General features: G+C 40.1%; 4 protein-coding genes across 9 annotated transcripts; all 4 read left to right on the top strand.

The window, feature by feature from the left end:
• The first annotated feature begins 5,575 nt into the window (after positions 1-5,575).
• LOC113943784 (transmembrane protease serine 11E-like) lies at positions 5,576-21,112 on the top strand. The gene is given in 11 exon segments (XM_027636011.1): positions 5,576-5,605; positions 5,607-5,669; positions 13,712-13,835; positions 15,079-15,194; positions 15,622-15,689; positions 17,188-17,351; positions 18,330-18,368; positions 19,412-19,592; positions 19,818-20,083; positions 20,406-20,548; positions 20,951-21,112. Coding segments are annotated over 11 exon segments (1,356 nt in total).
• An 8,267-nt stretch (positions 21,113-29,379) lies between these two features.
• Positions 29,380-69,137, top strand: LOC113943786 (transmembrane protease serine 11E-like). The gene is made up of 10 exons (XM_027636013.1): positions 29,380-29,567; positions 37,720-37,841; positions 38,546-38,664; positions 51,392-51,459; positions 54,678-54,841; positions 63,972-64,010; positions 65,635-65,830; positions 66,646-66,905; positions 67,680-67,822; positions 68,976-69,137. The coding sequence occupies exons 1-10, from the start codon at positions 29,404-29,406 to the stop codon at positions 69,135-69,137; spliced, it is 1,437 nt and encodes a 478-aa protein (XP_027491814.1). The 5' UTR covers positions 29,380-29,403.
• A 6,428-nt stretch (positions 69,138-75,565) lies between these two features.
• On the top strand, positions 75,566-106,399 carry UBA6 (ubiquitin like modifier activating enzyme 6). The gene is made up of 34 exons (XM_027635583.1): positions 75,566-75,684; positions 75,976-76,102; positions 78,135-78,196; positions 79,702-79,796; positions 80,620-80,648; positions 81,436-81,530; positions 82,056-82,167; positions 83,207-83,287; positions 83,837-83,959; positions 84,822-84,945; positions 86,210-86,313; positions 87,199-87,261; positions 88,304-88,380; positions 89,041-89,107; positions 89,509-89,652; positions 90,278-90,345; positions 90,616-90,694; positions 90,890-90,970; positions 91,337-91,414; positions 92,725-92,906; positions 93,479-93,584; positions 94,298-94,387; positions 94,498-94,578; positions 95,162-95,290; positions 96,173-96,224; positions 96,330-96,393; positions 97,274-97,343; positions 98,004-98,075; positions 99,288-99,405; positions 100,344-100,537; positions 101,654-101,781; positions 102,561-102,648; positions 103,022-103,116; positions 105,044-106,399. The coding sequence occupies exons 3-34, from the start codon at positions 78,156-78,158 to the stop codon at positions 105,177-105,179; spliced, it is 3,066 nt and encodes a 1,021-aa protein (XP_027491384.1). The 5' UTR covers positions 75,566-75,684; positions 75,976-76,102; positions 78,135-78,155; the 3' UTR covers positions 105,180-106,399.
• A 3,018-nt stretch (positions 106,400-109,417) lies between these two features.
• CENPC (centromere protein C) lies at positions 109,418-137,628 on the top strand. 6 transcript variants are annotated; one of them, XM_027635585.1, is made up of 20 exons: positions 109,418-109,486; positions 111,154-111,200; positions 112,131-112,192; positions 112,518-112,615; positions 113,679-113,769; positions 113,862-114,078; positions 114,953-115,156; positions 115,756-116,135; positions 116,796-117,645; positions 118,207-118,245; positions 118,842-118,913; positions 119,459-119,532; positions 120,472-120,540; positions 121,646-121,750; positions 122,529-122,621; positions 125,223-125,321; positions 125,612-125,766; positions 126,203-126,293; positions 127,739-127,857; positions 137,395-137,628. In XM_027635585.1, exons 1-19 carry the CDS (start codon positions 109,472-109,474, stop codon positions 127,810-127,812), a joined length of 2,835 nt encoding a protein of 944 aa, XP_027491386.1. In that variant the 5' UTR covers positions 109,418-109,471; the 3' UTR covers positions 127,813-127,857; positions 137,395-137,628. The 6 variants fall into 6 exon arrangements, with proteins under 6 accessions (XP_027491386.1, XP_027491387.1, XP_027491385.1 ...); XM_027635586.1 differs by lacking the exon at positions 137,395-137,628 and having other exon boundaries at positions 122,532-122,621; positions 127,739-131,636; XM_027635584.1 differs by lacking the exon at positions 137,395-137,628 and having other exon boundaries at positions 127,739-131,636.
• The last annotated feature ends 5,897 nt before the right edge of the window (positions 137,629-143,525 follow it).

The raw sequence follows: 143,525 nt of genomic DNA, 5'->3' as shown, positions 1-143,525 counted from the left end.
TTGTTTGCTTATGGTATACTTAGTGTATCTTTTATGTAAGTAATGAGAATGAAGTCATAGGATGTGGGATTATTTAGGTGACACTAAAGGTGACACTAAATGTACCAGAGCATTTGTGGACCAGATGGGATGTGAGCACTTTGTGGGGAAACTCCAGTCTCTGTAAGCTATGTAGGAAACTTTGGGGCTTAAGATGAAGCTGTGAACCTGCTCTGGGAGTCGGTCAGGTCCACTCCTTTATGGATTTTCTTCTTTCTCTTTAACAACAGAACCATGGTTAATTGAGTGACACACACGGTTTGCTACCATAGGGTGTTTCTGCTCAGATACTGTTAAAAAAAAATTTTAAAAAGTCTAGCTTTTTATTATGTTTTTTTCCAGCTTCAGTTCCTGCAGTTACTGTGCCTGAGTTTTACTTTGATTATCATGTTCAGGGGGACCTGACATCAATAATATTATCTGGTTTGGACATACCAGGTAGATTAAGACTCAGGGTAGAGCAGAGTCCCAATTTGGATTGAAGGCTTCAAGTTCCAAGCATATTTTGACTTGAATTAAACAGACGATTAATAAAATAAACTTGGCAGTAAATCCTCTGGCAGTCGTAATCAATCTCAGCCCTATGACAGTCTCAGCTACAGCAGCACTACCAAGTGAAAAAGCAAATGTGGATGAGGGTCTTTGCATATTGAAAATTTGTCTCCTGAAGTTTCATAGTGAAAGATACTCCCTAATAAAACTGGAAAGGAAAGGTTTAGTAGCTATCGTTTGTGTGTTTATCCTGATAAAGGATGTTCTCTTCTGGGAAAAGACACTCAAACTTAGGGACAAGCCAAGTCGTAAGGTGTATTGGGTGTATACTGTGGTTTTTTCCTCATATAAAAGTTCGAATACGCCTTTCCTGAATACTTTAAAAGAATTATTTAAAATATATTTGTGCTTAATATTTAAAATACTGTTAATATATTAGTGTGCTACTAAGAAACTTGTGTGCAACCATGAGGAAAAGCATACCCTATGGAATTTGGACTTGCATTTGCAACAATGGGTAGCAACAGAGCTGTGTTGCAAACTTTTTTGTGACTTTAATTATACAGGCCTAACCTTTTCCATTCCAATTTGCACAGCCTGTAGGCAGCCTTTCTTTCCCAAACTAGCTGGAGATCACAACTGCGACACAGCTGCAGTGTCCTGCACTGGGGAACTGAACTCTCTTTAGCTTGTGGCTACAGAAGTGTGGTGAGGGCCTCACCTCAAGAACTCTACTTGTATTGACTTTTCCTTCAAGGAAGAGCAATTTGTCTGACAGGACCCTCTGTAAATGCAAATATTCTCTTAGGAAGTTTCTATTCTAATGTTAATATAGGATTGTTATGAATAAAGTGGGTTTTGTTTCCTTGGCAGGTGCCTTGGTAACTGGGCAGCTTTGAAGAAGAAAATATGAAGAACATGCTTGGCTCATCAATCACTGATGCACTAATGTCATCCCAGTGTCCCTATGTGAAAGAAAAAGTAACTCTCTGCCTTGATTCCAGGTAAGTGCCCACTGTATACCACACCTCACTTGCCAAGTTTTGAGAGAATCTGGGAAAATTACAGTGTCTGAAATTCAATGTCTGAAATTAATTTCAGAAAGGACAGCGGCAAATTTCGGTCAAGTGCAAAGTATGAGATGCTGTTATCTTAGGCTCTTTCAGATCAGAGAAATGCCATCCAGCTTACCAGAGGGGCCACAGTCCCTCTCTGGAGTCTGATGTGTCATCAAATACAGACACTACACAGAGAGGGCTTTCTGTAGCCAGGAGTGCTGGCTGCAGCAGAGCACAAGCTTCCTCTGTACCCAAGCCTAATGTGCTGTTGAGTGTTGAGAAGCATGGTGCCTATAGTTTATTAGCAATTGGACTACATGATCCTTGTACTGTTGAACTATTCTGATGAGAGTGTGCCATGGTTCCTTAGCTGACTAAGAGCAAAGACACCGATTCATCCTTCCTGTGGCTACTGACCTAGCTAGGCAGGTCAGACCACATTTTGCTCAGAAGACAGATGGGGAAAACATCGATTCCAAGTTGGCAGTTGTTCTAACACAGGACTAATAGTACTTTATTGTTGTCATGAAGGAATGCCTGGCAGTTGAATGAACTAGATCCTTGTGGAGTAATCAATGGAAGACACCTAGGGAATCTGAGATACAGCAGTCAGATTAGTGTGCTTCCTGATAGCTTTTTTTAAAATTTCTGGTGCTTTGAGTCAGGGAGTTCTTGGATCACAAATGTGAAATCGTCATACTTAAGAGCTCTATGTGGCATTTTCTTCCCTGAAAGATTATTCCCTTTGAATGTGTAAAATATTTGACATTTTACATTCCTTGCATGCATCAAGGAGTCATGTACCTGACCTGATATTGTATGACATTATCTTCTTTTTTTAAATCTGCTGCTCTTGTTTGAAGTCACAGAGTTATTGTATGAGAAGAAACAGTGAATAGTGTTTTCCTCTTCACTTTCACTACTCCACATGTTACTTTCTAGACCCCTATCCCTTCCTCTACACCTTTGTCAGGTTGCACAATCCTCGTCTATTTGGGCATCCCATACGTAGAATCAGCTTTGTTCATTTGATCAGCTGTACTGCTTCTTCTGGGACCTTTTACTGTTACTCTGTATCAGAGATGGGCAAATGGACCACAATTTAATGGAATATTCAGGATGCAGGTGTAATGTGGATTAATATCGTGATATAACTTTGTTTCCTTTTGCTTTTCTTTTCTCTTGGTAAATAGTTTGCTCTGAGAACAACATGATGTCTTGAAATAGTCTCTGTCTCCAGAAAGGAGACAAGGTTCTCCTTTTAGGGGATTTTTATAATTTTGTATGATTCCTGTCTTAAAATTCTGTATGATAGTAGTTGATCTTCTGCCTTTGGGTGTCTGTAGAAATGATGAATCTGATGCTGATATAGTTCAGGCAGAAAAATTATAAACCAATTGCTTGAACTGGTCAGGACTGAATCAAGATCTGCTTCCCATTTTGTGGATTTCCTAGCTGCCTGTGCCTGAAACAGTTCTTCACAGCATCTAGAAATCCAGTATTATCTGAGTGATTATTGTAAAATGTTTCACATTTTACTTCAGAGTAATTAAAATAATTGGAATAGTAGTTCCCTGGGATTTCCCCATTCCACTGCCTTCCTGCCCCCATGTTTCCTTTATACCTGAAGTGTCCAAGTCCTTGTTTAAGGTAAGCATTCTGTTTTTGTGCCATCAATGTCTTAGAGAATTCTGACAAACACAGAAAGCACTGTTTTGGCATTCTGCCACTGTATCCTGTTCATATCAGACTTTTTAAACTTCTTTTGTTTGTTCTTTTACTTTTGTCAAGTTCTATCCCATTCTTTACTTGAGGTTGTAATATCTACCATAGGATTCAGAACAAGGCATTCTGTGTGCATCAATCTGCTTTCTCCTACTTGTCAGTTTGAAATTTCTGTATGGTCTTCCTGATGTGGAGTACAGATCCTGTTTCCCTCTCACTTCTGGTGGAAATTTGGTTATCCTTTAGTGGGCCTAATCTACTCTAGAAGCTCCCCAGTCCCTGGTGAACCTGAGCCTCACTGCCTTACTCCATTGCTTTAGTCATGCATTGAGACTTTGCCTCCTCACCAGCTGGGTTATTGTGGGGGTCCTTGTCTTTTGCATCTTATGTCCTGCTTCCAGAATCTCTTTGCTTTCTTTTATATGGTGGCCAGTCAGACCACAACACCTGGCTCCTTCCCAGCATTTCCCAACTTGTCCAAACTTTTTTTGAAGTTTGGCAGTGTAGCACCAGAGTGTAGCATCAGTACACTCTCTCTGGAATCAGGAACTAAATCTGTTTGGTACCTGGCAACTGAACCACATATGGCTGTTTCCTGTCCCTTTTTCTCTGCTGCAGGGAAGTCTTGTCAGCCCAAGAAGATACTCAGACACCTTGTGCAGAGACGGGGACCATTGACCAGGAGTATTACATCCTTTATCACTTTAGTGCCTTTCTGTCATGAAACTAGGGCTGGAAGATCTCAGTTTTACCTCTTTCCTTAAGCAGCAATGGGGTTTTTGCCTGCCAGTGAGGCTGTTCAGGGATTTCCATGATGGCTCCGTGTTGTGCGTTCTTCCACCTATGGCACAACCAAGTCACAAGAAAGGGCTCTATGTCTGAGGATCATGGGGTGCCTGGAATTAATATGTCTTTGCACCACCTACACACAGGTCAGGTAATCATGTGACACTTGATACTTTACCCTGGAATTGTCACCCTCTAGCTAGGCTTCTGACTGGATTTCGCTTGCACATCTGGACTGACTCAAGTGTTCCTATATGGGATGGCAGTGCAGCTTCCAGTTAAAGAACTGAGAAGCAATTACATTATATGTGTCATTAACAACCATATTCATCCTGTTTTGTAATAATTTATGCTGAGACACTGACTGAATTTAAATTATGAGAAGCTGAGGCTTATCTTAACCTATGTTTCATTCAAAAGAAGCTAGCCTTCTCTGAAAGTCAGTCTTCCTCTTACTTGGGTATGGACTTAATATAAGGTGAAAGGAAGAGCTCCAGACATGTAAGGTGTATTTGCATCAGCGTGTTACTAAGCTGGTGATCCCTGAGCTGTAGAGGGGTCAAAGGAAGGTCAGTAAGGTGGAGGAAAAGAGTCCCTAGAGGTTAAAAAGTTTATTACAGCAGAGCAAAGCAAATATGTGCCACACATGTATCTTGTGATGTTCTATCTTTACTTGCCTTCTGAAACAAATCTTTGTGTAGGGCTATGTGGTAATATATATCTTCTAGTAAGTTTGGTGGTACTGAGAAAACTTAAAACTGAAAAAAGGATTCCCCAAAAAAATTGAGAAATGTTACTTTAGGTTAACTTTAGGTTAGAGTTTGTGCTTGTGTTATTGATTGCCATCTAACTTGCTGTCACTAGCAGAAGTGGAAGTTCTTATTTAGACAACCTGCAAATATTTGTATCAGAAATGTTCATGACACAGAAGAATTTTTCCAGGACAGAAATATGTGGGTAGCTAGGTGACCACAATTAAGGAGTTAAAGAAGAATGAAAAATTTGAATTTAGCTGTTGTTATGAGGGCAAATTCTTGTCTAGTTGAATGACCAATTTCAAGGAAATTCAAGGGAGTTCAGAGGGACATGGCACTGATTCTCCATCCATTTATGTCAGGTCTGTATCTGGTCTAGGACTGAACATTGTCTCTTTTGAGCATGAAAATTTTCTGCGTTGGTCCTGCCCATAATTTCTGATTTGTTCTTAATTATACCAAAGAAGGAAATACACTCCGCGTCCTTGCAAAATTTTCATGGCTCTTCTGATTTGGGGTGTTGCAGGGTGTAGCTAATACTCTGAGAAGGCTTCGGGATTCCTGGATGAAGGGTGTGATGAAAGAAGTGTATTGTTATTGTTTTAGGGGAGGAATCATGCTACTGGATAAGCCTCTGTCACTGAGACTTGCTGGACTTGTTTGTTCTGACTTGCCTATGACTCCTTTCTTTCTTAATTCAGGAGATAAAGCCTCAAGTCTATGCTGAGATGCTGCACAGTGTGTTGTGGCGGTTCAGGACAGTGCATCTCCCGGACAGAAGAGCTTCTTGCCAACCTCTCAGTGGTACCGAGAGGTGAGTGCCACAGGCTTCTGTCTTGCTTCTTGGTAGTTTGGGCAGCATGGCTATATCATGTGTAGATTTATAGGACAGTTTGAGCTTTGACCGAGAGTGTGGGGAGAATGGCACCAGTTCTGAGCTTGCTTCTGGTTTGATCTGCCTTTCGTGCATCAGTAATCCTTCTGATATTTCAACCTTTCTCCTCAACTGAAATGCATTTGTTTTCTGAGAATTCTGCAGCTCCTCTGCAGCATGGTGTAACAAACTGAGGTGGCCTATGTGGAGAGCAGGTGAGAGTCATCTTACTGTGCCCTGACTCTGATCTACTGTCTGTGCTTGTGCAGTTAGAATGTGTTGCAGTCTCAACTGCTGAACTAGAGGATGAGCAGAGTACAGTCGATAATAGTAGCTTCTTGTGCTCTTGTTTATTTCCATGGACTTAGTGTGCAGCCAGTGAAGTGTTAATCTGTGCAGAATCAGCTTGGAAACACACCAAATCTGGCACCAGACTGTTTCTCTCACCCTGTCTTGGAATGAAAATCAAACTGAAAACCTACAAAGACTAAAACTACTTGTGTGGTGCCTCATTTTTGGAGTAGATTTCAACCAGTCAAAGAAGGACAAAGGGAGGCAGGCAGAGCTACTTTTGAAGGCTGAAAAGCAGAGATCTACTGCCATAATCTGTGATTGCCAAACTAACAGAACAAGATACTTTTCTATGACCAACACAGCTGGAAGTGGAAATTGGAGTGGTAAAGATGATGTAGAAGTTACAGAACCTTATCCTAAACAAACTGTAATCAGTGGCTTGTATTTAATATTTTCTTTACACTGATATGGCCTCTGACATGTTGATGCAGATTGTAAAATCCTTATGCAGTGAGTAGCCCTCCTACTTCTATTAAAGCTGATTTCAGAATACGGGAGTCTTTTTCAAGATGTTGGCTGTGGGAGTCAACTATAGAAAGACACAATATTGATCAAGGGTATTTCAGTTGTTGGCATTACAGTTGCGTCCCACAGACTGTTGAAATGGTACAGGAGCCTAGCTCTATTCCAACAATTAAAGAGCTCCTAGCTTCCAAAGAGTTGTATGCAAAATGGATGAGAGAGTAAGGAACAACAAACCTTTTGTGCTGATTGCACAGGTGATCCAATAATCAGGGAAGCCTGTATAAGCACCATTTTTCCATGATGGATATAGTTGCTGGTAAGATATCCCAGAGACTGAAATGCTGCCCTTGAATCTTTATGTAAGTAACAAGAACAATATTTGGAACTGTTGTCTTTACCCAGCTGAAATGTGCTCTTGGGAAGCAGCAAGACCTTAGTAAAATTGGAGGGTTAAGGGGAGGAGCTCAATTAGTAAGTGGCGAATACGTTACTGATGCTTTATCTGACTGCAGAGTGGTGGCATGCAGCACCTACTGTTTTTGTGGGATGTTCAAGGGTGTGGGGAGATCAAGCTGATTCAGTGTGACGCATAGAAGAACATACATTTAGTTTCTCTCAGCAGATCCCTTCAATGTTTGGAAGTTTTCCATTGTATCAGAATGGTTTTAGGAGAAATTAAACATTGAGTAATTGAGACTGGTAGGTAACTGACCTCATCCAAACAAGGGTCTCACAGTACTTAGGCAGGCACTAGCTTCTTCTGTTTCAGTTCTCAAAGTAGTAGAGGTTGTTCCATTCTTTTAAGTGTGTGTGTCCTGAGTATGCCACAAAAGAGCATAGGAGACGTGTTAGGTTGGTGTGGTTGCTTGTGGCAAAGGTGGGAGTGAAATCAGCCTATCTTGCTTTGTGGCCCTGTGCTTTTGCTACAGGGCTCCTGCACTAAGCCAGATGCATTTCAGTTGCTGCCGTTGCCAACCACCCTACCAAGGCAGATAGATTTAGGGACCTAGTTCGGATTTTCCAATCTCACCCACCAGGCCAGCAGATTAATCTGTTCAGTTGCCCTATGAAGAGTGTCTGGTAAGAGTGATTGTAGACATGTGTCTGAATCCAACATTGACTGGAAAAAACAGACATGGCCATAAATGCAGAGAGATCCTCCTCAGCAGATGTGCCACCCAACCTCTGCCACTGGCTCTTCTGAGAGTATTGGAATATCAGTTAGCAGGTGTATAATAATAAAAAATGCAATAATAAATTCATTATAGGAAGGCAGCAGCAGATCACATAGAAGAGGTTTCATGTTTTCGTCTATGAAGAGTGTGGCAATACACTTCAGCAAACAGCTGGTACCAGAAAACATTAATCTAAAGGCAAATCTAGTTTGGAGTGCTATGAGGGCTTATCTTAAGAAGTAAAACAATATCGAGGGCAGATCTGTAAAACAGAACAGCGTAGCTGTTCCCTGATTATCCAGCAGCTCAGTGACTAGGGACACATGATAAAGTTATACATCCTTTTTTTGTCTGAGAAGACATTTTCTGATCAGTTTGCTGGTATCTTTTGCTGAGGCTTTTGATAACTCACAGTAACTCAGCCAGAAGAGATGGATAAGCTCAATACAGTGAATCAAATCCGTCAGGCAGAGGTGGGAGCCGAACATTCATTAATTGCATTGTGAATGAATATAGTAACATTTTAGGGAGTTTGATACATAATGAGAGAGGAAAAACAGTTTGTCACCTGTGTATTGATCTTGTCTTTTGCTTTTGGGTAAATGTTCCAAATTCAAAGGTAAAGAATTCATTTGGTGCTGATCAGGAATCTAACTTGAAATCCTATGTGTTTTCTAGTTGGTTTCACAAGGAAGACCAGACAATTTCAGCTCTGTCAAATTTCAGTGCAACTCTTCTTCCTAATGTGCCAATATCTACTAATGTAGCTTTATTTCTTGCTGTATTTCACTTACTAAAGTATCCTGTTTTGAGGTTTGATTTAATATATCTCTTTCTAAACATAACTTTAGTGTATTTTAAATACTTAATTCTATAAAAACATAGCTATTTTCACAATAATTCTTTTGGATTATTTTTTTTCAGTATAGAATAACTTTTTGATGATCAAACCACAATGTTTGGCTCAGAGCCAAGGTGTGTAAACTAGGAGACTTAATAGTTCACTTTTCCAGACCCAAATTAACTGTGATATGAAATGGAGAGGTGCTGCTGTCTCCATGGATTGTCTTGGGCCCTTTGGGAATGGCGCATATTTTCAATGAGAACAGGGATTATTCGCCGATAGTATTGCCAAGATAAGCAACTTTGTACTGAAATAAAAGATCTTGGGTTTGAAACTTCTCACGAATTCACTGCAGACTTAGAGCTGCCAGACATAGGCTGTGAGGAGCTGGTTCTCAGAGCAGAGAGGATTTGGCTTTCCAGGTGTCCCAGTGGAATTTGGATGCTGATCTCTTGCTAAGGTTTGCTCCTGCAGTATGAGAGTTATCTCATTCATGCTAGAGGGTGAATGGATTGGTGTTACCTGAATTCCCTTTTCTGCCCCACTAAGAGTTAGTTTGCAGCTTACTGGAGTTTAGGCAATAAAAGCAGTCGAAGCCTGTGATATAAGGAAGCAAGGCAAGTGGGGTTAATTCTGGAAGGCATCTACACAGACACCTGTGGTATTGGGGGTCTTCTGAGTAAAATGCCTGTCTATTAAGCACTGCCTCTTTGCCACAAGAAGAAAGAAATCATGCATCCATGGTTGAAGGCGATGAAATAATTTCTGCTTCTGATTACATCAGCACTGCAGAGGATCAGTGCTTCTCTGGCCAGCGAGTGTTGATGGAGCAGAATTTGCTTGGTTACTAGAGTGCAGAGAAACCATGTCTGATTCCTAAACAGGGGGTCCCACCTGACACTAAACTATTTAGCTATGGAACTGGATGTCCCAAGCACAGGAATCCCTGTCAGGTGGTTATTCTGATAGAGCATGACAAGCTTGCCCTCCGTGGCACAATAGCAAAAAGGCTATGGGAGCAAAGACCTAGTTGGAGGTGTAATGTGTATGAATAATGAATGCATTGAGTTGTCATAACCTGAACAAGAACTGGCTTTCACTAAGCACCCTAGCCTCTGTCTCAACAGAGCTAGGCCAACCTAGTTGTGAGATAAAATGGACAAAAAACCCCCAAAATATGGGGGCTGCTGAGCTGGGTTCTGCACACAGACAGTACAATTGAAGGACACTGGCAATTGTACACTGTGGGACTTGGTGAGACTTGGTCCTTCCATTGCAAAAGAAATTTTTTTTCCTTTTCTGTTACTTATCGTAGCAAGATGGAAGTTGAAAACCTCCTGCTAAAGGGAGGAAACCTTTTTGGTCTTGAAAAGATATTTCCACTTTAACTTGTATATCCTATATACAAATATATACCCTACATACATATTATTTACCTGTATGGGGATGTTGGTTGACACCATGGGGGTGTTGGTTGATGAGAAGTTCGACATGAGCAGGCAAGGTACGCTTGTAGCCCAGAAAGCCAACCATGTCCTGGACTGCATCAAAAGAAGCATAGCCAACGGGTTCAGGGAGGTGATTTTGCCCCTCTATTCTGTTCTTGCAGAGTACTGGAGTACTGCATCCAGTTATGGGGTCCCCAGCATAAGAAGGACATAGACTCGTTGGACTGAGTCCAGAGGAGGGCCATGAAGATGATCAGATGTCTGGAACACCTCTCCTGGGAAGACAGGCTGAGAGAGTTGGGATTATTCAACCTGGAGATGAGAAGGCTCTGGGGAGACCTTATAGCACCTTCCAGTACCTAAAAGAGGCCACAGGAAAGTTGGAGGAACTTTTACAAGAACACGTAGGGATAAGATAGGGGGGAATGGCTTTAAACTGACAGAGGGATTTAGATTAGACATTAGGAGGAAATTCTTCACTTTGAAAGTGGTGAGACACTGGAACATTCCCAGAGAATCTGCGGATACCCTATCCCTGGAAGTGTTCAAAGCCAGGTTGGATGGGGCTTTGAGCAACCAGGTCTAGTGGAAGGTGTCTCTGTCCATGGTAGGGGGGTTGGAACCGGATGATCTTTAGGGTCCCTTCCAACCTAAACCACTCTGTGATTCTGTGATATGAAAGAAGAAATATATGGAAGTGCTTCCTTTAAACTGTTTTCTGAAAAAAATTCAAAGTGAAATCAGTATCAGAAGTGGAGTAGGCTTTTATTCCTCATCTCCAATTTTTTTGTTTCCCCTGGCATTACAGCAGTTCCTGAGGTATCTGTTTCCCCTTGCAAGCCTATATGACCTGTAGAGAACAAGCAGTTCTGAAATGTTGGAGGAGAAGCAGGTCTGTGCTGCCAGTGTTTGTTGCTGTAGCTTGTATTTGCATGAAAAGGAAATAGAGACAGACTGTTGGAAGGACAGTGCTGCCTGTGAGAACATGAGTCCCACAGGCAGTGAAATGCTTGGTTTTCTGAATCTTAAGCTTTTGTAGCTGAGGCATAAAGCCATATCTTGATGAAATCTGTATACATTTCAAGAAACACAGCAATTGCAATACCAGAGTACTGTTGGCTCAATATTTGCAGAGTCAGCCACATGCTGCCAGGGCTGTGCTGTGCTTTCTCTGTGCCAGGAGCAATGAAGGAATGGTGCTCCCATTGCCATTCAGGTGGAAGCACACTGGGGTGAGGACAGTTGCAACACAGGGAATCAGTCTGATTGAGATGGATGGTAGGGGCTCAGGCTGGAAGCAAAAACTCTCCAGTGAGGAGAGCAAAATAAGATGCTAAAGCAGCATCTTTCAAGCATGAGAGGTGGCTAGCTAAGGAGGGGCAGAGGCACATTGCTGAAGTGGGCTGTTCTGATGAGCCAAGAGGCTTGCCCTTGAGGGTTATAATTCACTGTCCATGAGGTATGCTGCAATTCCATAAGCTGGGACTGTGAAAGACTATGAGCTGTGAGATGAGTGTGGGAGTGCTTCATGGGAGGCTGCAGTGTATTAAAGAAACAAGCAGAACAGTCCCACTAGTCATGGGTTTTTATCTGAATCTCTCCATCAGTTAAACCCTCAGGGTTAATGGATAGTTTATACAGTGAAAGTCTAGATGTTGAGAAGTCAAGGCCTCACTGGAAACAGTTGAGTTCCAGTGCGTGTTATTTATGTGGTTTTATTGCAATTTGGATTTTGCAAAGAAAGTAACCTTGGCCAGCCTGGGATTTCAGGCTCCTATCAACTGCCCTAAAGTCTATTTTGCAGAGCCTTGCCATCAGGGAACTGAGCCACTCTAGTGGGGAGAAAACTTGGGCTGTGCATTGCCAGAATAGAACTTCGCCCTGTAAAGTAGAAACAACAGAAGGATAGGTACTGGGCTTCTCTGTAGTATGTGACTCTGAAGCAGAAGACTTGTTCCTGGTCACCTGTCCTGTGTATTTTGGTAACACTAAGCTGCTGGTTGTGTCTACCTGCAGTTGTGATGCTGGCTGAAGCTATCCTGTTTAACTTTTTCTTCCCAGTATGCCATCTCTTTCAGCAGGTAAAAATTAGCTTGCTTCCCTTCTTAAGTAATGGACTGGACTGAGATACCTGACAGCACTCTGACTAGCCAAAACCAAGGTTTTACGTGAGGAGATTAAACTTTTAGTTGTTTTCAACTCCCCTGTCACTTGCTGAGCATACCCTGACTGTCTGCAGACCTCTCAGTTGCTTCCTCTGTAGTGCTGTCTGGTTTGTTGTTGGTTTATTTTGTTGCTGCTGTCAGTTTTGGGTTTTGTTTTTGTTTGCTTTGCTTGCCATCTCTTGCTTGTGGCTTTACTTGGCTTTCTTGTCATAAGAGCAGAGCGTATAACACCATTCTGCTCTCCCACCACTGCACTGTCTTTTCCTCTTTGGGATTTGTGCACCATACCCCTGCCTTCACTGCTCATCTGCTCCCTCAGATCATTTTCTAAGACAGAACCCCTGCTGGTATCCTGCTCTGTTTTTACTGTGGCTTTTTCTTTGACACCTTGTAGTCAGAAAACCTGCAAGACTTATTTTCTCTGCCTGCCTTTCTGCCTCTTCCTGCCCCCAGCTTCTCAAATGTTGCTCAGAAATGGCTGTGCCATAGGCCTGAAAAGGGGAAAACAGCATTTAGTATTTCTGTCCACAGAAATACAAGCATGGATCAATGGGTTTAAAACATCGTGGTGACTAGCCAGCTCAGACCTCCTCCCCAGGGCTGGCTGCTGCCATTTGTCACTCCAGACATGTCTGAGAGATTATCTCACGTGTTTTTCTGTTACCTTGTGCTAATGCAGACCATGATGTGGAGACTCCGTGTGCGTCATGACAATTACTACATAGTGTGCTGTGGAATTACTGGGGGTCTTAAATAATTGTGCTTAGGGTTTTGCATCATCCTTCTACAAAGTTACTGAGGACATGTGCAAAAATGCAGTTTTCCTACTGTTCTCTTGCTTAATGCTATGGAGGACATAAATGTAGGAGAAAGGCTTATGTGCTTTTGTCCATGTGTGAGCCAAGTTCTCAACTCCTTTACAGATCTGTTGTTGGCTTTCAGCAAATCCCTAAGTCTGGGTCTTGTTGCCATGTCACATTTACTCAAGTAGCTCTTTCTCTCACAGACTGCCTGGCAGGAGACATTATGCGTAATGTAAGAGACATTGTCTCTTACAATGTATATGTGGTTTCGGTGCAATAAACCCCAAACCCTGTAGGGAATCAGTGAATATTACTACTCATACCAACTAAAAATAACCAAAGCTGTATGTTATATGGCATCTCTGGTATCCTAGAGTATCCTTGGTGGAGAACATATTTCATCAGTCATGAATTATTACATTTATGTTCAGTTTAAGCACCTGTGTGGGCAGTCCCCTACACTTGAAATCTGCATAATATTTCTTGATGGAAAATTGTCTCTACAAGCAATTCTGGGATATCTTTATCATTGGAGATATTAAAACCTTGACTGGACAAGGCCTGGAGCAACCTGCTGTAGAGGGACCCAGTTTAAACAGGTGGTCCAGGGTCCTTCCCTACCTACCTCGTTTTGTGAGATTTTCCAGCTGAGCTAACCTGTGTACTCAGGATGTACTATTGTCTTTGTACTAGAGCTGAATTTCTCCATGTTGTTTTCTTCAATACAGATAGTGATCCAGATGGACAGAGCAACGAAGCGTATAGAGCCATGGAAGATAGCAGTCATTGTTGTGTCAGTGATAGTAGGCTTAGCCCTCATCATTGGCTTGATTACATTTTTTTTGTGTAATGGTAAGTGCACCACTCTTTTTGTTGTCATGAGTCTTCAGGAATCTGCTGTGTTTCACCTGCTACTGTTGTCTTGTCTGATCATTTAAGTATACGATTCACCCCTAGTATAGAACCCCCATGAGAAAACTCTCTAAACCCTATTCAAGATCTGAATTGATTTGAAAACCTGCAAGAACACTTGAAGGACCCTTTACTTGAATCAGGGATTTCAGTTTTAACCCTCTATTTTTTTCTTGTTATGCGCTGGTTCCTCCACTGGTATCCATGGTGAACCAAAGGATAGCAGCCTTCTGTATAAGCCAGAGGTGTGTCTAGTACTCAGACTATGCATAGTAAGCTTGGTATTGAACAGGGGTTTTGCTGAAACTTAACCTGGCACCTCCAGATGAGAATATTACAGAAACAGAGAGGGCAGAGCCCCTGGGCTTTTTGGAGCCCAGGAGTCAGTCCTGGTTGCCAAGGGCTCAGTTTCATTAGCAGATCACAGAATTGTTAAGGTTGGAAAAGAACTTTATGATTATCAAGTCCAACCATCTTGGCTCATGACTTGAAGCCCAGTCATTCCATTCCCAGCCACTTGGCTCATGAATGAAGCCAAGTCATTCCATTCCCAGTCTCTGAGATACAAGTGTGAGTGGTTTTGAAATGCCTTCCTGCTGGAATGGAACTAATCATTCAGCTTACCAGGAGTGAATGAGGTCGTGGCTTGCATTAGGACACTAGAAGAAGCAGTGGCAGAGCTACGTCTTAGCTTTGGTTTTTGCCAACCCTATGTTTTGGGGTCACTCTACCATTCACTGGAGAACCAGATTTTAAATATAACCCAACTGCTGAATGGATGCAAATAGCTCTGTGTCACCTGCCTTTCAGAGGGGCAGGGACATGCCAGAGTGCAGCCAGGGAGGAGTGAGTGTGTCTACTGAGTCAGAAGGGACATATGTGGGCTGGTTTGTCTTATGCTGTGCTCACCTCAGGCCAGAAAGAAGAAGGACCCCTGTAATGGGTGTAATTTACAGCTACTTCAGATGGTTCTCAAAGAAGAAACGAGCCCCTAGCTGGTTCATGGAGCATCAGTATGGTCCAGACCCCCCTTTTCCCAAAGTGCTGCTAAAGCTGTAATCCCACAGCTGATAGGATCACAACCAGAGCCTGGATCCCTTGCTTGTGCCATGTTCTATGAAGTACTGTTCATCTTTGAATTGTACCAAAGGAGATCAGCTGCCTTTTTTTTTCTCCTCTGTAGATCAAGACAGATATTACAATGTGTCTTTCTTAATCACCAATGTCAACTACGACCCTCAGTACGAAAGGCAAACCACAGAAGAGTTCAGGAACCTGAGTGAAGAGATTGAAACCATGGTAAACTAAGATGTTTTTCTGTTCATGCCTGGGCTATGGTGAGGAGTCTTGCAATTGTGTGATTGAAAATAGTCAGAGGTGATTTTACCTCATCCTTACATGTCTGGCCTTACCTGTCTAAACCTTGGTGTAGTGGGTTAAAGATGTGTTGCTGACTGTGCGCAAGCAGATGGTAAGCACAAGTGCTGTCTGCTCCAGCAGCTCTGTGGTGAAACCAGCAACCATAGAGCAGAACAGACAGTGAAATTGGCCAACTCAGCTGTTTATTTTGGATCTATATCCTCTGATGGAAATTTAATGGTAGCTTTGGTGTAGAGGTGGAGATCTGAAAGCATTTTCTTGTGCTTCAGAGGCTCATGAGACTGTTATATCATGAAAGCATGTACTTATTACAGGTGTATTTTAACACACCCTTTTCTTTTAACAGATGTCTGAAGTATTCAAGAACTCCTTTCTAAGTAAAAGGTACATCAGGTCTCACGTTGTCAGTCTAAGGTAAGTTATGTGGTGGCCTGGAATAAGCAGGGATGTGTTAAATATATTTTCTTCCTACTACTTGACCATATAGAGCATTTCGTGTTGTTTATGCTTGGGTTATACTGGTAGGATGAGTAAGCCTTGTCTGGTTGTCACTCTCCTGCAGTGCTCAAAACACTGAGGGCTCAGTTACCTTCAGAGGTCAGCAAGGAAGAGAAATTTGGCCTTATACTTCTGCAGGTTGATTCCCTGAACGCTATTTTTTTTGTGACTGTGATGCAGTAAATGGATTATTGAGTGATCTTTGTCTTCACTACTAGTTAACAGCTCGAGAGATACCGAGTAAGCTCTTTATCACACTTATTGCTTCCCATGGAAGCTTGGGCTGGTGTTTACCACTCTGCATGGTGTACAGTAGGAGATTACTATTCTCCTCCCTCTCTGGAAAGGTCTGAAGGAATAAATGAGTCCACTGTGAGATACATGAATATAGACAAGGGAACATAGGCATAGGTACAGTAGACAGAAGGAGGCAAGTGGAACGTACAGGTATAAATGTCCTTGGTGAGAGGTTTTAAGTCTTTCCTCTGCTGTAATTATGCATCACTCTCAGTGGTAAGAGCCATTGCTTCCCTCTCCTTCATGCTACCTTATTTTGGAGTTGTATTTCTGTAAGGCTCAAATCTACTGTGGAATATTTTTTCCTATACAGTAAAGAATGCCAAACTTTCCACAAATATCCTTCTTCCCAGCACTTGTGGGCTTTCTTGCCTTTACCTGTCTCTAGATGGAATGAGTAGTTTGCTTAAGCTGTTCTACATTGTTTTCTGATGCTGGTTCCTTCCAAAAGCCTCCCATAGTGTACATAATCTGAAATTGCAGAACTTGGGAGCTAGACTTCAAGTGACCTCTTTACAACTTTTAAGTTGATTGAACAGTGTATCTCTTCCACTCTTATTTTCACTACAGATACCTTGTGCAACCAGGCACTGGAGCAGCTTAGCTGCATCTCTGCTGTCTTTTCCTCAAGGCTTTGGTTGGTATTCCTTGAGACTGTTGCTTTAAAATATTGGGCTCAACATTTTATAGTGACAGCAAGTGATCTCAAACTACTGAGTATGTTGTATCTAAATACAGTGGATCAAACTGGCCAATAAATGGACAAGTGACTTAAATGGAAAGAAATGCCAAAAGACCTTTTTAACTTCTGTAGCTCTAAACTGGATCTTTTGAATGACTGTCAGGAATGGCATGTTGGATATCTGTTGAAGGGTTTTAACTTGCTGTGTTGTTACCATTGCCATTTGTGTCCTAGTGACCAGGATCTGTGTAGAGGCCAAAGGGAGCAATCCCTTCTCTACTTCTCAGCTCTACTGCTTATAAGTAGTAATCTACTGTTCTAGATGTCTGTGCAAACCAGACCTGTTCTCATATAAACAGGCAGATAGTACAAAGCAGAACCAAGAGCATTAGTGGGCAAAGAGGACAACACCACTCTGTTTGTGTTGGTTTGTAGCCCAGATCCTGGTGGAGTGCTTGCATCTGTTGTTCTGGTATTTAAATTTGCCTCTGCTGACAGAGAAGCAACGACCTGGGGTCATGTCAACCGTGTGTTACGCAGAAGGCTGAAAACAACCTCAACGGACTTGGATGTTGACCAGTCTACCATTCAACTCACAGGCAAGTGCCTTAGGCTTGTGTTTTCAGCTAGGAATTGGTTCCTCATACTTTGCTGTTCATAGTGTAATGAGTTTCACTTTAGTATGCAAATATGGGCTATTCTTGTTTTCTTTCTTTTGCCTTTTCAAAAGTGTATGTTAAGCTGACAGCCTGGGAACTTGGAAGAAGTATCATGCAAAGCACTAAAACACACAGGCACTGATTTATGGGTGTGAGCTCTCCTCTGTCCATTAGAGGTTTTCTCTGTATGACCTAGTTGTGTTGAATGAGACAGACCCCCTCAATTCATCAAAAAAACAACTTTGTGACCAGGGATTCACAAACTACTTTAAGGCACACATCGAATTGAACAAGAACCTGTATCACCAGGCACTGAAATGCAGAGTCCTCAAGCTATTAAAAAATGCAAAGATGAGATGGTTCCCTTCTCCACCCTCTGCCATTTCCTTTGCTTATTTGACAAATTGCTGTGTTTTTAACAAAACATGAGGTTCCCTGGGCAGTAATCCTCTCCCATGAATCTGTTGCTGGTTACCATCTGAATCTGGCAGAGGGGTTTTTGTAGGAAAGAAATTGAAAATGTTGCAGTTTAGCTCCAGTCAATCTCAGCACTGAGGATTTATGAAGACTGTTTTGACCACCTTGCCACACTGAAGCTGAAAAGATGCCTGTAAGTGTTAGCTGGTTACTGTGCATATTATATGTGTAGATGCAACTTGGACCTACTTGCAGTCATACACTGCTTTGGTTAGCCTTGAGCTAAGGCAAGAAAGATGTATCCTGTGGCCTTACACTTTCAGTGACGAACAAAAGCTTCACTGAACTTCTCCAACACAGCACATTACTCCTTTTACCATACTTCACTCCATGCAGCAATGCAACTCATTTAATTTGTGTTTCTGGGTACAGGGAGGAAGTCTGTGCTAAATCACAGAGCATATGAGATATACTCACTGTGGTATTTGCTTTTCATTTCAGAGTTGAATAAGGAAAAGGGAGATAACCTATTAAACAACTGTAAGTACAAATGCTTTATAGTAAAACTTCAGGGACATGGTTCTAGATGTTCTGTGTTTACAAAATCATGATGTTTTTATGAAACAAGTTGAAAAAAGAACTTATTTCATGTACTAGAGCAGAAGAGAGTGCATGAGACATGGAAGACTTGAGCTCATTTTCTTGTAGTCTTGCTGGTTCTGTGCTGTTTGTAGAATAAAGCATTCTGAATTGGTGGTGGGAAGCACTTGCTTTAATGTTGGTTTTGGGAAGTTGGGGACGTAGATAAGCTGCTGTTAGCAAGTTTGCACAAGCAAACAGTTGCTGTGGGCCAACAAAAAACATTTTCCCTCCTGCCCCCTCCTCCATGCAGAAACATTTGAGAACAGATGTCTGTCAGATTTGAGCTAAAAGGGCAGAGGGTGGGAGAGGGAGAAGAGCTGATCAGAGTGAGAGCAAGGCAGTGGCTCAGCCCTGGAGATTGGCAGGTTCTCAGTCCTTCCCTTGTTCTGTGCTCCCCCTTGAGGTCTTAAAGCTCCTATGGAAACAGGGAGACACATAAGTACCCTCCCAGGGGACTGCATCAGTCCCCTGTATGGTCTCAAAGAGTTTGTATGTTAGTTTTCCATCTTCAGATAGACCCTGAGAATTGGATCTAACTTTTTAAAGGTGGGTAACACATGATTGTGCAATTGACACAGTGGCTGTAAGTAAATTTTTGGAGGAAGAGGACACTACTTTTTTGTTGCTGCTGTCAAGGCTAATCTGGAGGTGACCTGAAAAAAATCCTTTCTTTCAGTGTCTCAGATACACAGCCCTCAGTTCCCATGGGAGTACATATAGGCTAGTGTGTCTGGAAACTGACTTAATGAAAAAGTACTGACTCTTCTATCAAACTTCCTTTTTTACCCTGCATCTATCCTGAGTCATTCGTGACCATGACACTTGGTTTCCCTGCTTTAGGTGAAGGTCATTTCTTGACAGACACCCTGCCCTGTTACATGTGCATGTGCAGCCATGAGGGCCTTCAATCAGCTAAAGCAGAGCTATCTTTTCTTTGGCAGGCTGTGGAATACGGAGAGAGGCATTCTCCTTCACAGGAGTGGAGAGAATAATTGGTGGGCAGCGTGCACAGGATGGAGAATGGCCATGGCAGGCCAGTATTCAGCTCGATGGGACCCATCGCTGCGGTGCATCAATCATCAGCAATACCTGGCTAGTGACTGCAGCCCACTGCTTTAGAGAGTAAGTCATCAGCACCTTTCTGATTGTAAAGGCCTTAGGACTCTTGGGTGCTCTGACCTTTTGTGCCCCACTAATATCTGTATCTGCCGAAAGATAATGAAGTTTGACTCTTTCCTTAGGCAAACCTGATCACATTGCTTTCTGATGCTTAAATGGAGAGCTAAGCTCCTTTGGGGATCCTGTTTTGTGTGGCTGTGACATAACCTCAAATATCTTATCTTACAGAGGAACTGATCCTCGGAGGTGGACTGCCAGCTTTGGGATTCTGCTGAGACCTCCAAAACAGAGAAAACTTGTCCGAAGAATTATTGTTCATGAAAGATACGGTAACGTTATCCTTGATCACGAACATGATGTGGCTGTTGTGGAACTTGCATCTGCTATTGAGTTCACAAGTGATGTGCACAGTGTGTGTCTTCCTGAAGCATCTCACGTTTTCCCAGACAACGCTTCCTGCTTTGTCACAGGTTGGGGAGCTTTGGAGAATGATGGTGAGTGTCTCTTTCCAGTGATATCAAGGATGTATCTTGTAGCCTACAGTTGAATTTAATACTGAAATATGTACAAAAATGCCTTTGTGCATTATGCTAAAGAGTATCTGGTGATGATGAAAGATATCTTTGTTACGTTTGGGAACAATTGAAGGATTTTGGTGGATGGGGGAACTTTCTTATTTCTGAGACATTGTCTAGGTAGCTCCCTTAATTGTCTGTGATGGTAGGAAAGCTGTAGGAAAATCTGTCTACTCCTAATCTTTGCATGTTTTATGTTGCATACTCTGTCTGCAAATTGTTGTGCCACTTCTCCTTCTAGGCTATAGTGTTAATCAGCTTCGACAAGCAGAAGTGAAAATTATAAGTACTGAGATCTGTAACAGCAGACAAGTATATGGTGGAGTGATAACACCTGGAATGTTGTGTGCTGGATACTTGGAGGGGGAGGTGGATGCTTGCCAGGTAAGTTTGTTTATAGGTAATAATAATAAGAAACTAGGTGGAGTGGAAACTAATGTTTTCTAGAAATGAAATACACTTTAGGGAGTCTAAAGTTTATGGGTTTCAATATCTTGACAGATGCAAATGAAGAGCTGCATGGCTCATGGGCTGAAGTCTGAACTTCAGTGCTTGGAGTTTATAATGCACCTATGAGAGAACACAGATGTAAGGGAGTGGACTGGGAGAGACTGAATTAGACATAGGCTGTCAGCCTCTGTCTTGCCATTAAACTGTGTGAAACTTGAATTATATCTGAGGTCTAGAGAAAAATACCTGTCAGTTGCAACACAACAATTTAAGACTTGGATTAGTGAGGTGAACACTGTTTGCTTTGTTCTTACCTGTTGACATTTTTCTCCTTAGGGTGACTCTGGTGGGCCACTGGTACATGTGAACTCCAGAGGAATCTGGTATCTTGTGGGAATAGTGAGCTGGGGAGATGAATGTGGAAAGCCAAATAAACCAGGAGTGTACACACGAGTGACTTACTATCGAAATTGGATCCGCTCCAAAACGGGCATCTGAAACCTGGAGCAGGTTAAGTTCTGTGGGCTGTGTACAGCTATTCCTCTGATACATTCTACTCTGTGGTCACCATCTAAAGAGCTGCTGGTTTAGCTTGTGGTCATGTATCCAAGCTTGGAGTAGTCTAGGACTTGAAATTGGTTTGGTCTACAGCCAGACAGGAATGGACTTGATCCATGTGACAGTTGTTTGCTCAGGAAGTAGTCTGTCAGAGGGACAACCACCTTCATCTATATGCAATATACGGACCCTTTTTTCTCCATGGTCAAATGTCTTGGCTCCAGCTCTGATACCCAGGCAAAGTGTTTGAGCACAAATAATCATCTACCAGCATCCAAGACAAGTTATAACTGAAACGTGGCCCACCCATTTACTGTGTGCTCACAAGGCCCTATCTATCCACAGACAAGCTACAATTCAGCTCTTGACTCCAAGGCTGCTGTGCTTCTGAATTCTTGAGCTTTTTCCTGCATCATTCCAGGGAATGTACTATAATGAAGAATGGAACATAGCTTAGAGAAGTCCTGGTTCCTAACATCAAGTTGGACTCTTACTTAAGTGAATAGAGAATTTTTCCTTGCTGTGTTTTCCTGAAAATGAATTTGTGGAAAACACCAGCTTGTGTCCACCTTCTTTGATCAAGTGTATGCGTGCCCACTCATCGCTTCATGTAAGCAGCCTCTACGACAGTATTTGCCATGAGAGTGGCTGCTGGACTTAAGACTGAAAACAACTTTATATTCATACCACTCTGTTGTCGTATTAGAGTACTTGGCTGAATTAATTTCCATTTTTAACTATCCAGATTGTATTTTTCTGAATAAAAGTCCTTTGCTTTTTGTGCAGGATGGACGATTGTAACAATATTGGTATGACCATTGTCAAAAAGACCCCGTCTCAAACTGCTTATTTTTGTGAATGCTATTCTCAAGTCTTTATTATTGAATATGTGCATCTTCAGCTGTATCCTGTAAAAAAAAAGGTTTTTTATTACAGTGGAAATACCCATCTCCTTCAGAGCAGGGCAGAACTCCTGACTGACTCACTAATTTTATGTAAAGATCTCTCTCTTCTGATGGAAAGTAGGAATTGCCTATGTTGCATTGTCAGACTGTAGCTAACTCTTTTGATCTCAACCACACAAACCTCATATTCTCTCTGACTTGATGTTTTCAGGAGCCCATGTTTCTGTCTGCCAGGTAGATCTCAAATACTTTCTACAACTCAGCAGCAGAACTAGATTGCTAGTGAAGATGCTTCTCTTGGTGAGTCTGCAGATTCTCCAACACTTTATGTGCTGTGGACTTAATTGCTGGATAATGAACCATTCAACTGCTCTCTTCTCCCTCTGTGGTCAGAAGAGAAAGAACTCGGCAGAGGAGATACTGGCCCCACTGCCAATACTTGGAGCTAGTCCAGTGCACTAAGAAGCGTCTTACACAAGAAAAGGCTAGCGACAGGCTTTTGGGGTGCTCTTACTTAAAAAGAATGGGGGAAAGGCCCCCAGTGGTTACAGTCTTAGGATCAAAGTGTTGTCCAAGCTGAGCACAGGTCAGTTGACATAGTCAATGGCAGTTCAGGGACCCCCTCTGACCGTGCAGCTCGCTGCAAATACTGCCAAAGAGAGCAGCAATCGATCCAGTTAACAGAAGTATTTTGATTACACATCCTGTGATCTGACTGTTTGCCAGTACGTAGATCCATACTCTTCTAGAGACTCACTGGAGGTACTGGAATATTTGGATCCCCAGAGAAGGTCTGCAGCTGTTGTATGTTCTATAGTTGTGTATACCTGGCATTTAATTTTGTTTTTTGCAGGGAACTTTTCTTGTGGAATGTTGTGAGCTTCAGAAACAAAACTAGGTGGCTTAGTTTCTACATAGGGAATAAAAACTGTCAGACTGGTTCCATAGGTCCGAACCCAGCAAATCTCATTTTAGTCCCTTCAGCATAACATGACTTTTAAGTATATTGCTTGTAAAGGAAGCTCAAAATCGATGTATGACAAGTATATATGATTTTTTTTTCCTTGGCAGTAGCAATTATCTTACCAGGATGATGAATGAAATTTGGTCTTTATGAAGAAAAGCATCATTACAAGATACCATGGATTTCCAGTTTTCAAAGTACTCTAGGCTTGGGTTTTCAAAGTGCATAACAGTTTCCCCATCCTGCTGGATTTCACTGTAACTTGAACACTTAGGATTTTTAGTCTTTAAAATACCAACTTTCTGACTGGTTCCCCAAAACAGGTAAGTAGATGTCAAAAAAATTAATTTTGCATCTGCAAACTTTCCAGTTGTGCTTCTTCTGGGTACAACATCTGAAAGCCTTACACATTTGCACTGTATCAAGTGCTGCAGTAAATCTCATTCTCCGAAGAGGTGCGCACAAGGCTGAAAAAGAGAACTTGTCATTTGTTTAAGGAGCTGCAGGTTCTGAGCATCTACTCGGAGAGATAGAGTACCTGATCTGCCTTAATGCCAAGTGCCAGCACAGTGCAGCCAGGAGGATGGGGGTGAAGAGGACCTGGTATCTACATGGTGTATGTTTTGGGAGCCTTTCTTTTGGACTGCCTTGTGGAGTTTTTCCTTGTAGCAACTGGAAAATTCTGATCCAGTTTCCTCTGGAAGCTATGTAGTTGTAGTTTACATGCTCTGAGTCCTCTTGATGATGCAAAGCAGTGTAAACGGTGACTATCAAGAAGAGCACTTAAAAGAACATCCCTCATCCACTCGGAATGTTGGTGTGGATGGATGTGACGGGTCTGAATCCCTTACTTGTGGCAAAAATATGCTGATTTCATCCTTGTCTGGCTTTTCCTGAGGGAAATTATGGAAACCTGAAGCCAAAACTTCTTATCTGGTTTAGGTGGTCTAGCAGATTTGTATACCTTTTAAGCTGCATTCTCACCTATTTGTGAGGAATGAACATTTTCACTCAAGGCAGAATGGGATGTATCTAACTATACAATCATGTATGACGCACAGGAATGTAATTTATATGTAAATTTAATAAAACCTGTTAAATTTACCTTCTGTTTTCATGTACTTGCTAATTTCCTGCACCACAGTAAGCTACTGTAAGTTGGAGACTCCTCTGTTTTAGGATGTGTTACTATGATCCTATACCATGGATTTATGTGCTGACTTTTATGTAGTCTTAATCATCTGACTTTATTGACTTGTTTGAAGAGTGTAATGGGGAGAAGAACATAACTATTAGAAGAGCAAAACGTCATCCAGACTTGGACAGAACTTACCCACTTGGCCAGAGGTTGTCCAAATTTATGTGAAGGTAAATAGGTCCCATGTTATCCACTAGAGGGTGAATCGTATTGTAGAAGAGCCTTAAGCTCTTGGCTGCTGGTGGTGCTCTCTCAGTTAAGTAGAGAGGAGCAGGAGGACAAGGCACTGTGTCCTGCTGCCTTGGAAGATGCAGAGATGCCATATAATATTCTTGCAAAGTCTGGGGGGGCTACAACCTTTCAGTTTTAAGCATAGGCATCTGCAGCACTGGGTGAGTTTCAGCGTTTTTTTCCATCAGAAAGCTGGCATCAGATGCTCTCCTTTAAGTACGTTAAGTACAGTGGGCTATGGCTGTCAGAGCAAGGGGCTGAGCAGGTTTCGTCTGCTTACCTGCAGTACCAAAGCCAGAGCTTTGTCCTGTGGAAAAGTAGACTGGAAAGGTAAATTGTGAGGTATTGTTGGTATCATGGGTCTGTTTTCTGAGCTCGCCAACCTTCTTGAAAACAAGATAGCAAAGAGCAGCAGTAATTTTGAGAATTTGATAGGATGGAAGGTTTGCAGTGGCATGCGGCTGTTTCTTGCTTTGATCTCCCATTTTGACAATTCCTGATGATTCTTGTGGATTGAAGACACGGATCAGATTTCTTCTTGTTCCTTTCCTGTCAGGTTGGGAATCTTGGTACAAACTGTACCATACCCTGAGCTAGAGGAGACAACCCAAAGAACCCAAAGAAGATGACACCAGGTCATCTTCATGCTTGACCCTTAGATGCCATACCCAGTGCTGTTATCCCAAACTTGCCTGGCCCTGTAGGGCATGGAATGGAAAACAATCCATTCTGTGCCACCTAGGTAGAAAACAGGTTACCTGAGAGTGAGCTTAGCCAGAAGGTCTCACAGGGAGGCAGGAAACCAAGAGGGACCCTCATTTGGTACTGTGTAGTCCTGCCTGATGCATGCTGCATTTTTCAGTGACTAATCTCCCGAACTGTGTCTGAAAGGACAGCCAGAGTCAAAACAGCTGCAGGATGGAGGTCTTGAACATGATTTTCCTATGTCTAATTTAGTCTATGAAGTCTTGAACGCTAATGCAGTGTATGATAAATCATGAGACCACTGGATCACAGTGGGATTTTGTATGCTGCTGCAGAGTAAACTAGAACAGGTAATAGCTCTAGCAGAAACTGTCTCAAAGAGCCAGACTCCACTTGGCTTCCACCAGGCAACTTAGCTGCTAACAAATAATATGAAATCAAATCCAAGCTACCTATCTTCTGCGGATGTAGAGATGTAAGAAAAACCTTGTTTTGTGTATGCTGCTTTCCACAGAGATCTGTCTAAGTGCTCCCAGTCAGTCCCTCTAGCACTTCAGATGTGTGAGACAATGCTGCTCTTCTTTTGTTTAATTTGATCTGTGCCTGTAAAGGATTTATTTTTATTTTCATGGGCCTTGTTCTTTGTAGCCTAGTCTAAGCACCTCAGACACTGTCTCTTTGGAGATGCTGTGTGCCTTCACAGGGAGCAGAGGATTCGTGCAGTGGATGTAGAGACTGGTTAGTTACTCTGATGGAAGAAAATGCAGGCTGTCCTGTTTCACTGTACCAAGCAGCAGCTCTGGCTGGGCAGCTCCAGGGGACAGGCACATGTGTGCCACCTTTTTGCCTCAAATGGGGTGACAGGCTATGAATTCTTTTTTAATGATCTGGTAGTGGGGGACTTCTACTGTCTAAGGGTGTTGCTGGTATTTTGGGCTGGCATCCCTGGCTGCAACTCAGACGGGTGTAGCAGTTTCTGTTACAAGGGCCTGGAAAGAGGAACTATTTGGAAAGCAACCAGGACAGGATCTAGCATACTTCAGAGCTTGAGGCCATTTCTATAGCATCTGAGAGCCTCCATGTGTTCAGTATCTCAAAGCTGATGGGCACGTAATAAAATCTGGACCCAAGTGACTTTTCAAGGCTCAAGATAAGGACTTGGCTTCTCTCCCAGCCCTTACGTTGGCTCTGGAGAATCACTCTATCCTTTTAGTGGATATTCTGGTTTTGTTTTTCTACTTATCAGTTATTAACTGCCATCAGTTATTAAGAGCCTTGCCAGGCATTTCATGTAGTAAAGGAAAACATCTGATAATAAACTGGTGAACTTTTTCTGTCAAAACAATAAAGTTGTGCAGCATTTCCACAGCTGAAGTTAAAAAGTATGAAGAAATGTAGCTCATTCAGGTCTTCCGCTGAATTTTGAAGGCCAAATGCAAGACATGTTTGTGTTTTTCAAGAGAGGGAGGCCTGAAGCCATAACTGAGCTGTCAAGGTGTGCTGATGGAAAAATGAGTGGACCAGGGAAGGATTTCATTGCAGTGTACCAGTTTCGTCTTATCAGATGCTCACAGAATCACAAAGTAATTTAGATTGGAAGGGATGTACAGAGGTCACCTTGTCAAAACCCCTGCTCAGAGCAGCTCTAATTATTTCAGGTTGTTTAAGGCCATGCTGTTTAACAGTACTTCTGTCGGTTCTGTAAAATATCACTGGCAAGAACAATCACTTCTCAGTGTAAAAGTAACGACTGACTGTTGTCTTTGGTCTAAAATTTGTGGCCTGGGTTGAGTAACTGGTAGACAATTATGTAAAATATCTTTGCTTGTAAATTCCGAAGATGTTATTGCTACAGGGCTGGCCAATGGTCTTTTCTAAAGGTATTCTTTGTCTTTACAGCCTGTGAGCCTGTGTAAGTATGCAAAGATAAACCAAGGAAGTCTATTATTACCACTCTTAGGCAAGCAGTCTGTCTGACCGGCTGAGCTGACTTTGCAGGGTTAAACTGAGAGAATGGTCATTACATCTTTTTACACTTTCATTCACAAAATCCTGTGCACCCACATTCTCAGATTTCCACCCTACACTTTGATAGCTAGTTTCCGTCCTGGTTCCCTAGTATTAACCAAAAAGATTAGTAATTACCTAGCTTACTGAATAACACCCTAATACCACGCACTTTGCAACTTGATAATTTATTGTTAGGAAAATTATTCCTTAATCATTGTCTTTTCTTGTCCTGTCTGTACCATTGTTCCTGGGGGACATGTATGTGTAAATTGATTTTGCATTCTGATGCAAAGCACTGACCCAGGCAAGTGTATTTCCTTGTTTCACACTGTTTGCAGGACAGCTCATTTTACTGGTTAATTAATTTGAAAACAAAAGCAACCTACTTAAAGTTTTATTAGGCAGATTGCAAAAAATTCTTGATTGTAAGAAAATGGAATAATTTCTTTGTAATACCTTATTTATTCATATCCTGGAGTAGTAACAGGAAGGTCTGTCCTAGTGTGATCTGAAAGTTACCAGAAGTTCATTCAGTTCATTCTGTTATCCAACATCTTTCCTCTAGCACTTCTTCCTGAGACCCTTTGCAATTCTAATGAATGCTTTTCATTCTTGTTCAGGACTCAAGATTTCAAGTAACTGTTGTCTCAAAATCTAGATGTTTGGTAAAACCTACTTCTCCTGTAATATATTTTTTGGGTGACCCAGGTGGTTAGAGTTGGCCACTGAACTGCACACATCAGGAACAATTCTCTGCATCTCACAGGGTAAATGCTTCAAGGGCCATCTTTTTCCAGTGTTTCCCAGTGTAAAAAAGAAAAAAACTCTGAAGATTTCTAAGGTATTTTCTTGACTCCTGCATTGAAGTGGTTTGTAATCAATTTCCAACACTCCATCAAGTGCTGGAGTTCTTTGGGTGTGTTTGTGTTTCTGGGTGGAGAAGAGAATCCTTTGTGCACAATCTTTTTTGAGTTTTATTAATTTTGAAAAAGAAAATAACTGGGTGGGGGGTAGGCCCAGGGAGAATATTAGTACTTGACAGGTACGTGTGTATTCGGTCAGTAAAGCCCCAGGTGAGGTAGGTAACTGCAACAATGCCCTTTCTACAGGGAGTGAGGAGAAGCCAAAAAATTCAATTAATTTGATCAAAGCAAAGCAAGAAATCGAGGTTAGAGGAATAGCAGATGCTGTGCAGCAGTGATCAGCTTTTCTCACTGTCCTCAAAATGATCTGCCCAAGTGTTTATAAAATGGCATTGAAATGCCTGTGAATGGGCATCTTTGGGGAAAGATGGAAAAGGACTTGGTATGATCAGGTAAAATTTTCCTCTTTCTTTTTTTTTTTTTTTTATTCCCTCCCTTTATATGAGCTTGTTTCCTGAAGATAGTAAGTGTTCCCATAAAAATGACTGAAACCTTGAGACTTCTTTGGAAAACCAAATGCTTCAAACGTTTGGGCACAAATGCAAGTGCATCAAAAAACAGAAACCAGAGGTTTGGTTTCTGGTAATTTTACTTTCCGGTTTGGGATTTTAGATGCAAGTGTGGGTTTTCTCACTAGTGAATCTCTACTTTTTCCCTTTCCAGCTGGCTCTGAAGAAATACATTTGTGCTTGGAGAAGGGAATTCCAAGGAGATTGGTGGCCCTTTTCACAGAGTAAGCATTTTCCACAGGCGGGGTTATGCCAACCATTAAATGACTAACATGTAATTAGGAGGCTGGATACTTATAGTTGTCTTGTCCCTGATGCCAAGGGAGTCCAGAACAGCTGTGGATGAGTGAGCACCAAGGTAGATCAGGCTTGGCTGACCAAGCCATTTACATCCATATTTGTTTTTGTGTTGGCTATCTCAGAAGAGAAGTGACTTAGCGTTGCGGTCAGTGTGGTGCCTCTCCCCTGTGGGTTTTACAGCGAGTGTATGGTAGAAGGTGCTGCTGCTCAGGAGACAGAAAGTTGGACAGAAAGGGAGTGCTGGAAAAGGGAGATCTCACGCACTTCCTGTTCCACTGTAGTGAAGAACAAGTCTTCTTGCTTGGGCCAGTTTATCTGCTCACTCCATCTCTGCCTGCCTGGGGAGCTCTTTGATGCGGAGCTGATCTGAAGGTTGCAGTCTCCTTATCAACTCCATGCTTACCTCTGTTTGTTTTTATTCTGAAGTTCGTTCCCTCATTTTGCAATAACCCACAGGGTGCTGGGTGTTGCGCCAGCTGTGCCTCAATGAAGGATCTTCATTCAACACCTTTCCCTTCCCGTCACACCAGTCAACGCGACTCCTGCATTTTCCAGCACCATTCGCTGCGCAGACCAGACTTTAGCAAAGTCTTCGTTGGCGGTCAGAAAGGCTACCAGACCTACCGGGACCTACCATGGGACCTTCAAAAGTAGGTGGCATGTTTTAGCTCAGCTAGTCTAACTTGAAGGTGTAATGGTGGTAAAGGATACTGTCTATGGGAAAGCTTTAGGATAGATATACAGAAAAGAAATCTGTTTGTTCTCTTGCCTGATTTTGGAGCTCATTGCTCTGTCGCTGCCCCTTTCTTCCTCTTAGACCTAGGGTACATCAGGTATCTGTCTTAAATGTTCAGCCTGAAAAGGGGCATTAGAGGGAAAACTAAACAGTAAACTGCAGGCTGAATGGGAGGTTTTGGAGATTGTGGACTGGATGAAAAGAGTAACATGTGGCTGGAGTGAGAATTGCCAAAGGAAATCCTTCTCTACCATGACCAGGAGCACAACCATTTGCTGTCTGTTTAGAAAGATGATGTGATGGCTCAGGTTGACATTCACCTTTCCTCCCTGTGACCATCTCATCCTGCCTCCAGCAGGACTTTATTGCAGCAGTGCAGAATCCAGGAAACTCTTTCGTGTCAAAATCAAATGCACTAACATGATTTTTGGAAACTATGGGTTTTGATCAGGTCTAGTTGCAATAACATTTCCCCCCAAATCCTGCAAAAAATCCCTGTCAGTTCTGTGATGGCAGCACAACCACATGAGGGGAACACTATAGGCGTTCATCATTCTGGTTTTGACACTTGTATTTTATAAGGAAGAAGCCTTATTTCTCAGGAGTAATGAAAGTATTTTGTGCAGTCAGAGATGCTGGACATCCTTAGTTTTGTTTTACTGTAAAAATAATTAAGGCAGTGCTGAAAAGTTCAGAGTATTTTTACAAAAATAAGTCTTCCAGCTGCAACACTCTACTATGCTCTGTTGGGTCAGAGCAGAGGTTGTGTCACAAGTGTACAGCAAACCTCTTGGAATTTATTTCTGTTCAACACACTGGGTTCTGGATTCACATGGCAGTGGGGGATACTCAGTCTCCCATGAATTTTTTTCTTGTTGTTGCCTCAGAAGTTGATGAAGCTTAGAAGTTTGACCTCAGAAACAAAATTTCAGAAGAATCTGAAATATTTTTTTAACATCCTATTTATTTGGCTGGATGGCTGAATTTTTGTGTGGATTGTTAAACATTAAAATATTACTCTCCTCTCTGGCATTGCTTTGGGCAAATGGCTGCAGATTATTACAAGGTGCTACTTATTTTTTCCATCCTCAGTATTTTTAAAAATTGGGTTTTCTAAATAATTTCTGGGCATGTTGAAATAGAAACATTGTTTCTGGATGGACAAAAATTATTATTGATGCACACTTCGGTGTTTTTTCTCATTTTGTGGGAACAATACAGTTTTGGTCAATACAATGTCGTCTTTACCAAGAGAAGATGGATTTCAACTTTTTGTTCTGTGTTCCCTAGTGGTACCCTGCTCAATACCCCAAGATCCCCTGCCCTGTTTAATATCCACAAATTAAAAGTTATGCCGCTCCAGGTGACGAAGAAATCCCCATCCGTTGTGAATACCAGTTTGTGTGTGTTAAATAAAGAGGGAAAACTAAGTGAGAGTTCTCTACCTAACAGAATTGAAAAGCCATGTTGTTTTCTAGTTAGAGGTAAACCTAGTTGCCAGGTCTTGTTTATGTATACAGTGGTGTAAATAATTTTAATAACAGTGTGCTAGAGGGTAGTTAAACAACATCTGAGTACAGTTTCTTTACCTCCTACTTAGGAAAGAATTTAATTATTTAAATGGTTGTTTAAATTATTATAAAATCTAAAGTAGATTAATGAAAAATCTGTGTTAGATAGTTCAATATTTTCATGTTTGGGAAGGGGTGGAAACTGCCTGGTCTTAATCAAAGCCCCTTTGTAGTCTGTTAGATGCCCAGAGTTCTTTGCTGTGCAGGGATGTGGATCTGAGTGTGGAGCTGTAAGCCTTGCTGTTTGAGCTCATTGCCCTCTGCCTTGGTCCCATATAAGAGGGGTGTTTCAGTATTAGATTTATCCAGTTCCAAGACGCCTCTTTTCAGAACATTTCAAGCTAAGTTGGAATGTGTGCTCCCTAAAATCCTTCAGGAAGCAAAGCTGCTAAGGAAAACTGGGCGGAGTAGACAGCCTTGCTGGTCTTGTCCCTCTGTTGTGCTGTGTCCTGCAGTCTGGAACGCAAGTGCAATGTCCTATCTGTAACTTCCTTGTGAAGATCTTGTGCCCCGGCAGGGCGAGGTACAGAGAAGCTGGTGCTGTGTATGGTAGTCTAAAAGTGAATATGCATGTGGAAATGCAGTGCCACTCGCACCAATTTGTCATGCAGTAGGTGGGCAATATGAATGCAAATTACAGACTGTTGAGGTGTAGCAGGAAATAGATACCAGCCCTGGTGCAAGAACACTCATGTGCCATTGACATTAATGGGAGTCAACTTAGATTATTGTAGGAGGCAGATGTGGTTCCTACCTGGTGCCAAACAAAAACCTATTCTGTCAGTTTGTCCCAGAGTACATCCTGAGTTTAGGAAACCCTAGTGAAATACTTTTGATTCTGGTACACTCCACACCTGATTTGACTCATAGAGAATTGCTTCCATTTGCGTTTTGTTGCCACATGCACTCAGTTTCTGGCCATTTTAGACAGGAAAACTAGAATAAGACAAGATCTTCTCCTGAGCCTTAAAATCTAGTCATGTTCATTCACTGAGCAAGCCCCAGTGTAGGATGCCCTTTTCTGGCACCTGCTATTCATCTTAGACGATGTTTCAGAAGTGTTTCATTTATTGATTTTTTCCCCAGGCAGTTTTATGATTGAGCATTTTGGGTCAGCATAAGATTTTAAAATCAAGGCATTCTGCTTCCACCACATACTCCTTCCATGTTTGTGTTTCTGATTACATACAGATCTTCATTTTAAATGAAACCAAACTAACACAAAGCTTGGGATGGCTTAGTTTGACATGCTTCTGATATAAGACAATCTGAAGGCTTCATGTGGTCTGTGGGCAGACTTGGTCATGACAGGGAGACAGATTTTACACAGAACTGAACATGGAAATTTTCCAATTTCTCTACCACTGGACAATTGCCTGGGGTTTCAGTATCAGCTGAACCACTTGTCTAAGGATCTTTCTCTAATTTCAACAGCATTTTTATCATGCAGAAATTTGTGGAAATATGTTGCTAGATTACAGCATCTCACTGTTTATCTACCCAGCCTAGTAATTGTTTATTATATATCCTGGTTTAACCCCAACCAGAAATTAAGTACTATGCAACCACTCACCACTACCACCTCCCACCAGCCCCCATCCCAGTGGGATGGGGAGGAGATTCAGGGAAAAAACAATACTGAGCATGATGCTCTGTGGTATGGAATATTCCTTTGGCCAGTTCAGGTCAACTGTCCTGGCCCTGCTCCCTCTCAGTTCCTTTTGCCCCTGCTCACTGCCAGAGCATGGGAAACTCAAAAGTCCTTGACTTACAATAAGCACTACTGAGCAACAACTAAATCATCAGTGTGTTATCAACATTATTCTCACATTAAGCCTAAAACACAGCACTGCACCAGCTACCATGAAGAAAATTAGCTGTATCCCAGTTGAAATTAGGACATAAAGTATAAAATACAGAAAAATGTATTATTGTCTAGAAATGTAAGCTTCTAAACTACAGGGGAAGTTGGATACTTTGGGTCATATTCTGAGTAGACCTAAGCTGTCACAACTGCACACAAACCGTGATGATCACAGAAGGGCTGGTCTGTTGTATCAGATTTGCAGAACTCCTTCATAGTGATGTTCAGTAAACATATTTAAGTAAACAAATTAAAACACATTACTATCCTATTATTTGTGTATTTGTATATTACAATTATTGCTAAGGCTGATAGTGGTTTTTATAAATGTTTTTTTCCTCAAAACACCTTAAGAGAGAGGTGCTACATGTATTCTAAAACAGTGGAGAAAATTTGTCAATCTAAGTATGCCTCTCTTATACGACTAAAAACAAAGGACATATAATAGCCCACAAAAGATCATCTCTAGGTGACTGTTTTGGGCTTGGCTTTTCAGCTGACTGTCCTGTCAGCACCTTTCTTGAGCAGACACTGTCAGTGCATGTATGCCAAAGCAGAGCCTGTGCTGTCTTTCCTGGTTCATGCTGACTTAGCTAGACATGGTCTCTGATATGAAGCTCACTGCAGGTAATGGAGGGGTTCCACAGGTGTCCATGTGTGCTTTCAGCCCCAGTGAGGAAGACTTTTGAGATTTTTCCTCTGAAGCAGACATTTTGACTCATAGAAGGCAGTTGTAATTCTGCTTCTTTGCAAGAAGTGAATATAAATTCCAATAGGTAAAAGACACTAACTTCTTTTGTAAACAGTTTCAGGCTGGAGTGAGGCAACTGCATGCATGATTTATTTAATGAAGTGTTTATTATTTGTTTACTGAATGGTACTCTTAATTTTTAATTTTTCTTTGAGACTGATTTTTTCTCCTGATACTCCTCTGTTATGAAACGTTGACAGACATTTTTAACTGTGTCCTTCTTATGTCTGTCTTGTAAAACACATAACAGGAGGGATCTCTCTGGCTCTGTGTTTGTTGGTGTGAGCTCCTTGTTGAGGAGAATGTTCTTGGAGGTCTTCTCTGTGTGTGATGGGAAGGAACACAAGTACGGAATGCAGGGCTCCAGATTACCTACTACTGTTCAGGAAAGGTCTCAGTGGGTATTTCTAGGAAAATGAGTCAGTTGGAAAACCAAGACAGTGTTTGGAATTATTAGAAAACAAAGAGAGGACAAACAAGTAAAATTGTCATGGCAATGTGAGCAATTTTATATCATTTTTTGTTGTTTCTCTCTGTCGGCAAATATTTCACTCCTCTTCCTCATAGGACAAATCTTAATCTGGGACTTGGCAGTCTTCTGCCAAGAGATGAAACCCAGTCTGTGATTGCAATGTGTTTAAGATTACTGCATGGGCATGGTTGTCTGGGAAAGAGCAGAATTTCTGGGGAAGAGGGAAGGACCACTTAAGCTGCAGGCAGAAAAGCCCTGTCAGAAAGCCCTCTGAAGTCAGTGGAAAGCTTTCAGCTTCAGGTATTTCGTTCAGGTTTAAAATTTTCATTTTCATTTCTGCTCTGGAGGACTTCAGTGATCTCCCCAAATGGTGTGGTTTTAATCCTACTGTGCATTTCTAGGCTATGCTCCCTATTCCCTCTCTTGGAGGCAGACAGTTTCAAAGGAGTTAAAAAGGATTGTTAGACTCTTGATCTGAGAAAATAAATTCCTACTGTTGAACTTTATCAGCTCTCTGCAGAGTATTCAAGCCCTGACACGTCATCACATGGATTGAAGCTGTTTCAGTTCTGGCATGGTTGCTTCTCTTGTGTATATTGAACCCCTGTAAGTACTGTTCAGTTTTAGTCAGTGGGACATGTTGTCAGATACAATAATTAATATTTGAGGAATGAACCTCAGGAGGTACAGCAAAGCAGCAATAAAGCTCAAAGTTAATGGGAATGGAAAAGTATCAGTTCAATGATCTTTACGGGTTTGTCTCATGGATATCTTTGAAAACCTGGATTTGAAATCCTCCTGGTCTGCAGAATGTCTATTCAAATGGGGAAGAATCCAGATGGTACAGTCTAATCAAGGATATTTTGCTCAAAAATACCTTTTGTTTCTAAAACCAATTTTTGCTTTCAAAAGAAATTAGGAGTGCAGAATAAAATTTAACAGGTGTTTCATGCTTATGTGTAAAAGGAAGAGGGAAAGTTTATTCAGACAAAACAAAAAGAAAAAAGACATCCAAGGCCCCAACAGTAATGCCCCCTCTCCATTAAGTGACTTTCTAAGATGTATTTATCAAATAGCTTCTTGTTTGAGGAAATTCAGTTTAGAAGCTGGTGCTGAGACCCCTCTGCATCTCTTTGAAATGATGCTCTCAAACAGGTTTCATGAATTAAATGAAAGTCACGTGTGTGAGTAAAATGACACACATGAGTAACTGTTATGGACTGGGGTTTCTCTTTGACGAATGATAACACGGAACTTGAAAGAAGAACTAAAGAAGAAGAGTTATAAAAAAATGTTACACTATGTAAAAAAGAATGCTGAAAAGGTTTCAAATTTATAGTGCTCTATTTAACTGTGTCCCAGTCATGCTACTTTGGTCTGAAACCGCTGTTTTGCTGATATGATAGGCAGTAATTTCTTCAGGCTCACCTACTGCGGTGTACAGGTGGCATTCAGCCTTTCAAATGGGCTTCTCCAACCCAGCATTTTGGTTTGGGGCTATGCCAGGATCATTATAGCTGAAAGACCTTCTGAATGTTTTCCTTCTGTGTAGCTTAATCAAGACAACTGCCTTTTAAATGACAGTATCTACAGGAATACAAGAGTAGGTTGTCTTAAGTTAAATGCAATTTTTTTGGTTGTTTTGTTGGCTTTTCCGGTAACTTTGTTTCATTTCAAACATAATAGACACATTTGCAAAGCATATAAGCCATGCAAAAGACTATTAGCTGTAGTGGTGGGGAAAAAAACCCAACAAACCGTGAAACAACAAACACATGAAAAATTAAAGTTGAATTCACCACTGACTTCATGGTTTCACCTAAAAGCTACTACTTAGAAATATTCTTATTAATAAGTCCTGACTACTTATACTTGCTTATTTTTAATTTCTCCAGTTAAAGTTTTAAGGTAACTTCCATACGGTAGTCTGAGAAATAATTTTGGAGCTTCTCTTCTCTTAACAAGACTATTTAATTTCCTTTTTTTATTTTTTAATGGATTCACAGACGCATTTTGAATCAAACTCGATGAGAGGTTACTAGGTGTTTTACAGGATAGCAGGAGGGAAGGAAACACTAGATAGGAGAAGCAGGACAAGTCTCAACAGATCTGAGTGACAAATTATTATTCTCATTCTCATTCAATCAAATATCATGATATTTGGCCTAAGTCAGTTGTTTTCCAGGCCACAGTAATAAGGCTGTAATTGTAAGGCATTGCAATAGAATTAGAATGAAATATCGGGACCTGCTTCAGTATTTATGTGCCGTGCACACTGTGCTTGCTGTCTTTTTCCTGTACTGCAAATAATTGCAGTGATTGCTTGCAATTATTTCAACTTATTTTAATGCATTTAAACTTGTGGCTCATGAGATGTATGTTCTGGGAGTGAGCTATGTGTACTTTGTATGTGGGAACTCACTGAGGTGTCTTGCAGCCTCAGAAGAGGATCCCTGCAGCCTGCTTTCCTATGGTAGGCTATACCTTAACCTGAAGGTGGGTATGTCTGCATAAGTGAGGTATCTGACTCTACAATTAAGAACTCTTTGCCAAAAATTCTTGCTTCCTCTTCTGTGTTTTTTGTAATAAAGTAGAAAAATGGCTTTAAGGATCTTCAAGTCTTTTTGAGTTTATAGACAATGGTAGAATTTGCTGTAACCAACTTTTTTCGGGTAGTTTTTGTTTAACTATAGTACTGAATGTCCATTGACTTTCCTTGAGTTAATTTGGCTTAGCACCTGTTATTAAGAGCACAGCAGAGAGAAGTATCTCGTGAGGTTTCCTACCTGTGTCTGCTCACATGTCCCTGCCCTTCCCTGTCATTCTATCACTTCAGCAAATACTGCTTGAAGCAGTGCTTTCTTCTTGCTTTTAGATTCAATCTAAGCAAAACAGGAAGCAAAGGCTGGCCCTCTGAAGTCTCCTTTTCTTTTTTGTCCAGCTCTGCTTTGAAGGCTGAAATGGGTTGAGCAGCTTGTATAATGTATAGATATGTACTTAACAAATTAGAGGGTGCTTTTTACCAATTGCTGTATGAAAGTTAACCTAGCTGAAAATTAAGTTTTATTCTTGCAGATATATAGTCGGGAGTCACATAAGAATCTTAGCAGGGCTCCTATTTAATTTGGCCCTAATAATAAAAAACCCAAACCCTCAAACCTGTCTGTGTTCTTTGACTTCTAGCACATCCCAACATCTATTTCAAAATAGTCTTGAGTCATGGTTTCATTTTCAAGGGTGTTGAAGGGTGAGAAGTCAATTAATATTGCTAGGAAGAATCATGTGGACTCATCAAGGGAGAAAACTTTACCTTCTTTTTTTCCTTTTTTTTTGGGGTGTGTGTGTGTTGTTAAATAGAAAAGAATATCTTATTAATCTTCTCCCTTTGTTTTTCCTAATTTTCCCCAGAATTCATCAGTCAGCTATTAAAATAAGACATCTTGAGCCCCGGAAAATTGCTCTAATTGTTATTGGAACAGCAGTGGCAGCAGCTATCACCATTGGTCTCCTAGTTTATTTTCTGGCATATGGTAAGTTTTGCATAATATATCACTGTTCCTACGCTTAGTGCATTTCCTTTGTGCCTGTTGTGCTGGGAGTTTTCACCAGTCTGTCTAAAACCCACTTGGGGAAAAAACACTGTTTTCTCCAGACCTCTCTTTCCTTCCTCATTTAGCATTTTTGCAGATCTCTTAGGAACATTTCCTGCTGTGCATGGTGGTTTAGGGCTGTGGTTTCTGTTGGCTTTCACTTGCTTTCATTTGTTTCACATTTTTCTCATGATCTACTTCTGTGATTAAGTCAACACATAAGTCTTCTGGTCTCCCTTACATGAGTGACAAGCAGAGCCTTCTGCATGTCTGTCTGTGGTGTTTCACTGTTCCCTGTTCCCAATCACTAGCAGCTGCCTGCCAGCGCTTGGCGTTGAGTTGGCAGGCCAGGAAGAAAGGTAACTGAGCAGGAAGATGAAGCTTGTGATCCCGTGTGAGCCCTAAAGTGCTGCCGGTTGGCCACAAGTGTAACTGTTGGGGAAACTGGGATTTGATCACTTAACTCAACTGAGTGCTTGCTCCTGGGTTCCTAGCTTTTAGAGGCTGTATTTGAATGGGTTGGATATACATGAAGGCTCATCCACTTCCTAGATGTCTGGATATCAGTTAGCCCCAGGTGTTTTTCTAAAGTTCACTCATCTTGGTGCTTCGAGTACTGCCTATTCCTCTTCTTTCCCTTACAGATCAGAAGCTGTTCTATTACAGTGCCAATGTAAAACTCACCAACATCCGGTACAATAATGAATTTTCCAGACAGTCCTCAGGAAGGTTTAGAGACCTGAGCGAGAGGGTTGAGAGACTGGTAAGTTTGGACCGTTGTGCCTTTCCAGGAAGGACTGTATGATAGTACAACAGTCATTAATGTGAACAGCACATTCTTGACCACAGGTGTCTGGTGTACCCTCAGCCCCCATGGTGAGCAGAATGGATAGCATGAGAGTTGTGATCACACCTGGTAGACCAGGCACTTCTCCTTCTGTGTGTTCTAGTGTGTCACCTCTCTCTATCCCTGCAGTGGTGAAGTAGATATTGACAATCATGTTGTCTTCCTCCTATATCACTGATCAGTTGTGTGTGTTCTCTTTCGCTGCCCTGAGCCTGGCTTTGTGATTTATGTCCCATTGTCTCTAAGGACAGCATTCTTTTACACCCTCTCCTTTACAGGGTGGGGAACTATACCTGTTGGGCTGTGACTGTATGTTGAGAAAACAACACACAAGCCCTTTTCCTGCGCCTTTGGTATGTTTTGTTGGGAAACCCTCCCACAAATAGCAGAGGCTGCTGAGTGGCTCTCAGTCATAGAGTAGCTATGGAAATAAATAGACACATTGCAATTTCCTTTCTTGTTTTCTCTTTGAGACACTACCCCACAAATGCTAATTACAGAGTTCATCTCTATACAACAATAAGCACGTGATTGTGCTTGTATCTTTTTGTGTTTCACTCATCAGAATCCGATGCATATCTCTTACCTCCCATTTGGCAACCATGCACAGGTGGCCAGTTCACAGGACAATCGATGCTTTGCTCCCCACTATCATTTAATTTAGGGCCATATCACTTGTCCACAACAAACTGTGAGCTGTGGTGTTCATTGTTCTGCAAAAGCAAGGTACTGTGTAGGGATCTGGCAGTGCTAGCATCTCTTCACAGATCCACTGTTGAAGGCCTCAGAGATCTTAGTTATCCTCTTATCTGTATGCATTTGTTTTCTTTCTGCCCTCTTTGCCCACTGGGGACCATACGATATTTCCTAAAATGAGCTTCTGGTGCGTATCTGCATGTATAGAGTCTTACACAAGCCGTGTTCACCTAGGTGCTACTGCTTTACAACTATTACCTAATAATTGTAGGGTTTTAACCTTGTGATATAGGACCTTGGAGAGGGAATGTTCCTCTTGACCAGGAAGACATTGTGCCTTGCTGAGGTGGAAGGAAGGCAAGGACTGGGAAGAAGTCTGAGGAATAATGCTTCATCGAGTACAGTGTATCCCTTTCTCCCATTCCATTCCCTCATCATTTTTTAAAACGTGGCTACCTTGGCAAAGATACACTTATTTTAGCTAAAAGGTTCTTTCAGACAGTCCCCAATGCAGTCAGATTTCTTCTGAACATGGCTATCAATTTAGATGCTTGAATGGAAACCAATGCTTTAGAAACCCTGTCTGCTCTCTGGGTGTTGAGCAGTTCTGATGGTAGTAACAGTAAATACCAGTGCTGCTTGAGCAGTGAGAACCATTATTTCAGAGCATGTTAATTGTACCTGGTAAGTAAAACCATAACAAACATACAAAGAACTGTGTCGCCTTTCCTTCATTCCTGTGATTTTCTTAAGAGTTGTCTTTAATTCAGCCATTAAATTCTACCTTCCTCTTTTAAATTTTATGAATTCTTTGCTCTAATTTTAGGTCAGCTTATATAAATGGTCCCTGGAATAATCTTTGACTTTTTGTGGTTTTAGCTCCAGATGTTCCATCTAACAAGGATTTGTGAGATTGACAATTGTCCATAAGCTTATTGAAAGCAACTCCATACAGTAAAGAAACAATATGTTCCTTGTAAGTCTGATTTTATAACAGAAAAACTCACCTTGTGGTGATGAAAATCAAAACGATCTTTCCAGACACGCACATATCCTCTTGATTTCTTTTCTCAGAACATCTGCATTTTTATTTTGCAGATTTTCACACCATCTCTTTAATAGAGGAGGAGATAATTGAGTTCTTTATAACATTTTCTGATTTGTCTGGATTTACTGAAATCCTTTGCAGTCCTTCCCTGGTTAGTGTCAGGATATGGATGACCAAGCCTTCCCATTGTCATAGTATTAAGGATACCTTAAGCTCATGTTGTGAAACAGTGAGTCAATGAAGATAAATGCAATGTCTTTCTCAACACTTGGTGCAAAGTGAACAGAAGTGAATCATCTCTGATAATCAGAAGCATTCAAATTAACTGAGTTAGTGCAACTCCCTGACAAGTGCTGCCTTCTCTGATCCCTTCCCTGATGCAGCCTCCTTCATTTTTCTTCAGAACAACTCTGAAAGGAGCTCTTTTCAGAGTTGATGTTTCACCAGGAAAAATGTGTTTGCTTCCATAGGGAAGTCTACAATGCCTTCCTTGGGATTGGCAGGAAAGGTCTTGGTGTTTGCTTTGGTTTCCAGATTTGAATAGTAACACCCATTGTGTGAACAACATTCCTGACTCTTATCTCATTGAAGGTGGGAGGGAATGCAGCCAGATCATGCCAGAGAGCTGATGAAGCTGGTGCACCAGTCAACATCTCAGGGCTGACTGGAAAGTCTGGAAAATGTCTTCTAGGGTGGAGCTGGGGGGACTGAGGAACAGATGATGAAAGGTCTTTGCTCCTTGAGTGGCTTCCTGCAAGTGGCTGTGAGAGTTCCCTTTGTTCCCTCCTGAAAAAGCAGACCTGACTGAATGCCACTGGGGAAAGAGATATTCCAGCTCACCAGAGCCTCCTTGTTTTTCTAATTGGGCAAGTCCTTCTTCCCTTGCCAAGCTAAAGTGCACTGTGCCAGACTGTCCCCTCTTACACTGGATAAAAAAGATACAGTCACAGCCTTATGATTCTTTTGCCAAGGAGTTGCTATTTTATATGGGCTCACTTATCGTGTGGCTGATCTGCACAACTTTCACCCACTAGTTTTCTCCACCTCCTGCATCAGACTTGAATTTTTTTTCTTTTCCCACAAAATCTATTAATTCTTATGGATTTTCCAAGAATGCCTTGGACACCCTAACTACTCTCTTGTGAAGAACATCCTGTGGGGAGATTTTCAAGGCCCTGCTTCAAGCTTTACTTCTTCAGCCTCTCTGGCATGCCAAAGACCGGAGAGAGTTGAGACAGCCAGATAGACCAGGGTGACTGGGATGATCCCAATTGCCTACTCTGGGCAGCTGCAGTAACTGCCCTATGTGCAGGAAGAAGGGTGAAGGGGCATTCTGTCCAGTGTGGAAAGTCATCTTTGATACCAAGAGAAGATGTGCATTCAGGAGAGCTTGAAATGAGTACAACATCAAGCCCATCTCAATGGGAATTGTCTCAGCTGAAGGCTGGTAAGTTTCTAGCTGTGAGAGAGAGGTGGATACCAAGCAATCACAGCATGTGACCCTGTTAGTGCATTTCTGGTTGCTCAATAGAATCAGACACCAGGCTTTACCCTGCCCACCAGCGATTTGTAAATGCACTTGTTGGGTCTCTTTTGCCACTACAATAACTTTCTGATACTTTCTCCTGGAAGCTGTGGGCTTTTTCCTCTTCAATGACAGTCTTTGCAACCCTTCTCCTTTCCCAGGCACCGAGTATTTCCCTATCTCCTTCTCTGCCCAGAGCTGTTCCCAACCCTGCTGTCAGGCTGCTTCTCCCTGCCTATTCTACGTGTCTGTCAAATCTTGTGTTAGACACTTTACCCTTCCCAGCTTTTGGGATTGTGCTCTGTCTGTTGTCCCCTATTGCTCCTGCTCCCATGTGATGGTAAGCCAGGCTGGAGCTGGGTGGGTGAATGTTCCTCAGGTAGGAGTGCAGCGTGGCTCCCTCCTTGGCTAGTTGGGTGGTTGGGGGAGAAGTGAGGTGTTTGTTTTCCCTCCTTGAATGCCTTGAGCCATTAAATGTATGGGCACGGATTTCTCCTGTTGTCTCATAATCCACAAGGCATCTGGGCTATCCTTTCCTTCAGCCATCTGAAACCAACACAGAACTAACTGGGGTTGGATTTGGGTAGAGTGTTTGAGGATTATTTTAAAATGATACCTGGATATTTCCCCTGGGAAAATACTGCCTATCAAAATATTTCTATTGAATTAATAGAAATTCATCAAGTAATTCTCACCTCAGGACTCAGTATTGCGTGTCAGGACACTTCTTCTAGAAACAGACATCTTGCTTCGCTGACATCAACTGACAAGAGAATCTTCTGTATCTTTAAGTACAGATGTTTGGGGAAAGTTTTTAATGGATACAGCTCTTGAAGTTTGTCCTGTCTGATAGAGCTGAATTGGTGTGGGTTTAATTCAGAAATAATGTTTCTACTGAGTATTGCAAAGACACGTGTGATACCACAGGAAAATGCTGCAGAACAGTCCTGATGACTCTGCCTGTTCTCGGTCAGTTGAATGGCTCACTGCCAAGTCCCTGTACTGGGGAGGAGGAAGGCAGTTTTCTCCCTTGGCAGATGATTATTTTAGAGGTTACTAACACACTTCTCTCACTACAGATGGGGTGGAGAAGAAACAGAGGAGCAGGCAGGTGCCATGCACCTCCCTCCCCACACTCCTCTCCAGTTCTTTGTGCTGCAATGTGGATGAGGATCCCAAGAACTGCCAGATGCAGCATTTGGTACTCAGTTCTCTGCAGCTCTGCACCGTCCCTGCTGCTTTGTGGTTCACAAAGAGGGCTTGTCAGCTGCCTCTGTTTAGCTGCCCTCTGGCTACCATCTCAAAAGACACCAGTGGGGAGCAATGGGAGCTCACTTTGTCTTCTGCACCTTCAGTAGCGCAGATTCTCATCTGATTCAGCACAATTCAGTTATGACCAAGAAACAGTTTGCTAGGCCCTGGGCACTGATATCTCCTCTGTGTAGACAGGGAACTGAGTTGGAGAGACAATTGAAAGGCCAAATCCATAAAGCCACTTCAGCATCTGGGAAGAGATCCCCAGAGGTAAGAAAGAATTTTTCAAGTGCCTATGGGTAATCAGGAAAGGACCTGCTTAGTTTCTTTGGCCCACTTGGATTTTATTTACTCTCATCACAGTACTTAAGTTGCTTTGTGTTTGTTCTCTCTGAACCCCCATATAGACATCTATACTTCCATGGAAAGTATAGCTTTAACACCTGATAACCTTGTGTGGTGGAAGAGTTAGCCTTCAACCAGATGCATGTAAAAGAAAGACTCTCTGCTTTATAACCAGGGATAAGCTTGCAGTCATCCCAATATCGGGAAATATCTTGTATCATGTGAGTTGTGAACAACTTACTGTCACATCTGCAGGGCTAGAGGGTCAGTCAAAGTCCTGACTAGGGTTTCCATCACAGCTGAACTTGAAGCCTAGCTGAAAACACCAACAACAGCAGTGAGTGAGCAGATGAGACTGCTGTTTTATGGCACTTGGCCTTTTCGGGTCAGACATGCCTTGAGTTTTCCTGGGGAGCAGAAGTTTGTGTGTATTTGGGAGAGAGAGAGAGGTGAAACACAAATTCCTTCAGAGCCAAGAGCTAGCTGCAAATCTGGCTGAAACTGTGCACGAGGTATGTTTGTCACACCTTGCACGTGGGTGTTAAGGTAAGGCTCAGAAGCCTGTTCCTTGCTGTATCAGTGCCTTATGGTCCTTGGGCTGGAGTAGATCCCCAAAGCAGTATTTTTGAAACACTCCTAAAGACTATTTGCTCTGGGAGACCAGACTTTGAGGACTATTTTAGTGATGATAACTAAACATGCCCTAAGAAAGGGGAGTATGCTGAAGTTCAAGGGAGTCTAACATGACTCTCATTTTTACAGTAAATGGAAAAGTGCAAGTATCTACAAGTATCATGTAACTTCATCTGCTGTGTGTGCTATTTCCCCCAAAACCCCTTATTTTCCCCTCTCAGCCCCTGAAACAAAAGAAAATTTAATACAAATTGGCCAGATCACAGAAATTATGGTATCTGCAGCAGCCAGGTCTTTCCAAGGACTTTTCTGTCTTGTGGCACCCAGACCAAGCTGAATAAGAATGTTCCTGGTTGTAATAAAATTCAAAAGAAATTTGGCAGTGTTTTCAGACAAGGATCCCAAAATCTAAAACCTAAGACCTTATTTAAACCCAAGCATTCTTAGGCTCTGTATGTGCTCCCTCAAGTGCTTACTTAGTATTGATATGAGGTGTAAAGAACTGCACTTTTATTGAAAGGTTTTCTTGTACATCACTAAAGGCAATTTTATGTACAAGTGCATCTGTAGTGAAGTTTTTTAGAGACTTTTTTATAATAGTCTCCTTTTTTTCTTATTCTAACAAACAATATTGTAAAATGGGAAAAAAATCTTTTATCTATGTAAAAAAATATATTTAAGGAACATTTTGAGAGAAAATACACCAAAATAAATGTAAGGCATTTGACAACTTCTGCTTTATAAACTTAATTTTAAGGCAATGGTTCTTATAAATAGGAAGCCTTGTCCTTGGACTAGCATGGCACAATCGGGGTGCCCTCTATGGGTGACTGGGGCTAGAAACAATACAGAAAGGATTTTCCATGGTAATTCAGCCAACTGGGAAAAAATGGCAATGGATCAGTGGCCAAGATGACAAACTGATGACTTGTTTATTTAGGTCTGGAATTAGAGGTTGACAGCACACTTGACTGTCAGTATGCATGTATACAGGTGTGGCCTTAAAGAGATAAGTGAAGTGCTGCACACTGAGAGAGGAAATAACTCACAGAAAACACCCACAACTCACTTGTAATGCTTTTTTCAGAAATTTCTATTGAAATTAAAAGAAGAAAAAGACCCCTGGCACATGTATTGATTTAATAACAGAGATCTTTTCTTGCTTTAAATTTCATTTCCAGTTTTTCCTGTATCCATGGGTCACAGTAGCACAGGAAGCAAAAAAAAATATTGAGGAAAATATGAAGTGTTTTCAAATGCCTGTGTGAGTTGATGCAGCACAGTGCATGAAGGTGTAGCTTAGAGTTTTTCATCACTTGTAATATCTCGAAATGTTGGTGTGCTCCACCTAAATTGCATGAATTTACAGGATGAATGGTTAATTATCAAAAATGTTACTAATATCCAACTTTTTCTCCCACTTAAATTCAGCAATCCTTTAGCTTATTTGATTCTTTGACTTATTAATGAAATATAATTTTCTCAAATAATAGGCATGGTAACTGATTTTTCTTTTTTTCATATTTTTTTCTTGGTCCATCAAAGCAGAAGTTCTAATAAGCACATAAAATCCAGGAAAATCATAAAACAACCCACTGCCAATAAATAACTCTAATTCAGTTCCAGTGTGTGTCGTAAAAATCTAAAAAATGTGCACAAGGAAAATGGATGTGAACCCGAGCTGGAAAAGGAATTCAAAATGATGTAAAGGGCAGCTATCGATAGTGTGTATGATTAAGGGTAGAACCTTATCTTAATTATATATCCACAATCCAGAATTACTGCATTGTTTGCAGGTAATTATATCAATGAAGTGATTGAAGATGTGAACTGTTGATCAAAATCTGGCTAGTCAAGAGAGTGGTTGCTTAGAACCTGATGTTTTCAAAAGTGAGAATCCAAATTCAATACTGAAGTTGTGTGGTTGATGGTATCTGGGCACTTGCAAGCTGAATACACCACCACGATCTTCCTTAGATTTCATAAAACTATTCTTTTCCTAAGAGGCATTCGCTCTTGTATTTCAGCTCCTCACCTCTAAGTATTGCTTAAAAAAACCCAGTGGGCACAAAGTCATTTTCCTGGGAAAAGTGTACTATTTGGAGGGCGTGGGGGGGAACTAAACGCAAAACCCTTCTCTGGATATCGGCACAGGTGGTTTTCTCTCCAAATTCGATTTTCTCTCCAAAAGTTGGAAAAATCTCCTCTTTAAGTGGACAAAATTTCAATAGCAGTGTGAAAGTTTTAGGAAGCTAATTATGGATAATTGTAAGCAGGGAGTAGGAATGGGAATACTTAGGTGACCTTAATTCCAGCTGTCACTAATACACATGGCTATAATGAAACAGTCATGTCATTACATGCCTTTGAAATTGGTTGCACTAGGCATGAGCATGGTACTTTAAATCCTGACATTAATGCCATGTATTAGTCCTCTTAATTTTTTTTATCTGAAAGACCAATCTTTTTAGGCACTAGTGTACAAGGACAATTATTCCTCTTTTGCGGCTGACACCTCCAGGAACCATCCAGCTGAATACCTTATTTTAGTGCATTCAGATAGTGCTAACTCAATCCTCAGCTTCAGGAGCCTGGTCAGAGTGAAGAGTTTGTGATACCATTTGCAGACATTTGGGGTCACACAGCTCTTGCCTGCTGTGACACATGCTGTCTTTGTGAATGTGTGGTTTCTGATAGGAAAGTTTCGGATCTTCTGGTTTGATGGAGGCACATGGACTATTACACTCACTCTCCTTCAGGTCCATTTTCTTCACCTTGGGCGAGGACTGTGGCTGTAGGGCTATTGTGTGGTAATTGATATGTCTGCTTCCAAGGAGAGTGTGATGTCCATATCCTGGTTTGGGACACTGCCAGGTTCTTTTTTCTTTTGCTCTCCCTGTCATTATTTCTTCTCATGTCCTCCCTCAACCCCTTAGTTGAAATCAGGGCAGGAAAAATGTCAGGTTCTCAAGGGAGCTTTTACCTGGATTTACATTATGAGCAGCTCTGGGGGTCTCAGCAGGTTGCGCTGTAATCTGGGGAAAGTCACTGAAGCAAGTGGCAGGTTCCAATTAATATTTACAGTCAAAGAGCTTTAAAAATCACTAATAATAGGTTTTACATCCTAAGTAGCTAGTGAAGTAAGAGGAAGAATGTAGTATGAGGATAGCTGTTGAAGGACTGAACTGGCAGCAGGCAAAAATGCAATACTATTGAGCAAGATGATTTGTGCTCCCAAACCTACTGAATACTTTTGAACATCCCATGCAAGTAATTCAGTGGGTTCAGGAAATACTTAAGAGGAAAGTTCTATCAAACTAGATTTAAGAAATCATTTTGATAAATCCTGTTACCCTGAGTGCAGTGACAGAGCAGTGTGTGGTGGGAGAAAGCAAGGGCCTGACACTGCTCACCTTCCTGGGTCCCTTCCAGACCCAGCTACACATCTGGGCAAGCCCAGCTCATGTCAGCTCCATACTACACCAGAGCGAGGGGATCCCTGTCATGTGACCTACTTCCAGAGCTTAGGGTTTCTTTGGGTCCCAGGGAGGCAAGGCATATTGGGTGACTCTGAAATCACAAAGATTTTAGTAGGTTACTCACAGGCTTTAGAGGGTTAGGCATGGTTCAACACTATTCAAAATGGGATAGGAAAAGAAGGCTTGTTCATCAGTGTATAAAGCAACTTCTGGCTGCAAGGAAAAAGGAAGAATTTCTGTGGCTAGGTTTGTATACGTGGGATTTTTTTGCCCTTACTGCATCTTTGGTACTAGCCACTATTAGCTACTCTATTGGATGGCCCAGCATTCAGGAATGAAGTATAGTTTGTCTTAGAAAATCATAATGCACAGAGAGAAGTTTAGTAAAAAGGATAAAGGATATGAAATTAAACTGAGGAAATACCAGACATCATTAAGCTAAACTAGCCAGCAAACATTAGCTTAAAGAAAATCTTGTTTGGACAAAAGCTGTCAGGAAAATGCTGCTCACTTGAAATGAACAGGACTTGGCACTTGGTTAAGAATGCTCATAGACCTTGCCTGCAGCAGCAGCAGCAGCAGAAGCTGTCACCATTGAGCTGCTGCTAGACAAGGACCAGGAAAACAAATGAGATGCACTTAATCAGTGGTGAATTTAAGGGATCTGGTCATGATAGTGCCACTTTTGAGTGTTGTAATCAAATCAAAATCTTTAAAATAAGTGTACATGCTTCTCTCAAGCAGGGCCAGGTCCTACCTAGTTACTGGACAAAGTTCTAGTTGCTTTTGCTTCCAGGATTGTGACTCAAGCTGAAAAGAAAGCTATAAGCAGGCTGGAGAGAAATGATTATCAGAAGATGAACAGTAAAACCTGATACAGAACACTAATCTTTGAAAGTTGCTATCTGAAGTCACACTCCTACATCTTTTCCTCTTGTATAAACTCTGTATCAGTATAAAGATTACTGTTAATAATTCATTTACCAAAATCATTGTTGAAGGAAAGAAGAAATTTGGGTCATATTTGTCAAAAAATTCATCAGCAGGTGAGAGACAGGGGCCACAGTGCAAAAGTTTGGGTAGACTTTCTTTCCTGGTAAGATACAGCAGATCACAAAAGTGAAAAACACTAGGTCACGTCTGAAGGTGCTAAAGGTTCTGAAAAGCTCACTGAAAACCACTCTCCAGTGACTTCTTTATCTGTTGGTGATGTAATACTAGGGCAACTCTTAAGGATGGGAAAGCTAGTGACAAGTGGGAAAAGTGTCTACTTTCTCAATCAGATATGAAAGAGAAATGGAAGTAACACAAATCTAGTAATTTTGGTATAATTTTAAATTGCTCACTTCCTGTTCACTCCATAGAACTAACTACCATACTCCAAAGAACTAACTACCATCCATTTTGGATTTAATTTTCTGAAAACAGTGTCTGTTGCAGATAGTTCAGTTGCATTTGGACTTCCTAGATTCTTTTTGTAAAAAAGCACTGTGTGGAGTTGTGTTTTGTCAGATGTCACTGGAAGTCTTTGTCTCCTGTAACACGAGGTGTTCCTGATCAGACTGTCTGGAACATCTTGGAAGTGGTCCAGGCTGAGGAGAAAAGGAGAAAGCTGGACATGCTGGGAGTACAAAAAACACAGTCACGTGAGCTGCTTAGGCTGAAACAAAGATACATAAGAGAACGGGTGACAGAAGTAAGGATCCCCCTGTATCTGCTGTAGAAATGCAGATGGAAAGTTTAGGAAAAACACTTGCCATCTGAGACAGTACAGGTATCTTGAAAACACAGCTGTCGAGAGGAGATAAAGGATTTGGGAATGTCATACTGACTTAACCTTCCCTTGCAAGGGATTGTGAATTCTTGCTCTCTTCAGTCCCAAGCTGAAAGTCACTCTACTTTTGCTTTACTTGTTAGCAATGTAGAAGCCTGAGGTGTACCTCAGCCCAGCTCAGGGCTCTCTTTGATTGCAAAGCACTCTGCAAAGAAGTCGCTGTCCCAGAGATCTCAAAAGTTCTCAGAGGCAGTGCAGTCAAAGATAGCACATGCCACTGCGTGCCACAAAGCTGGCAGTGTTGCTTAGCTACATGCTTCTACTTACACAATCATCAGTGAAGCAGTTAACATTGACAGAAACGACAAGCAAATGCTATAATTAAAAACACCAAAGTAAAACAAACCCCCTTTTGCCTAATGGCAAATACTTCCAATAACCAAGGGGGATAGTGGTGGAACAGGCTGAAGAGTTACAGGAAATAAAACACTTTATTTCTAACTGTATGCCTCTTAAAGTGCAGTGGTAGCAGCTGGCAATCTGCAAAGCAACGGGAGAAAGCATTTTGCATATATACAGTAGTTTGTTCTAGGTGATGTATTTTTCCATAGAATTTTGTCTGTTCCAAATGCCAAAGTAATTGCAGATAATGGCCAGTAACAGCAAGATAAAACATCAGCTCAATGTATGACAATTAAGAAAGTTTCTTTTTTTCCTTATTAATGTATGCTTAAAATAACATTAAAAAATAAAACGTGCAATTTTCAATTTGAAATTATTCCGCTCCGATATATCACTGTGTAATGACATGAGGCTTCATCTTACGACAACCAAGGCTGGAAAAGAGGTGTTTTGTGTTCCTTGGGATGAATCAACCCCAGATTTCGTGCTTACATGCTTGTTTCCATATCCGAAAGATTTCAACGTACTAGAAGTTTGAGAACCATTATTTTTCAATTTCCTTTGGATGACAGAACATCTTGAGACTTGGCTAAATCAGACTGCCTTTATGGACTAAAAACTACAAAAAAGACTACTTGCATGATGTTGTAAAGCATTTCTATGTAGTTTTTCCTGTAGTGCATTTGATGTTTACAGGATATGTTCAATTTACTGTCTTGATGATAGGAGGAGTTGCTGCAAAACTCACTAGTGACTTTGCTATTTCTCAATCCTTCAGTGATTCTGAGCCATTCCTGGCAGAATTTCATGTCATGTGATATCACACTGTGCTGTCTCAGTCTGATCACGCAATCTTGAGATGACATTCAGCCTAAAGCAGGATGTGGTTAAGCAGGCACCAATAAAGATGTCATTTGGAGATTGATTCCTTACAAGTCCTAGATTTCCAGTTTCTGATGAGAGTTGCTTGACAATTCCTCTAGCATGTGGAAAATCACAAGGGTGATAGGGGGACATAATTCGACATCACTGGTTGCTTTGCTATAGATTTCTATAGAACCAAGGATAAATGTTGTATCAGAAAGGACCCCTACAAGAGAGGCTCTGCAGAGCACAGCATACTCTATCCTTTCTGTGGGACATCTTTAGGAGGCTGTGCTTTGGGAGACTGCAGCAGTGTGTCCCAAGGATATTTATATATTTCTCATTATGCCTGGGATTGGATGAGGCAGCACTGTAGTGGCACACTGATGTAGTCATAGGACATTTAGAAAAATCAGCTTGCTTTTTATAATGTTCCTTAGGTCAAATGGGAGATGGTTAGGAAAGGTCTGTAACAAATGTTATCTAGAGGCTGGGCTGGATTACATTTCTTGCCTCTGTAAGCTGTGAGTTTGTAACTGAATACTGTTTTCTGAATGCTCCTTCCAGCAATATGTCTGTTTCCCTCCTTTTTTTGTTATCTTATATTTTTCTTTTTTCAACAGATCGACAAGACATTTTACAATTCCATTTTAAGGAAAAAATACATCCGTTCACGCTTAATCAGAGTGAGGTATGTGAGATAATAATAAATGCAAGCAGCTGAGATAAAATGAAATTTACAACAAGCCCAGCTAGATCTGATTCAGTAAAGTGTATTGTATGTAACACCAGAGCATAATCCCTAATTGAGTATAATCTTGTTTTGAACCATGGCCTCCTTTTGGATCTTGATGCAGAAGAAAAACTTCAGTCAATCCAAATTCTGTACAAGTTTGTGTTCAGATCTTGAGCAAGCTTTAGCTAATAAAGCAAACATAACTAAAGCTATCTAAAAATAAAAAGCATTTACAAAACTATTTCCTTCACTATAATGAAGATACCACTTCTTGTATTGCTGTTTTCCTGGGCATGACAAGTAAAATTGGGCTGTGCTGATTCAGAAGGTCCCACTTCTTATTGTGGCTTTAAGAATGGGCATAAGTAGGTGCCTGGGGAATAGCAGCAGCACAACAGACGTGTTGATTGCAACAACTGCTCCTTGGTATGCTCCCTGCTTTTGCATATTTACCACTTTGGATTTCTTGAAGTGGTTGTGGTTTGTTTAGCAGCCCTTGGTGTAGTTATTTTCCAAGGACTCGTCCACTGTCTCCTGGACTCTTTAAATCCATGCACCTCAGTCCTTTAGTAAGGACTTGTGAATCATTCAATGATTCTTTAGATCATTCAATGGTCCTTAGTTCTTGTATTGGAAGAGGTGACGAAAAGTTGATCACTACCCCTCCTCTCCATGCAGTCAGTGATACTGGACACTCCCATCATATCCCTTCTCTCTTTTGTATCCCATAAGATCCACTCTTTTTTTCAGTTGAAAGTCCGATCCTATTTTGCCATTCTTTGCAGGAACTACCTGTTCTGTATCTTTTTCGGTTCTCCTGTTCCTGCTTTTTGAGATGAAGGGGTCAGACCCGTGGTTGGGATTATCACTGAGCAATGTGGCGCTTTTTTCCCTCTTTTATTCTCTGTTTAACTGCCAAAAATCTAATGTTTAATTTGATTTTTTTACCACTGTTGAATGCTGAAAATGACCTTTTTATATAACTGTCTATTGCAATACTAAGGTATTATATAACTGTCTATTGCAATATTCGGGAGAGTGACAGTGCCCATTGCTTTGCATGTAAAACTTGAATGTCTTCACTATCACATGCTAAAGCTGCAAGACTAAAATCTAATAAGATCTAAAGATCTAATTCTTGTGAAAGTATATCTCCTTGCTCTTACATGGTTTGTGACATCCTGCCTCTTCCTCTACCTTAGTTTAATCCCCAGTTACACGGAAGTCATTATTTGAATGTAGCTTTAGGGGTATTTTTTGATACTGGAGTGTTGCAAGTGTAGACAGGGTGATTTAAAGATCTGAGAGGCCAATTTGTAGGGACAAGTAATATTTTTCATTACTTCTTGTTCCCAAGGACAGACTGAGGTACTTGCTGTGATGTTTGCTGGGTTGGATGCAAGACTTGTATGCGCCAAAGCTTGTTTGCTTTTTCACATATACAAGCTTTATGCCTCTTCTAGGGTTCAGACTGCAAGGTGTTTTGAACAGGGTCATTGGTGTGAGTTTACTTGGAAAGTACTGTGCATATTTTTTGTCTCGGTATAAATAATGCATTAGTAATAATGACTACTGCTCACTGAGAAAGACAATACTAATTTGACTAGGTGTCTTTGGCTCTGGATCTTCGCTATATAACAAGTGATTCAAGGTGGGCTGTACTTACCTGAGGGTTTCGAGAGGCGTGGTGTGCTTGCAAGAGTTGATACGGTAATTCCAGTGTGGCATAGCACAGGAAGAGGAGTGGGGGGAGAGGTGAGGGAACACCTCAGAAATGCAGAGCAACACCCACAATTGGATCAGATAATATCTGGAAAATAAATGGAGTGGCAATCATACTGAAGTTGGCACAAATGGAAAAAACAGTCTGTTGGAAAGTCCATGTATGACTACTCAGTCTCAATTATGAGATCCTTGAGGCAAGGAGTGTGTCTTTCTGGTCAGCTACAAAACACTTGGCATGCTTTGGTGTGCTCATTAACACATGGCCTTTTACTTCCCTTCACTGGCAATACTGGGAATGTCTGTTTCACATTGGTACGCGTTCGTTTCAAAGATCATAGCCTGATCACATGACTTGTATATAAGCTACGTGTCTTCTACTTTTTTTTCTTTATATAATTATGAATTTCCAAGACAGTGAGATATAACTGGGACATCTCTTTTGCTTTCCTGTCTAATGACAGAGCAACCTGCTTGTAGCTTTCCTCCTGTATGAAGTAACTGTGATTTCACCTACTGTGGTTTGTGTTATTGCTTCTTGGCTCAGGTGGGAGGAGGCACAGAAGAGAAGTTTCTCAGTGCGAGCTCTTATCTTCTCTGTGTAATGACCAGGGATAAGCCATCTGCAACCACAGAGCAAGATTTACTATGCCAGATTAGACACTTTGGTGTTTGTAGTCTAGCACTCCGTCTCTTGCAGTATCTGATGCTCTAAGGAAAAAGAAATACTACTACCAGGTTAATTCAACCTGGTAAAGATTTTCCTCCCTTTTCTTTCCTGTTATCTTACATGGAAACTGTGAAACTGTGTGTCTCAGTGTGGGTGCCATTTGTACTTTACAGCGAGGTGTTAAAGGCCCCTTCTGTGATCCGTCTCTTTGAGTGTAATAAGTAAATTGTGGGTATGCTGCCGAGTTTCATTTATTGTTGCACAACACAAGATTATTAGGAACATTCTCCCAAGAGGTTGCAGTAGTGGAAGTAGGTTGTGTGGTCTTTCCCCTTTGCTCAAGTACCTTTTTGATGATGACTGGAAATTTTTATTCTGTGTATATACAGGGCATTGGAAAAGTTGGTTTAAATACCATTAATCATCTACCTGATGTTTCTGAAGTGCTGTATATCCAGCTTTTCATTGCAATCAAATTGGTTCATTCCTTCCTGCTCGTGTCCCAAGCATGTAGTCAGCGACTGCTTTTTAGACTCCATTATAAAATGGGTCTGGCCATTTGTTCACAGAAAGTATCATGCCTTCTTCTAGCCTGTGATATGTTTGACTGTTCAGCATTTGCTTGGATTTCTTTTGGAAATTCCTTCTCTCAAAAATGTACAAACGTTTGAAAACTTATCTAATCCTTTATGCTACATTGCCATTGCTACAGGAGCTAAGACAAAAGCTAAGAAATGCAGAAATGGGCTGAAGGTAACCAGACTCTTTCATTGGTTTGTAGCCCAGATGCTGATGGTGTGATGGCAGAAGCTTTGCTCACATTCTGGTTCTCCGCCACGGATTCTAGAGAAGTCTTGAGACAAAGAGTTCAAAGGATCTTACGGAGGGGACTGAAAAAATACACAGGGCCTCTGAGAATAAATGTCAGATCTTCTACCATCTCAAGTAAGTATATTACATCTCTCTTAAAGGTAGTTCTTGTAATTTTCTAATTGGTAGGACTTCATTTTTCTCCTTTTGATGATAGCTGTTACTGAGTCTGAATAACAGTCTTTCCTGCTAAGTAAGTTAGAATAAAATCAGCAGCAACCTATAACCCCTGTCCCCAAGTTTTTCAAAAATGTCTTAAATATGGATAAATGGGAGCAGTTTTGTGACTTTGCAGTACAGCCTCAGCTCTCCTCCAAACTGTAGTACCAACTTTATGCTACTATCATGGTAGTGAGTAGGAGCCTTACCACAGTGCTTCAGCACACAACAACATAGCCACGCTCTCTATGTCTTTGCTTCTCTGAGGAGCCTGAAAATGCAGGAAGTATAGTGGAGAAACAGCCAATGCACTGAAAAAATAATATTTGGTGGGATGATCAAAATCCTTGCAAGTTCCCTAGGGTAAAGGGAAAGAAAGGGAAAATGTTCTCATCTACGTGACTTCTCGGCTGAGGATTCTATCCCCTTCTTTGCAAAGCAGACCTGCATCTGCAGGATACAAAAATTAACTGCACTATCTTCTCCACTTCAGTTCTGCTACAGAATTATTGTGCAGGTATAGACTCTTGTTTCTGTCTTGGCTTCAGTTATATGTAGTCAGCAATTTTTCTGGGTGTCAGACTTTTCAAGAATGAGTTGCTGGTTGACAGAAAGAGCCAGATACTTGTTACATTTTTTTTTGCAGACCTGCTTACTCCAAAGCGCAAGGGTGACAGTATAGTACGTAGGTTGGTACTTGCTGCTTGCTTTTCCACACCAGACTACTTAACTCAGCAGAGATATGCAGAGGCTAGACGGTTGTATTTAGAGAACAACCTGGGCCAGATTCCATGCTGGATGGATCCAGACTTCCTCCCGCTCAGAAATAAGCAGGAGCAACTTCTTGTTCTGCCTCTCAGTGCTTGAACTGGGCACATTGCATTGGGGTAATGCAATGAAACTCAAATATGAGTTGTTACACACCTGTTGTTTCTTGATGGCCAACCAGTCTTCCTCATTGGAATGGCTTAGGATAATAGGTTACATCCCTCCGGGCAAAGAGTCACCATTTCCCTGCAGTGTTGTTTAAATGCCAGTAGCTCCTGTTCAAAAAAGTCCACAGGTAATTTCTCCCAGATAGAAATACTGCATGGGCATCAGAAAGATTCAAAGAGTTTTGGGGTTTTTTAGACACCCAGGTCATGGGTTATTGAATTTTGAATCTTCAGTTTAATTTGGTGCCTAACATAAAGGATAAAATTGTAAGGAGTACAAAAACACTTGTTAAAAAAAGACAGTGATCTTATTGAGTTATCTGATTAGCTGCTTTTATTCAGTCTGGTAAATGTGGGAAGTGACTCAAAACTGTTTTAGTTGACCTCAAACTGCACCAGGGCTGTTACAGTAACTAGTAGATAGTGAAAACACTTTCTGATATAATTGAATCACAAAGTTTTCATTAAATATTTAGTCTCAGTAAAAGATGGCATCTCTGTGTTACTTTATCAAAGCTGTGTGATAAACTTTGTGTTGCTTTTCTTATCTTTCCCAGCCTAACAATAAAGCACTGACTACATAGGTCAGCTACTCACTACATTGTGCAACTGTTACGGGTGACACAAAGGAACATAAACAATACTTTGACATTTCTAAGAGACAACAATAAAAGGTTGTCCAAAAATATTTTTGATCTTTCTTTGCTAACATGATTTCAGCAGTGCTAAGAGACTTTGGCAAGCTACTATTAGTGTTGCCTTTTCAGAAAATCAAGTTGACTCAAGTGAAGAGTATAGAATGGAGCACTCCTGTGGTTTTAGAGAACATGCAGGTCTCAGTTTATAACACTGGTCTTATTCCTCACACCAGGGAGAAGTGACAATTTTAAACAGGTCCTAGAAGTACAGAGAAGAATCTAGGTTTTGCACTTCCTACCTTTTTCTTCCCTCCTGAAATATCCTGTCCACTACTAGTATTTAAACCAAGGAAACCTAAGAAACCCTAGATTTTTATCATGCTCTGCAGGCACCTTTCTAAATCTTGCTTCATTGCACCTTTTTGCCAACTGTAGCCCCTGTTTATCCTGAGGCAATCCCAGAACATTTTCATAATGACTTGTAAAAAATCATTAACCTTGTAAAAAATCATTAACCTTGTAAAAAATCATTAAATAATCACCTTATCAAAAGGTTCTGATTTAGGGGCCATGATATAGCTCAGTTTAGCTAAGTATGGCTAACCAGGTAAACAAATGCAGGTCAGACACTTATTTATATTGCATGCTAGGGGGAGTCTGATTAAGGGAACCTCCTTAAGTCTTCCTCCCCCAAAATAATCACCTTGTTCAACAGCATGTCTCAACCTGTCAAAAGTATTTGCTTCAGAATCAGCTCCAACAAACTCCTCCAAATTGGGTGCAACACTTGGGACCTTCAGCTGCAGTTCAGTGCACCACTACAACATTAAGCACTCTGTCAGCTCAGGGGCACAACTTGCTTTGCCTCTGCAATTCTGAGGATTGGAAATAGAGAGGTGAAAAAAATCTAAACTGTCAATGTTTTATGAGTTAATTTTTCTTCAAAAAGAGAGCTTGATCATACATATGTGAAAAAATAGTAAATGTGCAAAACTTAAAGGAAAACAACATAATATTGTCTCTGGTTTGTCTCTCACTAAAACAGTAGATTTTCTTTACATAGGGCTGCAAAAATATGTTTCTGTCAGGGTATCTTCAGATGTATTTCTACTGAAGTTCCTGTTTTCTTATTTAGCTAGACATCATAGTCCCTTGGTCAAGGACAGTGTATGTCCAGATGTTCCTTCTGGCTTTGATAGAAAATAGGAACTGATAAAATTCTCTGCACTTGTGTACAAACCCCATAGAAGCCCAAATATTTTTCAGTGAAGAATCAAGCAAACTAAGTCCTATCTTCTCTGAACAGCAGTACAAGGGCCATCAAAGTGAGATATCAAAGTGTCAGATGACTTGGAAACACCCATGTTAGGACTTGCTCTTCCACTAGCACTGCAAGGTGTTGCAGTTTGTGCTCAGTATAGTTCTGGCATCAAAGAGGTCTCCTACAAGGCTGATGTATTTTCCCCAGGGTTTCTTGGTTGGAGGTGGAGTCACCTGACAACCTGGATCCCTAGGAAACGTAGTGTAGAGCAGCTTGCCAGACTATTTCCCTTTGTCAAGTAGGTTGGAAGTATCCCAAAATGTATTTTTGGGAATGTACTTCTGATGTCAGAAAGCAACTGGTTGCAAGATCACTGGTGCTGTCGAAAGTGAGTAGGAAGCATTCCCACCTGTTGCACAGCCAAGGATTTTGACCATGAACAATGAGTCATGAATTGGTTTTGATCAACAAGTCAACTGTTATTGTTTCTATTTATCTGGAATCTGGGGCTTGCTAAGGCTCCTAACAACTGCAAAGTACAGAACCCGGCAGACAGATTCTTACTTCTTTATGGAGTCTTCTGTGGGAGACATGCAGATGAGTGTCTGACAGGGTTGATGAGGAATGTGTCACATCAAATAATGTATATAGCAGTCTAGATTTTTGCATTTTACCAGCCACAACAACACCTTGGGGGAGTGGAACCAGACATGCATCTGTATGTTGAGAAGCAGTGGAGATCTGATATTCTTCCACTTTCATGCCTTTAGTTTGGCACAAGGTGGTACATTTCAGTAAGAATCTAGAGAGGATGATTGAAATGGGAGGGACTGAAATGTATTTTAAAATGAATATTTTGCAAGGACATTCTTGTGATAAAGGAATTAAGCAGAAGCCCGACTTCTCAGATGACCCAGACAGTTTAATTTAATTGATTTTCTCACTCAAATCTTGGTTTTCCCTTTCTTTGCTGTGCCTGCAGAGGTTGCAAGTGATTTGGGCTGCCCTTAATTTAGTGAGACCTTGACTGCATCTGGGACATGAATGTAGGTCAGAAAGAAAAAAAATGCTAAAAACCATATCAGTTTGGATTCATGCCACACAAGTGGTACCTAGCAGACCCCTTCTCGGGCTGCAGGACAGCTGGATGGAGTTGTAAGTATGCTGTGAGGTTGGACCTCTGTCTGCCACATGGACAGAACTGAGATGTGGTTGATGGGAGATGGTGGGGGAGTCATATATGTGAGGACAGGTCCAGTGAACATCAGTAGGGAGGGAACAGCTGGGTGACAGGGACAATTAGAGGCACAAAGCATTTGTCTTGTCTCTACCAGGTTACTCTACCTTGCTGAAGGAATGAGAATTGCATCACCTATATCTAAGCAATGTTTTGCTATTTCTACCAGGGTGCCTAAATCTGGGGAGGTAATTTCTCTTGAGAGAGCAGTGAGAGTATTGGAAGGTTAGTGGGGAGACATTTTAGGATGTGTGTGCTACATAACCACACAAGAGCATGACCTTCCTGTTGCTCCCAAAGATCGTGTTTTGCCATCTTTCAGGAAATTCCTGCAGTTCCTTTTGGGTACAGTTTCTGGAACACAACTGAATTTGCTCTTCCCTGGTCTCACTCCCATTTCCCCCCAGTACTTCAGATCTTCATAGTCTTTAATGTAATTAAAGAGCATTAGAGTAGAGCTACTGTCCCCACCTCTGTCTACTGCAGGACAGATGTGCTCTGTGACATTCCTCTCAGCTGCCCAGGTTGGTGACCTACTGAAACTTGCCAGGGATCCTCTTTTTGCCCGTATGCACTGTTGTTACCCTACATAACACTGAACGAGGTGAGCCTCCTGTTTCTGATGCACCTAAGAATTTCATAATTCCTTTCAAGGTAGTCGTTATTAAAATGTGGCAAAGGACAGCAGGAAAAATGCTTTCTCTGCTCCCTAGTGCACTTCATAAAACTGTGCTTCAAATGCATGTCCAAGAATGTGTCATGACTATTGAAGTACATACTTTTTCTTATTTATGTTTACAATCCTCTCCTCCCTCTCCTTTTAAGATACTCTCTACCTTGTCTTCTCTGAGTGAAAACACAGTTTAGACAAGCAAGCTGTGGGAACTTGACGTAACAGAGAATGAAACATGCAGTTTGCCTTTGAGACTAGAAGTTATGTTTTCACATATAGAAAATCACGTGTGGAACCCTTTATAGAAAATCAAGTTTCTTTTGGGAATCAATATCTGTGAAAAATTACATAATTGGGTAAAACTATCAGATTTTTAAAATAAATTTATCACCTTTAATTTTGTAGCCATCTCTGGCCCTTTCTACACTGAAAATTCATAATATCCTCTTATAATATATTTGCTTGCCTTGCTTGCACTATGCAACATTCTCTTATGTCACAGGGTACTGCCTGTTATTTTCTTTTTAATATAAACACTGAACTCTGTGGCTAAAATGAAATGAGGCAGTAGACAAAAGACTGATTCTTTGATATCAGTGACACTGATATTATTTAGAGACATGGAAAAGTGAGCACATTTTTCCATAGGAATCTCTGAATCCTTCAGAGATAAAATGTCACATTCACTCTGCAGGTAGTTATGAACATGCAAACATTTAGATGGCTGCCAAATAGATCCATGGACTTTGGGCCTTAACTGATTATTGCATACAAACAGTTACCAAAACAAAGATGCTTTCCTGTTCTTGCTTACTCCTCTTTTCCTTCCATGTTTGCTCAAGCACATATATTGAGGAGTAAAAAAGTTATTTACTGATCATTTATTAACCTTAAATAGTAACTGCAAGTCACTGTTCTCACTAGTCAGAATTAAAAAACTTAAATGTGTTGAAATATGTTTTAGAGTTATTCTGTTTACTAAATTTGCAAAATAACTGTAATAACAAAATTGCTTCTCCAGTTGGAGAACAGAGCCCTCTTCTGAAAGATGCAATCCCTAAATTGTATTTCAGTAGATTGCTGTGATTTTAATTTAAACATTAGTTTTCTCTTTTATGTTAAGCAAGCTTGAATTCAATAGCAAGTTCCATTTTAGTGGTAGGCAATGCATGTTCAAGTGGAACTTGTTCTTGTTTACAGTAGAAGCCTGAACGCTGTTTTCCTAAATGTGGCATGAACAACTACTTTTGCAGCCATATGTGGTTGGGACAAGAAATGACACTTTAATTGTTACTAATTGATGCTTTTTCTTGGTAGTGCAAACAACTAGGGCAACTAGTAAATGAGCAGGGCCACGAAATTGTCTCTCGAGCCTTACAAGGGATTGCTTCAAGGCAAAGCTTGCAACATGCTGGCTGGCACAGTGCGAACAGCTGTGCTCTTGACCAGGCCAAAATGTGAAGCCAGTAACAAAGGCAGGCAAGCCTCTAGCAAGGTTAGCCAGTAAGCAACCTGATTTTCAGCTGTATCGTGTAACCCAAAGTGCTTTCTGCTTTTGATGGGATCTACTGTGGGCTTGGCTTATATGAAAATAGTGTCAGTTAATTCAGGTTTCCAAACACAGGTGTGTGCTCTGGGTTTGGCACCTTGGTGTTTGCATCCTGGGTATTGTGCCCTTAATGTCATCTGTCCAGATTTGCATGATGGGTTCCCAGGTCTGCTGCCAGACAGACTTGCTTTCACCTCTTAAAAACTCCCTTTATTTTGAGGCTTTTTCCATTGCTGTGGTGTTTTCATCAGTACTTGTGTTTTAGCTCCCAGTGTGGGATAAAGCGTAAGGGCACTTTATATGGCAAATCTTTAAATCAATGCAATGCCCCTCCCCTAGTGAATACAGCACTGAATTTTCTGATAGGTGTCACTGGCCTTTTTTGTTCGGCAGTGGGTGGATAGGACAGTACATCAGCTGCATAGTAGGGATTTATTATAAAATATCCTGAAATTCAAAGGTGTACAGACTTGCAGCGTATGTGTGTAAGGCATGTTTCTCCAATTACACAGAAGTCAGTTCAACTGGAAGCAATGGGTGAAATTTTGCCCATGTGAGGTTTGTACTTTTTTCCAGGTGCCTCATAAAAAAGGCAAACAGAGATATAGGCAGGTGTCTTGCAGAACACCTGTGTGACTCACAGCAAAACTCGATGCAGTGAGAACATGCCAATTGAATTGCTTCCGGCACTGCACTTGAACAAGCTGGTTGCTCCTTTTGTCTTCTCGATGAGCTTTGCAACATAATGTAAGTGTTAATAATTGACTGCAGGCTTTATAATTAGGCATTATGAGGTAAATGTCTCTCCACCCAGAGAAAAGCTAAAAAAACATTGTTATCAATATTGCACTTACTGGCAAAAGGTCCTCTTTCATTTTGAATTACTTTTGTTGATTTCTTAACAGTTTCCATCTAGAATGTATTAGTGATTCAAATGATGAGCTAGTTCTGAAGGTTGCATGAATTTCTAGGAAAATACTGGATGCTTATCATAGTTGAAATTAAAAAGTAGAGACAGATTTTTCAAAGCACTTCTTGCCAATATAAACCTACAGGTGAAGTAGCCAAATCCTTTGCATAGCTCAGCAAACAGTGGTATTTATACTGCTGCTGAATCCTTCTGCTGACCTAGCTTTTACTCTCTGGTATCACTACATTTTGATGTAAGGGATCTTGGAGACAGCAAGCCATATTATCCATGGAAATTCACAGAATACAACTAGCATTCCTGAGATGCAAAAGTACTTGCCCTTTTAGTCTTTTCCTCCTTCCTTCATATGGGTTGTGAAAGTACAAATGAGAATTTTTACTTTTACTTGAAATGGGACCTTGCAAGTAGTTGCTTGCCCACTGGTAAAACTTAGTTATCTTTATTATGTGAACTGTTCCTGTCCATAGTGAATAAGACTGTGTTGCTATATAGATGTCCAATTTTACCTCATCTCCTATCCTTACAAAATAAAGCAGCGGTTGCATGCACATATGGCAGCCCTAGCACTGCCTTTGCTCTGTAACATTCCTTGCAGTCAAGCTGTGCATGTACCAGAGTTCTGTTTGTTTTCTTTTCCTATAATAATCTGTTTAAGGTTACATTAAGAAATGAATGAGTACACGTCTAGTACTGGTGGATTGCAAACAGGCAATTCATCCTGCATACCTGAAGGACTGTCAAGCCCGCAAGCAAAACACACGTGATACAAACCCAACTGGCGACGACTATGAGCCAGAGCCCTTTGCATTCAAAAGAGACTCCTCCTGACTTGGTGTGGGTTTGGATCAAAACTAGGATATTATTCTGTATAGCAGCAAAGAGATATGAAGTTAGTGGTGAAGGACAGGGATCTGCTGAGAAAGGATGTCCACCCACAAAATATTAACTTGTTGAAGCTGTACAAGGATCTATATAATTTAAACAAAATTATAATCTATGTAATTTAAAAAATGTATTGAAACTGTGGGGGGGTTAAATAGTTTTTATTATTTTTTAATATATATGGTATATAGTAATACAGTATTATTTTTAAAATAGTTTGAATGCTGGAAACTACAATGGTAGCTGTAATAAAAAACAGCATTCTGGAAGGAGGGGGATAGTTTTAGACTTTGAGCCAATGCTTGTTATTGTCAGCATGAGCAGACTGTATTATCAATAAACATACAGCTTGCATGTTAAAGAAGGAACTGTATTTCCAGACTCTGCAGTGCCATGTAATAAATTGCTATTAACTATCTATTTTAGTATTAATAGTGTACCAATAAGACAGGAGAGAGTGAGCCATTGCAATTGTAAGCTTGCATTGCTGCAGTGAAGGTCACAGAGTGAGAGTACCAGACCTCCTCTGGCCCTCACACTGGTGTAAAACGCAGCCAGTTGATTTTTTTACAAAAAAATGGAGCTTTAAAACTTTCCACTGCAAAAATTTCTCACCAAGAAAATTGTGGATTTTGAGTAATACAGGACTTGTTTTGTCTCTACTCCCCTCCAGAAACATCAGGGTCCAGCAGGATGGGCAGGATGAGTGCTTGTTGCTCAGAGGATACTGGCCAGAGAAAAAGCAGCAGCACTGCAGGGAGCGCAACAGCTAGCATGAGAGTATGATCACGTATGAGCTTCACTGGTTTCTCTAGCAGCCCCTTCAGCCATGCCTCCTGTGGAGCCCTATACTCAAATAGCTGCCAGATGGGACAACCATGCAGATGGGAAACTTTGTCTGTGCTATCCTGGCCTTACCCTGACTGTTTGTTTGTTTCAGATGTGGAGCCAAGAAGAGCAGAAGCCCTCTTCAATGACAGTAAGTAAAGTTTTTTAAGCATCAGAAATGTCCTGTTTTAAAATTGTCATTAAGAGTCTCTGAGCACTTTTTCTGGCCCTTAAAAGCTTTTTCTTATCCCCCTGTCTAATGAATGTGACTTTGTATTACACATAGATGAACTATGTGTTTAAAAAAACTGCTCAGTTTATAAGGAAGCCTGTTTTATTAGTGTCTTCTGGTATACTTAGGAAGACTGGTTTGAAAACAGTGGTGATGAGGTAAAAACCCCTTACAGAAAAAGTCCACACCCACTGCAGAGTTCCCTGGTCAGTTTTTTTTTTTTGCAGTGAGATGTTCCTTCTGTTAAAAATATCAGCAATTCTGTGAGGAAAGAACAATGAGAAAAGAACAAGTGCTGAGGGCTCTATGGAAATTCCCAGGGTTGAGCTCTAGAGGAGACACACAGGTCCTGTTGCATAAGTACCTGTGGCATGGTTCTGCCTCCAGTAGTGCTTGTCTGGAAGGTATAAGGTACCACCTTAAATGTAAACCCTTCCGTAAAGGATCGTAGGACCTAGCTACTGAGGACTAAGCACTGTAATGTCCACGACACTTGCTTATCTACTAGCCTGATCCAGTTGCTGCTGGTAACAGTGAGAGCTTCTATGATGTGTTTGCTTAATTGTGCACTTGGATATGCAGAGACTAAGTCATGTTTCCATATGAAAATGAAGACATTTCAGATGACTCCTAGGTATACACAGTAAAATTGAATGAGCAAGGAGGACTTCCAATAAATAAAGAAACTTAGTATTTTGGGCTAGGTGGCTGCTTTAATGTCAGGCACAACAGTCCTGTCAGTCAACTTCCCTAATGTCTAGCTGAAATTGGGACCTGGACGAAAACTGGTGGGTCTTGGTCCAGGTGAAATGGATTTAATGCTGTTTTGATAGGAAGTCTGTTCATTGAGGAAGTTTCTAAAGCTACATAGGAGCTTCAGTTGCTCCTGAATATCCTGAGTTTAGTTGCTGAATCTATGGATATTTCCATTTTTCTCTGCGTTTGGATGATAATACTCTTCTGTGTCATGGATGCACACCATGTTGAAGATGTCCATGCCTTTGTCACATCTGATTGGAGTAGTGTGATGCTCTTTGCTGGAAGTGCCTCTCCAGGTCCACTTGCAGACTTCAGTGATCAGTTACATGTTTCTAGGTGACATCTTGCTGATATAATTTGTGTGCATGTGTGGTAAAACCCCATGGCTTGGATCATTCCTGTCTTATATTTTCCTTTTTTTATGTTTTATTCTAATGACAAATTACCTGGGGCACTAAAGTTGGCAATCCCTATATTTGGGAATTGTCTTTGATGTGTAATGAAGGTTTTAATTCCTGAATTGGGCTGCTCATGCAGCTAAGCCTGAATCTTTGACCATTGTGGCTTTCCATAATAGTCAGTTGTTCATTCAGGCTTCTAATAGAATGGGTTGTGCATGAGGAGCTCTGATTTGTGGGTTGGTGGATGGTATGTTTTCTTGTTGATGTCAATACTGTTAGAGAACCTAGATGGTATGTAACTTTACATATGTTTTCCACAGACGTCGGCAGGAATATTTACTAAACAGCAGAACAGCTAATACACTTTTTCTCCTTTTTGACAGTCTGTGGGTTACGGCAGAATAGATCGGTCAAGTCAATGGCAAAATCGTCATCTTTGCGAATAGTTGGTGGATTGTCTTCTGCAGAGACTGGGGACTGGCCATGGCAAGTTAGTTTGCAGTACAACAACATCCATCGCTGTGGTGCAACACTCATCAGCAACACGTGGCTTGTATCTGCAGCTCACTGCTTTAGAGAGTAAGTTCCCATCTTAGAATCTGCAGCGGAATGTGCCCCTTGTGTATCACGTTATGTGGCTTTTCAGATTTGCACCACACCCCTGACTCTTTCCCAAGGGAACAATTTTGAAGGAGAAAAGTCAGGATTAAGCAGACCTATCACTTGAATGTTTCAATGAGAAATTAAAGACTGACCCTTTGGAGCAGAACTGCCAATTGTATGGGTGGAAATCAGTAGTCACTTGGCATATTGAGCAAAGAAGAGCAGAAAAGGTAATGTGACTGAAATGGTGGAGTATTGTTTCCCGTTGCCCTACGTATTTCTTAAAGGTGCTCCTTCGTGTTACATGAGGTTTCTGCCACAGCAAGCTACTACCAGTAGTTATCACCCCATCTTCCTACCCCTCCATTCAGCCATGCAAGCCCAGCATTTCTTTGTTTAAAGCATGGCAATTGTGAAGCCAGGGGGCATTGTAAGATGGAACAGCTGATGGAACAGATTATCAACATGCAAAAACAGTAAGAGAGGAAGAGTTTTGTAGCAGAAGAGCTTTTTGATTTGATGAACACCCTGTGGCCACACAATGGTTAGATCAGGGACAAGGAGCAGGAGAGGAGTACAAGACTGTGGTTGGGGAGGGAACACAGGATTGCCCTCTTCTACCAGCAGCCCGCAGTTCTGTGGGAGACACTGTTATGGAAAGTGATGGAAGCCATCAGAATCTAGTAGGGAACCAGCTAGAAGGAGCTTTACAATAAAGGTGCCCAACAAACTTAAAGTCCCAAACACATATATTTACAGCAAAATACTTACAGCACTCTTACTTTTTGCAGCATGACTCACCCTCAGAAGTGGACTGCTACTTTTGGAGCTCTTTTGAAGCCACCAAGCTTGAAACGATCAGTCAAGACTATTATTATTCATGAAAAGTACCTCTACCCAGAACATGACTATGACATTGCACTTGTGCAGCTCTCTAAACGAGTCGAGTTTACAAGTAGCATACACCGTGTCTGTCTGCCTGAGCCATCTCAGACTTTTCCCTACAATATTTACGCTGTCATAACAGGCTGGGGAGCACTTACCAATGATGGTGAGTCCTGAATCTGCCAGGTGACCTGCATGGTATGTAACCAGTGGCTCTGATCTGCTACTTATTTTGATATAACTTCTGTAGCCATATGTTATATGGCAACAAGCCTAATGCTTTGTCTATAAGCAATAGGTTTGTTTAATATAAGCACCACTTTCTTGTTCTAAAGCTAGAGTGGACAAAGGCAGAGCTACAATCCACTGAGGCAGAAAACAGGAAGAAGGCTGTTCTGTTTTCCCAGTCTTTCCATTTCATATTGTAAATTCATAAGACATGTAGTCCATCCATGCATGTATTTATATAGAACCTAAAAAATTATTTTCCCAGCACTAATTGGAAGTTACAGATAACTCTGTGGGCTTTCAGGTAAATGTGCAGATTGAGCTGCAACTTACCCAAGCTCACGCCCTTACCACGTCACACTAGGAATAGATTTAGCAACGGAAAAAAGATGTCTTCACTTCGTATCATCTGCCCAAATTGCTAGGTAATTTGTGTTCTGTGGTACCATACGGAATATGTAAAAAATATATGTCTTTACACTTAAAGCACTATGTACCATGCAATCATTACTTCTTTCTTAATGATACGGTTCCCAAGTGATTCTATGTACATTTTCCTCAAGGGCCTAACCTAGACAGGTTAACAAGCAAAACCTCCACAGTAAACCAAGCCAGGCTGGTCCTCCATCAGAGAATATTAAACACTCTTCCTGTACCTTAACTACTGTAAAATAATTCTGTTGATAAATATCCAAACTGTATTTTCTCTTAGGTCCAGCTCCAAATGCTCTTCAAGAAGCAACAGTGAAACTTATTGACTCAAACACTTGCAACAGGAAAGAAGTGTATGATGGAGACATAACACCCAGGATGTTGTGTGCAGGATACTTGGAAGGAGGAGTAGATGCTTGTCAGGTAATTGTAGCTGAAAATTAGAATGGAAAACTATTTCAATCCTGGCTGCAGTATCTGGTTGACCAAATCTTAATTGACTGAAATTAAATTCTGAACTGGAATTAAATTCTCACAGAAATTAAATTCTGGACTGGATCATATCATAATAGATCTGTTACGAAGTGATCTTTGGTAACGCACTTGACTCAGTGCAAGGAAAACTGTCTGAAACAAAGATAATTACAAGGAAGCTAGGTGTAAGAGAATGGGAAGGAAATGTGTGGTGCAGGTTTGCAAATGTTGCAAGGAAATGCTTATGTTCAAAGAAAAATATTTCCACAATGATCACTTTTAAAAACATAATTTCTATATATGTTATTTTCAAAGATTGTCTCTTAAGTGCTGGTTCAAAACAGGCCCTTTCCTGAGTCCCAGTCCTACAGACCTTTGCCCAAAGAAAAGCTCCCTGTAGCATAAGTCTGAGAAGCTAATTGCTCTGTTCCTGTCTGGCTCAGCATTGAAGACACCAATGCAGAAGGGTGCACCTACTGTTCATTTCAGTAATTCATTTTAGTGGGAGTTGGGGATTTGGTCTGTTGTATGAGGATTGCCTTGCAGCCTGTAAGGTTTCCAGTTTATCTATTATTACCATGTCACATTATTAACAGTATCTGAATTCAACCTTTGAAAGAGGTTAACATCTTAAGGAGACCAAGCTCCTGATGAAAGCTCCAAGCAAAAAGGAGATCCAAGCTCCTTTTTGAAATGTTATTGCTGCATGTGACTAAAACAATTTAAGAATAGCAGTTACTGTTAAAAAAAAAAAAAAAGTTCCTGCTGGCTTAAATCGCTGTCTATATTTGTGTTTCCCTACTTTGTATGAGGAAGAAGAAAAGGCAGGTGCGAAGCAGTGTTTCACAAAACAGAAAAGAAGCCTTTTTGGGTTTTTTTACTGTAAAACTATGGAGACAGAGGTCAGGAGGTCCAATGGCAAATAGGAAAATGCCACAGACTTCTGATTCAAGTTTCAGAAACAGCCTCGCTCCTGCACAAATGGCAGCTCTTGAAATATTGCTTGCTTACTTCTCTTATTGTATAGGCCCTTCTGTCTATGGAGAGAATTATGTTTTCTCATCTGATTAATTAAATATTTTTCCCCCTCCTCTTTCTCTAGGGGGACTCTGGGGGACCACTGGTTACTCCAGACTCTAGACTGATGTGGTACCTCGTGGGAATAGTGAGCTGGGGAGATGAATGTGCCAAACCAAATAAACCTGGAGTTTACACACGGGTGACTTATTTCCGTGACTGGATTACCTCAAAAACGGGCATCTAATTCAAAAGTAAAAAATAGATTTAACTACAGAGACTACGTGTAACTCATATTTATCTGTAATTCTGAAAAGGTTTTTTTTAGTATATATAATCCTATATAGTTTTGGTTGAAGCAACCTTAGCCCACAGCAAGCCCTATCTTTGCTGTCAGAGATTCTATCCCCTTCTGAATTCATGTTAAACGTATGAGATTGTCTGCCTCATCTTTGAGCCGTGAAGGTTTCTCACTTACCATAAATTATGAACTGACATCATTACACTAACTTTCAAGCAATATCAATTTACCTGCTTTATAAATGCAAACATTTTCCAGGGGAAAAAAAAAAGAAATTTTTCTTCAGCCATGGCCGAAGTCTGCAGCTGAACCTTCTTCCTCCAGTGAAGCAAATGCTGTCACAGCTCTGTTTTTAGCAAAGTGAACCCTTGATTATTAGTCTTGTTAGAGACTATCATCTGCACCAACTCCAGCTGAGACCCCGGATGCTCACCCTGCTTGGTGGCCTTGGTAACTAACAGCGGATCAGCAGGACTGAGGGTATGTCCTAGCTAAGGAAAAGTAGGATTTCTGTGCTTGCAGTAGATAGGAAGGGAAAAGAGAAAATATTGATGTTCTTATTTCACAGCACATTTTTAACAGGAAATTTTTATGTGGATTCTGTAAAGTTCAAGTTACTTGAAGGTATTATGGTGGAAGTACTTCATCACAATGCTGTGCTGCTACCTCTGTACCTGTTGTCTTCTAGATCTACCCTGTTCAACACCCAATTTGCTTAAGATGCAGAAACATAAGCTCTACCCAAATTGGTAAAAAGTGTGTCCTCATGAACAATCTCCCTGGAAAGAAATAAGGCATTTAAATTTGTGTTAATGGAGAAATAAATATTCACCACAAACTGGAAACTACCTTTTTTATTCAAGAAACAGCATGCTTTTCCAAGGGCATGCCAGCCAGTGGAAACCATCTCACTGCAATGAAAGCAGTCTTGCTTCACTGATGAATTCAGCTCTGCCATGAATGAATATGATCTTGAATATGAATACGTCTTATGAGGATGAAGAGTAATTTCATATGAAATAACAGTCCTGATAAGAACTTCAGAGTAAACACAATCCTTATACACCGACTAAGCACTTTTCCTACCTCTGTGCACGACCTCTCATGGATTGCTGGTGGAAGAGGGTACTCTAAAGCCCAGGTCTTCAATACGAGGATCCAAAATGTCACTCCAGTACTGTCATCTGCAGTCTTTGAATGGCCACTGGACTGCTTAGGCTGTGAATGCAGGACTCATAAGAGTCTGTATGAGACATGAATGAAACTGCAAGTCCCACAGCTGCACCTACTACAGGTGAAAATTTCACTGAATCATCCTGCTTCCCCTGCTGTTCAGGACTGGATTTCTCCTCATTCCTCCTACTGTGCAAGCTCTCCAATAATCAGCATCCTTGGGAATGAGATGTTTGGTATTTCTTGAAAACTCACACCCTGAATTACAAGCCTACATATGGATGGAAAAGCCTATGTTTAAGCCTTGGTGGTGGAGGAAGAGGTTGTCTTATTGCTGAGCTCCTTCCAGTCTTTCTGTATATCTTTTAAATTTTGGTAAAAGACAAGATGCCTTATCTCAAAAAGAAATCTACTGAAGGTTTTAGATTGGTTTTGCTTTTGAAACAGTAGTACCTTTATTCTGATTTTCCATGTCATTATAAAATGAAAAGGATCTTGGAACAGTTAGGGGGATAGTTAGATGCAGCAGATCCATTTCCTTAAGTTATTGATGAAGTTTGTAATTTATGCACTTTTGAGTTGCTGCTATTTTTCAACTAAGAATTTACTCTAGGCCGGGTTCAGTTACAAAATAGAAACTTCATTGAGTTTTGAATTAGGTCACCTGAAAACACTGTTTTCTTCTAGTGTTCAAGTCCCTTTTTTTGAAAGCATCCTTTGGAAAGAAAATTACGTCTAGTTTTTTGTGCCTCTTATTGCTTTGAAAGTGAAAATTATGACAAGTGCCCTTCCTTACAATAAACTCATGAATTGAGATAGAAGGTATAAAGTTCACTTTCATCAATAGCTGGGGCTCTGTTTTGCACTTAAATCTATCTTTTTGCATAGCAAATGAAGGGGCAACAATAAAGAGGTGAGGCCCAGACTAGACACAGCCCCGAGAAACTGGTTCCTACCTCACACTGCAAGTGATGTGTATATGCAATACCTTTAAAATGAGAAAGGCTGCCTTTATTTCAGATTTTCTCGCAAGAGGCTAAACAGCCAAGAGGTGTGTGGGAGAATGTCTACCTTACTCAGGGCCCTGAGCCAGCCAGATGCACTTTTCATAAACTTTTAGCAAACTGTCTGGCCTAGGTTTGTCTTATACTCCGTGTCAGTGTTTTATTTATGATGACTCTGTTTGTTTTCCACCCTACAATAAAACAAAGAGAATATTGTGTGATTAAAGAAAAGATTTTTCTTATTGTCAATGTTTAGATTTATCAAGGATTTAGACAATATAGAAGCAATGTTTCATAACATTAAATGTATTTAAAAACAGCTGATCCTTTTCTGTTCTTTTGTTTTTGCTTAATAATAATCAAGCTAAATTTGAATATGACACAAAATAGATTAATTTTTCTTTATTTTATATAAAATGATTCTAGAACTGCAGCTCTCTGTTCATTTCCTGTACTAGGAGTGGTTTTGTTTTTAACAGTGGTTGGAGCTTCGCAGATGTTTCAGCAAAGACAAGGTGGGACATTTGCTTCTCTAAAATACTCAGAGGTGAATTTCAGTTAAGATAGCACTACGCAAATTTGAGAATGGATCTGAAGCTTCATCCAAGAATTCACCAGCTTGCTTCTGCCCTTTGAAAAACCTCTTACCTTTGTGATATTGCATTCCTGAGAACTCGTTGTGGGGAGCTCTATGCAGCTTGTACCAATTCTCTTGAGATTTCCCAGGTAGATTTAAAGCACAAAAAAATGTGTTCCAAGCTTCTGCTTATTCAAATTGAGTTGTTTGAGGCTTACACAATGCTACTTTTCAGCTTGGAGCAGAAGTAGGAAAGAAAGAAGAGTCTGATTGCACAAGGCCTAGTCATGTGATCAGGTCTAGTTGAATGACATCAATCTGCCATTGGGATGCCTTATGTAAGTAAAGCTTGTAGAGACTTCAATTCTGTATCTGCTGTTCCTGTTAACAAATTAGAAGAGTTGAGAGCCAAAAGCCATTATTTAACCCAATGAATGTTTATCTGGCAACTTTCAGCCTGTATTAGAGATGCACAGGCATGGAAAAGCTGGCTCTTGCTTTTGGAAATACATTCAAGCACATCTCAGTGTGAAACCAGCTTATGTAATTGGTGCCTTTGTTTATCTGGATTTATCAACATTATTAACATGGTTTCTAGGAAGGTGTCACTTGCTAGAGCAGCTTTAAGTGGCAAGATCCTTTGGCCCACCCCACTGGGAAGCTGGAGTCCTTTTAAATATGCCATCAAAACACTCCTACACTGCATCTTGTGCCAAAAAGAGGAGACAAAGCCTTGCCAGGCAGCACCTTGCTCCTTCAAGAGCTGATGGCAAGCCATAGCCTATGGCAGGATGTTTGGAAACCCATTGAAGGATGTTGATTTAGATTTATGGTAATTTCTGAACCAGCCTATGTGCTAAACTGAAATATGTTTGCCTTAGTATTTTCAAATAACACATTTTTAGAGTTTTGTCTTCTAATTTGCTTACTAACTATATTGATCAGGGAAACTAATGCATCTCCCTACCCCCCCCCCCCCCAAATCCCCACGTTGGGGTCCACATGAAGAACGTGACATCTCACATGGAAGTCAAGAAATTAAAAGACTAAAAAAAAAAAAAATCAGTGTCTTGGATTTTCCCACCAGATGGAAAGGAGATTTACAGCTATTTCAGCTTCAGCTCCTTTTGAAAATACTGACTCTAAAGATGTATTCAATACCTGCATGCAGAACAAATCTACAGTGGATCTACAGTAATGCACATAAGCTGAAGTTAAAGAGATCTGGGACATGAGTAGGTTTGAGTCTAGAGGTGGTGGTTTGCTCATGGCCACAGCCACATTCTGCTCATTGCTTCAGTAAGTCAGTAAACTGAGAGCACTGTTTCCTACCTTTTGCCAGTATCAAAAGCTATAGTTGATTTTAATATAATACAAACATGGAGCAGAGATTCCCTTTAAAATTAATTTATTTAGTGAAATTTATTGATATTTTAATGCTATATATGTTTTTTTACAAAGAAGGCTAAGTGGAAAAAGAAAAGTCAAAGGGCTCCAGATGTTTCCAATTTTGCAGTCTTGTTTTGATTTGGTATCATCAACCTAGAGGGTTCCTGAGTACACCATCTAATTGGTGCATTTGGAAACGAGTTTCTTTGGCTTCTGGGGTAAGCAGAATCTGTCCACTTTTATTTGGCAATTTATCTTAGAATGCCCATATTCATGGTTAGTCTTTGCTTTGTTACTGTTAAACAATTAGGCAAGAATTAACTGGATGTTGTTTCTCCACTTAGGCAAAAGGCTTGTCAGTATTTGCTATGACTATGCAAAATCTGTTTCACGTCAGATGACTATCTGGAAATGGACTGTTATCTTAAAAAACATAATGACCTCGACAGAAAGATGGTAGGTAGAAGATTTTTTTATTATTATTTTTCAGAACACATTTGATGGGTAAGATCATGAAAATAAGAATGGTTGGTTTAACCTTAAAAGAAAAAAAATTAACAGGTTCATTTTTAGGAAAGAAAACAAAAAAATTAAAAGGCAAAAATCACTGACAGTACTAAAAATTAGCCAAGTGACAAAAACCCACGAAGTTGACAATTTTTTTGCTGTCTTTAAACTCTCCTTCATTTTCCACCCCAAACCCATGGGCACAGGGACTCCTGGTAATTCTGTTCATTAGATACATGCATTCTTTGAAATTACTATATTGAAATAATGAAATTAATTCTTGTATTTTCGATTTTTTATATATTATGTGAAAAAGCTACAAAGCAAATATCAGCCTTAGTATCAATTCCTTTACTAGTAAGGATTACATTCGACATCCTGAACGGCTTTCTCCCTTTATCCCGTCTCTCAGACCGGCATTTCAGACTTCTAGTGGCCTCTAGTGGTTCTTTGAAATTTGCCCACATCTTCTCCAATTATTTCTGCTTGTCGAAAAAGCAGTGTAGTAGACAAGTATTTGCGTAGCCCAAATATGTACGAGCACTGTGTTGTCCAGACGCTCTTAGTCTTTCTTACCAATTGAGTACAAAGGCTGTGTGTGTTGTTGGACTGAGGTGTAAATCTTGAGGGTTGCTAGAATTCTATTAGAGAGAGGTAAATGCCAGAATAATGCACTGGATACTCACAAAGAGAAGAAAACTTGGGTCTTCTTGCCCTTAGAAGTTCCCTAAACCCCTAGATACAGATAAAGAAAAAAGATAAAGAAAAAGCTTGTGGGGTTTTTTTTGTTTGTTTGACTTTTGTGTGTGTGTGTGTATGTGTGTGTTTGTTTGTTTTTTTAACTTGTGTACTGTAGGATCCAGGTAGTTGGTTGGTTTGGTTGTGGTTTGGTTTTTTTTCCTGAAGTTATAAATATTTTAAAATACAAGGTGACTATTCTGTATACCCTGCATGAAAGGACACTTTTCAGTGCATGAATCCCTATTCTAGATAAGATGTGCTAATGGTATCAAGAACGATTTAAACTCCTCTCACCTATCCCAATGATTAGGGGTGACAGAAGGGAAGTCAGGGTTTAAGGTGAAGGGAAATTAAACTGCAAGATGGGAAGGCGGGCAGTGCTGCGATCTTAATAAGAGTTTGAGAGAGAAAATATTAACAGGAGATTATGTTGGATTTATAGGAGTGGTGTTGAGTTTGTGGTGGTAGCAGCACGGTGACTGTGGCAGCTTGCTCCCTCCTGGTTGGTTGCCACCAAAAATCCGAGAGAAAATGTTTCCACAAGCCTACACACCATATTGGCACGGGATGTACTTTGGGTTTGACTACTCTTTGCCAAACCTCCTCTTTGGCTTTGGATACTCCCTAGAAATTCCCAGTTTGGCTCCCGATCCCTTTTGAATGAAACTCTGCCCATTTTTGTGTTAGGTGACACCATGCTGGTGCTGTCCTGCAAGATGCTGAGGGGGGGTACCTCAAGAGCAGGGCCCAGAAGCGCTCTTCGTGGTATGAAGTGGTCATGCTTGCACCAAAATGGGATTTTTTTTTTTTTTTATTTACTTTTAGCAACACGATGCCTTACTTCTTGGGCAGAAAACAGTGTTTTTTTAATAGATTCTGCGCCTCCACTTAGGCGCTTCCTAAATCGCCGCTCACTGCCGCCATGTCTCGCCGGACGCGCCTCCACGGAGCAGGCGGGGCGGCCGCGGCCCGGCCCCTTATGTCGGCGCAGGCGGGGAAGCGCCGCGGCACCGGCGCCGCCGCTTCCCACCCCTTTCCTGCCTCTTCCCCCGCCGCCGCCGGCCGCGCTCGGGCCTGGATCTCCGCGCTCGGCCGCCGCGGGGTGAGGGCGGGCAGCGCCGGGGCCGCGGCCGTGGCGCGTCCGGGGTGGTCCGGCGGGGCGGGTGGAGGTGCCCAGCGCCGCAGGAGCCGGGGCGTCGACTGGGGGCTGCAGCCGCCAGGCTCTGCTGGGACCCGGGTCGGGTTGGTTTCGGCATAGGCGGTGGGTTCTGTCTGCGTTTCCCGCTGCAGATCCGAGGTGTCAGTGTGCCCCCGTTGGCCCGGCTGGGCAGTAGCTGTGGGTCTGAGCGTCCTCTCTTACGTTCTCTCTCTCTCTTCTCCGCCGACTGAACAGGGAGCCTGCATCGGCTGCGATCGACCGCTGGAAACCCTGGATAGGTGGGATGAGTCCAGGCCTCCCTGCCATCCCAGCGTGGTGAACAGCAAGTAGTTACCACTGCTTCAACCTGCACTGATTGGAGGTAAGGAACACTGTGAAACCAGCACACCACTACAGCTCCTGTGCCTTTGCTGCTCTTCAGAGCGTCTTAGCCCTTCTTGGTAACATGTAGTTTCTCAGTTTGTCCCTGGGTTATGTGACACAAGCAGCTGAGGCTTAAAAAAATTAATTACGCAGTTAAATACAAGCTTGGCATTAAAACTGATAGCGTTGGCTTTTAACAGGAAATAGACAAGTGTATAAAGGTCGAACCTCTGGTAAGAATTAGGACATAATGTTAGAATGGCTTTTTTACATGCATTTATTTGAAACAGATTCAATGCTGGTTAAACTAGAATGAGAAATACAACTTGGATGCGGGAATACATTAACCAAAGTTTGTCCTAGAGTCACTTGACTATAGTATCATTAAGTCCTCCTTGTCAAAGGATCTGTTTTGCTGTACTTGATGGATACACTGGCAGCATCTCAGTGCTGTAAATGGGAATGCAGGAGGAGAATAGGGAATTAAGAAATGTATGGGAAGAGCCACTGTCAGACAAGTCTGTGAGATATAGGTGGTGAAGGTTTTCTTGTTGGTTGATTGCACAGCCTAATTGTTTACAAAAGACTGTTTGGGAAGGCTCGTGCATTGAGATGGCAGTCAGCAACCACAGCTGAGAAAGCTGAGAGTTTTTGTTCAGGGGTAGATCACCTTCCCCATCCTATTACCACACTCATTTTATGTTGGATAGTCCCAGAGTGTCAATGCTGTTTGTGGAGTGGGATTGTGGAGGGAGCAGAACAGCTCTAGGACTGTTTTTCTACTCTTTTACAAAATGATGCTGGCTTGCTTTGGGGGGAATTTCCAGTCTTGTATCCCAGGCAGTGACTAAAATGAAGGCTTTTTTTTAAGCAGGGACTGTAGCCTGTGACTGTAAGATGTGGTGTGTTGCGCTCTGGCTTGAGATCTAGGTCCTAGGATGGTCTAGTAACAAGGGCATTGCTTGTCTTCAGCCCTTGTGTAGGGGCATGGGAGCTGCTCTGAGTGGCTAGTGGTGTAGATTGTGAAGGAGGTGCCTCATGTCGATTGTCCTGTGTGCCAGCTTACATGCAGGAGTTACTGTCCACTCTGTGGAAGAGCTTAGCTTATGAGATTTGTGGCCTGTGTCCAATGTAGCTGTCTTGCTGTGCTACTTTAGTGCTTTTCAGGAGATAGAGTTGTCAGCTGTGTCTGGTTTCCAAGGCAGTTTGTAGGGAATTGAAATCAGCTGTGTGACCTGGAACCTCAGTTGTGTCTGAGGGTACACATTGGATCTGTTTTGCTCATCCTGCATTTGATGTCAGTCACCTACCAGGTTCAGGAAGCACCAATTCCCAGCCTGCATAACTAAGAAACAAGCTGCCCAGGGTAGTTTATTCCTAATCCTGGTGCTTAGTTATCACCAATTTAGCAATGAAAAAGTCCTTGCTAGTGGCTGAAGGCCTCAATAGCACAAATTATGTTTTTTTCTTAAAATGCTATTGAATTGTTTAACTGTGTGTCTTAGTTAAATGTTGCATTTATTCAGATCTTTGGGTGTTGATTTCTTCTGTTAACTAAAACAGTAACTTGTTTCATAAGGATTTTCAATTAGCATAGAAATAATGCAACATAAATACCTATTTCTTGTAATTCAGGAATCTCCTATCTTCAGAAAAACCCACTGATCAGGTAGATGCATGTTAATCAGCTTGAAGCTGTTAATATGAAATGGAGTTGCACTTTCAGTAAATCTAACTGTAGCAAATACAAGAAATAAGTCTTGCATTTCCTCAGTGGTGAAATTAATGTATCTGTTTGTATTTTTAAAACATTTATCAAAGATTTAGGGTGCTCGTCTTCTGACTCCTGTGTGTTTTTGTTACCTAGGTGCTGTGGTGTTCTGCAGGCTTCCTAATGTTCAAAATCATTCCTATGTAACATCACTTACATGCTTTTCAGTTCTTTTAGTGAAGAACTGAGTGGGGAGGGGGTACCAACTGTGAAATTGCATCCGATGTAACCAGTTGATTTCTTTTTGTAACCCTTCCAGTGTAAACAGTCACATTGCATCATGGCAGCAGACTCTATGGAAATTGATGATGCTTTGTACAGGTAAGAATATCCAATTTTTAAGCGTTCCTCCTGACTTTTCAGGAACACTCATGTTTGCATGCAGTAGTGTTGAAGACAAGGCTTGAAAACACTCTCTACTGCCAGTTAGTTAAAGGTGTGGATACTTGTGCTGCTGTGTCCCACCTTTTCTAATGCAAAAACCCCAAAATGTTCAGCCAGTGAAACAGAACCCACCTCTTGCTAAGTAAGTGGTGGGAACTGGTTGAATTGAAGATGCAATCTACCTTTCTTAAAATTGGTCCTTTATTGGGCTCATAACAGGTGTTTTCTGACCATTATTAGTATTTGACCAGTAAAAAGCATAGGTAAATGTTATGGTGTTGTACAGAGTTTCAGTAGTAGCAACGATACTTACTTTTTGGAAAACAGGAATAATACTTCTCCTATTTATAATATGGATTTCTTTCTGCCCGTAGCTTGTTTCTTCTTTGACAAAGTATATATTCCTCTCTTTCTCGTTCTCCGTCTTCTTTCACTACCTTCTTTTTGCCTTTTCTACATTAGGTAGTTTATCTCCTTCATAATTTCATTAATTCCTCAGTTTTTGCCATGCTTCTTGGTCCTCATAAACATCATCAGTATCTGTCTTATCCTCTGGACTTCAGAGTATTGGATTTTTTTGTAGAACTTTTTTGTAGATTTTTTAAAATTATTTATTTTGTTATTAGTTTTATTTTAATTTGTTAACTGGGAGTGTCTTGAGATACTTGGCATGGCAATAGTTCGGAGAATCTCTACTGGAACAAATGGCATCCCTGGAAGTGTGGTGGGATGAAAAGCTTCTTTGTATATTAAAAAAAATATTAAAAAATACTTGTATGCTGAAAAAATTAAGCTTCTCTTTAATTTAGTGCAGTGATTCTGGTGGTGTAAGTATCACTACACTTGGCAGTAGTCTCATGAAAGTCATGCTTTTCCTTGGTGAAAAAGGTGGTGTTTTGAATGGTTTAATTGTATAGTTGGAAGCTAGGAGTCTTTCAGAGTTCAGCTGTGGCACTCTCTAGTTTGAAGTTTTCTGATAACAAATTCTTTTGCTTGCTTGCTTGTGTCTTCAATAGTTAACTGCGCAAAACTATTATCCTGAAGAAGTTTCGCACTGATTTAAAATGAAAAGTTATTTATATTCTCTAAAGCCTGGCACTGACAAGCTCTGTACTAAATGCATTTCACTACATGGGTTGTGAGTGCAAGTATTATGTTTGATCTGCATTTATTTCCTGAAGCACTGTAGAGTTCAGATACACATTTTATGTCCTCAGTTATGCGTTGGATGGAGGGTTGGTAAAGAGAACTGTGTGTGTGCCACTAATGATGCACGCTCACCTGCAGAACTTGCTATTGCAGATTAGAGACTTGTTAGGATAATAGAATAACTGAAAACATTTGAACTTCTTTTTTTTTTATTATTAGGATTTCTCAACTTGCTTTAATATGCTCCTAACTTTGTTTTATTGTGTTTTGATCTGAATTTATCTTTGCTGTAGTCGTCAGAGGTATGTTCTTGGAGACACAGCAATGCAGAAGATGGCTCAGTCCCATGTATTCCTGAGTGGTATAGGTGGTCTTGGTGTGGAGATTGGTAAGTTAGATAGCACTTATTTAAGAAGACACAAGTGTATGTAAATAGACTATCACAGAATAGTTGTAAACTTAATTTTAAATATAATAAACATGTCTGAAGTATCTGGGTGAATTTATATGTGCATGATGCATATGACTAACATAACAGATGCAGGAAAGATCCTGGACTTAAGTTATCATTTTACTAGAACAACATTTCAAATTTTGCTTTAAAATGTGCTTCCACGGGCCAGATTGCTTTACCCAAAACCTTGTGTCTTGGGTGAAGGTTTATGGTGGATAATCCAAGTTATTCCAATAGGCATAAGTATCAATGAATGTAATACAGAACAGCTGTAGCCCAAATTATCCTCGGGTAGGAAATGGGAGGGTGGGAGGTAGGAGAACAGTGCAGTTTGGTGAAAAATACTATCCTGGTGCAAGAAACTCCTTAACAATTTCCCTTACCTTTTTATGAACAAGACGTGTCTTGGCTGGCTCGTACCTGGGGTGTTACAGTTGACTGTAATGGTTCTCTGCACCAGATGCCAGAACAGTCATGGGGTTTTGCAGTTTATTGGCATTAATATCTCTGTAATCACACATCTGTGGAATGAACAACTGGCAAATGACAAATGTAGACAGCTTTTTTAACCTTACACATATTATTTTGCTTTCAGTGGTGCTGTAGAATGCTTGAGCCAAATATAAAAGAGAAAAAAAAGTTAAGCTGTGAAGTTCTTAACAATGATGTAATGTTATTGTCCACCTACATAACTATCCAGTTACAGATTTGCAAGAAGCCTGCAACAGTCCCTAACTCTGTTTTTGTTTTGTTTCAGCCAAAAATATCATTCTGGCTGGGGTGAAGGTATGTAAAACGGTTCTGTTGTTGGGTCTTCTTGGGTGAGCATGAGAAAAAGGCACAACACTGGCTAGTTAATCTTAGGTTTCTGAATCTGTTCTTCTGTAGAAGGATTGCAAAACATTTGAGAACCTGGTAGTGGAAACTTTCAATAATCTGGATGTTCTAGTGATGTGGTCAGATTCTCACGTTAATGTCCCCTGCATTCCAAAATAACTCGTAGAATGTTTTATCCAGCTACTGATCAGATATTGAATACTTTTGTACAAAGTGGCTTCTCCTAAATAGTGTGATATTAATTCAAAAGCCAAGCTATTCAAAATACGTTATCCTATTTTGTCATCCATCAGAATCCTTTTGTGTAGTTGTTAGAATGGTTGAGTGTTTTAATCTAACATCTGCTCATGTGCTGCTGGGATTAATTTTATTAGAGAAACCTTTTAAAATTCTTTCTTCCAATAGAAAAAAAGCTTATGAGTCTGTTAATTTACAGATCACAATTGCCTCTGTATCACAGTCTGGCAAAAATCATCTTTGATATTTAAATGCTGTCATCACAGCAAACTGTGAGGGAAATGCTTAATGAAGTGCATATTGGATATATGTTTCTGTCTCTCAAACAGTAAGAGTTTTCTTGGGAAAGAGGTTGGAAGAGCTGGTTTGTATACATGCTACAACTAAATCTTCTGTACTGCTGGTGCTCCAGCATTTTATGTGGGGCTTAATCCATCTTTTTGGGTACTGTGACCATGTACACTTCTTCCAGTAAATGCTTTTCGCTGAACTTTCTTAGGCTCTTACAGTTCATGACACCAAGCGCTGCACTAAATGGGATTTGGGGATCAACTTCTTCATCCATGAAGATGATGTTACCAATCAAAGGAACAGGTTGGTGAAGTCTTTGGAGTGAGGGAGGACTGAACTTGACTAAGAGTAACAGTTTCATCAATGTCAAAAGTAACATTTCATTATCCAAGAGCTACTAATACATATCAAATACCTGTTAAACCCTTAGCCTGGAGTTGCTGGCTTCAAGTACAGTGCCAAGGTAGATATTAGAGGTAGTCTAGATTGGGACTGAGGTTCTGAGTCACACATCTATCTCACTTGTTATTGTGAGCTTATAATGTGAATTTAATGGGGGGACCGCTGTGCATTTCTTCCTTGGGCTTTCTCAGACACCTGTACAAGACTATACAACAGTTGTGACATCAGACCATCAGTGAGTCCTGCTGTATATTGAGCAGAACTGTTTTTCTCATACCTGCTAGGAATTTGAGTGTGAATAAGAGTTGATGGCTGTTGCCAGGGAACTTCATGAGGGACTCTTGTAGGGCATGCATGGAGTGAAATTCTGTATTGAAAATATATTTTGTAGTTATATAAAAAATTTGAAAATTACTGTTCTTTCAGGGCTGAGGCCACACTTCATCATATTGCAGAACTCAATCCATATGTCCATGTAGCAGCATCAACTGTGCCACTAGATGAAACCACAGATCTGTCTTTTCTGAAGCAGTACCAGGTATGTCACTCAAAGCAGTTGTATGTGTATTTGGCTCAGAGCAAGCGACTTGGGGTTTTTTTTTATGGAAGTAAATAAAATGAGACTGAGAGGATTATAAAGAAAGAAGTAGGTTTTGTATTTATACCAGTGAAAGTGTTGTACTTGTTTTTTTCCAAGGCTGAAGCAGCGGTTTTGTGTTCCTAGCACTTTCTTATGACACTTATTATTGAATTTACTATTACAATAAATAAATAAGTGGGGTTGTCTTACAATTTTTTTTGTTTGAAGTTGAAACTGTGACCTTCTTTTGCAGCTGCATAGCACAGATGCTCTACATATATTCTGTGTGCTGTATTCCAGGCAGTAGAAACTCAGGCTGTGTAATAGGAAAGATCATTTATGTATGTATGTATCTAATGAAACGCAAGCACCTCTGTGGTGGAGTGAGGATGTTTGCAGTTGGTCAGTCACTTATCTCCTGCCTGTGTGCAGGAGAACAGTGGGGAGCCTTTACAGTGTGGCTGGCATTTATACACAAGCACACCAAGTTTCTGAATGTCCCAACTACAATAAGCCGTGTATAACTGGGACCCAGTACTATCCTAGATGTTAAAAGAATGCTTGCAAAAATTGTATGTCTGCAATTCTATGAGCACCAGTACTTGAAGCTTATGTAGACTTCTTGGTGTACACTGATGAGTATCATTTGTGTCTGTTTTGTTAGCTTTAATCTTAAAATTAAGATCTGCATTTTCGCTGAGATTATCCGTAATTGTTTTGGTAAATGTTCTAATTAAGTTTTGAGTTTCACAGCTGCAGTAAAAAAAAAAAAAAGAGAATTTGCTGTTCCTGCTCTTACTGATTTTGTTTTCAGAACTTGTGAAGCAATAACCAGCGTGTTCAAATGAGAGAACTTCCTCAGGACTGCTGTCTCTGCTATGTGTGGGGGATAGGAGTTAGGACACCTGAGTAACTTACTCTTAGTACTGCTTTTTCCATAGCCTGAAGATATTGATTGCTTTCAGTGTCGTAGAAGTATTTCTGTTCTTGTTCACAGTGTGTCATATTGACTGAAGTAAGTCTGTTGCTGCAGAAGAAGATTAATGACTTCTGTCATACTCAGCAGCCACCTATTAAGGTAATAGAGAAAATGAAGGATGTGAATAATCTGTACAGTGAGCATTCTGAACCTCCAGCATGTTCTTTCTGGTTATGAGGTTTATATTCTATGCAGATGGAGCAGTAGAAGTATTGGAAATATGATGCTGCTACTCTGTACATGTGTCTGGTATTATCTGTATACCACTACAGATAACCGTAGCTTGGTTCTTAATTGAAAAAAAAATATAGTGTTAAAGAAATAGTTTTCACTGTTAACTCACAGTTGTTCTGAAAGACTGTGCTGAGACTGAAGAATGTGCTGAGATTGAATGTAACAGTAGTGGAAATGGCAGTATTTCACTGTATTGGTGTGATTCCTGTTTTTTGTGTGTGGGTTCAGAAATGCTTGTTCAAGTTCAAAGTCTGTTGTGAGTGCTGTGCTATGTAGTCAGTGGCCTGAGTACACATGACAGGTTTCCACCATAGAAGTTAAACCTGCTAGCCTTCATCAAGATTCAGTGTGAGGCATCATTCCTTTGGCTTGTGCTATTCTAGGGATACTAATGATTTTTACTTTCTCTTGAAGTTTATCAGTGCAGATGTATATGGAGTATGTTCACGTTTGTTTTGTGACTTTGGTGATGAATTTGAAGTGCTGGATACAACGGGAGAAGAGCCAAAGGAGATCTTCATTTCAAATATAACACAGGTAAGGGAGGAAAGTTGTTGTGCTGCTTTACTTTTCTTTGGCTACTTGAAAAAGCAGTTTAAAATTGGCAGTATATCAGAGGCAAACAAAGTTACTTCATTCTTGTGTCTCAGTCAAAACCAACCATGTTAACATTGTAGAGCATACTGATGCCTCCTGGTTGTTACTGCCAATGTAACATCACAGTACTGGATCCTTTATTTTTTAATTGGAGAGAGAGAAAGAGAAAGAAATGAGATGTAGAGAGAAGAGGACATAATTTAGGTGGGATTAGGATAAATCTTCTAAGGAAGCCCTGAAATAGGCACGAAAAGAGCTCTTTTTATAAGAAACTGTGGCACATACAATCTTTTGTGATCTGCTGAGGCTGTGTATCCTGTATGCTGATGTCCAGCTTTGTAAGCTTCCTAACTTTCAAGAATGAATTTGGGGTGTCCTTTTTAAGGATATCAGACAGAAAGGAAGCATGGAGTAATAAGGACCATTCACAAGACTTTATTTCTTAGTGCCTGTGAAAATTTCTCTGTACATGTAGTGTACTTTTGGTTTGGAAAACAGATATAAATTTGCTGCTATTTCAGAACAGAACAATGAATTTGGTATGAAATAACAAATGGAGTTTGCAAACGTGCTGAGACCTGTAAACAGTGAAAATAAGAAAGTTTGTGTTATAGAAACACTTAAATTGAAAGTAGTAGGACTGGAAATGTTGTCATAGGTAACTCTTACTATGACAGAAATGAGGTGTAAAAAGTATTAGTCTGCAGTTTCAGTAGTCAAAAAGCTATGTGCCTACAATAAAACATGACCCCTTTGCACAAGATGCTTTCCTCCTTGTTAACTTTGCCATTTTTTATTTCAGTCAAATCCTGGTATTGTCACTTGCCTTGAAAATCATCCACACAGACTTGAAACAGGACAGTTCTTAACCTTTCGGGAAGTTAATGGAATGTCATGCTTAAATGGATCTACACACCAAATAACAGGTAAACTTGCTGACTTATTTGGTAGGTATTTATTTTTTGGCCTAGTTTAGCTCACTGTATTGTTAATTACTGTAGCCAGAGGAGTACTGGATTATGCAGACCTCCAGTGAGCTTGCATTAAAAAAATTGCATTTTGGTACAAAGCTCTTTCTAGTGTTATCTTGACTCCATTTCCGTTTAATAAAGTCTTTCCAAACACTCAGGAGTTAAGTCTTGCCACTTAAGGAACCAATGGAAATGCTTAGCCAGTGGAATCTAGTTGGCAGCTTCTGAGCTTTCGTCATTAGTTGGCTGATGAAACTGGTTTGGTTTTTGGAGGGTCCTATAATACCTGTGTTTCTGTCATGGTTTTGGGTGCCACTTTGTGTGTCACTGTTCGCCTTGTAGGTTTTTTTGGGTGACAGTTTAAGTGTACAGCGATGCATTGACATGGCTCTCGTTCTAAGCATGCTTTTGAAATTATTTTCATTATTTATGTCTACTCTGCTTTGTTCTGCTTGTAGTGTGCATGTCTCAAGGCATACTACTTGGTTCCTTTTGGATGGTGGGGAATTTTGCAGTTTTCAGATCTCAATGCCTGTTTGTTCGGAGGAGAAGAGAGAGCAAGTGGGTGGGGGTTGGTTGGTTTTAACTATTTTGTGGTCTGAGGCAAAAAACAATACCCTTGGAGCACGCGGTTAAATCTGTTTTCTCTGGACCCATGTGTTTTTGCTAGTGCTGATGCTGTGGCCAGTTTCTTCTTCTTAATCATGGCCTAGCTTTTGTTTTCAGTTTTGTTAATGTTAATGGATTAACATTTTTTGTGTCTTTTTGTCTGAACCATGCTTCACATGTATGAGGGGGAAGATGTGACAAAATGGTCCAGCTGCCCTGCCCTTTTTGATTTCCTGTTTTTCTCATCACAGGGCTAAAATCCTACTCTGAGCAGTATTCTGGACACTGCTGTGCACAGTCTAAATAAAACTGAGTGTGATTTCATTTTTGTTACAGAGCTGTGGTCATCAAATTCTTTTTAAATCTGCTGCCACTTAAAAAAGCTCATTTCATAACAGATCATGTGAAACTAATACTTTAACCCAGAAACTGGCAGAGGGACAATCCTGTTATGAGGATCAGCTGTGTTTTATGCTTTCAGAGCAAAGTTGCACACTACAAAATTACAGCACAAAAAGCACTGGCAAAACCCCACGTTGTTGTGTACAGAATTGTAGCATCCAATGACACTTTGAATTATCAGACACTATTTATTCTCTTGTCTTTTCAGTGGTGTCACCTTATTCCTTCAGCATTGGTGATACATCAGAAATGGAGCCTTACTTACACGGAGGCATAGCTGTGCAAGTGAAGACTCCCAAGATGTTTTACTTTGTAAGTGTGTGCTTGACATAGCTGAATTCTCGAGCGTTAATGGTCTGAGCACTGGAAGCAGAGTTCAGCAGATACATGATTTTGTTATCAGTTATTTGGGTTTACTTAATTTTATTGGATGAGAATAGTGATACTGATTTATTAAATGACAGAGAATAGGAAATACTTCAAAGTTACCTACCATTGTAGAGAAAAAAAATAAGTATGGGCAGCCTAGCCCTGTACTGCTGGGATAGACTTCAGAAAGGTCTACAAATATGTGGTTTATTGGTAGCCTTCTGAGAAGAGACAACTGGGTGAATTTGTGTAAGAGGGCTTGCAATACACATGCTGCCTTTATGGGCCTGCAGAATGTAGATCTTGACTGCCCTCAAACATTCTTCTAAAAAGCTGTGAGTGAGGACCAGCTGCTTCCGGTGTGAGAATGCACAGCACTGTATCTTGTCTCTGTGAAGCAGTAGCTTCCTGTTCCTCTGGACTGGGGAAGTTCTGCAAGCAAACAGCCAGTTGCCAGTAAAATTCCTGGTAACTAATCACAGAGCAGTTTCCTACAATCATAGAATATCCTTTGCTGGAAGGGACCTACAAGGATAATGGAATCCCATCTCGTGGCTTTGTACAGGACAACCCCAAAAATCGCACCCATTTAAAGATGAGTCTTGCCACTAGGATGTGAAACCTGTCTCTGACCTTTTTTGATAGACAGAACTTGCAGTAGATGATTATTTTAAGCATCTTTTGTGGATTAATAATAGAGAGTAATAGCAATGCTAGTAAGAAAAGATTTGTTTCTTAGTCTCTACAGAAAGAGTATTGTTTTGTCAGGTAGCAGTGACTGTTGCGTTCTTAAGTAGTGTGTTGTTGTCATGAATTCTTGTTTTCCAGGAACGGTTGGAGAAGCAGATAACAAATCCGTTATGCCTTGTTGCAGATTTTAGCAAGCCTGAGGTAATCAGAATGTGGGGATATGGGCATAAGTGCTTTAATATCTAAACTACATGTTGTCATCTGTAGCTTTATGTTTAGAATAATATAATTTCCTAACTATTCTATATCAATTAAATACCATTTTAAAGTGTGAAGTAGGATTGAGGTATTAGTTTGTGTAGTCACACAGAATTTGCATTATGATTTAGATCACCATAGAGGCTTGTTATCCATGATTTGCAACAAGTATGTTGTAAATGCACAGCTCAGCCACCTTTGCTGTTTAAAATCTCAGGTTTCGATAAGTCCTTAATTCAGGAGAGTGGAAATTTTGCAAGCGACACAATAATTTTTTTCCTATATTTAATATTAGTTGATAAAAATCACACTGATATCAAAGCTGGGATAATCATAAAAAGGCAATCACAGGTAGGTTGGAAACTGGAATTAATAGTGTAAGGATACTTTTTTTATTTCTTTGAAAAAAATGATTCAGAGATCTTTTTAAAATCTGTGAGAGGACACTAGCGGTATTTGCCTCTATCGCACTTTTAGATAAGTATTGTGGACGTGGAAGGCATGTAAGTCTCTGGCTTATTAAAATTTTAAACTAAACAATGTTGATATAATGATTTTTTTGTTTGTATGATAATATAGGGTCTGACTTACCTGTTAAGATTTTCTACTTTTCACTTTTAATGCTGGGCCTTGTTATTGACACTTGACAAAATGCAATGCATTATAATGTCTAGTTTAAAAAAGATTACTTCATTTTCCAATTTCAGCACTAAATTCTTTTGGGGACTCTTCAGTTGGACTTAGTTGAAATGGCTGCTGAATGTGCTTGAAGGGTATTACATTAACACTGAGTAATACTTCTTGTAAAAACATTAGTATGAAATATTTCAAATTCACTTTTTAATGCTATTTAAAAACTTTTTTTGAGCATTGTGGTTAAGAGACAAGGAAGTGAAACAGTAACAGAAGAGTTCAAATAGTTGCTTTTGTTTCTTTAATTTTTCTCTACTTTATAACTCATCAACAGTTATTGTTGTTGTAACAGACTCCTTTGCAGATCCATGTTGCCATGCTTGCCTTGAACCACTTCCAGGAGAACTTCGGTCGCGGACCGAACATTGGGTAATGCAGCAGTTTTGTCTTTGCTAAGCCTTGAATCAGACAGATCTCTCCTCTTACTGTAGTTACTGGTTTGATGTGCAGCAGGGTACCTTGTCTGTCTGGTACTTAATAGACCATATAGAAATGAAAAGTTGAAATCTAGATGAAAAATGTTACCTATTGCATGCATCTGGGTGTGTGACAGGGCCTTCCCAATGTAGCAATGACACTTTCTGGTCCCAGGTAGACAGAAACGGCTTATACAGGAAGGCCTTCTCTGTTCTTGTTTTTTCACATTGTGTGATTAATATGGAAGAGTTGTTTCAGTGATCCCAAATTGTCTTGTAGTTTATGGGTTTTAAAAAAAAAGGAGATCTGAAGGGTTTGGTTTTCATTTTCAGTATTTTTTTATTCAGCTGTAGTTCTTGATTTGCATAATTTTGAGCTAAATGAGACAAAACTGCTTACAAAGTGTAAATCTTAAAACTCTACTTGCTTATGGGCTTTTACCTGAGACTCTTGTTCCTGAGTTAACCGTAACGTTTAGAAGTACATCTTTAATGCTTACCGTTAGAGACAGTGTAAATTTCCAGACTCTTCCTACTGTATCCGTTGCTTTTTTCTTCTATTGATCATGTTTCTAGAAGGACTCATCATTGTTGTTTCTACCCTGATGTCTAGATGCCTTCAGGATGCTGAGGAAATGCTGAAAATAGCCATGTCTATAAGTGAAACACTGGAAAATAAAGTGAGTAAGGAATCATTGTCATTATAAGTAATTTTTTAATGTGCTTATTTAGTTGCCTAAAGGTCATGCTTTAGTCCTTATTCTGGTCTCTGGATCCATCTTTAGATGGATCAACTGGCTTTCTGAAGGCCATGCAAGGGAACAGAATGGTGTTTCAGCATGGGTTCAACTGAATGTTCACCTGACATGAAGGCTGAATCCTGTGGCTATGTGAATCCAGTTTTTAAACAAATGCATATGACAAATGCAGGATATATGGTGGATCTGTCTTGACTGGAAATGTTTTTGCTAGTCAGAGTGAAATAATTTGTGTTTTACTGAAGAATAATAATCTTTGAATCTGTCAAGAACTGACTTTGCTCATTGAGGGGATAAATTTGTTACCATGTCTTACTTTTCAGCCTCAGGTAAATGGTGATGTGGTAAAATGGCTGTCCCGGACTGCTCAGGGATTTCTACCTCCTCTGGCTGCCGCAGTGGGTGGTGTTGCTAGCCAGGAAGTCTTGAAAGCAGTAACGGGAAAATTTTCTCCATTGCAGCAGTGGGTAAGACTGTCTTTGGTTTTGGATGTTTATTTTGACATGTTATGCATGGTTAGTTGTGTGTAAGTGCTGTATGATCAAAATAACTTGAACAATTTTTATAACATGGAAATAAAAAAAAAGACTAAATTTAGTAAAAACCACAATGTTTTTATGTGTACAATAAAAGCCAGTTTTATTAAAATTTTTTGCACCTGGAGTTCACACGAGCAAAGAGAGCATTGGCTTATTAGTTCATGGCTGCACAGGTGTGATATAGGGCAGGTGCCAGCTTCAGCTACTATACATAAGAGCAGTACTTTCAGACTCTGAGGATAAATATCAGAGTACAGTTAGATTAAAAAACATCACAGTCTTCACTGTTACCTTTGGAGGGGTAACATGCCTGTCCTTGCAGCTCACCTATTTGAGTGAGTTTTTTTCCCCTCTGTGTCCAGTTGCTTTTTCCTGCTTTTTTCCTGAAGTAAACTGAAGGGTACCAAATGCTGTATAGTCTTCCACTGACAGTAAAAACTTAATGCTTCTAATTTTCTAGACTCTGTTGTTCATAGAAAATAGTTAGTTTTTAAAATTAAAATAACATTACTATTTTTCACAGGTTTTTATTTTTTTTTTCTTTTTTTTGCAGCTATATATAGATGTGTTAGACATTGTAACACCTCTAGAGAAGGTGGGCTCTGAAGAATTTCTCCCACGGTAAATACAACTACAATCTACTGGCTTATGTACACATCTGAGTCTCAAGCAGGCACAGAAGATGTCTTTTAAACTTAATTCAGTGCTATTTGCAGCACTGAATGGGTTTGGAGTTAAGAATGTATGTCCTATCTGAGCATGGGAGGAACAGGAATGATAGCTTCCATCTGACTTTTTTAGTTACGTCAAAGTGCAGTTTGGCATCAATGGTATTACCATGATAAATGGCAACTTGGTATTCTCCTGTTTTTATCTCCTGTGCCTGCATAGGGGAGATAGGTATGATGCCTTGAGGGCCTGTATTGGAGACTCTCTGTGCCAGAAGCTCCATGATTTGAATGTTTTCTTGGTGAGTATGACTGACACACTTTTTGCAAAGTGCCTTGTTGATACAACTAATGTCCACTGTCTTCAAAATAATGAGGGCAGTTCTGATGTGTGCCATTGCGGAATAAATGGTCCAAAATTTTAATGGGGCTTTTCTATTATACTTGTTTTCATGGTTTTCCCTTATGTGTCTGACTTAAATTGTGATTTTCTTTAGGTTGGCTGTGGAGCGATAGGCTGTGAAATGCTAAAAAACTTTGCACTTCTTGGTGTTGGTACTGGGCAAGACAAAGGATTGGTAAGTCACCTGTTAACCTTGCTTCTCTTATTAAAAAGTAATGTGATAGGGAATAATTAAATAAATTACTAAAAATGTTAAAAGTCTGAGTCTTATTTCAGGTTGATCTCTGTGCAGAGGGTACAATGGCCTCGGCATACAGTGGAAGAAGTGTGCAATTAGAAACAGAACACATAAAATACAGTCTTACTGTATTTTGGTTTTAAAACAAAATTTGGTCAGTCAGGATAGGCAGAGCTTTTAGCCAGAACTGATGCCAACAGCAGTGCTTTGTTTTGAAATGTGTCTGTAGAGATTGCATCAGTATCATTGCTCAGTGCTACACTTAAGTTGTAACTTAAGTTGCTTTTGCCCCTTCTGACTTAGGTTACAATTACAGATCCAGATCTGATAGAGAAATCCAACCTGAACAGGCAGTTTCTTTTTCGACCTCATCACATACAGGTAGGCTTTCTTATTCAGTAAATTTTCTGGATCATTGTTGTGTTTCTCTGTCCTGTGTCTCCACAGCGAGCTGAATTGTGAGTGTCTGTACTTCTGTCTAGGAAAGACTTAAAGGCTCTAATGAAATCCAAGCTTTTAAAAACCAATATCTAGAACTGCAATGGCATCCCACTTATCACTGGTATCAGTTGAGCAAAATTGGATCGTCTAACCTTAATGTGTACTGGTGTCTTTGACTAATGAAATCCCTCAGACTTGACAATCAGGAGTGCTGTGTTGCATAAGAAGTTGCCACGGGTTAGTATGTCAGAAATACTTTACTATAACATTGAAATTCAGGGAAAATAAAACAACCGAAAACAGACAGTGCTGGCTGAAGTGTTCTCAATAGACCTCAGTAGTGCTACTGCTGATGGAACTTCACCAAAGTTGCTATCTTCTGACTTCATTCAGTCTCCATTAAGATGATAAATATCTTGGAAAAAAAAAGTACATTCAGTAGGTGCATGACACAGCTGTTAATTCCTTAGAAGCAGAGAGAACATCCTTGAACTTGCAAACACAGCACAAAATAAAAAAGGTGGCTCAGATCTTGACAGCAATGTGGAAAAAGGTTTCCCCTGCCCAAAACCCAGCAGCTGAATTTTCTGCCTCCTGTTTATGTGTAGCAAATCTGGGAACAGATTACACTTTGGATAGATAGATAAATGGAATGTGAATACTTCAAGCTTTCAGAAGCCACACTGTCTTGAGTGCTGATCCCTAGATAACTGAATGTAGTATGGCTAGAAGTGTCAGGTAGGTTAAGAACTCTCTTTCAGTTTAGCTTCTGAAATTGGCTTTTTATGGAATACCTTGCAGTAATGTGATTATTCATAGCTGTTTGATGTCTGTGCTGCATAGGCATGGTCACAGTTACTAATGGGTTTATCCTCTGACAGTCATGAACTGTTCCTTTCTTAGGGCATTTTGAGAGCATGAGAGGCAACATGTGGCATCAGTTTTAGTTACTCAATAAACTTCTGCACCATTCAAGCACTTTCACCATGTGGTCTCTGACACACTACTTTAAATAAAACTAAAAATAAAAAACTCCTATATTAGTAAGATATATATCAGTGAGGGAGGTACATGATTAAAAAATTTCCCATATTCTATGTTTTGCATACTAACATTTCTGTCAGTGAATTGTTGTTTGATCAGCAAATGAAGTCGATATTTCTGTGTCTCAGATGTTCTTTATCTCAATATTGTTCTTTATCTCAGTCTCAGTGTCATAGTTATGTATATCTATGTATTCATACTTTCAGAAACCTAAGAGCTATACTGCAGCAGAAGCAACTCTGAACATCAATCCTTCTGTAAAGATTGACTCAGATATTAATAAAGTTTGTCCAGCCACTGAGAACACGTACAGCGATGAATTTTATACCAAGCAAGATGTGATTGTAACCGCTTTGGACAATGTTGAAGCAAGGAGATACATTGATAGGTAGGGTGTGGAAACAAAGCAAGGGCTGCTTTTCATGCTCTGTGTGAGCTCTGCTTTTTTGTTCTTACTCTTCCTGACTTGGAACTGCTTATAAAATCTGATAGCAAATTGCTCCGATTTACCTTGTTCCTTTATAGGCTGGGGGGAGGAAGAGGTTTATACTCAAGGTGGAAACCAACTCTGCTGTTGTGCAGCTGCTACTGTTCACATAGTAGAAAGCCTTGGAGTGAATTCTTGAAACTGAATAGCTGTTAAGTTCTGATGAGTGGGAGAATACTGTGGTGGTCTGAAGGCTGAATTATTTATGCATAAAAATATGTATTTAAATATAAAAATAGAGATGTTTACATTGAAAAATAATTTCTAATGCTCGTAATCCACATAGGCTGAAGTTTATGGGATCCTGATCTAACTTGAATAGCTCTTCTTATTTAATTTCTTCGTGAGTTTGGTGTAAGCTTTCCACTCTTCTGAAAGTGTCTAGAGACAACTGGTTACAATCCAGTAACGTCTGCAATACAAGAGTGTAGTGATTACACTGTGTACTGATAGTCTGTGTCTTTCCATGTCAGTCGTTGTGTAGCAAACCTGCGTCCTCTTATAGACTCTGGAACAATGGGAACAAAAGGACACACAGAAGTTATTGTGCCCCATCTGACAGAGTCCTATAATAGTCACGTAAGTGTTTTAAGACCATCGCGCACCTTCTGTACTAGTCCCATAATGCCCTCTGATTCTTTAATCATTTATGTGTCTGTTTAAAATAAGTGGCCTATTTGAGCTGCTGAGGAGCAGTATTATTAGGAAAGAAATTACTTCCTTGATTTCTGAAGAAAAGGAAATAAAATTTGAGCAGTTCTTTACAAGCATACAGAACAGTTCTGTTTGAACGGGGCAGGGGAAAATGAACCTTCAAACTCTTGCGATATTCCTCTGTTTAAGTTCTTATGAAACTGCCTTTATAAGGTAGAAATTCACTGGTTGAGATCACTGAAATGATGCCATGTGGACACAGGGACAGGATTTTGAGCATCCTAACAGTCTTGCTAGTGTCCATAAAGGAGTCTTTCTGGCCTTGTATGAAAGGGTGTGTTTCATGCTGAGAGTGTATGTGAATGTGGACTGCAGATCTTGGAAAAGCTGACTGGCAGTCTCACCCATTGTTTGTGTTTCAGAGTTCAGTTTTGCTTTCCAGGGTTGAGTTTGGACTATTCTTCATACAGAGGAAGTGATAATATTAGTGTCCATAAAGTAAATTTCTAAGCATAAATAAGCCATTTTGTATATTACAACAGTGGAATTTTAAACCTATAGTCTAGAAGTTTTTGGTGCTATTATTACCAATAAACTTTAATAAGTCTGCATTTACATGCAACCTTCCTTAATTACAGCGGGATCCACCGGAAGAAGAAATACCTTTTTGCACCTTGAAGTCTTTCCCAGCTGCCATTGAGCATACAATACAGTGGGCAAGAGATAAGGTAATGGAATAAGCTTACCGGGATTCAGCATAACTTAATATGCATTTGGAAAGGTGGGGGATCTGATATACTTCTTGAAAAATACCATATCTGTTCTTTTTATTTTATAGTTTGAAAGTTCGTTTTCTCACAAGCCTTCTTTGTTTAACAAATTCTGGCAAACCTATCCATCAGCAGAAGAAGTTTTACAGGTAAGGGAATGTTGCCAGGGTAAAATACAGGGTTTAAACTACTGCTTTATGGATTTTGTTCCTATTTAAATTCTATGAGATTTGAGTTAGTTTCTGACTTTTTCCAGAAAACCTAAAGACTTATTTGGCCAAGTCGTTAGCTGATCATCAGATGAACAGTATTTCTGGTGTGTTTTGTAATTAAAAGCTTCTCTAGCTCACATCCTCTGTACATGATGTAGAAATATCAGAAAGACTGAGACACTGCTAGCGTATGATTAGTATATGTCACACTGATGTATAATTATTTGGAAAAAATAAAAGGAACACTGAGTTTGAAGTGAATTCAACTATGTAATAAATTAGATTCAAATGTTTACTATCTTTTCTTGTGACTGTGGTCCATAGGGCTGGGTGGAAGTAAATCAAGTAGACCACAGCACCTGGGGAAAAAAACCCAGGGAAGAGGATCACATAAGGGATAATATTTCACGAATTGACCCTCTGTTTCCTTTCGCCTATGGATTACTAAAAACATATTTACTGTTTGACTGGATTTGAAGGAATCTTGTCTGTTTTAACATTGTCATGTTTCTTTATCTAGAGAATAAAATCAGGAGAGAGCTTAGAAGGCTGTTTTCATGTTATTAAAATGCTCAGTAGAAGACCCCGAAGTTGGACTCAATGTGTAGAACTAGCAAGAGTAAAATTTGAGAAGTATTTTAGCCATAAGGTAGGTAAGACCTGTAAATGAGGTGGCACTGGACTGACGAGGATTTTAGAAAACTTGGTAGCTCTAATAACTAGGTGTCCAAATCTATGCACTCACTTCTATTTCTTCATAAATAATGAGATGTACTTGAAATGTAAAAATGCTGCATCCCTTTCTACTGTAGCACTTCTAGGTCTGGTTTATTAACTCACTCTAGTAGCTCTGTTCAGTAGTCCCCAAGCAGTTTGCTTGGCAATTTTCCAGCTTACTAGGTACTGTGTTTTCCAAAATAGTGAGATTATCAGATGTCTTTCACTAAAGAACAACAGATTTTTGTTTCCTGCACTAAACTTTTGTTACTGAACTCAGCTTCATAACCCTGATTTTCTCAAAGGTTGTCTGAAATAAGAGCCAGTCATTCTGAGAATCTGGTCCACAGTGTTGCTTAAAGTATGTGTGTAATTTTGTAGGAAAGATGTGATCATGATGTTGCTTATTGATAAGCATACCTGTGCCTGTAATTACCTGGTGGTAATTGTCACATTGACAAAATGTTGCGTTCCCAATTGTGAATTTGTATGCAATAATCTTAAAGTGACAATAGGATGGGGGGAATGTTTTGCTTCTTGGATTAAGTGTCTTGTTTGGACTTTGTACAGATGAGGTGACATTGTCATCATTGTCTGTGAATGAATGGGCAAGTCACTGTCCAGTAGTACTTGTCTTTAAGCTGTCTGTCTTGACACAGTCATCTTTAGATTTTCTTAACTCTTTGAATTACTTCAGCTGTGATTTGGAGTGAATCGAGATTTCATGTCATTACTAAAAAGAAGGTTTGATTTAGTGTGGTCATGTCGATCTGTATATGACAAATTACTAAAGCTACTCTGACTTTTCCTCTAGGCCCTTCAGCTCCTTCATTCCTTTCCCCTTGATACACGATTAAAAGATGGAAGTAAGTACAAATGCCCCTTCGTGCCTGTTGTGAATTCATGGCATATGTCATGTATTGCTGTTCCTGGTTACTTAGGGTTTCATCTTAAGTCTCTCTTCTTAACAGGTTTGTTTTGGCAATCACCAAAGAGGCCACCTTTCCCAGTGAAGTTTGATTTTAATGATCCTTTGTAAGTATAGTACTGCCACAGATGCTTTCTAGATGTTTTATAGCACCTATAAAACTCAATCTACAGCAGAAAGTGCAAGGCAGTGCATTTATAGCGCTAGAAGTTGGACAGGTATCGATGGGTGTTAGTGCACAGTCTTATAAATCTGTGCCAAATTTGGTGAGTTGTCTCATGCTTTCACTACAGGTAATTTAGTTTTCACTGATATGGGATTGGAGGGTGCTGCGGGAAGGTGTGACATCTAAGGTGAAATAGCTTAGAACAACCCATTTCATGTCTTCTGTGACTACAGAATTTTACTGAGTTGTTGCTGTCATACCTCTCTGCCTCTGTTGTCCCACATCAAGAAATGCAACACATGCTAAATTAAATTGTCTACCTAATATGACCTAGTGGAGGGACCCCTTCTTCATAACAACGTGGGTCTGATCTAGATGGCTTGGGTATTACAGATAATTTAAAAAATTGATGTGGTTGAAGGACTGAAAAGTATGCATCTGCTGCATATGTACACCTGCTTTGAGAAACTGTCTGGATTGCCTTTTTTAGTTTGAGTGAAAACTGAGATCATGGCAAATATCAAATTATTTCTGAGGTGAAGTCTTTTATTATCATATTGATGTCACGTGAGCAGTTGTTTTCTTGACTGCAAAGGTTAAATATGGTTTTGATTAAATAACTCTTTACTGATCAAAGTTTGCTTAGTTTTGGGGACAACTTCTGAGTCAGTCAAAACATGCCATCTGTTTTGTACTGTCTGCTCTGAAAGATGGGAATTCCGTTTCTCCATGTGTTCAAGATTTCTTTGAATATGATTGCAAACTTCTGAGCAACTGAAGTTAAAAAAAAACCACACCAAAAATCTTTCTCTTTTCTTTAGGCACTATGGTTTCATTGTGAGTGCAGCAAAACTCTTCGCAACAGTGTACTGTGTTCCTTTCACTGAGAAGGTAATCCATGTACTGTAACAGTGTTCCCAGCGCATAACTTGGTTCTATGTATTCAGCTTTGACCTGGTGTCTGGTTGCCAATTCTTTCCAAAAACTGATTAAAGTGATTCTTAAAGTAATCTATCCTTCAGCACTGGCTGTTCAGCAACTGCTTACACTTCTTCGTCTATATTCAAATCCCTAATCTGGAGAAGAAATGCGCGGTGTATTCGATATTTTCAGTAAGCATTGAACTTGGGAATTATTATTCTGATGCACCTATCTCCTGTGTAATATAGCTACTGAACTGAAAAAAGATCTCTATAAGGCATTTTTTCAATTAAGTGTCTTAGCTGTGCTCTGGGGTTTTTATTTTCTACTACTCACAACCTCTATGTTGTTTATACTTTGTTTTTCTTGTTACTCTTTTTCTTTTCGAATTGGAACTTCCTGTAAGTCACATTTACACTTCTATTGAGTTTTCAAGTGCTAGGCACTTCCCACCAGTTGGCTGGCTGTAGTAACTGAAATGTCACTTGGTGTTTTAATGGTGATGTTTGACTGAAACATCATTGAATATTTGTGAGATTTTTTGGGTTTGGTGTTCTTTGAAATGCTACTGGATATACAGTCTTGTTGCGTTGATGCGAATTTAAATTGTTTTTCTTCAAAACCTAACAGGATTTGTCAGAGGAAACTATTTTGAGTATTATTTCAGCTGTGAAAGTACCAGAGTTTAGACCTTCAAACAAAGTAAGTGTGATATTTAGTTTAAAGAAAAAAATAAAATGTTCCACAAACAGTGTCCCTCATCTTCAATTACTTCTTGCATCAATGCTAATGAGAAATAAACACAAATTATAATGTGTTTTGGGGAAATACAACCGTGGCATACAGTACTGTTTTAACTTGGTATAGCTATGGTATCTATGTACCAGATGCTAAACGGAAAATGATGGAGGGAGGTTGCCTTTTTGAAATGATTTTTTTATACCATTGTTTTCCATGCATGAGTGTGATTGTAACTTTGCAAGGTTTTTTTAAGTTTACATGCGTCTATACTATTTTAATAAAAGTAGTAAAATTTTACTCATAAGCAACTTTAAAACAATCCAAGACTAGTGTCAAATTGTCATTTCTTTCTAGCTAATGTAAAGGAAGTGTCATTACTTTTATGTTTATTTTTGAAGTGTTAATTTCAGAGTAGCTTAAGCATTATTGTGCGGTGGCTAACATTTGTCACTATTTAAAATTATCAAGTATTCCAGGGTGTTTTCATATTTTCTTGCACAGTGTTAACACTTGTCTTATGAATGCTTGCCTTATGAGGCCAAACTGGTATTGTGACTTGGAATCACAGATGATTGAAGTTGGAAGGGATCTGTGGAGACTGTCTGGCTCAATCCCTTTGCATCAAGCAGGGGTGGCTAGAGCAGGTCATCAAGGACTGTATCCTGTTGGGTTTTGAATATCTCTGAGAATAGACTCCACACCCTCTCTCTGCTGCCTCTGCCAGTGTTCAGCCACCCTCACAGTTTTGCTTGGGGTGTTTTTTTTGGTTGTTTGTTTTTTTTTTTCTTTATAGTATTTTTATATTTTTCTTAAGGAATTTTGTTTGCTTCAATTTGTGCCCATACCCCCTTGTGCCGTCATTGGGCACCAGTGAAAAGAGTTTATCTGTGCTTTCTGTACTTTTCCCTCATCAGATATTTATACACATTGATAAGATCCCACTGACCCTTCTCTTCCATGCTGAACCATCCCAGCTCTCACAGCTTCATGTGAGAGAGGCTCTGGTCTTTTAATGATCTTTGTGGCCCTTGGCTGGACTTGCTCCAGTAAATCTACGTCTCTCTTGAAGTGGGGAGGAAAGACTGCAGGGAAGACAGAAAATTTAGTACACTTAACACTCGTGCTGTCTGGAGTTCACGTATTTTATTACTCAAGCACTGCACACACTTGCAGGTTGTACAAACTGATGAAACCGCAAGAAAACCAGATCATATTCCAGTCAGCAGTGAGGATGAAAGAAATGCTATTTTCCAGCTGGAGAAGTCTATACTATCCAGTGAAGCTCTGGAAGGTGAGTAGTGCAAACTTCTGAAACCTCATAGCTCAGTAATGTCTTGCATTTGCACTGCCAGTAGCGGCATTCAGGTCTTTAATTCTGCAAGAAGCAGAGCTGGTGTCTAAAGTGTTCTGAAGTGCTGTGCAGATATCCATCCTGTTGCTTGGCATTACTTTATGCTTCTGTATTTCTGAGATGCCTGCAAGACTTGGGGCTCTCTGTTACACTTGTATGTAATTACAACACTAATGACAGCAAGCAGGCAGTGGCAGTGAATTGAACTCTGAAGGAGGGAAAGGGTGCTGGCTAGATCCCAGATGGACTGAAAGCAATTCTGGTATGAGAAGGCTGAGAGTTACTACTTAGAGGAATCAATCTGAAATTATCCTTAATTGTGAAGTCTGTTGGAGTCTTCCACAGCATCTTCTAGATATGTTAAAATGAGAGTGCTCAGGTCCCGCTTTTGTGCCTGGCCACATGAAGAGGTCCTCGGGCAAAAACTACATGCCAGCTTTTTTAGCCCGTGAACACAGAGGAGAAAGATTAGCTTGTCTCTAACACATCCCTTGGAGTGTCAGCCCAACACTCTGGACTCCCATGTTACTGAGTCCAAAGTGAAAGGGTTGCAGATAAACAAAGCTTATAGAGGGAGCTTACAGGATGGAGCCATAGTGAGGTGGGGCGTATAAGAAACATCCATAGGACTGTCCAAAATTTATTCCTGGTGTTGCAAGGAAAATAAAATTATGGAGCTCTGTTGATATTTCTATCATTACACTCTTTTAACAAGTGGTATTGATAGGGGCATTTCTACTTCTAGTATAGGAAAACAAGTAAGGAACCAAGCTCCAGGATGTGAGATTTTTGGTTTGTTAAGATTCTGGTTCCTATAAGCTATGTTTAGGACATTTTCAGTTTTCTAATAATAACTTTTTCTCTTTTTTAATGAGCAGCTGACTTGCAAATGAAGCCCATATCCTTTGAAAAAGATGATGATAGTAATGGGCATGTAGATTTCATAACAGCCGCATCAAACTTGCGAGCCAAGATGTACAACATTGAAGCAGCAGATCGGTTCAAAACAAAGCGCATTGCAGGAAAGATTATTCCTGCCATTGCAACAGCTACTGCTGCAGTATCAGGGCTGGTGAGTATGCTTTTTAAATGCATATTTAGTTCTCTTACTCTTTCTTGTCTGAAACCACTGTTGTCTGGATATCAGTTAGTGCTACCCTGACAGAGCCTCATTTAAAGAAATGGATTTACTTCTCATGTACCAATACAAAAGGTGTTTGATTCTAGATGTGGTTACTGTGGAACACATTCAGTGCAGGTGTGCAGCTGCAGTGCCAGCTGAAGCTTGAGCTCAGGGCGGCGAGAGCCCTAGGCAAGAGATTGTGAACTTTGCACAACAAGGGGCATGGGGACCTGTGGCTCCAGCCAGGTGAAAGAACACTCAGAGACACAGCAGGAGCTTTGAGGACTCATTTGGAAGACCCCAGACTGTTGAGCACACAGACTGTGAGGGTACAAACGCCCAGGTAGTCCTTTGTTTGGGGTCCCTCTCCAGAGGCAGCAGCTCGTGCTGTTACTCTGTTGTTGAACTATGGTAAAATTACTTAAAGGAACCAGAGGTCTGAGACTCTGCTGTGGGAAACCCAGGGTTGAGCCAATGAAGACTGTGAGAGTGGGACAGGTAGTGAGTGAAGCAGGGCACCTGCAGGTAGTGAAGCTACCTGCTGTGAAGGGGCTTTGGCCCCAGCACTTAAAGTCTCTGTTAACATGATTACCAGAGTGGCTCCTGGATGGTCAGACAGGGAAGTTTCCTTAACATGCTAAGCCTCTGATGCTTTTCTATTTGATTTGCTGGACACAAAGAATTGGAAATCAGCATTTTGGTTTGTTTTCTGCCATTAATAAGAACTTCCATCAGAGTGCCACTGCCAAGAGTGGAGAGGATCTGTTCTGTAGTAGTTCACATTTGTGCATCTCAACAGAACTTCATGCTTTGTGGAGGTTTCTTGAATTAAACAGTTTTTGAAAGAGTCCTACATTAGGAACACTGTTTTAACTATTTCTCTTGGCAACAACAGAATTTATTTCTGTGGCATAGCGGGTTGCATTTCCAGATGTTATTTATTCTGCCAATTATACAAAGGCCAATCTCATTAACAACTTTCTCTGTAGTTGCTGGCCTTATAACTACACTAGTACTGATTACACAGTACCTAAAACCTAATAAGTAAATTCTCATTTACTGCAGGTTGCACTGGAACTCATCAAAGTTGTGGGTGGTTACCCAGCTGATGCATACAAGAACTGTTTTCTGAACCTAGCCATTCCCATAATGGTCTTTACAGAAACTGCTGAAGTAAGAAGAACGGAAATCAGGTAGGAAGGACAATGGCAGAAGGGTGAGGGTGGTATTTTGAAACCTGCTAATTGATGCTGAAACTTGCTGAGTCATTAAAACAAATGTGAAGTTTGAATAGTTATTAAATCCAGATAACCAGATGAAGGCCTTATGTGCTCACATACCAAAGCTATGATGGAACCACAGTTCATGGCCATACTCAATTAAACATCATAGATGTTAAAAGTTTTTGTTGTTGTTGTTGTTGTTTAAACTTGTAAAATGATGAATCACTTCATGCTTGCTATCACACTCTGTTATCCATTTACTATATACTACTAAAAGTGTAAGTGATCCTCTTAGTATTGCATTGCTCAAGAACTTTGGAAAATACAGCACATACTCATCCATCCTAATTTAAAATGTAGTGGGTTTAAGGGCTTAGTTTTGTTTTCAGTGGAAGCTGTTACTCGTGGGGCTTTAAAAATCTAGACAAGTTAGACATGTGGCATTGTTCTTAGGAAACATCCTGGACACACTTTTGCATCTCGTTCAATACAAGAGCTATTTTTCAGTAGGTCTGAAAGCTCATTAACTTCATTGCCAGATACCATGTTTACTTGGAGCTCTTACTGTGTCTTGTGCTTAGCAAGGTAAGAAGGCTGGAGAAACTGCAGCAAAGAGGGAGGGGAGGAGATTTTTGCTCAAGATAAAACAGCACCTCCTAAAAGACACGGTGGTTCTTCAAGACACATTTAAAGGAAGTGGCTGAGTTCACATTCTAAAGTAGCAAACAACCTTTCATTTTTTAAAACAGAAATGGGATTTCATTTACCATCTGGGACAGGTGGACAATTCATGGGAAAGAGGATTTTACTCTGTTGGACTTCATAAATGCTGTCAGAGTAAGTTATCTACTGTACTGGGTTAGTACAAGACAAGAGAAAAGGGATTTCTTGTTTTGGGTTATTGGTTTGGTTTTTGTTTTTTTTTTTCTTTCATGAAGTTATTGTTCAAACTGGAATAGTTTTAGTAATAATTAATGTCAATGGGAATGTATCTTAAGTAAACACATCCAAGCCTATTTTCAAATTCTTTGTTAATTCTTTTGGTTCAAATATATCTTAATAAAACTTCTGTCAGAGTCCACCCATTAGCAAGTTTTCTGGTTGGGATTCTATGGATTTGAATAGTTAGCTGTAGTATTAGCAGCAGTAGTATCTGCTGGTTTGGGCAGCTGTTCTAGTCCTTTAATAAGCTTTAATTTGTGAATTCCAGGAGAAATATGCAATTGAACCAACTATGGTTGTACAGGGAGTCAAAATGCTCTATGTTCCTGTGATGCCAGGCCACATTAAAAGATTAAAGTTCACGTGAGTATAACTGGAAAACAAGTTGAGTGGTGCAAATGCACATACAAATTACACTCATTGGTTGTATCATAAGGATGTGTGTCTAACAGCAGTGTTTTCCCTTGAAGTGGTAGCTAGTTGTTAATATTTTGGAAAGAAAAAAGATAATTTCTTTCATTTGGAAAACAAAAAGAAAATAAAAAAAGAGAAAGTGAATTAACTTCTATGATGAGGGCAGGAGACTTCCAAAATGCTGTTCTAACTGATGAATACCAGAATGAGAAAGCTGAAGAAGTCTGACAATAAGTTGTTTGGGGTTTTTTTTGGGGAGGGAAGAATGTACTGTGGTTCAAGTGGAACAATTTAGAACCTTTTGAAACTAGCTTAAAGCTAATGCTGATGCATTGATCAGTACCTGTTTTGAAGGTCTGCCAGTTGGTAATATCAGGCAAAGTAGTATGAGCAAGCTACTTCAAACTTCCTGGGAGAGAAGAGCCTTTAAGCTGGTACTGCCTTCAGAGTGCCTGGCATACTAAGATGAGAATTTACAGCCTGTTAAAAAGAAGTTGTTTATATACCTTCTCTTACAGCTGTATAAATAATTTTGAATGAGTGAGGTATGTAATGAATGAAGTCAAAGGTATGGTGTGAAGCTGCCTTCTTGTGAATATCAGGATTTCTTACTACTCTGAGACTTGGTTCAAGCTTTCCATGTAGTAGCAGCAACTTGGGGTTCTGTTACAAACAGTCCCAAAAGATATTTGCACAGCAAACTCTGGTCTGTCCTGTGTGTTTGTTTTTCCTTAAGTTGCTTAAAATCATGCTGTAATATGACAAGCATTACCAGACTCTTTCTTCGTTTCAGAATTGCAGCATTAACTGGTGGCATACTCCTTAAAAGCAAGTTTTAGAAACATAGTTATCTGCCTTACTCTGTAGCTTGGGACTTCCTCATGCAAGTAAATATTATCTCAGTATCTCTGCTGAGAATAGGCTAATGCTTTGTGTTCTTGCAAGGAAACAAATGCTTTGGGGAAAGCAGCTTTTTGGCCTGCATACTAAAGTATACCAGAAGGGAAATCCTTCTCTAAGTGATCTGTGAGGAATAGAAATGACTGACTGTATTTCCTCAGCCTCTTAGCATTTGAGCTGGCCTCATGAACAAGTGCTCCAGGCTAGCAAGAAAATAATCTTGAGCCATCTACAGATATGTGATGAAAGTGAGGTTGGCTGACCTGCTTCAGTATTCCAATGTTCAACTTCCAAGCATTGGCTGTAGCTTTTGAGACTGCAGAGAGCAAAGGAGGGAAATTGCGCTAATACGTGACATCCTTACATAGTTCAAACTCACTTTGTGGTCATGAAGGAAGAAGTCCCAGATCTTGGCTATTTTTTCCCCCTCATTGCTATTCACCTTTGAAATTCGAGGACTTAGTGCCATAACCCCAGTAGAATTACTTTCCATCAGAACTTTTTACCTGGTGTCTGCACTGGAGTAGTTCTTCCTAATATACTAAAACGGGCCTTTATTGGTAGACAGAGAACTTATTCCTCCTTATTGACTGAAATCCTACACAGAAATCTAACTTTGCCTTGTGCCTCTCTGGGATGCCAAAGAAAAATTACATCTGTGAGGAATCCCATCCAAAACTGGCCATATGCTCTTCTCTTTTGTACTGAACACTTGTTGGTGAACGATGCGGTAGCTCTCTAATGGGCTACGTCTATCAAGAAAATGGAACACGATTTGCTGGATCTTGGGTGGAGAAACAGCTTTTGTGTCAAAATTTAAAGGTGGCTTAGTTGCTTAATTCTTCATTTTAATTTGGCCTGTAGTATGTTAGACCAGTATATATTGCTGGCAGTGGAATTCATCCTAGTCTGATCCTGAATTCCCACTGCCAGTCCTCCTGGTATATTAACAAACTCTTGCTTTATTTCTCTATAGGATGCAAAAACTTGTGAAACCATCACCTGATAAGAAGTATGTGGATTTGACAGTATCATTTGCTCCAGAGACTGATGGAGAAGAAGACTTGCCAGGGCCCCCTGTGAGATACTACTTCGTTCAGGAAGACAATTGATGGTAGAGGCACAGAAGTCACTCATGGACCATTTGTTCTCAAAGGAGTGTGCTAATTTTCAGCTATTAAAGATGGTACTATGTATTTCTTTTTGGTGAAGCCTTAATTAAATGGTGAAAATCAGTGGCTTTGCACTGAAGACAGACTGGATTTATGTCTCTTCTGCTCCTGTTTTCTTCAAACCTGTTCGCTCAAAGGAGGATTGGTCACTCTGTGAGGTGGAATGTCCAGTACAGTCCTTACTTTAAAGACAAGATTTGTATTGATTTGCGGGGAGCTGAAGAAAGCAAGAAGAATGGTGAACCTAACAAATGTGCAAATTAGGCACTGCTTAGAGAAGAGTGCAAAAAATAGGGAAACCACCATTTTATGCTCCTGGTGTTCTAAGAACATCTTAAATCCATTTCGTATGTTACTTAATTCTTAAACAAGAATTTCATTCTTGCCATCTACACGTGAGATTTAATCCATTCAAAAGGCTTAGCCTCCCACTTAAGAGCAGACAAACTGCTTTATTGTGTCGTTGGTTAGTGGTGCTGTGGCCAGAGCAGCTATCTTATGTCAGTCTCAACATGGGAACCCAGGAAACAGATGTAAATTGTCAAAACTCCGCTGAAGTCCAGAGAGCTGTAATTGTTGATTATCTGCACTGAGACTGTTCTTTCCAGAATACTGCAGTATGGGGGAAGTGAAAACCTATCGGAGAGCTGAATTAGCACTTTCAACAATAAAACTTTGTCTTCAAGAAAGAGAAAATGTGATTGAGCCTTTCTACCCTCACCAAATAAAAATCACTATAGCTCATGGTGACTCTAAAGGGAGGAAAAGGCAAATGTCTCTGGATGTTTGTCATACCAAACTCCTTTTGGTAACCATTTCCTTATAGTGAGTGGTTCTGCTGTACACATGTCCATAGCCCAAGTCTGACTTGCACTGAACACAGGTTTTTATCATCATCGGTTTCTCAGATGTTGAAGTGTAAAGATCTTGTTTACTTGGAAGTCATTAGGGACTAGATTTGTTGCGGTGAGGCAGAGGTATGGTACAGAATCACTTAACTATCATTTAAACACCAGATACTTGAGCTGGTAGTTCTTTATTTCTCACCACCATGGTAGAATGAGGCAAGGTTAGAATACAGATCTATAAACTGGAACTTGTACATCAAGATGTATGGAACTGAATACCTGGAATCAATATAATTGTTTCAATATTTTGGATTCAGTCTTGCGTATGTGATGTCTTCTGGATGGTGTATATAATTTTACAGTCAGTCCACTTTATAGATATAATTTTCTAGATTAATAATACTGCTTTTTAAACTACCTAACTTCATTTTTTTATGAACTTCTTTTAGAGAAACTTTTTGAAACAGGAGAAAAGGTGGCTAGATTTAGAGTGCAGAGGAAGGACAAGCAGACAGCAAGTTTACACTTCTAAATAACAACTAAAATGTGTTTCACTGTGGCAGTATTAGAATCTCTTACCTGAAGTCACTGTTTAGTGCTAAGGATCACTTAAAGGTTTAGATCAAGTTGAAAGCACCGTCACCTCTCACACTTGGAGACTGAGAAACAAATGAAAATTTGAGTAAGTATACTCTGGTATGTTAGTGTGGTGTCAATATCATGCTTATGCTTTTGAAATAAGCAGCACATAAAAATAGTAAAGTCTCAGTACATTTTTAGAATGCCATATGACTGTCTTCAGGGTTTAAAGTAAACTTTCAGATATAATTAATAGAGTGGCTTTTATTAATGACAATGCATACAGCTTTGAGACCCTTGTCAAAAAGTGCAGGTCAAGGCTGGCTGGGATCACAGCCAAAATTTACAGACATGGCTGTATCTCTGTGCTGCTCTTATTGTGTGTATCTGTTGGGTGAGTGTCTGTTCTATGAATGGGTTCTCCTCAGTTAAAAAGCTGCTTATGGAAAAATTGACAATGCACAATGGCTCTAGATAGTTATTAGCAGACCTTTAAAATTTTTGGATATAAGTTATCTAGGTAAAATCTTAAAACTAATAACTTCAAGAGGACTTTGTATAGGAGAACTGTGCATGTCAAGTGGCTCATTTAAACTTTTTATGTTTTAAACCTTTTTGAACTGCTGATACAGAGCGTGAATGTATTTATATTTAAGGTTTTGCAGTGGAGTGGGCTGATTCTGTGTGAATTTGTATTTGATACAGCCCATTTCTCAATCTGTTCCTGCTTTTTATCAAAAGTCTCAGCAGATGCTCAGCATGGTGACACAAAGGGTTCAATCAAACTGGGAAAGTGAATTTTGGGGTGCTGGTCTTCCAGATCTTCAGCATTGTCACTACCAGTGCTACCAAGCTAGAGGCTTGTAGCACTACCTGGAATCTGAGAAATGCTTTTTCTCTTTGGTGTGTTTTTGTTTTGCTTTTTTTTTTTGTCTTTGTTTGTTTGTGAGGTTTTTTGTGGTTTTGTTTTGGTTTTTTTTCATTGTAATGAAACACTGTGTTTGTCTAGGACCATTTGATGCTCTATTCCTGTGGAGCTAGCTTTCTTTCTGCAACATTGAAGAACTGTCTTTCCACTAGAACACTTTGAATAGCTTTCTTTCATAATGTTATTCTTTGAAGGAACAGTTGATTTTCAGGGGTGCAGTTTTATATCAGCATTGAAGATCTTTCATACTCAAATGCTTTCTTGAAGAGTTTGCTCATATTTACACTAGCTTTCCCTGAATTTCTAGCATCCTTAATATAGATGCAGGAATGTTTGTGCATGCAAAGCATGAGGCACTTAGCACCCCTCTCAGCTGTTCTCTGTGGTTAGTCAAGGTGTTTCTTTAATGTTAGGAGTAGTGAGGATTCTTTGTGAAGATCTTGCTACTGTTACCAAGACTGTTTTGGTGCATCTGATGGATTTACCTATATCATGAGGAAAAAGATGTTTCCATCTTATTTTCCCACCCTTTTCCTATGTAGGATAAATAAGTGAATGTTTACTAAAAAACCACAACAAAACAAACCAAAAAGCTATTCAAGAATAGTGACTACATAGAAAGAACAACTCTGGCACCATTTGGATCTTTGTGAATGCAGAAACCCTGTCACCCTCATCATGGCATCTAACGTCCTGAAATAACGTGGGTTTGAGGTAGGCAAAGAGTTTGTATATCTGTCTGAGTTATCAAACACGAGTAAAGGTTGTTAATTTTTCCTTGTGTCTTTGAAACAATGTGGATGTAGGCCAGTTGTTTGAAGAAAGGAAGCTGACATTAGCTTGTTTGAAAGGTTTATCAATCCCAGTTAATTATCTCCCGTTGTGCAATTACAGAAAGCATATGTGCAGCACAGTGCATCAATCTAAACCTTTCTCCAAAGGTTAATACATTTTGACCAGAGAGCTTTTGAGCATTTATTTTAATTTAAATGTATCTTTTGTGTGGTTGTCGAAGTAGCTAATGTGGGTGTTTATCCATGGTGCAGAAAGCTTATTGAGACTCAAGCTTAAAAGTGTCGTTAGTTACACCATTAATTACCAGCAAAACTGTCTTGCTAGTAAGTCAATAATTTTGCATGGCAAAAGTGAGATCCAGCAAAGTATTTAAGTTCCCACTTCTCCCAGCAACACGCAAGTTTCAGTTTCACAGTGAGGAAAAGCTGCAACTCTAACCTGATGTACATGGAGCAGCACCGGGTTCACAGAGTGACCTTAAGTATTTTCATGAAAAGAAAGCACAAACTTCTCATGTTATGTTGTACTTTCATAAAAACAGTGGGCCTTCCCCATAGTGGTCAGAAAGAATAGGGATGGTGTACTAGTCACAAGTGTGCAGTAAAAACCCTCACTTAAAACTATATTTTTGGGCAGTGTTTCGCGGGCACTGTAAGGCACTGCGCCCTCACGTTATCAAGCACTTGTTTTTTGCTCAGTGTTAAGTTCTTCACTAACGTTTTAAAGAAAAAACTGCAGCGCCCCGTAGTGACAGTGGCCATTTGGAAACCCGAGAATTTGAACAGGCGTTTCCCAGGAGAGGACAAAGAAACGGGACCCGTCGCCGTGCAGGTCCCCTCAAGGAAGGGAAGGCAATAACATAGACCAGGGCGGTGACAGCCCACGCTCCTGCGCAGGCGCCGTAACGCGCGCGCCAAAAAGCAGCGTCTCTGGCTGGCGCGCGGCGGCCGCCGACCAATGAGGCGGAGGCGGGGGGGCGTGGCCGGGGCGCGCTGTCCCCGCCGGCCGTGGGCGCGCGCGCGGCGGGAAAGGCGCCCAGGTTCGAACGCGGCGCGCGGGGCGCGCGCGAGCCCCGGCCCGGGATGGCGGAGGCCTTGGTGAGAGAATGCGGGGACGGCGGGGGTGTGTCTGTCTGTCGGTCTGACCGCCTGCCTCTCGGTCTGTCTGTGCGCTGTGTTGTGGGCTGCAGCCGGTCCCTTCCGGAGAACCAGAGGTGCGGCCCCCGGCGCGTTCCCGGGGGAGGGGCGGGGTCGTTCTTCCGCCCAACCCTGGGTCTTCCGCTTCTCCCTGAGGAGCGGGAGGCTGGGGTTGGCGCACCGCGCCCTGCGGGTTCGGGTCCGGGTCCGGGCCCTTGGCACAGACACTTGTGCTCCGAGGGCTAGTCTGTCGGGAGCCCCGTTTCCCTCAGGCTGCCTCTGGAGAACCGCCTTCCATGGGCGAGTGAGCGCGTACAGAGCCGGACACTTGTCCAGGCACGCCACGGTCGTGCTCATCTTGAGTTTTAAAACTCTTCATGTGTAGGGCGATGCGAACACACTCATAAATGAACTGTTCAAAGCACTTTTAGGCCCGTTGCAGGAGATTTTCAGTCTCTTTAGTGCGAAAGGCTGCCTGCCAGTGGATTGTGCTACACTCTGCTGCAAGGGGAAGAGGTTTAAGGCCGAGTGTCAGATGGACCGGAGTGTGCACGGTTTCTTAAGGGGTGGCTTTTGGTCAGTTGTTTTCCCCGTGTGACCTAGATTTTCCTTCTGCCACTTAAGGCTGATATTGAAAGTTTCCAGTGCAATCAATCCATATGTGGTGTTGGTTATTTTTGTTACCAGAAGTAATATCCAAAGAACAATCATAAACTGCAAAGTACTGTCAGTATAGCAAACTTCAGAAAAACGAGCTGAATTCCGTTGTGTTAGGACTAGATAATCTCCAAGCTGCACATACTTTTTAAATTTACACAAATGAATAAGAGGTCATAGTTGTTTTTCAGCTAAACATTTACATTTTTTTAGATGTTTTCCTATCACATCTGTGAAAAACTGCACTCTGCTTAGTGCTTGAATTTTTCTAGACCTTTCTTCCCATTTGTATCCTCGGTGTTCTTTGCCTGTTTCCAGGTCAGCAGCTTTATTTCATTTGTTGGTGTAGAAGGTAACACTGATAATATGTTGCCGTTTGAAGTATTACTGCTCCAGTTGTAGTAGTAGATGACTGGAGGCATGTTTTCTGTTTGGATGACTTTGTTTATATTCAGGTTTCAAGTGTGTGAGGTGGCACTGGGACTTAACCGAGGCTGTAGTTTTACCATGGCACAGCAATGTGATCTCACTGCCTGTCAGTGTGGTCGTGCCTGTGGCAAACAGGTAAGAACCATCACGTGAGCAGTTAACACACAGCAGCGGATGTTTGGTTATGTCCTGGCTTGCTTTGTGGTAGATCATTCCTCTTCCTTACTTTAAAGATTAGTCATTACACTTGAGTAAATGGTAACCAAATCCTTACATTCTCTGTGATTTCTGTCGCGTAAGTCTCCTGTAAGACTCTCTAACTTCAAATGCAACAGATGCTTTGATGGTTCTTGTGGAAAGCTGAATTTCTGGCAATTGTTACAGGGGTTGTAGCTGCTGTGGCAGTCTAAGGAAAACAGGGCTGCTGTAACTCCCACTCTCCCACTAGTTTACGATGGCTGGAGAATGCTTGATATTTGCTTACTTCTTTTCCTGTCAAGTGTCATTATGCCTAGTAAGAACTTATTCTTATTTCTTCACAGAATCATTTAAAAAAAGACTACAGAGCAAGATTCTGCCATGGAGGAGGGTAATTTGCATTTGAAGTTTTATTCTTAGATTCTGGAAAACTTATGTGGATTTTTATCTGAGAGCATAACGTCAAAACTGTATGGTGTATCCTATTAAACTGATCATAGGATGTTTCCCAAATTTCTTGTATTTCTTAGTGGTGGGAGGAGCAAACAGTGCTGGGGGACAAAGCCCCAAGGTTTTGCTTTGTTTCCTTTGCTGAGGCAGCAAACTGTGGTGTTGCTATACCTAAGGTGCTCCTAACTAGGTTGCCTGAGTATGGAAGGAGTAGTCTGTGCAGACATTTTGCCTTTTGAGAAGTAGAGAAATGAAGCCCACACAGAGTTCCAGCGTATTTGGACCTTGCTGGTAAATGCTGGAGATGAGTTGGAGTATTTGTAGTGCTGTAGCATTCTTTAAAGGCATGTCAGAAGCCTGTGAAGTTCTTGTTGCTGGAATCCATTTTTAGACTTGCATTTCACAAGGTTACCAAATCTACCAAATCAGCTGTTTTTAAAGGTGTATAATGATCATTATGGGAGTAATACTCCATGTCTTTTCTAGTGTTATTTTGGTTTTGATCAACATTGTCTGGCTAGTGAATCACTCACTTCTGCCCAAAAAATATTTATTTCAAGAGAGACTTTCTTCATTCCAAAGCTCTTTTGCCTCAGGGAAGTAGTTGTGTGTTTTCTTTTATGCAGAGAGAATTCTCCATTCTCATCATAATCTGTGGCAGTGAGGCTTTTTTCCCTGGAATTCTTATTTTGACAAGTTTCTTTGCAGATATCTATGTGTGGAAATGATAGGTAAAAGTATATTGAAGGTGATACTAGAGGAAATAATAATTTAAAATATTGAGAAGTAAGTACTTTGCTGCTTTAATATTGCTGGGATAAGAACATTTGATATTTTTGATTTAAAATATTTTTTTTCCTCTTCTTTCTAGAAGTAAGATTGATGTACGGCCAGGTCAAAACATACTGAAACTCATACAGGATTGTTTTGAAAGTAAGCTCTTATTTGATGTTTTACTCAATTTGCTGGTGAAAGAAGAAATAATTTCTTCTTTATATTATATTTAGTGGTAAGTAAATAGAAATAAAAATTAGAGATAAAATGGATAAAAACAAAGTTTTTCTCAGGGTCTTGAAAAGCATCCGCTTCACAGCTGCTTAAAACTGTGTCTTAGCTGTCTTATAAAGATAATTTTTCCTGAGTAGCTGATTCCTATCTTGTTTGGATTTAAGTGACATTAGCAGCTGTAGCAACTCGTTAAAATAAATGAGACCTGAACAATTCCAAGATCCCCATACTTAGAGTGTTTTCTCCATAGGTTGCAGCAGTGATCTTACAATAAACTCTCCAAATGCAACCCTTTGCTCAACTCCTGTTGTCAAAAATAGGAAGAGGACTTCAATGCAGAGCCAAAGCGTAAGTTAGTTGTGGCAATGTCACAGTATAACTTTGGGTACAGTTTCACTGGGGTACAAATTTAGTTCTGTAGGATTTAGTTCTGTATGAGCATTGAAGAACCTCCACTTGTAACAGTATATAGGCTACAATTTAACCATCTGTAATAGTTGTTGATAATGTTTTTTTTTCTTAGTTTGTTGTGCTCTAACAGTAAATATTCTGTAATTAGATTTATTTAATAGCTTATTTTCCAGGTTTTTTTCTAGTGAAAGCTTTCTCAGCTTTTTGTCCGGGACACTTAAATTTTTTATGGTCTCAGGTTGGAGCATGCTGCCTTATTACTGCTGGTGGGTATGGCTGTCTTGGACTCCATTGGAGTTGGTTTTGACCACTTTGCTAGATATATGGACACAGTTCTTAGCTAAATGGTGAACAGTAGAGTTGAAAGATGATGCTTGTACAAAAGCTCGTTAACTCCTGATAGTTATCTGTACAATAACTTTATATATATGTATCTTTCTTGAAGAGTGGAAACAAGTTGAAGGCCTTGTTAGTGTGCTGGGAAAATGATACCAATAATCTAGTTTGTATATTTAATTTTAATGTTTTGATTCTATTTTTTTTAAATAGGGTATTCCATTAATGGCAGGGTTGAGAACAGGCATCCTTTATAATGGTGTTTGTTTACTTTAGTTTGATGTTAGAATACCATATAATGTCAAATAATTTCTTGCGAAACCTCAGCCTGTCTTAAGAAAGGTGAATTAAATTGTTTAAAATAATTCATTCTAATGAAAAGAATAGCTTGCCTGGAGACTAGCAGGATGCCTGTTTAAAGCTTCATATAGATTTTTGCTGTGCACACTGTTTTTCCTGTTAATTGAAATTTATAGTTACTTCTAGAAAGTCTTAATTGATAGAAAGTTGAAGTGTTTAGTTAAAATAGAACTGTGATTCACATGAGTGTGATTTAAGGGAAGGAAAGTATATCATATTCTGTAGAAATTTGTATTCCTGTCAAAATACTGTTGCTTTATCAAATATTTTACTTTGTCTTATTATTCATTACCAACTATGACAGCCAAAGGCAGAATCAACCAACTCTGTGAAAAGAGCCTGTTATTCTCCAGAAACCTCACCTACATCACTGCTAAAACCAGTCAGCAGCAGAGGTTGGTCCCACTATTACTGAATTAAGGGGTTTTCGGGTTTTTTTGGTAAGGTTTTGAGTAGAGGAATTAAACCTGTTCTATATATATGGCAGGACAGTCATGTGAATCACCCTTGAAGCCTGCAATACATGATTATGTAGATGTTTCTAAAAAAACAGAGTCTCCGGTGTCTGAAAGCAAAAAAAATACATTAGAAGATGTTGAAGTGCTGTGCCGAAGTCCTGCCATGTTTTTGGACCCTAAGGATGATCACAGGTCTGTTGGATCACCTTTTCCTGTGGAGAAAGGGAAAAGTTCTCCTGTACTTAAGTAAGTAGAGCTGAACATGGCTGTGGTGTTGCATCCCCCGTGTGCCCTCCACCTTAGGGTAAATCAACAGAGTGGTTTCCATCATTTATAAGTTTAGATTGTGAACTCATAAAAAATAATTCCAAGCTTTTTAGAAAATTTCCATATCTGTTTTTAGGAAGGACAGAATTATTTTTTATTAAATATTCTGGTGATAAGTGCAGCACCCAAGTGTAGGAAGCCTGTCAGAATAGAATTGAATTCTTTGCAGAAAAGTTCACCGAAGTATCACTTCTTAAGTAGTCCAGACTTTTCAGTGAATCCTTTTGACAGTATTGACCTTAGAAGTTAACAAGAATTTATTAAAGTAGAAATGAGCAGTCATCGTTCCTCTCACTCTGTATACGAAATAGAAAAACTTAAGCTGTGATCTCTGTCTCCCCACTGGAAAATTTGAAGCCCAACTGCAATATTGGCCAGTGGTCCTTACCACAGTTCTGCTTTCCTGGAGGGCTGAGCCTGTGAGGTAGATCATAGAGATGGACTGACACTGATCCCATTGATTCCCATTGATGGAGTGAGATTGGGAAGACAGTGTACCTACAGTCTAGGAAACCTGACAATTTCTGAAGCACATTAGGACAAATTAGGAATTTGTCTTACTGAGCAGCCTTTACTTTGAACAAGAGTCCCCATAAGACACTGTATTGCTTTGGACACATGCTGCTGTGCTGGGAAGTACTACAGCTAGACTGTGTTTCAGCAAATTACCAAGGGGAAACTCATTCATAAGAAGTGAGGCCCTGTCAGCAGGAGCATGTTTTTCCTCACAATACTTTATTGTGCACTCACAAGATTTATAGCAATATATCTGAATGCTGTTTTTCATACACAGATTATGTCTTGATGGCTGGAATACACCTGCTGCAGCAAAGAGCTGTGGAGAAGTTGAAAATTTGGAAGGACCTCAGACTGGGAGAGATGAGCAGGTTGTTCTTGTGCAAAGAACAGAACCTGTTGCTACATCTTCTGTGCAGAAAGAGAAGACTTTCTCTTCAGCTCTCTTAGCAGCTGTAGCAACAGGAACACTTCGACAGAGGTTTGTTTTGAGGCTTAATATGGAACATAATTTGCTATTAAAATAACTCTGGTCTGAATATCAGAATAACATCCTTTTGTCTATAAACAAAGTCTGGGAGCATGTTTTATGATAGTTGAACATTACTTAAAAATGCCACTTGAGAAAGGGTTTGAATGGTTGTTTCAAAATTTTGTGTAGACTTTAACAGTGCTCTTGGTTTTGTCTGCCAGTAAAATGGTGTGTTGAATAATGTCTGTTGAATAGTGTTTCAGATAGAGCCTGAGATGTTTTGATAGGTAGCCTAGAGGATTCAGGAAAACCTTATGTGATTTTGAAGTTTACAGTGAGCAAGCAGTCTTTTTTCAGAGCTAGTCTGGATCTGACTGGTTACATAGGAAATTGACTGTCCAGCATCTGTCCAGTTGACTGTCCAGCATCAGCAAGAAGAAGCAGGCCTTGTGCTCTTTTTGGAAACTTAAAGAGCAATGAAAGAATGCATTCTGAAGAATGTTCTGTACTGTGTTTAGGTGTTCTGGAATCACCACTAGATCTTAAAGATTGAAAGTCAGTTTACCCCACCGCCCAAAGTGATTTGTCATTGTCACTGCTTTCTGTAGATATTCAGCCTCGATATCACCTCCATCACCACCTCCTGTGAAAGATCAAGATATAGAAATCGAAAATGAATGTGAATTTTTAATTGATGACTCAGGTGGTGCATCATTTACTACTTGGATTTCGATACCCAGTAAGAACAGAAAATCAAAAAAAGGTGGCTCTGCAACTCCTGTTTCTAAATCTCAGCCCTCTGAACAGAAGAGGACACAGCGTAAGAAAGGCAAGAACAAGAAAGCACAGGTTGAAGCACTTACTGAACAGAAACTGAATAATCTGGATGTTGGAGCCTTTGACATCAAAAGAACGTCAAAATCGGATCCAATCTCTAAGAGTGAAGGAAATGTCCTTAAGTCTCAAAACCAAAAGAGTACTCATACAGGTAAATTCTTTAACAGCTCCTTAAAGTTTTCCTTCCAGGTCATATTACTGGATTATTTTGTGGTGATTTATTAGGAAATTATAATAAAGTAGATGAGAGACATTAATGGATTCCTTTTTGATGTTTCAGTTCCACAGTTAGATTTGGATGTGTATGAGGCAGTGAGACAGAGTGTCTTCACTTTTCCCATCCTCTTTGCCCTTCTTGTTAGGATGTTAAAAATTAATTTAGTGGTGTCGTCTTCCCTTATGATCTGGTGTAGAAGGTAGGTACCCACATGGTAGGGTACGTAGGGTAGAAGGTAGGTAGGAAGGAGGTTAAGACGCATGCTTCAAACTGAAGGGGATTGGGTTTTAGGAATTATTTGTGAAAAGGTTTGTAGCAGGAAACACTGAAAACTCAATAGCAAGCTAAATGTAACATTTCTGCTCCCTTTTTTTCTGTTAGAAAATACTGGAAGTACACTAAAAAGGTTTTTATACACTATAGTTTAGAGAAGACCTTCTTTTAGCCTTCAGGGACAAACCTGGTTTTGTGATACCTTTTGTTTGTTTGTTTTCCCATTTTGATTTTTTGGTTTATTTTTAGGCATTCAGATGTCAACATGTATCTGTTTAATGTAAAAAGGTATTAATGGCCAAATGTTTTGTGTATTGATAGGAAAGACTAAAAAGGATGCACTTAGGCAAGACTCTCCAAAACAGAAAAAGAACACATCCTGGAAACCAGAAGCTGAAGAAATGATATTGTCATGTTCTAGATTGGAAACAGAAACATCTGATGCAGAAAAATGTAAAACAAGGGTGCTACCAAGTGAAGATTTGCCTATGCCCTCATCTGGGCATCAGCAAGAACAGACTGTGTCTCCAAAAAAGTCTCTCAAGTCTTCCAAGAATCTGCAGTCAGCTTCAAAAGCTTCTCAGCATTTAGATAAGAGGAAAAAAACTGCTAAGCAGAAAGTTCCTAAGGTTAAAGTAGCTAAGAAAGTGGCATTAAGTCCAAGGAAGGAGCTTAAAAAATCTGTCCAGAAAAGTAGTAATAAAAAGCCTCAGTTGCAAAGAGAGAAGAGTTCTGACAGTGAACCTAGTGAAGAAGAGCATGAGAGAGAGCCTGTAGATTTGAAAGATGTGTGTACCACACCCTTGCGTCAGAAATTAGAGACTCCCGTGATTCAGAAATTGGCTGTGTCTGAAAAGCCTAGAAATGTGTTGCACACATTAGAGTCACCTGGTGGTGCAAATAACCAGACTCCTGTGAAAGCACTACAGCATCCCATGGACAGTGTGAAGAATTCTGAAAAGAAGCAGTTGCCAACCAAGTATTCAGGGAAGATACCCAGAAAGATTCCTTGCAGAACCAATAAAGCTGTTTATTCAAACCCCAAGGACACTGAGTCTCAAACAGATTCTGACAGCTCTTCTGTACAGAAGATGGCAAGGAAAAAACAGAAGTTATCAGATGTAAAAATAAAAAATAACAAAAGAAAACGTAAAAGGCAACATGGACCACAGTAAGCTTTTTATGTGATTCCTTACAAGCGTGGTATAACTTGGTAGATAATTAAACACGCCTTGTTAACTCTTAACTACGAGGTAGTTTGAGGTTGGTCAAATAGTTAACAGAGAAACCAAGTGGTGTAGTCAACATCCTGTTCTCAAATGTGCATGCCAAATCTAGTGTCTTTTACATGAGGAAGTTTGTGCTGGTTAAACTGTTCTCATGAGACTTGTGTTGTAGATCCAGTTTAATACAATCCTACCACCACAGAGTAACTTCACTGTCAGGTTTGTTGTATTTTTAAATGAAATTTGGAAAATACAGCATTTAATTCTTCAGCTATTGTATATATTTTTGTGGACGTAACTTTCTAGTCATAGGCAATCTAAAGATGGAAGTTTAAGGAGTCTAAAACTAGTTTTTGATAGTTGTTCTTTGCATTGTTTTTAAATTTTTTTTAATGTGTTTTTAATGGTTTTGTTCAGGATATAAAATTATTGACCTACAGGTTCCTTTCATTAAATAAAATTGACTCAACACTAAAATGTACTACGAATAATTTTTTCTCTTCTAGATATTCCTTTGTGGCTGAGAAGGCTGTGAACTATGAAAGGTAATTTCTTGAGTTGTCTGAAAACCTTGAATTTAATCTCACTTCTACCCCACTGAGACAGAAGAGTTTGGTACTACTATCCCATTCCGTGCTCTACTAATGAAGCACCTAGTAGAAAAAAATTGTAATTTGTGCTTGAGGATTTTATATACTGCATTAATACAGTTAATAAACTAGTAAAATTTTTCTTCCTGTCACAAATAAGGGGTCATAGTAGGTTTCTTGCCTTAGGGCATTTTTTTACTTTGAGGCTTGCTTCCACATTAGTGTGTGATTTTGGAACAGAAATACCAGTGCTCCTAGAACTAATAGCAGCTGTACTAATAAAGTTGCCGTTAAGTGGGGTATAGAGCTGTATCTATGATCCAAACTTGTTGCATGTAGATAGGCATGTATCTTCCCCTTCATGGGATGGGAACTTAATGACAAAGCAAACAGGAGTGACAGTCTGTGAATTTATTGAATTCTTAAGCAGTCATTCTGCAGAAAAAATTGGGATTTTTAATTATAAGGGAGACTACTGCAGACTTTCTTGGACGAATTTGTAGTGTAGGTTTGCTAATTTAGATAATTTAAATGCATCTTTTGGAGTTTAGGTGGATAACAGGTAAACTTGACTGGCACAGTAAAAGCAGTGAAGCACAGCCACAGATAGAGGAAGAAGGAAGGTGAAGGATACTGATGCTAAGGCTGTAAGAGAGGTCCTGTTAGAAGTGATTTGATTGCTAAAGAATCTCTGGTGGAGTCACACATATAAATTGTCATGTTGTGGGGGAGATTTCATGACAGAATTTCTCTCATTACAAACTGTTTTACTGTCCATTCCTTATAGTATGCAAAACATTTCTTTAAAGCAGTTCCATAGTCACGGTATATGGAAAATTGTTTGAAAGGTAATGCTACAGAAGAAAGTATCTTTATTCTGGAAGGGAGAAAAAAAGAAGTTTAAGAAACCTGTTTAGAGAGAAGGTGTGAACACTAATTTTTCTACCTGGTGACTGAGTAGAGGAGCAGTTGATGAATTTCAGACCTATGATTTCTAACTAGCAGTCATTTGCTTTAGTGTCTAATCACTGTAGACAGATGTTTAAAAGAAAAATAAAACCCAGACCACATGATTTGAAAAAACCTTAAATTTTATATATATGGTAGTGCTGTAGTGTTCCTTTGACATTTAACATCTTTAAGCAGGTTTATTTTTATTCTTTTGCAGTGGGCCTGTTGTAGAACATTGTGATAAATTTGATTCCAGCACTAAGTCTTGTGAACAGTATGATACATCAGCAGGTAATGTTTAAAGTTGATATTTTCTTGCATTTTATGTATAAGCTTCTTATAAACTGTAACTGATGGTTCAGTAATTTCTGTTGTATTCAACTTGTCCAGAACAAATGCAGATTTTATTGACTATGGTTACATTTCTGTCCAAGTAGGTGGTACACTATGCCAGCTTTATGTTGTGTTAGCTTTGGAAGAACAAGCCCTCCAGGGTTTGGCATCAAGCCTACCGGGATAAAGTTATCGCTCCAAAATATTTTGAATACATTTTTCAGGCTCCGTTTGTACCAGTTTGATGTGTTGCCATGTGATGGTACTAAATGCAATCACTTCAGGCCACCCTGGACCAAACTGTACAGCCTGATGACCTGTTCACCCAAGAACATTCTGGTTTGGGGTGTTTTGTTTGTTTGGTTTGGTTTGTGGTGTCTGGGTTTTTTTTTTAAAGTTTTATTTGTTTGATTTGGATTTTAAGTTTCACAACATGAGTTGCACGTGTTGTCATAATGAACATGATCCCTGGAGATAAAAAGTCATTTTGTTAGTGTTTTAGAGCCAAAAGTGAATATGCGAATGTTACTAGTTCATGCGGTGCTTTCTTCAGAGACCTAATTTCGTGTGTGTTCTTGTAAGAAGTTTTTCTAAAGCTAGGCTTGAGTGATATAAAGCTGAATGACCTTGCACTTTGTCATAATTTGCCAATGTGTGTTTTATCAAGAGGGATAGGTCTGAGGAATATTTACTTGAATATATAGTTTTCATGTGATTTTCAAGCTTACTGATTGCATATACTGCTTATCTACATTGTGTTTCATACATGTTTATAGCAAAATGTGTTAACACTATCATTGGGACTTGTATTACCCTTGGTTGCTTTTAGTGGGTATATTGAATAAAAGTAAGGAATAGTAAATGCCTATGGTGGTGGTTTTTTGAATGTGTTTACAGAGACTTTTGATGACTTGAATTACAAAGTAAGAGATCCGTTGTCAGACAACATAGCAAGGCATAAAATAGGTAAGATTATTTAAAATATCATAATATAAGTGTGTAAATACAAATGTATTTCCAACCGATGTAAACTTTACTGAAGGAGACTGGCATGCAGCTGCACACTGAGCTACCTGCACTGAATGTATTCCTAAATAACTGAGTCAAGACAAACCCACAGTTCAGTGAGAACAGTAAGAGTTTGTATTAGTTTTACGCAGTATAACTGACGGTGCAAATAACCTGCCTTCTGTGGTGCTCTGAGTCTGGGTAGGATGGAACAATGCGTGGGCAGTTGATTGCAGTCCCAAGCTTGTCTGTTTTATATTGTTGGTTTTTTTTTATGGCCTTCATTATTATTTTATGCACAACACTTTAGTTGTCTACCTTCAAAAACTATTTCATCAAGTTTTTTTATATTTACCATTTTTAACATTTAAATATCTTGACTGATTTGCTCTTAGCTCTTAAAGGGCTTTTATTCTTCCTTACAAATACTAAAATATATCTTACTGTATTCATATATGGCAGCTTAGACAACTTGAAAGTTGAGGCTATGTAATAAGTACATCTGAAGATAAATATCTGAGAAATCTTGGAAATACGTGGAGTTTCTGGTGGCAGAAGTACCATTCTTCTGGACCTCAGAAATGGGACTTGTGAATCTGGAAGAGGAGGAGCTGTGTATGCAGTCTCTTACTCTCCCCTTGCCATAACTAAGGCAGTGCCTTTTCACTGTTGCTAATGAAATCCCTCAGATTTAGGCAGGCTCCTTAGTCTTTGTCGAGAGCTTTGTCTTCACAGTTGTAGCATGTTTTCTGTCCTTGTGCTTGAGCTCCTAAGGTCTGTGTCTCAGTGATTCACTAAGATACATAGAACTAAGTATAATGTAAAGTCAGTGTGGTGATTGTTTAAGAAAAAGGAGAGTGAAATAGTGATGTATGCAAAAGAGGGCTTTTGTCAATATTTGGATCCCGTTTTCCTGTCACGATAGCAATGTGATATAAATATCAGCTGGGAAGTGCTGACCCCCCCCCTTGTAATACAGCAAAACAGGAAAGGATACTTAATATTTTCCATCTCTGAATTTTCCTTTCATGTTTAATATGAATTATGTCATCCTTCAAATTAGTAATGCCTTCCAACACACCTAACGTTCGTCGAACGAAGAGGATACGGCTGAGACCTCTGGAATATTGGAGAGGCGAGCGCATAGACTATACTATGAACTCCTCAGGTATTAGTTCCAAAATACCTATTTGCTTCCTTCTGATGGGGCAGTAAAGAAAAATCTGTGGGTTGATCTTGTGCCATGAGGACTTTGAGATGCTTACTGTTGGGTATTTTTTTTTTTAAAGATTATTAATGGTCACTAGCTATTTAGTCACCTTTCCATGTAGTTCTTTTCATTCCTGATATTCCCTTGTCAGCTGAAAATAGCATCAGGAGAGTATGTTAAGTTACTTTGCCTTCACTGTTTAGAGAAGAGCAGAACAGTTTCTCTATACTAGTAGGTTTATTACATCAGAGATTGTATGATACTGGAAAAAGAGACAATCTGCTGGATCATTCATTGGAGCATTTCTCTTTGTGTGAGGATTGTTTTCCAGAGCAGATACTATAATATTTTATCCAGTCTCAGTGTTAAATTCCCTAAGTGAACAAATATATCTTGTTCTCTTGGATTTTTTTCTGATGAATGCAACCTAATATTTTGTCTTTTCTTAATTAATTAATTTACTTGAGAATAATATTTCTTTGTGTCCCTAAAATTGATATTTTTTCTTAAAAAATTGCTTTCATATCATGGCTTTCTGAAATGCTCTGTGACTGAAATTTGATAAATATTATTTTCAAAATATCTCAAGTTACCTTGCACTCCAAAATACTTAATAATGAAAAACTTTTTTGTTTACTCTGGCTTTCTAAAGTATATTCTCCGTTAAAATGCTTGTTGGTTGTGTTTTAAGGTTACTGTGAGTTAGCGAACTTTGTTCAACTTCCTTTTGTTTCAGGAGGGCTTAGTGGATTAGTGAATCCAGAAACACAATCTCACAGTAAGAATAGACAGAGGAAGGATCGTCACAAGCAGAAAGCCAACAAAACAAGTATGAACACAGACTTTTTTCCTTTTGATACTTAAAACCAAAGTTATCTGTAATCAAATACTCTATTGCTGTAAGATATTCCTCCTGTAACACTTGATTCTCTCTCTGTGGGTGAAAATAATTTTATAACAAAATCTATTAACGTGATGTGGAAAAACCTGTTCTTACTTTATCTGTAGCAATGCTGTATATTCTTGTTGTAAAAATGTTAACTTTTCAGAAGAAAGGAAGAAATACAGAACATACCCAGAAGTGTTGTTGTACCTTTAAAGCAGGGGTAGAAAAAAAAATAAACTGTACTTCTGTTTGTGTTTAGATCACGATGCTAATGTGCACAGTTAAGATATAAAAACTTGTGGTCGTTTTACTGATACCTGTAATATCACATCTAAAAAAGCAGTATATGGTGTTAGTAGAGTCTTAGGCTTTTGTAGGTTAAATACAAAACCACAACATGGTAGGTGAAGAGGGAGCTTTAATAACAGTTCATAAAATGGTTCAAAGTGGGCAATAAATCTGTGTTTAAACAAACAGGAAGAGGAAGCTTAGCTAGAACCTCTGTTGCCAGAAGATAATAAATATTTAGGTAGTGTTCAGAAAAGAGAGTCAAAATTCAAATGCAAAATTATTTTTGCTGTGCAATCTGGAAGATGTTTCAATGTTGAAGAGCCTTTCTTTGTGGAGGCTGTCTAGAACTGTTATTTGAAACTGAAACATTTCTCTGTGAAGTTACAGAACTAATAAAACATATACTAACAAGAATGGATAATGCCATATGGTCCTAACACAGTTCTAAAACAAATCAGGGCTGAAATAATAATCAGAGAAATAAGGAAGAAAATGGTCACTGTTGGTAAAAATATCTGATTTTCTAGAGTGTTTCATGTGAATTTTATCCCTTAACTCAAGAAGAAAGTGATAGGCCTAGAGAAGGTTCAGGAAAAGCTCATCAAGAATATGAAAGGACTTCTGTGCAGAAGCAACTACGTAGTGAAGACTCTTCAGCCCTCAGGAGAGTTCTGTGGCAGCCTGAGAAAGACCTATAAAATCACAAGTGGTGTGGAGAAGGGAAATAGGAATAAATTGTTTTATTGCCTTTTTTTATATTTTTGTTTTTAAACACAAGAACTAGAAGGTGTGGCAGGAATATATGGAGAGCTGAGTTCTTTAGCAGAATAAGGTGGCCATTCTCACTATGTGCTTCCTGCCCCATAATATTGTGGATAAAAATATTTGTGTAGATTCAAGACGAGATCTAGATACATTAACAGGAGACTTAACAGCTCTAAATATGTATGAGCTCCAGGTTAGAGGTGGGAACTATTCCATGGAAGTGCCATTGCTCTGTTATGGCATTTTTGGGGATGGAAGGAGTACCTGCTTTTGGCCACTGATGGGAGACAGGATCCTGGTCTAGATCAATCAAGTACAGTTTACGTGGTAATATAAATAATTTGCAGTGCATGTGAACCTGAGCTGGTAGTGACTGTTTATGCTGTATCTTAAAGGAGCTATTGGTTGCTTTGGGTGCATTTGAACTGTCTTCCAGAAGTGATCGATTTCCTCTCTAACAGACATCCATCCTCAGAGATCCTTTGCTCACATCCTTCAGTTTTAGTGATGCATATAGGGGCTGTCAGCTGAGTCAAATTTCTAGCACGAATTCTCAAATCTTATTGATACAATAAAAATTCTGTTGTTATAGCTATAGAGTTACACCTGATGCTGCTTCTCTTTATACAGAGATGGTTATGTTGGAACAGAGCTGTTCAAACACAGCAACTTTCTTCCTACCTCTGACTGTCTTGGTGTAAGGGTATTTAAGCAGCCATGAGTGCCTACAAAGTGCAACACTTGCCTTTAACATGCTGCTTCTGGTTGCTTTTAAAGAAATTTCCTGTGCACTGTAGAGCTAAAATTGTCTGCTTATGAGAATTCTGCAAGAGAGCTTTGGGATGTTCTGTTGTGAACATTTTCCAGCATCTATTTTCTGTTTGAAAAGTGTAGAGTTGTTATCGATTCTTAGGATATTTCCTGCTCTGGAAAAATCCTTTTTATTGTATCCTTTTTATTATAGAAATAGTTCTCAGATTTACAGCATACAGTGAGATTTCTTGAGAAAAGGAAAATTGGACGTGTGCTTAGTCTTTAGAATGCTTTATCTTTTAAGTCTCCTTTATCAGCAATAGGTAAAAGCAAAAAAACTTGGTCTTCATACTTCATCCTGTATTTCATATCCTCTCAGCATCTGTTGCTAGAAAAGCACTTCTCTGAAAATACAGATACTTTTGAATAAATACTGTTGTTAATAGCACAGGATAAATAGTTGGCATTCCCCTGGGAAATTTCTTAGGATTTAGAGAACCTTCATCTATTACACACAGAAATTATTTCAATGAAAATTACATTTTCAAGGAATTGTTACAGATGGTTTCCTTTTATTTAAATGAAGTGTATTCAGTCTGTTTAGTTCATTTATTAAAACAAGTTTAAGTACTTAACATGTGACATTAGAATTGTGGAAAAGTTGTAGTTAAATGAGTTTTTAAAATGCATAGTGATAATTTTTCTGGTTTTGTTTTGGTTTCTTTGTTTCCTCAGATAGAAGAGAGATACCTGCAAGTTTGGATCACAACCTAGCTGATACTTCTAAGCCAACCATTGTACTGGACCCAGAAACAAATGAGGAGGTATTTCTAGGTGAGTTGAAGGATGTGACCAAGGGACTTTGTGAATTATATAAGCTGTGTTTAGACTGATGAGAAAAAAAATTGTTCATGCCACATTGGGCATAAAAAGGTGAACTATTGAAATATTCATTGCTCTTCTGGAGAAAGTTCTGAGGAAAACAAAAAGTGTCTTGGTTTTTCAGGTAAATATTGAGTATAGCTTTTGAAGGTGTTGCACTGAAACACTATGTAATGCATTGAGCAAGTAACAAGACTAATTATATGATAGCATTAATGCTAATCTCCTGGACTTTTTTGTAGAATGTGTTAACACTGAAAGCAGTCACGCTTGCTCCTTCAAAGACGAAGCGGTAGAAATATACAAAAATCTGAATACATCTGTTTTTGCAACTGGTAGATTGATTTTGAAACCACTTAAGGAAAAGGGACACCAGTTTGTCCACATGGATACAATAGTAAGTGTGCTTTTTTCTTATTTTTATAAAACTGACTGTGTGAACAGGAGATCTTAGTGTGGTTGGAAGTAACATATGAAGCTGACGGGTTTTTCAGGGGTTTTCCCTCCCTCAGTGCACATAAACGTTAATGAATCATTTGCTAGAGGTACTTTGCGTTGCCCTCTGTGTCATACTAAATCTGTATGTCTGTGTGCACTTACTGTCTAGATCTTGCAGGCAAGACAGAAGTATCAAATAAGATGACCCCATCCCCCTTTTGAGTTGTGCGTCTTATTTTTCAGCAGTGTGGGGGAAAAAAGGGATTGCAGTTCTGCCAGCTTATTTTGTTTTTTATCTTTGTAACAACATGTGTGCAAATGTTTTCTGGGATAACTTTCTTAAATGTTTGCAAAGGAAGCATTGCTAATCTTAGAATCCTTTGGCTTTCATTAAGGCTTTCCATATTATCCGCGGCAAAATTATTGTTACATTACATAAGACATCATATTATCTGACTACAGGAGACTCCTTCTATGTTCCTCCAGGTGAGTACATGTGTCTAAAACCAATTTGTTGGAGGTGGTTGAGACTGAATTAGCGTGCTAGGAATCAAAACCAAACTTAATGACTGAATAGAAAGTGGGAAGGTATAGGGTTATGGAGAACGGAATGTGACACAACACTGGACATGGGTCGATAGTCTAATTGTTGAATGCAGTGACTCACATACTGCTTGTTCGTGTGAGTTGGCCTCAGAGTTTTGATGACGCTACCAAGTTCTAAGAGTAAATTTCTCTTGGTATTTTGGTTCTATCACTCGCTTTAATGTTGGGGAAACATCACAGACAGCTTAATATAGTGGTAGCTAATATAATTGTTTTGGTCATCATCTACTTGCTGTTTTCTTCTATGTAAAATTATGAAAATCCATTTGGGTCAGTTCTCCGTATTTTGTGCTTTGTACTTGATATATGGAAGGTGCAGAATGTCTTGTTGAATAGGTCATAACTTTGTATGAGTTGTTGAGCATTTAAAGACCTGATTTTGTCCTTCTAATGTAAAAGTAACATGAATTCCAAATGGGAAGCTGTCCATCAGTGGTTTAAGATTCTAATCAGAAGATTTTGTAGTACTTGTAAAGCGGACTGTTCATGAAGGTGTAGAAAGCTTTTGTATAGCTTTCTTGTGAAGGGGCTGTCTTAGAAGATGACAAGTTAGCCCTTTTTTTCTGTTAACTTTTCAGCACGATGTCCTGGTTGAGCAATCATTGTTCAATTAATACTTGATACTTTAAAGCTTTTTTTTTTTTGTGTGTTTATTCTTAAAAGTTTAGGGCATCTGCAGAGGCATTTTTTTGCTTTTTGGGAAATTGGATTATATAAAATGCTGGAAGTTTCATAGGACCATAAGGATATATAGTTCATCTCCCATTCCTTCCTGCTTCTTCCTGGCTGATCTTAGTATGGCTGGATGGGCAATGCAGTGTTTGTGGCAGGTGATCTGTGTAAGGCTCTGTATGAATGTTAGGATGTTGCTCATTCACAAAGCCTATTAGATGATTCTATTTTGTGCTCATGTTAATGACCAAATCTCAAGTGAAGATCTGCAGGTAAGTTTTCATTTTATTGATAGTTTATTATGCAGATTTTATTGATCGTTTCTGTAGGAATAAATTAAACTCAGTCACCTTAAAGTTTTATTGTGGGTTTTGAGAGCTGAGAGCTCAGGCCTGTTACATTCTTTTCAATAAAAATTTTCTAAGCAAAGATGCACTTTATTCTTACCACAGGTTAAAATAGGTGACACTAGCTGTATTCCCTGTCATCTCTTTGAAATGCAATGACGTGTCTGTAAGAGTGGCATCCTAGATTGAGCTCTAATTTTTCTTCTGCTAAAATATATGAAATAAAAATACACTTCGCTGAAGATAGGACAGAACTTGAAAAATTGCTAGTGGCTCCTAAAGAAAACTTACTCTTTTTATTTGTAGGAAATGGCTATAACATACGTAATCTTCTGAACGAAGAAAGTATTCTTCTCTTCACGCAACTCAAAGTCAGGTGAAGAACCTTCTGCAGAGAAGTTTGCTGAAACACTTGTCAAGCTTTTGTATGTTCTGGAGTTCTATTTACATACAAAAAATGTTTGAGTGTGCCCACCTTAACATTACAGATTAAAACAGAGCAGGTGAAGTCAACATAAGAGTTGGGAACAAAACCAAAAGAACCTCAGTAGTTTGCTTTCAAACTAAAATGAGATACTGAAGGGCCTCACTTTGCATCAATTACTGTTCTTGTGCCATCCAGTGACAGAAAGATACAAGTATAAAATCTGTGGGTATATTTATTGTTCCAAATTGTATCAATATGCTTAATCTCCCTAAAGATGCTTAGCACTTGAAAAGATGTTGACATCTTCAGCTAACATCTGATAGATAGTCTTAACTGCCTGGTACAAACTGCTTAGAATAATCTCTATTTAAATGATGAACCTGCTGTTTGCATTCCAGTAATTGTTGTCTGGGAGATGGGCTGTTGAAATGTTTGTGTGCTGGGGTCCAGCCGCCTTCTAAATATGCTAATGACAGGCATTTGTTCCTTGTCTGGCAGCTGTATGATTAGTGCCTCTGGTTCCAATAGTAAAGCAGGAGCTTTTAAGTAGGAGCTTATCAGTTGTGTCTTTTGTATGGAAGCTGTGGCCTGATTAGCTCTGAACATTGTTGATAGCTTTATTTTGTGTAACAGTGATAGGTCATTGCCAAATGTATTACTTTAATAGCTCCTTTTGATTTCCTTGCTGTGTTCTGGGTAGTAATAAGGACCTTCGGGAAAGCTGTAATTATACTGTATACTCCAGAAGCCAAGTCTAGACAGCAGATGGTATACATAGCATTTGTCTTCCAAACTCTTCAAGTTTCCTTCTGACTGAAGATAAACTACAGCTATTCTGATAGGGTGCTTTCTCTCTCTGGTCACTGCTATCCTCAAAGAGAAGGAGATAAGGAAAATTGAATTGGAATAGAGAACTTTTAAGGATTTGAGGGTTGAGTATTGACCTCATAAACGATTTTAGCCATGATCTTTATGCTAAATCTAGAGTGTACATTAAAGTAGGAAAAATTAATTGGCTTTCAACTGCCAGCTAACTTTGTGTGTCTGTGACAGGACTTGGACACCAAGACTGCCATGCTTCTGTGAAAGATCCTTTAGACTGGGGAGTCTGAGATAATACTTTTTGTCATTCTCTTTCAAGTAGTAGTTGCTATAGCTAGTGTGTACTGACAGTGGAAATACTTGGTAGGGGTTATGTGACATCTTTACATTCATGGCTGGGTCACATGTAACTGGGAGGATGAAATAGGAACATGCCTTTTGCCATTTAGTTCTGCCTCTGTCTTGATACGAACTGTTTGTATCAGAGTTCAGACTACACAGAAGGAACTTTTTTCCCGGCTTCAACTTTGGTAAGCAGTTTGAGTTAAAATAAAAAAAAAAGCCAGTTACTAAATATGAGTTTGATGTTGACAGCTTTTTTGAATTTTGCACTTGAAATGGTCTCTTCGAGATCAGAAAGATTCAAATACTGTCCTTTCTGTGTTGGAGCCATACCGGCTACCAGATGGGCATATATGCTGTCTCCACTGCTTTAAGGGATCCCACCCACTAAAATGTTTGGTTTTTAAATCTTTCAACTCCTCAGGCCTGCAGAGGTCTGGGACTTTGCTGCTTGGAAAACGAGTAGAGGGCCAGCATGAAACCCAAGTCTCTGCTTCTAACCCAAGCACGTGTCCCCTTAGTCAGGCCGTGGATGCGATGGTCTCTGATCCCAACAGCTCATTGGTTCCAGTTGAAAGTCAGAACAAGAAAACTTTGCAGTTGTGTTAAAGGCCAGGGAATTTAGAATGAAAATACTCTGCGAATTTTCTTCAGTGTTACCTGTTTGCAGATTGAGTAGCAGATGGATACTTTGTTAAGGGTTTAGTGAACGTGTATGGACTAGGGAGCTCATGGCCCTAAAGGAAAGCGTGGATGATGTTGTGACAGAACTCAGCAGACTGTTGCTTGCCAGTGATGTGTTTTCATTTCGTGGACTCAGATGAGAAGTGATACATTACCCTTCTCATATCAGGTAGCGATGTGTCTTCCCCCACTGCACTGTACTGGCACTCTGCAGCAAGGTTTTGAGTCGATTTTCTTTTGGGTCAAGAGTAAGTGGTGAGAAATATGTCCTTCAGGATGCTTCCTTAGGCAGAAGTAACGTGCGGACCTTTTGCTGACACAGGCTGGAAAGTGCAGGTGTTCAAATGCAGGTTTGAGGTCAGCATGCCTGTTTGTGTTTTCCTAATTCTAAGTCTAGGAGTGTCAACAGAATAGGGTGGATTTGGTAAAGTATATCGCTTTTTAGTCTGTGTGGGTTTGTTGCTTTCTGGCTAGTTGGTTTCTTGGGAGAGATGTCCTGTGTGATTCCAAGAGAACATTTTGTAGTTGGATCACATCTCAAAATGTTTGTGTTTTACTTCTTTTTTTTAAGAAGCAATACCAGTTGTGCCAAGGGATGTTCTCTGGAATATTGCTGTAGCTTAGCAACACTTCTACTGTTTGTCAGTAGATGGGGCTTCAAGCACAGTTGTTTGTCCTTTGCTGGCCTCTGTGTTCCATCAGGGTCTGATTTTTGAAAGGGAGGAAGAAGTGTGTTACAGGTGGAGATAAATTCAGTTGAATTCTGTTGCAAGGAGATGTAAATCAGTTGCCATTAACAGTAGGACTTGGTACTAAATGTTGCTAGGTTCATTCTGTTAGCGTGGATGTTGTACTAGTTGCAGCCACTTTTTAAAATTGTTTTTTTAAATCATTAATGCACTGCAGGAGTTGTAGAGTTGAACTAGGTTGTTTGCTGTTGGCCTGGATTACATTTTAATTTTTTTTTTTCTTCAACTGGACACTTGTTTGAAATTTGCTTCTGTGTCATTAGCCTGAATATAGTGTGGGGAGGTGCAAGAGGATCTTCAGAGTTCCAGGACTTCTATGGCTGCTGAGCTCTGCAGGGTGTCAGTAAGTAATCGGTTGCTAGTCAGAAGCAGCAGCTGATGTTTCACCTGTGCCTGGTCTTGTTTTGGCTCCATTTTTGTGTACATCAGGCCAAATTGGATACTGCAAATAAAAAAGCCTTTTCCAAAATGTGAAAAGTTCGTATTCTTCTTCCTGCTTATGTGTGATTCTTTTCACAAGCATATTTTGTACTCTGCTGAGTAATCTCACCTGGTTTAGCCAGGTTTTTGTTGAGCTAGGTTGACATTGGTTAGCCAGTGTTACCTGTGGTGGAATGAAGTTGAGAGCATTGCTGTGTAAGAGACATGGCCTTTTCTGCTGACTGTGAGATATACATACTGTTCCTGGAGGATACATAGTGATATCCTGGAGGATATCCCTGTTTTTGTATATTAATTCATTGCTTTCTCTCAACAGTAATTGAGAGAGCTGGAAACAAAAGCCAAGTCACATATTTCAGCTTCATGTTAGTAGGTACATGTGTTCTGTAGCAGGTACTGTGGTAACATCCAGAGACTTGTTTTAAGATGATTAACTGAGAAGTCCCACCACAAAAAAAATCAGAGTTTTGAAGGCTTTGGCTCCCTTTTAAAAAATTATGGGTTAGTAGGTTCTTTTGCAGATCTATCTTTTTGTAGTTCTGTTTGGTTAGAAAGCTGTTCCTGTTTTACTAAACAAATTTTTTTGCATCTTAAAGCAGCAGAAGAATGATTGCAGAACTGTCAGATATGTATGCACATCCATGTTTGTACAACTCTGTAAACATAAAATAGGAGATTGTGAGCTGAGTAATTACAGAAAAAAATAAACAGGACCAATAAAACAAACTGTTGAGGCACATATACAGCTTCTTCTGGTTTTTCAAGTGCACAGCTAAATTGGTTATCTGCAGATGATTTTAAATTAACATTTGGAGAATACAATAAACCTAAAGAGCTATTTCCTCATTTCATAACAGCTGAAAGGGCATTACAGCGTGAAGGAATATTTCTTACATTTTTACTGATGCATAGACTCTGCACGATGTCTTTTGTAATACCGGCTTTACTTTAAGTGGTGATTGATTGCAGATAATGCATCTAACTGAAAAGCGTGGACCATGCCTCTTTAATGGTATTGACAGCTGTTGTAATTGAATATCTTAATCTTTCCAAGCTGGTACGTTTCCTTTACAGAATATCCTGTCACTTCATGGATGTTCACAAATGCAGTCAGAAGGGATCTCAAAGCCAAACTTTTCTCAGATTGCATGGACAAGCTTCATTTAGGATTTGACAACCAAAGTGATTCCTATGGGTCAATTCTACAATGAAAGCAGTGGTTGATCAGGAGTCAAAACAGTCAGCTGCAGATTATTAGGGAAGGAATACATTAAAGTGTATTAAAGGTGCCTCCAGAGCTACCCTGTGTCCTTAAGCCCACCCACAAAGCTTCTGTTCTGATTTGCTTCCGTTAAACTTCTGTGCCCAAGTAAAGGTGCACACAAAGGTTGTAAAACCACATGTACTTTGCACTTCTTCTGCAGTCATCTCTTGTATGGAGCACAAGAGGAACAATGATTGAAACAAGGAGCTGGAAGAAGCAAAGTGTTTACTTTGTCAGTCTGACTGTTCAGTTGAGATACAAATCTGAAAGTATTCACAGGAAAAAATATTAATGTCCAGAATAAGACTTTTAACTTCTCTTTGCACCTTGATAGCTAAGGACTTTTAAATTTGAAAACTGAAGAATTCCAGTACTTTTGACTAGTATTTAGGAAGTTTGCTAAGTGGGTGCAGTAGCTGTTAACACACGTTATTTCATTTATCTTATTAAATTTTTTCATTGTCCTGGTGTTCAAAGTTGCCTTTTCCTGAGTTTTCAGTAACAGTAACTGAAATGAGAATTGATCAAGATGGCAGATGCATGATAACGCTGTGTGGGTATCCACTGGAATCAACATGCCATAAAGAGGGAGAGTAAAGGAGTGATATCAGAGGTGTAAACATAATGAAGAGCTGTATTAATGTCCAAAGGTCTTGCAGACTAGGTTATGCAAAGGGTTTTCAATGAAACTCAATAACTTTGGAATGAGATGGGTATGGGTAAGGGTTTCTGGTGTTGGTGCCATGAGGACACAGCTGTCTGTACTGGTAACCTACCCTCTTGGTTTGCGATTCTAATAGTGATATGATTAGTGTGGTTTAAGATCATTATGTCATCTTCTCTAAAATGACAGCATTCAGCTAATGAACATGATGTATAATCCACTGAAAAAGAGGCCTGAATTTACTGAAGTTTATCCTTTCTTTACATTAGCAACATTTTTGTGTTGTAGTACAGTGGGAATAATTCCAAGAAATGAAAGTTAATTATGAAAAAGTTTTTTTCAAACACAATCTGAACTTGGAATTTTATTGCTGACGAAGACGGAGCTCCCCTGGGATGCAGTAGCCTGTACACTGAAGAAACTGAGTAGTTCTCCTATATTTCAGTTAGTGCCAAGTCAGCTCAGAGGCTAATTAATCAAAACAAATTTACAATTAAGCCCAGGAAGGAAGACTAATTAAGTAGACAGTTAAGAAAAGTGCTGAAGAAGGGAGCAACCTTAAGGGGAAAGTATGAGACTCCCAGTACTGGCCCATGAAGGACAATTAAGTGATAATTGCAGAGAAATTTTTGCATCCAGCAAATGCTGTCTGCCTTTTATTATGGCTGATTTTTCTTATTAGTAGAAGCAGACGTTTGCCTGATGAGCAACTAAGCTTTACTGTGGACTCTTAAGGTAACTCAGAGGTAAAGTAGAGAGGTCGCTGCAGGAACAAAATAGAACACAGCTCCCATACTTGAACAGTATTTTAGGTAGTGAAAAACCCCCGCTGTGTTTTAAAGATAAACTTACTTCAAATGTTTTCTTTATTTGCCTTTTCATTTTGTGGCATAATGAGTCCACATTAACATCGTGGATAACTTTTCAAACACAATTTTCAAAAAAATTACATTGAGTGAACTATCAGAATTTAGAATACATTCATTTTGTTTATTTGCTCACCCCACTGAAGTTCACAGAAATCATTACTTTGTCAATTACTTTGTTCTGTTGTGTACATCCCTTGTACTGAGTTTGCATGGCCAGGTAGTTTGGAGGCAGGTGGAGGTGCTACTGGGGGGGCTTCTGTGAGAAACTGCCAGAAGTTTCCTTCATGTCCAACAGAGACAATGCCAACTGTCCCCAGTGTGGACCTGCCACTGGCCAAGGCCCAGGCAGTCAGAGAGGGTGGTAGTGCCTCTGTGATATCATTTAAGAAGGAAAAAAAGGTACTGTGCAGAAGTAATTATGGGCAGAGAAGAGAGGAGTGAGAATATGTGAGAGAAACAGCCCTGCAGACACCCAGGTCAGTGCAGAAGGAGAGGGAAGAGGTGCTCCCGGTGCTGGAGCTTGAGATTCCCCTGTATCCTGTGACCGTAAGTGAGTGAGTGATCTCTCCCTGTCCTCATCTCAACCCAGGAGCCTTTTGTTATGTTTTCTTCCCCCCCATCCGTCTGAGCAGCTTTGGTGGGCACCTGGCATCCAGCCAGGGTCAACCTACCACAGTCCTGCACCCGATGCTGCATGACATACCTGTAGTTTTTGATTGGAAAAAGGAGGAGGGACCTGTAACAGGAGAACTGCTTTTACTGAAAATAGTTTAGATTCTCTTCTGAAGGACTGCTTAAGCTTGCAAAGCTAATCTGTGGTGAGATGCTGAGGGCTGCAGATGAGGTGCATGCCCCAGACCTCCTGTGTCCCTCCTTGATCATTTCCATTGAACTGTGATGCTAATGTAGTACAACACTTCTCTTAATTAATTTGACTTAGCATGGGCTAAAAATTTGCTTAAATATCCACCCTTTTTTTTTTTGGGCACTTATCTGGAACTTGAATTATTTCAGAAATTACAATGAAGGGTTGTATCCTCAAATATTAATAAAAATGTTGATAGTAATTTCCTTTTCTTCATGAAATTCCATGTGTACATGCTGCCGCTGTGATGCACTGTATCCTTCTATAAAAGTTGGCATTGTGTACTTGAAGTATCTGCCCAAGGTGTATTTTTGTCTCCTTTTTTCTTCTTCCTTCTCCTTGAAACAGGCTGTGGAATGAGGCATTCACCTGCCACTGTTTCAGCTCAGCTGCTGTATCAAGTTCAATCTGCTCCTTCATTTTTTGTCTTGCTGCCTAAACTAATTTCTTGCCCTATTTGGATGCATTTCCCTTACCAAAGGTTTCTTGTCTTTTTGCTGCTTGCAGGGATTGAATAAATTTTTTAACTCAGTTCCAGGTATTTGAATTATTTCAGAGGGTGTTCTTGTACCTGAAGGTTCCTTTGCTACCTCTCCTACAAGTTTTGTACAGGGCCTGGCAAAGCTCCCAATTTTCACTCTCAGAGAAGTGATGCAAAGCTTTCTTTGGCCTCCATTCTTTGTAAGGCTTTTGTGTAGTTTTAATCCCAAGAAGGTCATCTTAGGGTGTCACTGGCAAGGTGTTTGCTGTTGTCATCATCTGCTGTTTTCCTGGCTGCAGAAACAGAACTGAGACTGCTTCAGGCCTGCATGGTTGCCCTTGAATCTCATCCATCTGTTTAGGCTGACTCTATAGTGCTGAAAGAATCCATCCCAGCACTGCTCCCCGTGGCCAGACTTATCCCAGAGCCTCGTAACACTGTGCTTTTTGCTCCTCTTGTAGCACTAATTCAGCATGCTGGTGACTTCCTCTGCCTTGGCACAATCTTGTCATGGCTCTGCCATCACTTAGGCACCATGCCATACCCTGATTTTGTATTGGCAGGCTCGTCCAAGCATTCACCTGCTCTTACATCTTCATTCCTCTTGCCAGTGGGAATGCCATTTGGCACCAGCTGGTTTTGGCACAGAGGTCTAGCGTGGCAGCACGTGCCCACTGCTGCAGATGTGGGTGTGGATGTAAGTGCCCTCTCACACCCTGTTGCTGCTTGACTATTCTTGTAAATGCCAGGACAAAGTAATCTTCCTGGGCTTTGATGTTTCTGCAGTGTCTAAGAGGGAGTCTAGACTGAATGAGCTGTAAAGCTTGGGTGGCCCCTCAGGATCAGCTTCATACACTTCTCTTGGAGATGGAGCTGAGACCTGCCAAGCTCATTTGATATATCCTTCCATGTGGAACTGCTCTGTCTACATAGTTCAGAACCTTTTATCTCTGTTCTGTCCTACCCAGTGCCATGGGTGGAAGTGTGTATTTCTAAAGCATGTTAGGGTATTTGTGTACACACTTGGCATCCTCGTTGTTGTGGTAGCTGTGGAGAGGTCAAGAGGTACAGAAGAGATCAGGAGACAGAAACTCGTATGTGGTGAAAGAGAGCTTACCTGTATCCAGTGCAACTGGATACAGGTGGTCCTGCTTGACCAAAGTGTTGGACCAAATGCCTTCCAGAGGTTCTCTCCAATCTCAGCCATCCTGTGAAGTCGGAGACTCCCATGCTGTGGAAGCCGCTCTTCTAGAAGTATAGTTCATGCTTGTGTTGGGAAGACCCTGATGCTGTACACCTCAACTGGAAAGCAGCCTTTTCCATGTCACACAGCAGGCCATCCATGTGGCAACTGGAGTGTGGGGTGTGCCAGAGCGCTTGGCTGCTGGTGAATGGCCACTGCTATCCATTTCTTCACAGTAAAGGACCAAAACATGCATGCTGAGTTGTGCTGCAGCTGTCAGCTTTGACTTCCCGTTTCTTTGCCCTGAGGTCTTTGCCCTGAGGAGTCCCTCTAAGGCAGACACATACCTGGGTTTGATGAGAAGTCCACTGCTCAGTTTGGGTGAATTAGCTAACGATCTTCTGCACGTAACATTGTACAAAAATGTATTTTGATAGTGTTATTTCCACTTAAAATACTTAACAGCAGTCTTCATTCTGTGCGGGCTTTAAACCAGCTTGAAATTTGGCATCTTGTGCAGTCCAGGCTATCAAGTGGCTGCTTTTCCCATATAACTCTGCATGTGGAGTAGCAGACTTGACTCAGCTGTGACTTGGTGTGGTGAGTTGCATCAGACATTATTCTCTCAGCAACAGTTTTAATTCTTGGATATTTTCCCTACTGTAAGCAGGTTTGCGTGACCTTTGGGGCTGTGGACCAGAGACTGGGGAACGTTTGTGTAAACCTGAGTTTAAACGAATTAAAATACACACAAGATTTCTATAAAAATAACATGAAACTCACATGCTGAATACTGAGGCCTCTAAATCACAGAATACAGCTTTTCAAATTAGAAATAGCATAAGAAAATACATGCAGAGCAAGTGTCAGTGCCACAACCAGGTGTGATTTTGACAGCTTCAAATTTTGCACAGATGAACACATTTGTCAGAGACCACTGTTAGTTAAATTAAATTAGGCTAATGTGCTCTTTTGAGCATAATTGAAATTATACTAATATTTTTATTGATTTGGCACCGGAGTAGGTGAATGCTCTGATGTCCTTGCTGCTGTGAGTACAATTTGCTGTTGTTCCACTTTATTGTCTGGTAATTCCCCAATATTATGGCACAGATAGGCCTATTTTAAACTGCGTTAATTTGAACAAATTTCTGTTCTTTTTATAATTTAGACCAAAAGCAAGAAATACATTGTTGGATACCTCTTCCCCATAACCTTACCTGCAAATTGAAGATCATCTAATGCAAAGGAATTCTAAAGAACACTGAAGGTTTTCATCTGACACTCCAGTTTTAGGGGCAGGTTGTTTCATTGATCTTAAAGATCTTTCTTCTGTGTAAATAGTAAATACATAGCTTGTTGCAAATTATTTTTTCCTTTGTATCAATAAATATTAAGTAATGCAAATCAGTTTTGATCTCTTTGATTTTAAATAACTTTAGAATTGATTTTCTATCTTTCCATGTGGTTTTGAAAATGCAGGTAGTTATACGAGTTTGACTTGTAAATATTTATAGATAATGTAAGTTATCTTGAGTGGCTTCAAAGATGCCACCAACTGAAATTTTTCAACTGTTTCTTTGGAGTTGTTTAAACTTTCAAAAGGGATTGGAAAGTAAAATAGTTTCCATTGGAAAGAATCATTAAGATTGGAAAAGACCTTTAAGACCGTCGAGTCCAATGATTAACCCAGCACTACCAAATCCATCGCTAAACATGTCCCTAAGTGCCACATCTACACGTCTTTTAGATACCTCCAGGGAAGGTAATTCCACCACTTTCCTGACCAGTCTGTTCCAATGTCTGACCACCCTTTCAGTGAAAAAATTTTTCCTAATATCCAATCTAAACCTCTCCTGGTGTAACTTGAGCCTGTTTGCTCTTGTCCTGTTAACTTGTTACTTGGGAGAAGAGACCAAGCACGACTTGGCTGCAGCCTCCTTTCTGATAGTTGAAGAGAGCGAGGTCGTCTCCCTGGAGCCCTTGACCTTGTTGAACCTTTGATACCAGTGCAGATGAGATGTGAAAAAAATGATATTCCTAGTTGATGGGGGCTTTGGTTGCAGTTTGAATCCCTGGTGTTCCTGCCAAACTTATACAGAAGCTTCTGGTACGTGCAGAATTCTTTTGGTTTCAAGTAAATCTAAACAGAGCCACATTCTGCTACAGCACTGTGATCATTCAGTACTCTTCATATTTGGTATGTGATGACTTACTCTCTCCTCCACATTTTCTATGAAATTTTCAAGGTGTTTCCATTTAGCTGGAGATGGTGCTCCCTGAGAACAGGTCTTGCATAGTCATCAAAGTGAAATAAAATAAGAGCACCTCCCATCCCTTCAGGAAAATACGGTCCATTAGTTTTTCATTTGCCAGGAGCATCAGTTTTTAATATTTTTCCCTTTCCCTCTTTCTCCTGGGAATATCAATCTGCATAGATTTATTATTAATTCCACAGCAATGAGCTCATTTTCTCAAAAACCTTTACAGTGGGAAGTAAAAGTAGGTCTCCCCAGGAATTCCCTAATATCCAAATTAAACTCAAGTATCCCTGTTTTTGTTGTAAGTGTTGTAGGGTTGTCCAGCATTTAAAGCTTGGGAGTCTGGATCAGTATTAAAAAGAGTTCTTGGAGGTGAAAGGCTGAGGAAAAGTCCTCCTGTGAATAACGGCATATTATACTATATGCCACTAATTAATACACTATATGAATGATAGTGTATTAAGTTATGTAAACATTGCAGAGAAAGGGAGCAAGACGGGGTTTTCCGCTCCTGGAAGGTTCTGAGAGCTGTTTATAACATTCATTCCTGTCAGCTGTGCCCAAGGAGCACTGGTTAGGATTTTGCCAGCGATAGCTTTGCTGAAGGGCAACATTTCCACCTGTAGTTCTTGTGGTTCTTGAACCCCTAACTCGATTCCAGTAAGTATTTACCATTATTTGAAGCAGGAGAGAATCTGGCTCTGCAGCTCAGCTGCCTGTGGTCTCTTCTGCATGCTGGGTAAGTGCACACCTTGTGTCCTTGAGCTGTGCAAAATGGGAAGGGGAGGGTCATGCTGTCATCCAGAGAGCCCAAACCTGGCGTGCCTTGAGCACTGTTCTGTTCTGGTCAGCAGCTGCTTAGGTTGCTTTGTAGAGTCCCTTGAGCAGGACCTGGATCCGGGGTCTCTTTTTTCCTCACCCTCACTTGTTCAGACAGGGTCGTGCTCTCTTGTCTCTCACGGTCAGACATGAGGAATCAAGGAATGGTTACTGCTTTTCTTCTTTTCAGTGTTTCATCCGGAATAGTCTGTCACAGTTTCTTGTTAATTGGCTCAAACCAATGCATTGGACAGAAACAGGAATAATCACATAGATCATGAGCTGTATTTTGATAGTCAGGAAGATTGTTAATACATTTTTTTCTTTTACTTGCCTTAACCTGGAAGAATCAGAACATTTGCCCTTCCTATGCCAATTAGTCTCAGTCATAACTTCACAGGAGGGCAGTTCCAGTAAAATCTGCACAGTGACCCAGTATTAACTTTTCAGAAGCAAGGAGCTTTGTCTGTTACATAGCTGTGCTGTTTGAAGCTTGTCATGTCACTGGAAGGTCTAAAAAGTTTGAGGAGCTGTAAGAAGTGATAAACCGCCAAAGTGCACAGTTCATAAGGGCCACAACAGAAACTGAAGCTGAGTTTTTCTTGCATGTAAAAGAAATTCAACTTAAATCTTTGTATCTTGGAGAATAAAAAGTACTGGTCCTGAAAATTGTCCAAGTCATCTGGCTTTCTCCACTGCACGGCAGGAGAAGGTAGGTTATCCCGTAACCTAGACCAATCAAAGGTGCTGGTGGTTGTACCGTAGCCCAGTTGCCGGCATGGCATGTGCCACAAGCTGGAGAATCACTGCTTGGGGATTACCAAGCCAGTCCTGAGCTTGTGTGCTTATTTGTGCCTTGAGATGCATTCAACACAAAGGCAAATGCTTGTACCCGGGACTTGAGAGCAGCTAGAGACACTTCACATTGTCCAGGAGTGGCAAAAGAGATTATTAAAAGTTGCATTTATTACATGTCTTTGGAAGCTCGGTGTTGGTTTTGCTATTTGAGTCCCCTGTGTATTTTCAGTATCTCAAGTTAAACAGTTCCTCTCCTGCAGGAAGCCACTTGGTCACACTGGTAGGTGGTCTGCTGGTGCACAACTGCTTTCTCATGGGATTCAGCTGTTACTAAAAAAAGACTTTAATTTCTCTGCAGATAAGCAAGTTTAACTTGTCTGTTAAGGATCCTATGATTTTTAATTTTTTTTTCTGCTTTTCTGTTTTGAACTCAGTATTATCCATACACATGCTTAACTGAAAGAATATATATCAAACCAGTGCCAAATAGTTTGCAGCCTAAGGAAATAAGATGAAAGTGGACGAGGTGCAGAAAGCTCTCCCAGCTGCCTCTTTGGGGAAAGCTTTCCTGTGCCATAGTATCCTTGCTGTGCTTCAGGCTCTGCCCCAGCCTGGTGGAGCTCTACCATGCACCAGTCCTGCTGCCATCATATCTGCTTTCTGCTGCTCTGAGATCCCAATCTGTGCAAGAGGCAGAGAGAAGCCGATTTCCAGCTCAGGCTGATTGTATGTAATATTTTTTGTTTATTTTTTTTTCTTTCCAAATGAAGTAAGTCTGTCTAATCTGTAGGATTTACAAGTGAGTTCAACCAGCCCTGAGAATCATGAGCTTGAATTCCTGTGCTTGATTATTTTACGTTTATGGCATTAAAATCAGGCTGCTTTAGGTTACTCTGCTAAATGTTGCAGGAAAAGAGGGACTTAGAACAGCACTGAGCCAAGGAAACTCAAGCAGGGGGTAGCCTGGTATTTACTGCTTAGAGTTTCCCTGCTGTTGGTCACATTCCTCCCTTGCGCTCACAGACACACCGGGTGGGGCGTGTGAACACTTCTGAACTCAGAAAAGAATTAACATGGTGGCTTTTGGACACTGATGTTTTTTCCCTTCTCTCCTTGAAGAGAATGCAGGCAATTTGACCAAAACAAACAAGTCAGAAGACTGCACTTGGCTTTCAAGCATGTTTTTTTTTCAGATTTGTTATGTAGCTGACATCACCTTGCTCTGAATGAATGAATGCTGTGTTGTTTTGGCATGGGATTTATTTGCACTTTTTTTGGTGTTTCAGCCTCTGAAGAAGCTTGTAATGCCATGCCCCTGCACTCCTTGGCTAGCACAGAAGCTGCTAAAATAAATGCAGGAACAAAAGGACACAAAACCCAGTCAAAATATGCTGAAAATATGTTTTGAAGTTTTTTCTCAGGTTTAAGAATGCCTCTTGCTCTTTTCCTTTTTCTTGTGTGCCATGGCTTCCAAGGGCCAAGCTTCTGCAGAGGATCGAGGGCACATCCTTGGAGCTGGCTGCAGGACTGTGTCTCTGCTGAAGGCCAGCCAAGTGGCCCATTCCAAGGATGGTGGTGCCATCTGCCTTCCACCATCTGCAGGCTGATGTGACGGATGCTGTTTCCTGGGGAGCAAACCTTACTGTGTCACACTGGGCTCTGGAAGGTTGGTGTTGGAGAAGGGAGGAAACCAAACCAAACTTGGAGTTGTTGAAGAGATGCACAGAGATTTATACTCAGCCGGAGGAGGCCAGCATCTGCCAGCGCTTTGCACCCCTGCTCTGCTCAGGAGATACCTGCTCATTCCTGGTGCACACAGTTCTGCTGTGAGCAGTGTTTGCTTTTTAGCTGGCTCTGGTTTTGGGGGTTCTGTTATGCCCAACAGATGCCTTACTCTTTTCTGTTATCCAGTATCTCTGTGCTGAGCCTACTGCCCTCCTTTGACTTACCTTTTCAGAGGTTTGTTCCTGTAATCCTGTACTTTCTTTTGATTATGATTTGTATTTTTCATTAATTGAGGAGAGGTGTCATCCTGTTTATATCCATGGAAACTGGAACCATGGGTTTTGAATCACTAAATTTATACCTAGGCAGAACTGCTATTGCAGTCAGTGCTTGCTTCATACGGGTGTATGTTTTTATTTTGAGAGCCTGTGTTTACAAAAGGCAGCAACTGAAATCTTTGTTTTAGAGTCTTCTTTATAGCCAAACTGCTGCAGTCTGGGTGCTGCAAGGTTAGTGGAGCATATACAATGGTGCTGAGCTTCTAGATCAAATGTCAACAAACTTAGTGCCTCTGCAGGTGAAATATTATTTCTTTTATGACTGACGATTAAGAGGGTCAATTTAACTCAATTTCTTCTCTGAATAATAGCAAAACCAAGGCTCTGTATGTCACTGATGCAGAATAGTCATCCTTTCTCGTTGCATGCCTTGCATTCCTTCATCAGATATGTTATTCAAGCTCTAGATGGGGAGCGGTATATTTCCCCCATACTCTGTAAATGAAGTTTTGTGATCACAAGACATAGCTTCTATTTTCCACTAGAGGCCAATGAAGTGCAGGACAAGGCTGCTGCATGGTTTTCAGCAGAAAGCCCTGTCTTTTTTTTCCCTTCCAGACCTGTTGCTGAACTGTTGTATTTCCATCTTGATGATTATTTCTCCTTTTAGAAATGATTCTCCCTCTAATGAAGTGGAATTCAATTGCTGTCTTCCTTCCAGTGTTTTTTTTCCAAAACCTTCAAGAAGGTAAAGAATTGTCCTCTTGATTTGCTGGTATGTATTCCTTCCACATTTCCAATTCCTAGCTGTTAACTATATAGGAGCCTCCATGGAATAAAGGAGACATCAAAAAGCGATGGAAACAGTGGCTAATACAAGTGCTTTGGACTTTTAAGAATTTCAGGAAATGATATGTCTTTAGCTACTACGTTTTACGAGGGAGCCTCCTAAATTTTCTACTTACCAGTGACCAAGCCAATGACATCCTGTTCCAGCTGAGGGGCAGTGTCCTGTCCCCACTCTGACATTGTTCTGCCTGAGTGCCTTTACCTCCTGACTCCTCCTGTCATATCTCAATCCTGGGTAATAGCACTGTTCTATTACACAGATATTAGGACGGCCAGAACAGCACAAGTCCTTAACTATGAGGATGGTGGTGCCAGCTCTGTGTCACAAACAAGAGAAGCCATCTAGGATAATGTTTGTTGACCTGGAAACTAGACCATGTTTTCTGTTTCAATATAGTGAAGAATAACACTGCCTAACATGTTGATTAAAGCCAGAAAGGTTTACAGCAAGACGAAGGCACTGCTTGGTGCATTAGCTTGGAAGATTGTCTAGGATTCTGCTGCCTGGCAGGCATCTCATGTGAGTGGCACATATGTGTAAGCTCCCTCCGACGCTGCACTGCTGGGTCTGG

The sequence above is a fragment of the Corapipo altera genome, unplaced genomic scaffold, assembly GCF_003945725.1.
Source record: "Corapipo altera isolate COAL_440 unplaced genomic scaffold, ASM394572v1 22b, whole genome shotgun sequence".
NCBI lineage: Eukaryota > Metazoa > Chordata > Aves > Passeriformes > Pipridae > Corapipo > Corapipo altera.
This window is presented reverse-complemented; position numbering and strand designations above follow the sequence as displayed.

Coding starts and splice junctions, on each gene's coding strand:
- LOC113943786 (XM_027636013.1), top strand. CDS start 29,404: ATGAAGGATCTTCATTCAACACCTTTCCCTTCCCGTCACACCAGTCAA. Junction 29,568..37,719: donor CTACCATGGGACCTTCAAAA/GTAGGTGGCATG, acceptor AATTTTCCCCAG/AATTCATCAGTCAGCTATTA. Junction 51,460..54,677: donor TCACGCTTAATCAGAGTGAG/GTATGTGAGATA, acceptor ATTGGTTTGTAG/CCCAGATGCTGATGGTGTGA.
- UBA6 (XM_027635583.1), top strand. CDS start 78,156: ATGGCAGCAGACTCTATGGAAATTGATGATGCTTTGTACAG. Junction 88,381..89,040: donor GGTCGCGGACCGAACATTGG/GTAATGCAGCAG, acceptor CCTGATGTCTAG/ATGCCTTCAGGATGCTGAGG. Junction 103,117..105,043: donor ATTAAAAGATTAAAGTTCAC/GTGAGTATAACT, acceptor ATTTCTCTATAG/GATGCAAAAACTTGTGAAAC.
- CENPC (XM_027635585.1), top strand. Junction 111,201..112,130: donor AGATTCTGCCATGGAGGAGG/GTAATTTGCATT, acceptor TCTTCTTTCTAG/AAGTAAGATTGATGTACGGC. Junction 122,622..125,222: donor GCAGAAAGCCAACAAAACAA/GTATGAACACAG, acceptor TTGTTTCCTCAG/ATAGAAGAGAGATACCTGCA.